The sequence below is a fragment of the Barbus barbus genome (genome assembly GCF_936440315.1).
Source record: "Barbus barbus genome assembly, chromosome: 5".
In the NCBI taxonomy this organism is placed as follows: domain Eukaryota; kingdom Metazoa; phylum Chordata; class Actinopteri; order Cypriniformes; family Cyprinidae; genus Barbus; species Barbus barbus.
The window spans coordinates 9,146,254-9,290,432 of record NC_136733.1 but is presented as its reverse complement, the minus strand read 5'-3'; the positions used below and the strand labels follow the sequence as shown (position 1 = coordinate 9,290,432).

Here is a 144,179-nt window from a genome sequence, read left to right as displayed (position 1 = left end):
GAATCCTTGTAAACATAAACAATTCCAAGTAAAATATACTTATAAATTCAAACTTTAATTTCTACAAGCTTAAATTGAGTTCTAATATAGAATTTACTTTATTTTTTTAATTCTTGCCTGAACTAAATTATTTAATGTAGATATTCCATTTGTTTTTATGTAGTATTTACTTCACCAAAAAAAAAAAAAATCATTTTTATAAAACATTTTCTGGTGTCTCAATAGAAGATTCTGCTTTTAATTGCTGATTAATTGTAAATTTATGCTGAACCAGCATTTTGGAGCATTTCAGAACCTTGGACAGTTCCTAAAAGAGGCTTCTTGACTGGTTCATTTGCTTTGTCAGAAAGCAAATTAATTGAGTGACACGCAGCTACGCCCCCATCTCTCTCTCTCTCAGGCAGATTGCATGCAGATGTTCTCTGATGAGAGCAGATTTGTTCTATTCCTCGCATGTTCACTACACAGCATAGCTACGCTGTTACTGGCTGCCTCCTCTGCACTGCCTCGCTCTGATTGGTTGGCAGCAGTCTCTGTGCGCCCTGATGCACTGAGCACAGCTTTGAAAAACATGCTATAGCTGCATTACAGTGTACAAATGTTGGTCCATGAGAACAGTCAGTTGAACAACACAAGAACTTCCATGATTCAAAATGTAGGAATGCCTACATATCTCCTTAAACAACTGAAGTTTCATATTGATTCAGCATTATTCGGGATGCTTTGGTGTGAATCATTTTGAGGTTTTGTCTCCTGTACCTGTGGTCAGAGAGTTGGTTCAGTGCAGATGTTACAACAGCAGCATCCATCAGCAACAGAAGCACAACCATCTGGCTCTAAAAATTCCCCTTAGTCTTCTTAAGCAGTTTGTGAGGAGAGCCAAGAGCATGTATTGTTATTCATATTTGTGTCATCAGGGTTACAGTTCACTCATTGTACTGGTTTAGCTGAGAGACTTGGCAAATAATGTACTTGCAGTTTGGTTCAAAGTGTGTGTGAGTTAGATTTTGTGTTTAAGTATTTTGATTGTTTGCATGTTAATGTTTTTAATGGCATCTTAAAGTAGGTATGAAATGGAAATTCTCTAAAAATCTATATTCGGTGCATATTATAGATGTTAATGTGAACAATTCATCCATGCATATGCATCATTTATTTATTTTTTGTCCTTGTAATGGTTAATCAAAATGTCATTACTGGGCCTTCTTGTGAAATTTGAAACATCAGACTTCTCTCATGCAGGACATCTCCAGTAATTTTCCACTTAAACAACATCCCTGCAAGCTCATCTGTCTGAGTACAACACCCACGTTGCAACATCCAGTCAACAACCAATGCACAGAACCAAGTCCCCATCCTACTTTTTTATCTTTTTCGATATTCTGTTAAACTTGTATGTGTGATATGGAATAAAAGATCTGTCACTACATTCATTTGACGTGTTTTAAATATTTCCCTTGCCCTCTCATTCTCATGTTTTGTGTTTGAAGATTGATTGTGTCCAGAGATTGTAATACATTTCCCAGTGTATATTAAATGTTTTATGGAAAAAAAAATAAAAAAATCACCTAGTTAATGGAACTGTTTTGTGTGTGTGTTTTTAAGTCAATTTTAAGATAGATAATATTCTACTTTCAGAGTTGTATATGTACTGCAGAAGGTCTGTTGGCTGATATGTAAAAATATACAAAATTAAAAAAACTAACAAAAAAACATTTGATATATTGTTGGCTATATAGGCTACATATTTCGGTTTTATTTGATCAAATTTGGTCTGTTATTGGTTGGAAAATAAAGTGATACATTTGCTAAAATCTAATATAGGCCTACAGAGTTATCAGTCAAATTTAGCGCTATATTAGAAGAATTTTGACTGACAGTTTGAATGGCAGATTCCTGGTTTGGAAACCCCTGTTTTGGTCTAGTTGTACAGGGAAATGCACAATAAATATTTTTATTTTTATTTCTTTCTCAACCTTTGGAACCTTTTTGCTTTGCTGCCTATGCATAAGAGGAATGTAAAAAATTGTGTGTGTGTGTGTGTAGCCCTAACCCAAACAATAACGTGATTATTCCGCAGTGGTCCTGCTCAATTCACACATTAATCACAATGGAAATCCTAGAGGGAGAGAGAGAGAGAGAGAGAGAGAGAGAGTTTCATTGGGTTCTGAGTTGGCAGTCTTGCGTTTGATGGCTCTGTAGCTCTGAACTGATGCTCAGTTCCCTTCACATCTCAATCGACAGCCTTTCGTTGCTAGACCGTCTTCACGATGCGACATATCAGCTACTACAGTGAGATCTGACGATGGAATATGGACACTACGGAGCTGTCAAACTCTCTTTTGATCGCGTGCGATGATCACCATGGCAATAATTACGCACCAGAAAAACAGCACGACATTTGCTGCCGTGTGTCGAGCGCGTAAGGGTGCGCTGTGTGTCAGATAGTGACCACCACCAGCTAGCGCGTGAAAGAGTGATTGTGTGCGTGAATTTGTGTTCATACGACTGTAGACGAGGAGATGGCCAGGCACGCGTGAACACAAGCGTTCGACCGCCGCGTAGCTGGGCTTCAGTGCCATTAGGTGAAGCGGCACCGGCTGTTGCGCATACCGTCAGTAGAAACCGGCGTGGATGGGTGGTTCCGCATTTTGAGGAGGTCCCCAGCCTCGCACAGAGAGACCACCTGGCACTACCATAAACATCTTTGCTGTTACCACACCAAAAGTGATTCAGTCTAATAAACTCAAACACACAAGTGTGTGAGAGCCGGTCAGGATGCAGGTCTCATTCGCTTGTACCGAGCACAATATGAAGAGCCGCAGCGAGGACCGGCTGTGCGGCCTGCGAACTGCCCCTCCACCAGGGGGCAGCAGCAGCGGAGGAGGAGGTGGAGGTGGCGGAGAAAGAGGGAGCGGACAGGGCGGAAATGGCAACTACGCCTCTCAGAGCACGGTCAAAACACGGGACATGGCAGGGTCCCGACCCCTGCCTCAAGGCCACGCCCACATGAAGGAGGCTATTGGAAGACACAGTAGCATGAAATACAGGTGAGAGAGGTGTGGAAGTGGCGTGTATGTGTGTAGCACCACCTGTTGGGTGGCAGCTTAGGCCAGGACTGGGTTATTCTGTGCTGTCTGATGTTTTATGGCTTCTTTAAAGATTGACAGCCGCTTTAATACTGAGTGCGTGTTCAGTTCAGTTCTTATGTTATGGCTGAATTGAATGAATGGCAAACTGGATGTCAAAGGGGCAGGCATGGAATCGCCTCCTTTGCTTGCATTATTGACTAGGTCATCTAATGCCTTTAGTGTTTAGTACATAACAGTATATTATATAGTATGATAAGATCTCATACCATGACACAGAATTAGTTGTTGCATAAAACACAGAACTTGACAGAAGTTGCCAAAATAATTAATTACTTCTTCATTATTAATAGTATTTTTTTTAAGCAATCTGACTTGTGATTTGCGTTTGGCAGATGATAAAAAAGTGTGTGGTTTCAAGCTGTATCTACACTGTTAAAAATATCCTGTCAAATTTACCGTAAAAAAATTGCAGCCTAAAATTCTCTATCAAAACTGACAATTGTTTATAAAGGATGGAATATTGGTGCCTGTATATATTTTTTAAAACTCTTAAGTGTATTTCAAGAATTAAATAATGTTAAATATCAGTCTATATCAAAATCTGATTTTTACCTTAAAATGTACTGATAACAGCTATAATAATATAGGTGGTAAAACATTAAGCCATATGATGAATCAGAGATCATCATAAGTGGCCTGCCTATAAAACATGGCCAATTTTTGTATATAGACATGGTCAAACACACAAATACAAAACACCATTAGGGTAACACACATCACTAAAGTAATGCATAAACATGAACTAAATAACAGATAATGTAACAAAAAGCACCTAATGTACATTATTGCTAACAAAAATAAAAATCAAAACTATGTAAAGAAAATATATTAACATGTCATCACACATGGACTTCTGAAAATGTCCTTTTATAATTTTCACTGTAAATGATATTATTTTATTGGTAGTTCATAATTTTTATTGGCAAAACCCATGTATTTGATGGTATTTACAGCAAAATGACTTCAAATGTAATATTAAATCATTATTTTTTTCACCACATGTGGCAATTAAAAGTTACAAACATTTTTTTTACAGTGTAAGCACCGAAATATTAGAAATATTGCAAGTGCAGTCATCCAACAGCCACCTACCAATGTTTTAACAACCTCCCAGAAAACCCTTAACTACCACGCACACAGCAGCAATGTGCTACTCCAGACACCTTAGCAACAGCGTAGCAACACTCTGGCAGTCACAACAGTCTACAATTGTGGCATATTCTTCAGGAAATGTAAACATTTAGTTGTATGATGAGTTGTCTACAGCAGCTTAACTGTGTGTGTGTTTGTGCCTGATTCATCACTGCATGTTATCCTAAAGGAAAAATTGCTCTGTAACTGTTCGTGATTAAAATGTACGTGCTCAGCTACTGAAATGAGTCCTTGTTTCAAAGGGCTAGTAGTTCTTCCACTGCAAACTTGCATTCTGATCAGTTTCATTATTGTATAAATGCTCACTTTTCATGATCTAATCAATTCTGGGTGGATAGAATCCAGTACAACATCACATTTCTTCTCGTTGAATATGTTGCTTCACTGTGAAATATGTTTGTGTGAGCGTGTGTTGTGCTAATCTCAGCCTCAGACTCACACCCACAGATCGTTCACAGCCCTTTCTCAGAGATTGCTGAGCAATTATTTAAATGAGTTTCCACTTTGCTGCGCATCACTATTGGATTTACCTGGACCTAAAGCAAACTCTGCTTGGCCATTTTCCATGTTGGACAAACGCTCACTTCCTGTGTGGTTCTTCTTGTGGTCATGTGGACTTGACATTTTGGACAGACTGTGGAGAGACTCCTCCTAGGCATCTCTCTCTCTCTCTCTCTCTCTCTCTCACACACACACACACACACACACACACTCACACACACACACACACACACACACACACACACACTCACACACACACACACACACACACACACACACACACACAGTACAGGTTTAGTGGAGAGTGTGGAAAGTGTGATGGATTGTTTTATGCCAGTATGAGAAACACTCAATAGACATTTGATATGCTTTTAAATTCCCATCTACGTATCTTTCTACGTATCCACCCTTAGTAACATAGTAACACCCCTATCTATCTATCTATCTATCTATCTATCTATCTATCTATCTATCTATCTATCTATCTATCTATCTATCTATCTATCTATCTATCTATCTATCTATCTATCTATCTATCTATCTATCTATCTATCCGTCCGTGTGATTGACTGACTGACCATCCATCTATCTATCTATCTATCTATCTATCTATCTATCTATCTATCTATCTATCTATCTATCTATCTATCTATCTATCTATCTATCTATCTATCTATCTATCTATCTATCTATCTATCTATCTATCTATCTATCTATCTATCTATCCGTCCATGTGATTGACTGACTATCTATCTATCTATCTATCTATCTATCTATCTATCTATCTATCTATCTATCTATCTATCTATCTATCTATCTATCTATCTATCTATCTATCTATCTATCTATCTATCTATCTATCTATCTATCTATCTATCCGTCCGTGTGATTGACTGACTGACCATCTATCTATCTATCTATCTATCTATCTATCTATCTATCTATCTATCTATCTATCTATCTATCTATCTATCTATCTATCTATCTATCTATCTATCTATCTATCTATCTATCTATCTATCTATCTATCTATCTATCTATCCGTCCGTGTGATTGACTGACTGACCATCTATCTATCTATCTATCTATCTATCTATCTATCTATCTATCTATCTATCTATCTATCTATCTATCTATCTATCTATCTATCTATCTATCTATCTATCTATCTATCTATCTATCTATCTATCTATCTATCCGTCCATGTGATTGACTGACTATCTATCTATCTATCTATCTATCTATCTATCTATCTATCTATCTATCTATCTATCTATCTATCTATCTATCTATCTATCTATCTATCTATCTATCTACTGTTTCATCTTTCGGTCTGTCTATCACTCTATCATTCTATCTATCGTTCTATCATTTCTGTCTGTCTGATATACTGTGTGGCCTTAAAACCTTCAGAATTCAAACTTTTTAAACTACTTCAACTTTTGGCCACGCTTACTCAAGCCAACATCAAAGTTTGCTTTAGTGGACTTTTTTTAATCTAGTTTACATTGTGTTATTACTGGAGTCCTCTCTATTGAGCAGCTGTGCCAATGGTGTATAAAAGACAGGAGATTGTTAGCCAGAGGGTGGAAGTTGGCAGGTGAAAAGAAAAAGATTGTTTTTGTGGAGGTTTCTTAATAAACTGTAGTCTCACTTTTTAATTAATATAGACAGAAAAGCACTGTAACGTAAGTTAATAGTGGTCAAGGTAAAGATAGAAAATAAATTCTAATTTCTTTCCTGACCAAATCTCTCTCTTTCTCACTGCTCAAATGCATGTTCAGAATGAAGTACTAGCATACTGCTTACTGCATGTTGTGCAGTGTACACTGCATACTGATATTATTTTTTAAACAGCATGCACTGTGTGCAACAATAATGGTTTTCTTTCCTGGTGAAGTTGATAATTAGTATATAGTATGTTATTTAGAATATCCCCTCATAAATATAACCACATGCAATTTTTTTTTTTTTCAAATGTAAGGCATGTGTACCAACACATTAGAATATACTTGCTGTGTAATGCTATTAATGACATTCAAAATAACAACAGCTATAATTATGCTAATGACCCCTAATTGTTGTGATTGAAAAGATACCATTTCATTTTCATGCACTGGGAGATGGAGGCCATTAAGAAACATATGCGTCTGATAACACATCATCTGTGAATATCGCAGTTGTGCTTGTCATAGCGAGAGGTTATACAGCAATGTCCTCAGCCAGCGCTCTGGATTAGCCAGAAAATTAGTCACAAACCATATGTTAGATTTTTATATCAGTTCCTACAGAGTTGAAGTGGCTTGCAGAGATTCACATGTTTAACGTGCATTTGTCATTGTGCAAATATAATGGAGGTTTGTTGGTGCTGTGCATGCTGTCAAGTAACACTAGAAGACACGTGTTAACATTAGAAAGTTCGGATCTCCCTTTGTGAAAAAGAAGTGTACTTAATTGTTTTGAATGTGCACTTGTAGTGAGCAGCATAAATGGCTGCCTACTGCTCTGTGTGTGTGTTCACGGTGTGTGTGTGTTCACTGCTGTGTGTGTGCACTTTGGATGGGATAAATGCAGAGCACGAATTCCGAGTATGGGTCACCATACTTGGCCGTATGTCACGTCACTTTCACTTTTTCACTTTCAAAAAAACAAACAAATAAATAAATAAAGGTTTGGGTTAATAGACTTTCAAGGGAGGGACAGAAATCTATTTAATTAAAAATACCTTTATTAATAATTTGAAAATGAACAAAAGTCTTATAGGTTTTGGAAAAACATGAGGGTGAGTCAATGATGAAAGAATTTTCATTTGTGGGTGAAATATTTCATTAATGCTGTGTATTATGTACTACAGTTTTTCTAGATTGCTTAAACACATTTCTTGAAATTATGCCTCTTTTTTGCGAAACTCTAAATATGAATTAGTGATGTTACGTTCGTGAACGAATCGTTCTTTTTGAACGAATCTTTTAGGTGAACGAATCATTCTCGTTCACGTAATCCATTGACGCATATTTCTCGTTCACTGAAATTCCTCCCTCCACCGCAGCGCGCCGCTATTGCGCGCATGCGTAGCTCTGGACCGTTTCATCTGTCAAAGAATGACTAAACCTCGAGCCAATAGCCTTCGAGTATGATACGAGGACGGAGCATGTGATTTGTTGAATCTAGTGAACGAATACGCCCTTCATTGAGTTGCTTTGAGTTTGAAAGAGTCAAATGAACTGTTACATACATACATCTCGTCTCATTATTACGTTCGTCGTTCGAACAACTGGTTCTTTGTTTTATTTTTTTATATTATTGTTTTATTTATTTTATTTTTTTTTAATTTATCATTTTGTTTTATTTATATTATTGTTGTTTTATGTTTGAACAGTTACATACTTTTAAATAAAAAAATATTTCATTATGTTAGTCATGTCATGCACTTTTGTTTGTTTAAAAACTGTGAAACATAAAAAAATATGGCAGTATTGATTATTTGTGTCACGTCATCCCATCTCATTTGCGTCACGTGACTCACGTCAGCAAATAGCATTTCAGCTCGGGTTTAGAAGGGGCATGTAATTGGTTGGATCGAACGAACGAATATAATAGCATCATTGACCGAGATGGCTCTGTTTTGAGTCTGAACGAGAGAGAGATCTCCCGTTCGTGAACGAATTGAACGAACTGGTAGCTATACCCAGTTCGTTGACCGGGTAGGTCGGCCATTCTGTCAATCTAGTTCATCAATCAGCAGAAAGCGGATGCAAAGCACAGGTATCCGTACTGTGCACGCTTGTTTATATTCATATTTTACATACAGAATAACTCCTCGTTTAACATAATCTCAGATTTGAACGTGTAAATCTCTGCCTAAACAATTAAATGTTAACTAGCCTAGTATGCAAACAAATAAAAAAACACTTGTGCTTTGGTCATCCGAAAAGAGTGTAATTTAAAAGATAAAAAGAGTAATGACTTTGATCACTTATTTAGACTTATTTTATTCATTTAATGAGAAGGGCACACTTTTTAATGAAGCCAAATCGGTTTTTATTTTGTAACAAGTAAATACGTTAGTTGAACAACACATTTTTCCGCACATGCTGACGTATTTGTGTAATATGGAAAAATGGTCACTGAACGAATTAGTGAACGAATCTGAACGAATCATTTTGGTGAACGAACGAAAAATGAACGAGTCTCTGGAAAGAATCAAAATTTCCACCACTAATATGAATCCATAACTTCTAACTCAATTCCCCAAACTTCCTATATTCAGGTCAAAATGAACCTCTCCATTCAAAACAACTCAATCTTGCTGAAAAACCAAACTTTGCTCTCAGACATGACACACAAACACTCAAAAACACACACACTACAACACAGTTTTACACACTGGTGAGATCAATTCAAAACAATGCTACAAAAACCTGTAATTCAGTTTTTCTCAGTCGCTTTGGTGCATTTCTCAGATCATCCTTAATCTTTGCAAAGACGTATGTGCATTTCTCAAAACAATTCGTACAAACAGCTCAGGGCCGGCGCTCCGCACACGCACATCACGCACTGCGCGTAGGGCACCAAGTGCTTGGGGGGGGCACCAAAAAATCTGGGTCGTGAAAATATCATCACAATATAGGCTACTAGTATAAATAACAAATAAAATATTTCTAGCATGTTAATATACAAAAGCAATACAAAAGTAATATAGGCCTAGACCAAATTAGTCGAGAAAAAGGTGAATCTCTGTGCCAGTCTCCCTCTGGTGCCCCCCCTTCCCCACCTCCCAGTGGTCTGTTCAATTATGCTTCAATCAATTTCAAATTTGGCCGACACCGACCTCAGACATGGCCTCGAAAAGGCACCAAGAGTCGGGGGCGGAAAAAAGAAGAGACAGCGGGATGATGCTCGCGCGTCGCTTGCAGGTAAGACAATGTTTTAAATAAAAATGTTAGTTTTGTGCGTGTAGTATGCATGTCCAGGGGCGTCGGCGCGTCCGCGTCGCTAGTAGTGCAAAAGATCCGGGGCTTTAGCCCTGCATGTTGAGTCTTTTATTTTAACGGGGTCCGGGGGTTTCTCCCCCGGGAAATTTTGAAACTTGGGCTGTTAAAGATGCAGTTTGTTTGAGAAGGAAAGGAAGGCCAATCGTTGGGGTCCTCATCGTCATATTTGAATGACAAATAAAGCTAATTTTCCCCCTAGGTAGGCTATACGTTACAGATGTGTGTGCATATAGCTATTAGTGCAGAACGTTCCCTATTGTAATTTCTTCGCATCAATATAATGCCTATCTGCCTCTTGGTAAGGTGAACTTTAGAAAAACCCTGCAACTGAACGTGATGTGATTTTGCCAAATTAGACCGCTTGGATAAAGTTTTTTCGTTGTTGTTCTATGCGGTCATTTTCAAGAGGTTCGGCCAAGGGCGACATCTGTTGGTGAAACTGAAATTAGAAAAAAACCCCCCACAATCTCAGTGTTTGTATATTTTCATATTCACAGAGTTGTCAAATTATTAGGGCTGGGAAAAGATTAATCTCGATTAATCGCATCCAAAATAAAAGTTTGTGTCTACATGATATATGTGCGTGTACTGTGTATAATTATTTTGTATATAGAAATTATATATACAAAATAATTATACAAAATTATATATACAAAATAATTATACAATTTTTTTTTTCAAAGCTCAAACTCATCAAAACGTACCTGCGTTCATCAATGGGGCAGGAACGTTTAAGTGGTCTGGCTGTCATCAGCATCAATGGGGACGTGGCTCAGAAACTGTCAAATGATGACCTGATAGCTGATTTTGCAGCTAGGAAATGTAGGCGTGTGCCTCTGTAGGGCCTCTGACAACTGATGGTAGTGAAAATGTTTAATATAGTTCTATAGAATAGCAGAATGGTCTCTTTATAGAGATGTAGTCCCTCTGTTGAGTAAATTCTACTGTGCAGTTATGTATGGTTATTTGCAGTTTAAAATGTGCACTTTAAAATTCATACTTCATAAAATTCATACACTTATACTGTTATTTGCACTTTAAACTTTTTTTGCACTTTTAACTTTCTGTGTTTACATTGTTCTGTTCCAATTATTTATTTGCAGCAGTTATTTTGGAAGTAAAGAGAACCTAACTAAGAAATTCTGAATGGTAGTTATTTCTTTGGTGGTGGTGGGGGGGGGCACCGCCAAGCGTTTGTGCTTAGGGCACCCAAATGGCTAGCGCCGGCCCTGAAACAGCTCCACACAATAGATTACCTGCAAAAGCCTGTAACTTACTCAAAATCTTTAGTTCATCTCTCAAAAGTAAATATTTATGTCAGTGAACATATCAGTGCCATTAGAATGAAAAGTCCTTGTGTCATTGTTCACAAACAAGATGCTTAGTCATGTTGTCAGTATAACAATGCACTCTGTTAGTATTACCTGATGTAAACTATGGCAACAGTTTTACTGTACTGAAATACAAAAGGCAGTGCTTATTATGTATGCCCAGGGCCTGAAGTTAACTTTTTTGACCACCAGCCACTGTGGCAGGTGGATTTAAAAATCCACCTGCCACAGTAACTTTTTACCAGCCGGTTTTTTTTGTTTGTTTTTTTTTGCCTCATAAAGGTGAAAAATAGAAATCACACAAACATTATTCTTTAACTTGTAAGAATACACATTTAAGTGCTGTCAAGTTATTAACGAAATCATTATAAGTAATAATAACTCTTAGACTATGTATTTTTTAATCTTTTTATTCATTGATTTGCTGTGTCACAGACATAATCATATGTCATAGTCACACCGGGATAGAAAAACAGGTATACACACACACACACACACACACACCGTGCTAACTCAACAGATATAAGTTAGACCTAAGTTACCGCAGCTCGTATGTAAACACATCACACACGGACACGGCTGTGTTGATGGCTGATTTAGTCTAGACAGTTCCTGGCAACTGTTAATTACAGCCTTCAGGAACCGTTAAGCAGAACTAAATGAATATTACTGGTAAAGTTACTGGGTACCGGACATTTTCTCACTGGTTCCCAACTCCCAACATACACACGCACACACATCTGTGACACACAAACGTAGTCAGAGAAGGGCATCATGTTCTTGAATCTTGCCGATCGCGTGATCGTTCCGAAACAGAAGTCGCATCTTCTCAAACTGCGCTACTTTCATGGACGTCAGTGCCTTGACCGCAGCGGTCTCCTCCGGAAGCGCAGTCTTTGATATTTTGCAACTTATTGTGTGTAGGTGGCTTTTTGATGACTCGTGGTCCTTAATTGCTTCTAATTTTAAGTTTTTAGTCCCGATTACAAAAGGATTTGACTTCGCTTTCTCTGAGCCATACATACGGCAGTCACTGCAGTACATTTAATCTGTACTGCGGTCATAAATCAGCCACTCACGAACCTTGCCGTTGTCGCCACTTTGTATTAAAACGTCGTCTTTTACTTTTCTTTGACTCATCCTCATCTTTTTGTTGGTTGTTCGTTTCAGCCGTTCGTTTGTACCTTGAGCTAAAATCCAACGAAAAGGCAGACTTAAAAAAAAACAGACGCAAAAAAACAACAACTCAATTCTCATTGGCTACCCGCCAATGTGGCAGGTAGATTGACGGTTTTACCCGCCAATTGCAAAATTCACCCGCATTTGGCGCGTGGTCAGGTGTTAATTTCAGGCCCTGTGTATGCCATATATCCTTTCAAAAGTACAAATTTACACATTACTGTATGTGAGATATTGATTGAAAGAGACTGTTTCGAAATTTGAATTATTGAGGATATGGTTGATCTCCAAACATTTAGCTGCACCCTTCAGCCATTGTAAGGCCATGATTGACAACATGGTCCACAATAGTGGCCCTTATTTCATCTGATATGCACCTTTGTTTCTTGGCCTCTTCTGCTTCTTCCTCTGTTTTGCCTCTGTACCCTTCCACCATGCATCCATACTCCTCTTCTTCCTCCCGGCTGTTGACCCTGTTGGTTTTCTGGTTGTTCATCCATTGTCAGAATTTTTAACTCTTGTGTTGTCCTCTGTCTATATGCTTTCCAACTGAAGGTTCATGAGATACTTTGAGCTGTTTCAGAGAACTGGTTTGTCATTGATTGATCCATATTCTCTTCATTAGTGAAAGTCAAGATTCACTTGCACAATTCATGGCAAATTTACAAAAAGTCTAATAGAAATGTGCTTGACAGTTTATGACAACTAGATCAACCATTTTGTATTTAATGACTTACATGATGAACTAATGACTTGAGGTTTTGCAGGGTAAGACAATTGCACAGAGAACTATATAATAAATTTTGAGCAACATGATATTCGCAACTGAAAATGTAGAAACCGCAGACAAATGTACATAATCAGTTGCATGAATGTACCAAAGCAATCGAAACTGCTTTTATGATGTGCACAAATTACTAGATGATGTGGAGGTTGAACAAATAGTTTAGAAAATTTAATTTCTGATATGAGAAATACACCAAAGCGACTGAGCAAAACTTTAAGTGTGGTACTCCCCAAATGTTTATAATTTTCAGTTTTTCTCGATTGCTAACACACAATTCATGAAACAATTCACCATTTTCTCGCAACTATAAACACAATCTCAAAATTACTCACCAACTTGTGCAAACTTCAAACTTCCAGGTCAAAATCAAATAGTTTAGTCAAAAACATGTTCTCTTTTGTCAGGCTCAAGCTTTGGCCTCAGATGACACACAGACCTGTCAAATACTCAGACTACTTTCCTGCCTAGAGAACACTAGTGAGATCAATTCAAAACACTGTTACAAAAACCTCCTTTTGGGAAACAGGAATCCTTTTGCTAGTCAATGACTGTTACAGTATACAACATAAATAAAGGGTTACAGATACAGTAAAATTCAGCAATAAACTTTCAGAAAAGTTTACTTTCATTACACGACTGTAAAGAGATCTTACAGTAGATGAAAAGCACCAGAAGAGAAAAGTTCAAACACCAAACAACTGACTATACAGTAAACACACATTGGAATATACTGTCAGTTACTGTAAATAAATAAATAAATTCATTCATTCAGCATCTTCAGCCAAATTGCATTACAGTATTGGTAGTATCCTTATTTGTTATAGCAGTTTCTTAGACTTCTGAAAAAAGACCTCATCTGCCTCCCCTAGATAGTTGTCTCTCGGTTCTGCAAAAATAGAGTACATGTAAGGACTACTTGGCTACAAATCAATTTTGTTGTACAACATGTGCTACAGTATTTACTGTACATAGAATAATGAAAGTTGTCTCATCTGAATTACTGCTGCTGTGTACTGTAATTATGTTGCATGTGTAAGTAGAATTGAAACCTTGTAGATGAGCCTGTAGGCCAGCTTCCCTCGTGGTCAGTCCATGCAGATGAACATGGTCAACCATAGTGCTTTGTATTTCATCAGGAAAAAAATGACCTTTGACCTCATCCCCTTCATTTTTCTTTTCTCCTCCTATTCCTCTTTGTCTTCCACTACCAGGATTAATTTTCCAAAAAACATAATCAGCTGTGCTCTTGTTCATATTATCCTGAGATTCTGAAATGTGTGTCATCAGTCTTGCTACTGAATGTTCACACATGGATAAATGTGTGCTATTTGTGTTCATTTTGTGATTCTTGAGGTAGTTATATTGTGTGTTTGTGTTTTCTAAATGAGAACATGGTTAAACCTGTGCAAAATGATGCCGTTCTTGTGTAGAGTTTTGCAGAAAACACTGAGCAAATTGGAACGTGTGTGAAAGCAGGTGAAATGTGTTAAAGGTTTTGAGAAATGTGTCTTTGTTTTGAGAACTGTATGAATGGTTTGGAAAATTGAGCCAAATTAATCAGTTATAGTGTGTTAGCAATCGAGAAAAACTGTAATGTATTGTAGAGTACAGTGCAATACAGCAAACAACAACAAAATAATCTTTCTGCCCCAGTATCCCGTCTTTGGTCTGGGACAGGCCAAAAAACCTCTTCACTATCACAGGCTATATTGGCCCTGGCCAGGCAGCGGGGGTAAAATCCTCTTGCGTGTCTGATGTCCTTGTGTCATTGTTCACAAACAAGATAGGCAAAATGCTTAGTCATGTTGTCAATATAACACTGTACTCTGTTAGTATTACCTGCTGTAAACTATGACAACACTTTGAATGACAGTTACTGTACTGAAATGCAGAAGGCTGCACTTCTTATGTATGCCATATATCCATTTCAAAAGTACAAATGCACACATTACTGTATGTGGGATATTGATTGAAAAAGACTAGATATGATTCACAGTTTTACTAGGCAAGGCAAGGCAATTTATCTCTAAAGCACGATTAAAAACAACAATAAGTTGACCAATGTGCTGTACAGATTGTAAAAACATAAATAAGCAAACAATATATACACAACACTTACACAACACAGAGCATCAGACCATTCAACATTTAAAAAAAAAAAAACTGTTAGTTTTCAACAACATGCCAGAGAAAAAATTAGTCTTTAAAAGGGACTTAAATGACACCAAGGTGGAGGGCCGGTACTGCAAAAGCACGGTCCCCCCAAAGTTTGCGTCTCGACCTAGGAAAATCAAGAGTTTCTGGTCAGAGGACCTAAGAGATCTTGATGGAGAGTATTTTTTTATTAATGTAAAAACTAAAACGAATTGTAAAACTGAAAGTTATTTTTTAATTGTGTTCAGCACATAGACTGTAACATTCAGCTTGGTGGGCCGCATCTGGATTCGTGACGGGCCGCAGGTTGAGAACCACTGGCCTATGGTGTCAAAAGCTGCACTGAGGTCAATTAACACCAAAATTGCAGTATCACCAGAGTCTACTGCTAGCAGAATATCATTGAGAACTTTCAAAAGTGCAGACTCTGTACTATGATGCTCCCTAAACCCTGACTGGAAAACTTCAAATAAAGAATTCTTATTAAAAAAAGACTGCAATTTAATAAGGACAGCTTTCTCCAACACCTTTGATAAAAAAGGCAGTTTTGAAATAGGCCTGTAATTTGCGTAATCCGTTGGATTCAATTTAGTATTTTTAATTAAAGGTTGTACTAAAGCATGCTTGAAAGATGCAGGAACAATCCCTGATGCAAGACAGCTATTTATTATTGATAAAATGCTAGGCCCAGCTACATCAAAAGTTTGTTTGATCAGTCTTGATGGAACAACATCAAGAGGGGAATCCGATGGCTTCAGTTGATCAACCAGTTTAGCCAAGGTAGAAAGTTGAAGAAGTTCAAACCGATGAAACAGCAGGGCAACAAGAAAGAGCAGAGGGATCACCAGCTACAGGAGGTATTTGAGATCTAATATTTTCGATCTTTGACACAAAAAAACTCATAATATTCTCACAAGCCTCCATTGAAATCTCAGGTCCAATGCTATTTGATGGATTAATAACAGAATTTATAGTATTAAACAATACTCTGGGTCTATGACAGTTATTTTCAATAATAGCAGAGAAGTACTTTGCCTTCGCTGCCTTAACTGCCTTTTGGTAGGAATGCAAAGAGTCCCTCAAAATTTCAAAAGACACCTGGAGCCTGTCCTTCTGCCATTTACGCTCTGCTCTTCTGCAAGTTTGTCTAAGAGCTTGTGTAGTATCATTAAATCAGGGCTCTACCTTAGCTTTTACATGTTTCACCTTCAAAGGTGCAATAGAGTCTAAAATAGTTGAACAACCAGAGTTAAAAGAACTCAGTACAGGCTCAGGATCTAGATATAATGGAGGATTTTCGGTGGTAGAAATATTATAATTTTTCAAAAATGCCCTTGAAAACTCACTAATAACACAGTTCAACATACGACAAAAAACGTGACAGTGGGCAAGATCTAACAGACTGACATGGGAGAGAAACCCCCAAAATAACTGGATTGTAATCAGAAAAAGTTGCATCACAAACATTCACATAGCCCAAAGAAATACCTTAAGATAAAACTAAATCCAATGTATGTCCATATTCATGTGTAGGAACCTTTACAGACTGTTCAAGATTAAAAGAGTCAATAAGATTCAAAAAGTCTTTCACCAGGGGATCAGCTGGACAGCACACATGAATATTAAAATCCCCCACAATTAAAAACTTGTCAAATTTCAATAAAATGTCCCCTAACAGTTCAGAAAAGTCATGGATGAAGTCTTCATTGAATTTGGGTGGCCGATAAACCAGTACACACAACACTGGTTCCACCAAATCCAATTTAAAGGCTTGCAATTCAAAACTAGAGAAGTGTTCAAACTCTACAGGTCGACAGAGCAAGCTGTTTTTAAAAACTGAGGCTAGACCTCCACCCCTGCCCAAAACTCGTGGAGAGTTAATGAATTTACAGTCCAAGGGAGCCAGGTCAGCAAAAGGACTTAGATTGCCAGAGGATAGCAACGTCTCAGTCACAAATAGAACATCCAACGATTTTGAAGTAAAAAAATCCCTCAAAATAAACGTCTTATTGCAAAGCAATCTCGCATTAACCAGTGCCATTTTGATTAATAAAGAGTCACCTACCAACTCTGATGAGTGACACAGTGGTCGAAAATTTTGGAGACACACACCCCCACCTTTATGGAGATACCGCATCCGATGTATAGGATGTTCTGTGGATAGGATGTTCAGCGGAGGGTGTATAGGATGTTCTGCGGAGATTTCCAATGCAATCGGACGAATCCAAGCATATGCCGGCTCCAGAGAACACTGATAAACTAATCGATGATAGGCCCACTCGCCTTTGGAACCATGGTGATTCAAGTCGGTCGACGCCAACAGCAGTTTAGCCTTAAGTTTGACAGAAAGGCCGCCTCTTTTCCCACGTCTTCTTCGACGCTTTTTCGGCAAAAGAGGCTAGGGAAGCCGACACAGGGCCGGCGGCACCTCAGACAGGACTGGAGGAAGGGGTGAGCATGGTCTTCCACGTTCTTGCTCAAACTGTATATCCACGGTATTTTTTATGTTAATCAGCGTGAGACGATCATAAACCAAAACGGCAGTTGCGTCCTTTACCAGAAGTGAGACAAACAAAATAAAAACAAATAAACCAGGTACCAGATGGCCAGCCATGCACACCGGCGCCATCATGAGTCGTGTACTAGTGGTCTGACCAAAATAAAAATAAAAAACACACATTACTGTTACGGGAACTTGTGGTTGTAGAGAAAACAAACGACCAGGACAACAAAGTAGCATCAACACACTATATCCATTTAATGAACATTAAACTCAGGCAAAGACAAAGGGAATACTGAGGACTTATAAAGGAACAAGAGCAAAAGAGCAAACAAGATGATTAATACAAAACAGGTGAATGGAATAAATGATGATTAACTAAACTAGGACAGGAAAAACCAAATAAGGGCAAACAGAAACTAAACGGAAACCGACACGTGACAGATATCGCCCCCCCTCCCGGAAGGTGCGTCCCGCACTGTAACCTCGGGAGGCCATGGCAGGACAGGAGACTAAAGATATGGTGCCGCAGCCATATCACCCTGTAAGCCGAGACTGGTTGCCCACTGAAGCTAAGCAGGGTTGAGCCTGGTCAGTACCTGGATGCTGGAAAACTAGGTTGCTGTTGGAAGAGGTGTTTGGGAGAGCCCCGGGCAGTGGCGTAAACCTTGCCGCGGGTGGCGGCACACTCTTCACCGCGGACGGCGGAACCATCATAGCCGCGGAGTGGAATCATCATCGTCGCAGACGGCGGAACCATCTTCGCCGCGGGCGGAATCATCATCGTTGCGGGCGGCGGAACCATCTTTGCCGCGGGCGGAATCATCATCGTCGCAGGCGGCGGAAGCAGACTGATGATCCCCGGACTTCCCTTGCAGGGAACCAAAATCAGCCGCTTACTCATTTTCTGTATTGGCCTGAGTTTCTGTTACAGGATCTTGTGGTTGTAGAGAAAACAAACGACCAGGAGAACAAAGTAGCATCACCACACTATATCCATTTAATGAACATTAAACTCAGGAAGCAAAGACAAATGGAGAACTGAGGACAAGTACGAACAAGTAGTGTTGCTTTCGTCAACGAAAATTGTGACTAAATATCGTCGTCAACGAACCTTTATCACGTGACGAAAACGAGACGAGACGCAATGTAAATGCTGGTCATGTGACGATGACGATAATTAAATATATAATGCAATATTGTTGACGAATAAAAATGAGACTAAATGTGTTTTTCAAAATAAAAACTATGCTAAAATGTCTCTTAATTTTCGCTGACTAAAACGAGACGAAACGAAATGTTATAACGTTATTTTGTCTCGTTTAGTCGCGTTATTATTATTATTTTGCAGTATTTCTGTTTCCTGTGTCACTTCTAGAGCTGCATCAGGTTGCACTGCGCAGACGCAGGCAACGTCACTTCCTCAAACCCCACTCGAGGCATTATTTAGAAGACGACAACAAATATGTTAACATGTTTGGTTGGTAAAGTAAATGTTGTAAATTCAAATCAGAGCATCTTCCTTGTCTGGCATATTCTTAAGTCTATAAGGTAACAATAATATAATAAGTTAACCTTGTTTGAAATGGGTTTGGCTAAAATAAAATTTTGGTTTCATCTGTACTACTAGCGCAGTGGTGGGCCGTCAGGGGAAGGCCCCTCTGCTGGCCCTATAAAAAACAAAATTGTGTGAAAAATGTTTTTATTGATTATTTAGGTATCATTTTCATTTGTGTAATGTCCACTAAATTGCCTATGATTAGTTTAGTTGAGGTTGAACTTGAATATCCTACATAAAAAAAGTCAGAGGCCAGCACTACAGATAGTGCTACCCTTTTGTTGAAAAACGTCACATCTGATTTGTTACGAGCATTAGTGACAGAATCATCAGCCAATCAAATTTTGACTTTCAATGACAATGAAACACGAAAGTAAACAAAAAGAAAATGACAGCTGCAGTCATCGACGCCTACACCAGATCTTGTTGCCGATCTACTAAAATCGTATTTTTCAAGGCACTCTTTTGCAGACAAAAGAGAATAACTGAGAAAGGAAGACCTACACCCAAAGTGAATTCGCTAACAAAGGCCAGCATAGATTTTATGCGCCATTTCAACGATTGCGACTATGAGTGCTATCAGTGGCTAACAGCTAAGTTAGCACCGAGCACAAGTTATTTTGTTGGCTGTGTTTACTTTTAAATCCGAGTAAAGTGGCATGGAATGACAGACCCATGGACTTTATTTACAAGTGACAGGTGAGTGCTTTATTATTTGATGAGTATTGTATCATGCACATTGTTATGGAAGTGTAGGTGGTGTGTTGATAATACTGTGGTGTGGTGTGTGGATGTCCAGCATTTGCACAGTTTTGCTGCTTTTGGCGCGTCGTCATTTTAGAGTGACATGAATGTGCATAGTGACCCGTGTATTGGCGGATTACTTTTACTGACCATGTAGGGAAATTTACTCTGCATTTAACCCACCCCAATCTAGCCTACTATTAAAATAGTTGATCAGCAGTCATTGTTTGTTGAGAGCCTGTGTGCAGCATAATATGTGCATTATATGCATATAGCTGCGTTAGCTGTAACAGAGATGTGTAAGATGTTTACAGTTGAAGTTGAAGTTGAGCTTTATTGTCATTCCGTGGAACGAAATGTCGTGCCTCGCAGGACCACGGTGCTACATAAATACAGACATACAACAATGAAGTAAAAAAACACTATAAACCTATACACAACTAAGCTTGCTTACTGAAGGCCCTGACTAAAACCCCACGTTATGCCACTGCTACTAGGTACTTATACTATATTGACTGGGTTAAACAGAATTACTAAAAAGAGACTAAAATGCAATTTTTATTGACTAAAACTAGACTAAATGTCATCAGTTTTCGTCGACTAAAACTAGACAAATATAGTCATGGATAATTCTGAATAAAATGCTCAGACTTTTAGTTGACTGAAACTTGACTAGACTAAAAAGAGTATGAACGTGACTAAAACTAATAAAAACTAAAATGACAGCTTCACACAAAGACTAGACTAAAACTAAAATTAAAGCAGGCCGCCAAAAACAACACTAGGAACAAGAACAAAAGGGCAAACAAGATGATTAATACAAAACAGGTGAATGGAATAAAGGACGATTAACTAAACTAGGACAGGAAAAACCAAATAAGGGCAAACAGGAACTAAACGGAAATCGACACATAACAATTACAACATCATTGTGAAATAGAAAAGAAAAAGAAATATGTGTCCACTGTCAGAATTTGTAACTCTTGTGTCGTCCTCTGTCTATATATGTTTTCCAGTTGAAGGTTGATGAGATGTACCTTTGAGCTATTACAGAGAACGTCTTGGTTACGTATGTAACCCTCGTTCCCTGAAGAAGGGAACGGAGACGTCACGTCGGTGACCGACGAATTGGGATCTCGCTTAGAGAGACCAATCCCCTACGAGAGTATCTAAACGAGCCAATGCACATTGGCATGCGATTATTGCATCCAGCTGCCGCTAATCACAGCGTGAGTATAATTAGGCAGCGGGTGCAGCGCATATTCAGGTTTTCGCTGAGGAGCCGAGCCGGTGACCCGGCCGCTCAGCGGTGGTACAGCAGCCGTGGCGACGGGACGTGACGTCTCCGTTCCCTTCTTCAGGGAACGAGGGTTACATACGTAACCGAGACGTTCCCTATCAGTCGGTCACTCCGAGTCACGTCGGTGACCGACGAATTGGGATCCCTACCAAAAGGCCACGGGTACTGCCCCTTCCAGTGTCCTGTGGAAGCCTCCTGAGCCCCTATTTTTTGGCGCAGGTCAGGGCTACTGCAGAAGACCAGCTACTGCTGCCATGGCACTACCCACTCAGTAAGACTGGATAACACTGGGAAAACGTACCCATTCCAGTTGGAACCGGACGCTACGGAAGCTCGCCCTTCCCGTAGGAGGTTCGGAGCAATTACGCATATGATCAACCTTAGGCGCATATGGAGGATTAGAGGAATTTGTACCTCATGGAGATTGGCAGAAGACCTGCCGGGGAAACACGGGCTCTCAGGCTATACCGTGGACTATACACATATGGGGTCCAAAAAAGGCCTTTCATATGGAACCCAGCCCTCTACCGGTTCTCATGGATTCAGCGAGTGAGGGCCTGGCGTCAGATGCTCCGCCACATCTGACTGCCGAGGGGACGGAGGAACTCGACAGGGTCTACAGTACGGACTCTCTGGAGCAGTTTTAGCAAGCCGACCCGAAAACGGGACCTCTCAGTGCTTCTACCCGTTTGAGGTGAGAACACAGGAGGAAACCGGTTCCACACGAAGGCTATAGAACCTAGCGAACGTGTTAGGGGTCGCCCAGCCCGCAGCTCTACAAATATCTGCCAGCGAGGCGCCACGAGCCAACGCCCAGGAGGATGCAACAGCTCTAGTAGAGTGAGCTCTCAACCTGAACGGGCAGGGCACACCCTGTACCTGATAAGCCAGGGTGATGGCGTCCACTATTCAGTGGGCCATCCTCTGCTTGGAGACGGCCTTCCCCTTCTGCCGGCCTCCGTGACAGACAAAGAGCTGGTCTGAGGTCCTGAAGCTTTGTGTCCTGTCAACGTAGCATCTCCGCGCTTGGACGGGACAAAGCAAGCAAGGGCTGGGTCTGCCTCCTCCGAGGGCAGCGCTTGCAGGCTCACCACCTGGTCCCTGAAGGGAGTAGTGGGAACCTTGGGCACGTAGCCAGGCCGGGGCCTCAGGATTACCTGGGAGTCAGCCGGCCCAAACTCTAGGCACGAATCGTCGACCGAAAATGCGTGCAGGTCCCCTACCCTCTTGATGGAGGCCAATGCAAGCAGGAGCAGAGTCTTCATTGAAATAAACTGCAGCTCAACCGACTGCAAAGGCTCAAATGGGGCCTGCTGTAGTGCTTTCAGCACTAGAGACAGGTCCCAAGAGGGTATAGAGGGGGGCCGTGGAGGATTTAACCTTCTTGCCCCCCTAAGGAACCTGATGACCAAGTCATGCTTACCCACCGACTTCCCTTCCACGGGGTCATGGTTGGCAGCAATCGCAGCCACATAGACTTTAAGGGTGGAGGGAGACAGCCTTAGCTCCAACCCCTGCTGCAAAAAGGAAAGCACGACTCTGATCGGGCACTTTCGGGGGTCTTCTCGGTGAGAAGAACACCACTCGACGAACAGGTTCCATTTCAAGACGTAGGCCTGTCTCGTGGACGGCGCTCTAGCCGAAGTGATGGTGTCAACTACCCCTTGGGGTAGGTCACCTAGAACCTCCGCGTCCCGTCCAGGGACCAGACATGAAGTTTCCAGCTTCTTAGGTCTGGACGCGGGTGCAAAAAGGTGCCCCGTCTCTGAGTCAGTAGATCCTTCCTCAGAGGAATCTGTCAGGGAGGGGCTGTCACGAGGAGCATCAGTTCTGAGAACCAAGTCCGAGTGGGCCAGTACGGCGCCACGAGCAGGACCTGCTGCTCGTCCCCCCTGATCTTGCATAGTATCTGTTTTTGCGAGAAGGCTCACTGGGGGAGACGCACACTTGCGAAGGCCCCGCGGCCAGCTGAGCTGGACCGTCTGGGGATGGAGTCTCCATTCTCCGGGGAGCGCAGCTCGTGACAGCTCGTCGGCTGCCCGGTTGAGCAAGCCCGGAATATGAATGGCACGAAGCGACCTCAGATGCTTCTGACTCCAGAGGAGGAGGTGGCGGGCGAGTTGCGACATGCGACGGGAGCGCAGACCACCTTGTCGGTTGATGTACGCAACGGTCGCAGTGTTGTCCGTGCGGACCAGTACGTGTTTGCCTCGTAAACGCCTTCTGAGACGGACCAAGGCCAGACGTACCGCTAGCAACTCTAGGCAATTGATGTGCCAGTGCAGTTGGGGGCCCGTCCAAACCCCCGACACCGCAAGCCCGTCGAACGTGGCACCTCAGCCGGTGGTGGAGGCATCCGTGAAAATCACAGCATGCCTGGAGACCTGTTCCAGGGGCACTCCTGCCCGCAGAAACGAAAGGTCTGACCACGGGGTGAGGGTTCGGCGGCAGGCCGGTGTGACTTGGACCCGGTGAGTGCCGCGCTGCCACGCCCACCTCGGGACTCGGCCATGGAGCCAGTGTTGAAGCGGCCTCATATGAAGCAGCCCCAGCGGCGTGACTGCCGCTGCAGCTGTCATATGCCCCAGGAGCCTCTGAAATTGTTTCAGTGGGGCCGCTGTCCTGCTCTTGAACGCATTCAAGCAGTTCAACACCGACTGAGCACGTTCCTACGTGAGGCGTGCTGTCTGACTGACCGAATCCAACTCCATACCGAGAAAAGAGATCCTCTGCGTCGGGGAGAGTTTGCTCTTTTCCCAGTTGACCTGAAGGCCCAACTGGCTGAGGTGTGACACCAAATCCCTGTGTTCGCACAACTGGTCCTGAGACTGAGCCAGTATAGGCCAGTCGTTGAGGTAGTTGAAAATGCGAACGCCCTGTTCTCTCATGGGAACAAGGGCTGCCTCCGCAACTTTCGTGAAGACACGGGGTAACAGGGACAGCCCGAAGGGCAGGACCTTGTACTGATATGCCCGTCCTTCAACGCAAACTGCAGGAATGGCCTGTGGCGCGGAAGGAATCGACACATGGACGTACACGTCCTTCAGGTCGACCGCTGCAAACCAATCTCGGGGACGGATGCACCCAAAGATGCGTTTCTGCGTGAGCGTCTTGAACGAAAGCCTGTGAAGGGCCCAGTTCCAGACACGCAGATCCAAGATTGGTCGTAACCCACCGCTTTCTTGGGCACAATGAAGTAAGGGTTGCAAGCCCTGTCTTCATATCGGCTGGAGGGACCGGCTCCATCGCGTCCTCCGCCAGTAGGACAGCGATCTCTCCACACAAAACATGAGCATCCGCTGCCTTCACTGCTGTGAGGTGGATGCCCCTGAACTTGGGAGGAAACTGAACCGCATAGCCGAGTCAGATGGTCCACTGGAGCCAGCAAGACGGGCTGGGTAGACAGGCACCCAGACACCGTACAAGCGGAGCAGCGGGACCACCGACGTACCCGCGGTGGGGCAGCGAGGTGGAACACAGGAACACGGCCCGTGGCGGACCAAGGGGTCTGAGTGTGCGGTGCGTGCTTACCTGGTTCCGAGGTTTGGCAGAGGGTGCGTGAGTAGGGCCTTTGATGACGCTCTCGAACCGCCCACTGCTGCCAGCTGGCGAAGAGGAGGATGAGCGCGGTCCGGAGTTGGTCCGTCCGCGACTCTCCATGCCCTCTTGGGACCCAGGGCAGAGACAACCGCTTCTTGTCGAGATTTTTGAAATAGGAGAATCTCCACCCGGCCCTCCACCGGGGGAGGGGGAGGCGCATCCGGCACCTCCCAAAGCAGTCCTCTCTCTCTCTCTCTGGGTCGCCCGTCCTGTGCCTCTTGCTCTTCCGCTCACCGCCAGGTTTGACGGGGGCCAGGACGGGCGGGGCGGCCTGCCTACGCCCAGCTCAACGGCACCGCTTCTGGAAGCTGCTGCGGATGCGGTGCGGGAGCAGGGACGGACGCAGGGGCCGCCCTCGGCGACAAGCAGGCTGGGGTGCTGCAGCCGGCGGACGGGTGGAGGCAGCAGCTGCCCGCCGGGGCAGGAGGTGTTGGATCGCCTCAACCTGCTCGTGAGCAGCCGAGAACTGCTGGGCCATGTTCTCGACTGCGTCGCCGCAGAGGCCAGTCTGGGACACAGGGCCCTTGAGGAACCGATACTTTGTCGGTGTCCCCATGTCGACCAGACACAGCCAGGGGTGAACGTCCTGGACCACAAGTGTGGACATCGCACGACCCAGAGACCGCGTCACCTTCGTCGCTCGTAGCGCGAGGCCCGAGGTACAAGCTCTCAGAGCTTCCGGATCGTAACCACCCCCGTGCATGTCCTCAGTGCCTTTAGCCTGAGGACCCTGCAGTAACGCCGTAGCGAAAGGTGGAGGCAGCTTCCCCACAGGCCATATAAGCCCCGCCGGACAGACCAGACGAGTACCTACAGGCCCGGAAGGGGAGGCACGGTTCGCCCCGCCGAGTGGAGACGGTATTAGGACACAACTGCATCGCAACCGACCGCTCCACCGGGGGGACCCCCGTATACCCCCTAGCTGCGCCACCGAGGGTGGTGAGGGGGAGGAGCTAGCAGGGCGGTTTCTGGCAGTAAAAGGTGCCGTCCACGACCTGGTAAGCTCCCCATGCACCTCCGGGAGAGAGGCACTAGGGCAGGGCGCTGAGAACCAGCGCAAACTACCCCGAGAAACCAGTCGTCCAACCTCGAGGGCTCGGGACACGGTGGGATCTCCACTTGAGCCCTACCCTCTCAGTGGCCCGGGAAAGCATAGCCGCGATTTCTAGATCCGACTCAGGCACTGCTACTGCCGGAGCAGCAGCAGCCGAATCTTCTTGCCCAGAAATCTCCAGCTCACCCTCCGATGCAGCAGTCGACGTCTGGTGACCGGGAGGAGCGCCAGGGTAACTGCTGGTGCTCCCCTTGTAGAGGGCCCAGCACGCTCCACTGACAGCTCAACTGGTTTTGGAGCGCAAGAGGGGCGATGGTCCCTCAAGGGTTGGTTCCCTGGAGGGTTTGCCACCATGCCACCGCCTGAAATGGTCCCCGTCTGTCTGCAGCCAGAACGAGGGCCAAATCAAGGCAGGGGCAACAGAGCTCCGTCCCTTTGTCGAGGTATCGGAGCCTGGCCCGCAACTCCAAGATGATCACCTTCCCATGAGAAGATGCCTCATCCACGAACGCCACCTCAGCATGCTTACTGCCCAGGCATGTGAGGCAGTGATCATGACCATCACCCGGCCCCAGGTAACGACCGCATCCAGAAACGCACGGGTGACACGTTGTCTGAAGCAAGACCCAACTCGTCTTTACAAAGACGCAACGTCAAGTTTGCCAGATGCAACGTCGTCTTTAAAAAGACGCACCCGTGAATGCTCTTTTAGAGAAATCACTCTTTCAGTGTGCTGAAGCGCACAGGGGAGATGGCCACTTGCAACACAATCAGGGGGTAGTGCAGCCTGATGTGTGCAACCCACTCGACACAGGAAGAACCACCGCCGCTGAAGCGCCGTACCGCCAGCACGAGAGTCTCCCAAAGAGCGTGCTTAACTCGTTGAATTCACTCGTCAGCAGAGATCAGGAGCAGAACAATGTAACCGCTCGGCTCCGAAGCGAAAAGCTGAATATGCGCTGCACCCGCTGCCTAATTATACTCACGCTGTGATTAGCGGCAGCTGGATGCAATAATCGCATGCCAATGTGCATTGGCTCGTTTAGATACTCTCGTAGGGGATTGGTCTCTCTAAGCGAGATCCCAATTCGTCGGTCACCGACGTGACTCGGAGTGACCGACTGATAGGGAACTATATAATACATTTTGAGCAACATGACAATAGTAACTGATACTGTAATATAGGAAACCGCAGACCAATGTACATAATCAGTTGCATGAATGTACCAAAGCAATCGCAAGTTGTTCATGTGCACAAGTGACTAGATGTGCACAAGTGACTAGATGATGTGGAGGTTAAACAAGCAGTTTTGAGAATTTCATTTCTGATCTGAGAAATGCACCAAAGCCATTGAGAAAACTGTAAGCTGACTTTGGCCCTTTTATCTCCATCGAAGGTTCTGGTTGGTGTGTGATAAATTTTGACGTCTAGTGTTTCCACTTGGGTAATTGTGTGCTAATTGAGCTCAAACTTTGCAGACTTGAGTGAACAATATTGAATGCTAGTGCTTTCTAAATGACCACATGGTGTAAGCATAGTGCTCAGAAATGTAGGGATTTGTGTGTAGAGTTTTGCAGTAACAGTTCACCAAATCTGACCCATGTGTCAAAGCAGTGTTTAGGGAAATGGGTGTGCTGTTTTAAAAATGGCATTATGGTTTTGAAATTTTAGTTCAAAAGCCTGGTTGTAGTGTTTTAGCAATCGAGAAAAACTGTAATATGTAAAACTAATCTAATTCAGATCTCAAGTATCTGGTTGTAACCAGTGAAAAAAAACAAATATAGACTTGTGCAATTAAACAGTTCTTCACAGGCATTAGCTCTCTGATTTTCAGCGTTGACTTGGAAATACATGTCTGGAATTTTAATGTAAAAACAAAGAATGATTAACTGCAGTTTTGGTCAGTGAGAAGTAGGATACAAAATATGGGCAAATTAAATTAATGTGTACTGGATCCTTCTGATCAGGTGGCTTTGGGTAGATGTTGGCCAGCATCTTCTAATATGTAATTCTCTCAGTTACCCAAGATCATAATCAACAGTGAGCGATCCAGTGCTGGTCTTATTGCTAGTCGATAAGAAATCAATCAGGTCAGAGACAGTGATCTCTGATTCCAACACAAAATCCATAACTAAGATTAACATTAAATCTCTAACACTTATCCAACACAACATATGAACAAAAATGTTTTGCCAACATGTCTAAAGCCATCAGCTAAACTTTAGAGTGCTTATTTTTACCTTGGCCTATTTAAGTAGGACTTAAGTACATTTTTTATACGTATTTTCAAAATAATTAAATTTAATTAAACTTTTGAAATATTGTGAAAGTGTATACTGCTGAATGTACTGACACACATTTATGATAAACTAAATATACTTTAATGTAATTTCAATGTCATATTGAAACTTGTGTGTCATACATTTAAATATTTATAATTATACATTTGTGATAAAGTTGCAATTTAGTACACCAAGTACACCAATTTAGTACAACCATATTATAAGATCATTTAGTACACCAATTTAGTACAACCATATAAGATAATTATTTCAAATTTACTTTAAAGTACATTCTTTTAATTTGACATTATAACAATGTGCTCTTTTTAGAAGTGTACTTAATTGTGTTAAGCTCACTTAAGTGGCCTTTTATTTAATTAATATTATATTATCTGCATATACAGTAAATACACGTTTAAGTTTTGAAATGCACTACAAGTGAACAGTCAATTGGGTGAGGGATTAGAGAACAACTCCAGTTCCTCTATGTGTGTATCTATACAGGGATGGAGTCAAAACCAGACCCCCAAGACCCAGACCAATTGCAGATCCCCTGAGACTCTGACCAAGACTAGAACACTTGAGGCCCAAAACTAGACCATGGCTTAACCCAAGTCCCAAACCTCTAGAGTACTCCACAAGACCAGTATTCCAACTCTTTGCACATTTATATTTAGGTTTTAGAGTCTTGTGTTTTGTGGTTCTAGCTCATAGGCACTAGCAGTCATGTTAATGAACACAGATCTGCTTATTACATTAAGCAAATTCATTTGATCTCACAGGCATGGTGACTCATATTTAACTGCATTCAATTTGTTTTGCTAGTATAATGTCATGAAACATTTCATTCCTGTCCCAGACACTGTAGAATCACAGAAAATGAGACTCACCATCATGGTTAGTTTTCCATTACCAATGTAACATTGTAGCACTGCAAGCATTTACTAGGTTAGCCAAGTGAATAGCTGCATTATGAACTGTGGAGAAGATTATGTTTCAATACGATGCCTAGATTACACTGATAAAGAGTGAGGGTTTCCAGAGAATGGACCTTTTTTAAATGCATTTTGGGACATATTGATCATCAGCCTATGCCTATGTAACACTTTTTTTCAATGCTGATTTGTTTTATGCTGTTTAATGCTGATTCAATAGCATAAACAATGCTATTAAAGGGATGGTATACACATTTCTTTTTATGAAATTATTTCTTTATGCTAAACAAAAAAGAAGACTGTGTCAGAACTAAGTACTAACCCTGAACCTACCCCTGAAACTGAACTTAACCTATGTCAAGTCCATATAGACACAGTACCCTTATATTAGTATTTTCTTGGGTCTGTACACTGTAACTGCACATACCCTCAAATAAAGTGCAACCAGATATTCTACATTTACATTTAGTCATTTGGCAGACGCTTTTATCCAAAGCGACTTACAATTGGGGAATACAAAAAGCGATTAATCTTGAAGAGGCAATCAGACAGAGGAAGTGCTCGTAACACCAAGTCTCAGTCATTGTTCAAATAAGTACAAGCTAGTAGGTATATTCTGAATGATGTTTCTACTCTTTTGCTCATAAAATTCAAGTTGGTGGGGGTTCAAAACACTGAGACAGTTTTAAAATCTCTTTTTTATATTAATAGGGGAAATAAATGTATATACTGTAGGTTTGGAATGACGTGAGGGTGAAAAAAATCATGATTAAGTGAGTTAATTTTCATTGCTTGGAAGTTAGGACGATTCGAAGGGCCCAATGCCAAATGCGATTTGTACCGAGGGGGATATAGTTAAAGGGGATATACCTAAATTAAATAATAAATGAATATTAATATAGGAAAAACTTAACAACCTCTTCAGACTTTTCAGGATATTTAAAAAAAATTTATGAATAAACATAAAAAAGTCATTGATTTCAATATGACTATTTCTAGTAAAATAATAGTGAAAATAAATTCAGCCAGAGCTACTGCACAGTACATACTTCCACATCAGCATGAAATGTACAGTTATTCCACTTTTGTTGGATTATCTGTTCAGTATAACTTTAGGATATGATCAAACTTATGCTTGGTATTCCTCTCGGTTCATTCGTCACATAAGAAATGGAAGATGAAGCTGAGCACATTACATTATGCAATATTCTCTGGTGCACAGTATATATACACTTCTTCTATATATACATACATACATATATATATCTATATATATATATATATATATATATACACACACACACACACTGAATACTAGGAGTTGCATGATAGAAAGCCATTCTACACATAACTCTCTCTCTCTCGCGTTTGCTCACTCACTTTTTTCCCCACTTCTCAGCATGTGCAGTAATTGCCTATGCTAACTCATTATAAAGTACATTAATCAGAATGGGCCTTTTACGGCTTGCAGACAGACACACTGTGGAGAAATGTGTGCTGCTCTCTCCCACCACTGCTGTTCATTTTCTTTTCTCTCTCTCTCTCAATATTCACCACTCTCCCTTAATATTGTTCCCTCTGTCTTTCTGTCGCATTGCTTTTCACTCTTTGTCCTCTGCCTATTTCTGTTTTCTCAATTTTGCCTCATCTCGTCATTATTTCATTTCCACTTTATCTGCCTTCACTCACATTTGTTGCTCTCTCTCCATCTCTCTCTCTCTGTCTCTCTCTCCACCCTGTTGTGGTGCACTGCAGTATTCTGAGAGGAGTGTGTCTGGATGGTGTTGTGTGCTCTGCATTTCTGATTTTTATGAATCTGCCTGATGTCTGTGTTGATGTATGATGTGACCTTTGCAGTACAGTGGGGTCCAACAGTCTGAGACCACAAGTGAAAATATATGTCACGTCATTGCAAATTATATTATCAGCATAACAATTAGAGTTAAACGTTTCATTAAAAAAAGAAAAAACAAATAAATACATTTGAGAATGAATTAGAGTTTGGTATTTTATTTTTGCTTTAATGACAGCAGCACTCAAGCTGACATAAACTCTACAGTTTATCTTAAAAAAAAGGTCTTCAAAGTTTTTGTCTTTGCTCCATGAATACGAGCTGTAGATAGTTCCATATACAATGTCAAGCAAAGATAAGCCCCATACACGTCTGATCATCAAATGGGGAGGAACCCAGCGACTGACTGACATTTTCTTTGCAGCAGTGAGAGCAGCTAAAAGTAAGTTTCTCTGTTGCGGAGATAGACAATTCTGAAAAGTTATTCAAGAAGAAAAGATCAGGGCCCGTATTCATGAAGAATTTTAGTGCTAAGAGTTGCTCCTAGTAACAAAATTCTAAGAAAATTCTTAGAAATGTGGGTGTTTCCTCTTAAAATTAAAGAAAAGATCCTAGTAAAGTAATTCAGAAAGCATCTTAACCCTTAAAAGAGGTCTTAAGGTCCAAAATTGTTAGGAGTACGGACGAGGACTTTTAAGGGGTTTAAGAGTGTCTTTAGCAGTGGAGAAAATGGACGAAACATGAAGAGGGAGAAGAAATTGCGTTGCACACAATGCATGACAGTGAGTTAATAAGACACTACACATTAGATCGTGCAGGGATCATGTTTGTGACCGATCTTATTAGAGACACGCTAACATCTCAGACACCGCACTGAAATGCCATAGCGCCATAAATGGATGTAATCACTACATTAACATATTTGGCAACTGGAAAAATGCAACTATGCAGCAGTGATGATTTGGGTCTGTTACAGTACTTATTAGGCTTATATGTCTCTGTTCATTTCCTATAAAACACGTTAAGTATGACAGCATGGTAAATAAAAAATAAAGAATATATATACATATATAATGTGTGTGTGTGTGCATGTTTATGTGGTTTATGAGGACACAAATTTGTATAATGACATGGGTATGACAGAGGTATTACAATATGAAGGTAGTTTATGAGGACACTGCCTATGTCCACGTAATTGAAAAGGCTTAAAAAACATACTAAATGGTGTTTTTTTGAAAATCTAAAAATGCACAAAGTCTCCTGTGAGGGCTAAGTTTAGGTGTAGGGCAATAGCACACAGTTTGTTCAGTATAAAAACCATTACGCCTATGGAGAGTCCCCATAAACCACAAAAACCAACGTGTGTGTGTGTGTGTGTGTGAGAGAGAGAGAAAGAGCGAGAGGAAAAATTACGCCTGTAATTTCAAAGTGAAGACTTATAATATACCCTACTCTTAAAAGTGCTCTTTTATTTCCTTCTTGACAACCAACCAATCACAGTCTTCAAAAGACTGTGTCATTCCTAGCAACGGGGTCGGCCCCGCCTCCTCACTAAGATAAAAAGGTTTTGTCTTTTCCTTGCTCAGAGTTGCTCTCAGATTGGTCCTGAGACTCCTAGTTAGACATTTTTAAGCTAAAATAGGAGCTCTCTGAGAGGATTCTTAGAATCTTTATGAATATGGGCCCTGGTCTTCTTTGCATGTAATTCTTTGCATATGTGAAAGTATAAATTTTATTTAAAAATAGGATAAAAGTTGAAAGTGTATAAATATTCATACTTTCTAGGTATCAGACCACCTAACCCCACTCCTACCTACTTCTAAATAACACAAAATACTTTATGGTATGTATTGTATAAATATTTATTTACAGATATTTATACTCCAATTTGTAATTTCATCATGGCGATATTCCCAGATATTAATTTGTGATTGTTCGTCTTTTACAGTTGTAGACGCACAGCCATTTGCACTAAAAATAGGGAATAATAGATTATTATTAAATATAGCATCACAATAGTGATAGTGATGCTGCCTTAGCAACCTAGCAATTGTATGGGTAGACTCTAGTACTCCAGCATTTTACAAAAGCACTTAACGTGGATTTCTATGCAAACTGCAATTTTGTGTCTATCTGTACATACCCTATATAAACATATAAGTAAATAGAATTCAGTGGTTGTTGCAGTGGCCGGCGTTATACAGCATGTGTTTGTGTGTCAGCAGGATGATTTATAGTGAGACTTATGGTAGGAAAAAGAGAATCTGCCGAGATCTCGGCATTATTAAACCTCTCCGTTTCACAGAAAAAAGCCTGTGTGCATAACAGAGACAAAATAGATAGATGTAGAGAGTTTGTGGTTTTTAAAAGCACTTTTCTATCTTTTGCAACAAATTTCTTTGACAAATAAAGCCTTTACTTATTATAAACTCAGTAAAAAAAACTCTCAAACTGAAATGTTGCGGCACATAACCCAGTCACAACCAGACAATATATGTTTGTATAGTATTTTCCACAATGGCTAACTGAATGATTAAAAAATTTACTAGTGCTCATTGTTTGTCGCAACTGCTGTTTGGAAAATCAACTCATGGTAGAGATATCACTTGTCTTGGACATAATGCAAGAGTCAGCATCTAGGAATATATGCATTTGTGTTTTGCAAAAATGTGAAAATTGTGTGTGGGGGGTTACAGGTTTTGGAAATATTGTTAGTAAACACCTCATGTTGGCTGGTCCATAGATTAGTTTACCCATAAATTAAAATGTTGTCATTACATACTGTTGTTTGGTGTTGCTAAGATTTCTTAATGTTTTTGAAAGAAATCTCTTCTACTCACCAAGGCTGCATTGAGTTGATCAAAAAAATACAGTAAAAACAACAATACTGTAAAATATTATTAGTTTTAATTTTTCTATTGAAATTTATTTTAAAATGTAATTTATTCCTGTAATCAAAGCTGAATTGTCAGCATAATTACTCCAGTCTTCAGGGTCACTTTAATATGCTGACTTTTCAAAAATAATGCATGGTTACTTTTTCCATGCCATTAATAGGGCTTGACTTTTCAATACATTGTGTGAGGGACAAGTCGGTAATCACTAAAAATCTTGATGCCCGTCCTATTTGTTTTTGGCACACTTATGAGAGATAAATATGTCAGATTCGTGAGCTCTTTTCAATCAGTCAGCTGATCTGGTTCAGCAGATTTGGTTTTCTGACTCTGTGACTCAGTCGTAGCATTTAACAGCCCACTGGAAGTTGAATTTCAGTCTGTTTTTCACACATGGTATTCAGCTAAATAAAATGTTGAACACAGAGCATGAGTTTGATAGATTATTTGCATGATTTACAAGATGGTGCTTTTGTATCTGTTTATAGCTTTAACCCTTAATAATAATAACGCATTCATGTCTGTTTTGACTTAGAAGAGTTACATAAAAATTTCTAAAAATAGATTAAACAATTAGTTTTTAAGAGATGTAACCACTTAAAACAAATGGTGAGACTTTCCTCCCTCTGTAATGACACGTGAGTCATGGGGATCCATTTGTAAGGCTTTATTAAAAGGAGTGGTCGGAAACAAGCATGGGTCAAACATTGGCAAACAGGAATATATATGGCAAGACAAAGAGTAGTCCTAGGGCAAGCGTGGGTCTTAGATCGGCGAACAATATCCAACAGGGGCAAGGCAAAGAGAGATAATGCAGGTACACAGCAATAATCCAAACAAGGTGCAAACAAAGTCCGAACGGCAAGGCAAAGGGTTAATCCAGGAAACAACGGGCAGGTATCAAACACGAGAAAACTAGCAAGGAAAGACTAACAACTGAGACCGCTCTGTAGAGTAGCTATTGCTAGGATATACGCTAAACAATACTCGGCCGAGAGGAAGAGGAAGTCCATGGTTTATGTAGGGTGTGTGATCAGTGCAATCAGCTGTGTGTGTCGTCAGTGCAATGGATGATGGGAATTGTAGTCTGAGGTGGCGTACAACAGTTAGTGTAGTGCAAGAGTCCCTGTGGTGAGTGAGTGACCTCTGGTGGTGAGCTAACGGAAGTTCGTAGGCCAGATTCATGACACCCAATAGGTCGTTTGTGCAAGCAGCTTGTTTTGACCTATAGTTACGTTAAGCGCCCTCTAGCTGGTGTAAAAATAATGGCCATCATTACCAATCAAAATGTGGCTTCATTTAAACGCAATGTATGAACTTTTATTACAGCATCTCTTACCCACCTTTTTCCTTTTCAGACACTTTGGAAAGTGTTTTATGGTGCATTCAATGTCTGAAACATTTTGTGAATATAATGGGACTGAGCTCATGATTTTTGTGTTGCTTTAATGCACTGTTCTACAAATAACGCTACATGAATCCCAAATTATAATTTGGATAAAAGGGCACTTTAGATTAATACAAAGGTTTCTGTGGCATGTTATGTTGTTGGGGCTCTAATTTAGTAAACACTTCTGGGTCATATTTCAGGGAAGTCACAAACAATTTATATGGTTGTATGCGTTGAAGGACTGTAAAAATGTTACATGTTTTGTGTTTGGGTCGTTTGTCAGAAATGAATTTGGACTGTTCTTGAACAATCATGGGTTGCGTATAAAGTTAAATTAATGTAATTACATTTCTTCATTCCAGTGGGGTAGTAGGCTACTGGCAATTCTCAGATTATTTGTTCTTCTTCTAATTTTATAGAATGATATATTTAAATTTAATTTCTCATCAATATGGAAATATATATTTTCATTTTTAATCAATAAAAAAGGCGTAAATGCAGTAATAACATGTTAATAATATAGTAACAAAAAATGTTTTCACATTCACTCCTTAATGAGTTGCTGATCAGATAAAGTATGGTTTTACTTAAAAACTATTTTTCTAAACAGTCCTGGAATGTGAACATTGTATGCAGATTTTGAATGCATTATGCCGGTTAAAAGCCTTAATTACAGGGACCAGTTGCATGGAAAAGAGCGATACTCTTTTTGTGTTCCACACAGTATTAAAACAACAGGAGGTGAGGATGAGTAAATAATAGCATTCTAAATTCTACATACTACTATATATATATAGCAAAACTAATATTGCAGGTTTCTGTGAGAGTTAGGTTTAGAGGATGGAAAATATCACGGAAAGTCCCCACCATGATAGAAAAATGTGTGTGTGTGTGTGTGTGTGTGTGTGTATGGGTGCATGTAAACATGCAGCATCCACTGTGAATATTCAGCACCATCATCTTCATGTATTCCTCCCCGAGGCTTCTCATCATATACATGCATATAGATGTGTGCGTGCGTGTGTGATTCAGTTCTAATGCAGCGCTATGGAAAAGAGCGAAGGATGGAGAAAGATAAAAATGAAAGGTGACAGAGAAAGTGAAAATATTTGTTTCCGCGAGAAAGAGCTTTGCAGCTTTCTCTACCTCTCTCACCCATTCCTCTCATGTAATGAATAGATGTGCCTTTTTCTCTGCTTTTTTAGATAAAATTAATGATTCATGCTACTAATTTAGCAATTCCTCACGGTCTTGGCTGGTAATACGTCTATATCAATATAATGAATAGTCCATTCCATACACTTTCTCACACACACACACACACACACTGGATGCAAACAAATGCACAGTTGCAACATTTCTATAAATAGACTTGCCGGGAAAACAAAAATAGATGCAGAGAAGAGAAAGCGTGGTTCAGCCGCCTCGATCTAAACACGCTGACAATCTGTCTCTTTCTATCTCTCTGTTTCTATCGGACACATAAGCGAGCAGAGGCTGAAATGAAAAGCAGGCATAGCTGATCTTCAACTGGTGTTCTCGCGAACAGAATGCATCTGTAATTAAAACACCAAGGGTGCTACTACAGCATTCAACACTTTTTTTATTGGCTATTTTACAATGGTTTTGAATACGGCTCCATATCCATTAGTCAATATATGCTAGCTGATGTTAAGATGAGGAGTTGACATCCATAAATGTATGGTGTAGGGTAATTAATCTGGAATTATTCTGATAATCGATTAATCAGTCAGCTATGCCTTTAAGTAATTGATTAATTATATTATAAAAAAATTTATTTTTGGTATTTTGTTTAAAAAAAATTCCTTTATCCTGTGCATTGTTGTTTGTGAACACTTTGTGAATTGAAGGCTATGAAAATGAATGTAATAGATGTGTTATACATGCATCTTTAAGACCTGATATTAACTGAATATTGACAGTGTAGCACAACTTTGAGTAAATGTTAATTTCATAAAACTACAGAATATCGTAGTTACAGAATATTATGGTTCAAATGACTAAATTCTCTCTCTTTCTCTTACTTTTTCTCTCAGAAACCTTGGAAAGTCGGGTCTACGTGTGTCTTGCTTGGGTCTTGGTGAGTAACTAAGCTTTGGTTATCTCTGTTTAAGACTGAAATTGTTCAAAGATTAAACTGGAGAGTCAGTTATTTGTTTAAAGCTGAAGTGTCGATTTTTTCCATGTTTAAATGCTTTCATTTATCCAAGCTTATGCACTGACAACTATAAATAAGCCACAACATCCATCTGAGCATCTAAACCAGCCTTACACAGCAGCATTAGCTCAATCATCGGGCTGAGGTTTTTGGCAGGGATACCTGTATTGTAACCAATGACAGACAGCGGGAATGTTGGGAAATCTGTTGAAATCAATCATTATTTTACCAATTCTTATAACACTGTCTCACACATTGTCTTTCTGTCCACAGGTACCTGGGTGACATTTGGATCTCAGATCTCCGATGAGGTGAAAAAAAAGTTTTTCTTAATTTCACATTATCTTGGTACATTATTATTTATATATATTTACACACTCGTGCCATTCCATACTGTAACTTAAACTCCAACTTAAAAGAAGATATTCTGAGAAATGTCAGAGTGTTTTATATATTTTTTATATATTTATATGCAGTAATAACAAACATAAACATATCTAATGCATGATAGTCTACACAAGTTTCAATACTTTTTTGGTGGTAACTGAAATGTTTTGCACCAAGATGATTTCTTTAAGGGGTCAGATCTCTGTCATCTTCTGCATGAGTTTGTGTGTGGATGCTTTTCTGTAGATGGCGGAGAGTTTGATGACGATAGCCTATGAGAATGGAGTAAATCTGTTCGACACGGCAGAAGTGTATGCTTCAGGCAGGTACGATTCCCACCAGTGCATGGGATGAGAGATTCTGTGTACTGCATTCTGCTGTTACTCCGCTGTCCTGTCAAGTACTGGACCAGAAACATAGATTTGGGGCTGAATATGTGTTTGTCCCTGCCAATAAACATGTTTTTCTGAGTGTATTTTGTGAAAAAGAAGTGTGCTTAATAGTATTGAATGTGGACTTGTAGTGCAAAAGTAGTATATTTTTTCATAAAAATTCTCATTTTAGATAATATAATATAACTTAAAGTAAATGTATTTACAGAGTATGCTAATATGTTTCTTAAAAATTTGCGTTTGATTTAAAGGAACAGATCACCCAAAAATAAAATGTTGCTGACTAACATACTAAAGCACGTTATACTTATTAAAATTTTAACTGTAGTACCATATGTTATTCAATATAACATTTAAAGTTAATATATTTTAAATGCACTAAACTGCAACATCATCATTACAAATGTGCTACTACAAATATGTTTTGAAATACAAGTTTCAATGAAAATTAAATGACATTGAAGTATATTTTAGTTTACCATGAATGCTGTAAAAAATCAAGCGCTGGGAAAACGTTAAAGTTTAAGGCAACTAGCTTCAGGAGATTTTTGAGTTTTCTCAATTTGTTGTATTCAGTTTATACAACAAAAAGATGAAGAAAAAAAAAAATCACCTACAAAAACAAGTTGAGAAAACTCAAAAATCTCCTGAAGCTGGTTGTCTTAAACGTTTACGTTTTCTCAACTTTTGATTTTTTACAGTGTATTATAAAAATGTACGCAAGTAGGTCAAAATACTCTAGCTCAGCAAATTGCATTTAAAATAAATTTTATTGCAATCAACATGCAATTGTCATTGAGTTCACACTCAAGCATATTGTTTTAAAGTGTAATATTTCCTTAATAAGCATTCTTATAAGCACTTTTCTTCTTAATAAGCTCTCTCCTTTTTAAGTACTCTTCTTTTTAACAAGGCTCTGGTTGTTTTCTTTTTACATCTCTCTTTCTGACTACACAGAATTGAGATCTTCATTTGTAGGCAGTGGTGTAGTCGAGTCCAGTCCTGCTCCTGGAGGGCCTTCCTGCAAAGTTCCACTCCAGTCCTAATTAAACAGATGTGTTGGAGCAGACTGGAGCTAAACTCTGCTGGATGGAGGCCCACCAGGAGCAGGATTGCACAGTCCTGATGTAGTGTGATATAACCTAGCTACTTAAAAAAAAAAAAAAGGTGGAGTGAACTGAAGAGCTGTTTGGAGATCTTTGTGATTGGAGGGATTATCTAACGACATGCTGATCGTCATTTGGAGCTGTGTAGATTACGTGAATGACCCCTGAAAAGTCAACATGTCCTGTGGTGTGACATGCTATACTCCATCTAAAACCATTTTCAAATAACTAATTCTTTTATAATTATTATGCATGTGTAATGGAGGCCTGCTATAGGAGTGGTTACACATGCATCTTTTATGACCTGATATTAAATTAATATTTAAAAATCCATACACTGTAAACTGACCGTTGTCAAACATACACTTTCCTTAAGGTTATAAAGCCTACTGGATCATATTTGATACACAAATTGAGATCTTGAAATGATCAACATGATGAAAACATTGCTGAAAAAAAAAACAAAAAAACCTGTTGTACACAATCTACTACATGCTGTTGTCTGACTGATATGTCTGTTTTTTAGCATGTAAAGATTGTTTAGTATAATTATGAAAATATGCACCTTCAGCTTGTGGTTTTTACTGATGTTTATAAATTAAATGTAATAACAATTTTTTTTTTGAATAATTTAAGATGAATATTTACTGGACTAAAGCAATTTTATTTGATTATAATTATAATAATATTCTTATATAATATAATATGATATAATAATCTTTTTTTATTTAATTTTTTTATATATGTTAAAATATGTGAATCAAATATGATCATCAGGCTTTTGAGGAATGGTTATTTGTCTGTCTCAGTCATCACTTCCATAGCATTATATTTTTTATTCCTCGAATATAAGCTCCATATTCTTCTGTATTATATGAGCCATAAACTCCCGATGAAGCAAATATAATAAATAAAAAATGAAACAACAAAACAACAAAATGCACAACTTTTTATATATCTTGTTTAAAGTTTCAATAAATTGTTCCATTTTGAAAAATCTGATTTTATATGTCAGGCAGTAAAGGGCCTGTCGAAATTGCTGTTGACATGATGACTGATGTTAACAAACATCCATACACATGCTTCCCAACTACACTCATTAGGTACACCTGTTAAATTACTTGGTAACATAAGTTGCTAATCAGCCAATCACATGGCAGCAACTCAATGCATTTAGGCATCTAGATGTGGTGAAGACGACTTGTTCAAACCGAGCATCAGAATGGGGAAGAAAGGGGATTTAAGTGACTTTGAACGTGGAATGGTTGTTGGTGTTGATCTACTGGGATTTTCATGCACAACCATCTCTAGGGTTTACAGAGAATTGTCCGAAAAAGAGAAAATATCCAGTGAGCGGCAGTTGTGTGGACGAAAATGCCTTGTTGATATCAGAGGTCTGAGGAGAATGTGCAGACTGGTTAGAGATGATAGAAAGGCAACAGTAACTCAAATAACCACTCATTACAACCAAGGTATGCAGAATACCATCTCTGAACGCACAACACGTCGAATCCTGAAGCAGATGGGCTACAGCAGCAGAAGACCACACCGGTTGCCGCTCCTGTCTAAGAACAGGAAACGGAGGCTACAATTTGCAGAGGCTCACCAAAATTGGACAATAGAAGATTGGAAAAACATCGCCTGGTCTGATGAGTCTCGATTTCTGCTGCGACATTCAGATGGTAGGGTCAGAACTGGGCGTAAAGAACATGAAAGCATGGATCATTCATGCCTTGTCTCAACGGTTCAGGCTGGTGGTGGTGGTGTAATGGTGTGGGGGATATTTTCTCGGTACACTTTGGGCCCCTTAGTACCGACTGAGCATCGTTTAAACGCCACAGCCTACCTGAGTATTGTTGCTGACCATGTCCATCCCTTTATGACTACAGTGTACCCATCTTCTGATGGCTACTTCCAGCAGGATAATGCACCATGTCACAAAGCTCAAATCATCTCAGACTGGTTTCTTGAACATGACAATGAGTTCACTTTACTCAAAGGACCTCCACAGTCACCAGATCTCAATCCAATAGAGCACCTTTGGGATGTGGTGGAACAGGAGATTCGCATCATGGATGTGCAGCCGACAAATTTGCAGCAACTGCGTGACTCTATCATGTCAATATGGACCAAAATCTCGGAGGAATGTTTCCAACACCTTGTTGAATCTATGCCACGAAGAATTAAGGCAGTTCTGAAGGCAAAAGTCTGTCCAACCCGGTACTAGCAAGGTGTACCTAATAAATTGATCAGTGAGTGTATATTGTGTATTTTGAAACTTATTTTATAGTTGATCAGTGTTTATTTTTATTTTGTTGTTTTTTTCAAATCTATTTAGGAAATAATTTGGAAAGATTCAATGCTAGTAGCCAGGTCACTCTTAAATGCACAGGTCACTACAGTTGAAGAAGCATGTCTTTCCATTTCACGCTTCCAAAGTCCTGCATACAGCGGGCATCTGGCTGGCAGACGCCTCTGGTGACCTGCATTAGGGCTTACATGGTCACACATAGTCAGTTCTGCTTTCACATCAGCAGAATTCCTGAATGTGCTGACATTACATGGGTTTTATTAAATTTGCCTCACAGATTGAACTGTAATGGAATCGACCTCACTTCTCTAAGGCACCATTTAATTTCAGACATTAGTACTGCAAATAAATGCAAGAAACCTGAATGTACCTCATCACCAATCACAAGGTCATTAGTTTGCCTGTTCCTTTACTTTTTATTTCATGTTAGAAGATTTTATTTTTTGTTCATTTTAAGTTTTATTGGAATAAAACTATAGTTTTTATTTCTGTCTTTATAGTAAGCTGTCAATCATATCCCCTAACCAAACAATGTGAGTCAGTTAAATGCTGTAATACTTATTTAGACAGGGTGGATTACATCGTGACCAAAGCATAAGAAATAGTAATAGTGATTATTTTATATGCTAAATTATTGGATATCATTGCTTTATTCAATGGTGTCTTCAGGTAAACAGCACTTGTTTTAATGTGTGCAGATAGTGGAGGCTCCTGTAAAAGTGTGATTGTGGATTTTTTTTATATTTCGCTCTCAGTCTCCATTCCTCTCTATTTCCCTTCAGCCTCCTCTTGTTCTTTATGTCATGTTGTTGCCCCTCTCGCATTTGTTTCTATCTTAGTCTTTCCCACATTCTTCACATAAACACTGTAAATGTAAATTTACTACACTGAAAATCACTGTGTAGGGATAAGCAAAAAAAATTAAGTGGCATTTATGTTTCATAAGTCGTCAAACATGGAAAAATGCATGTATACAATTTTTGAATAAAATATAATATAATATAATGTTTAAACATGTTTTTGTAATAATATGACCACTGTAATATATTTTGGCATTTTTGGTTCTCAGGTAAAATCTGCTTTAAGAATGCTGAAGGTGTTTTCTAGAAAATCAGACTGAGATTGAGACTGAAACTTATTTTCTTCTTTTTTTATTTGTAGTGTAATAGTAATAATAATAAAAAAAAATATTTTCTGATTTTATGTATTTTTATTTTTCTGCAGGGCTGAAATCACTCTAGGGAATATCATCAAGAAGAAAGGCTGGAGGTGACCTGCTTTTGTTCTCATGTCTGTCATTTTTGATTAATTTGGTGGCATAACAGTTTGAGTACATGAACAACGCAGCCTACTATACATATTCCTCTGTCTCAATTTATGGAAAATGTTTTTATGTTTATCTTGAATTTCTGTATTTCTGTGCTCTGGGAGTGTAGGACAGTATTAGGTTGGTCCTCACTATAATAAGCACCATTTTCTCCCCAAAAATCTGTTTCAGACGGTCCAGTTATGTTGTAACGACTAAGATCTACTGGGGAGGACAGTGAGTATCTGTTCAGTTCTATCTTGTAGTATATTCAGACCAACACAAAAATAATTCAGAATAGTATTAAAATGAATAACAGTTCTTCAACCATTTGTTTGTCAACTATAAATCTTAGGTGATCAGAAAATGTAGTATGTGACAATTTGTAAATCTGCAGTCAACAATCAATAAATGCAAAAGAAAAAAATGTGAACACACTTGATTTTGTGAAGATAAACAATTTTACCGACTTTTATCCAAAAGTTAGTTGCGATCCGTTTTCCGCCACTTTAATTGTTACTTTTTTATCTCACAATTCTGACTTTTTATTCTCAAAACTGCGAATTTACATTTCACAATTCTGATTTTTTTTTGTGTAAAGTCAGAATTGCTATCAACTCAGATATCAACTCACAATTCTGAGAAGAAAAGTCATAATTGTGGGAAATAAACTCGTAAAGGCAAGAAAAAATTCTGAATTGTGAGATAAAACATTGCAATTTTTTTTTTAATTCAGTGGCGGAAACAAGCTTACATAATATACAAATAAAATGAAAATATTGTGTTTAAAATATAGGTTATTCAGTATCAGCTGCTTGTTAACCATGTTGCAGCATGCTGATACTCAGTACAAGTAAAATTGATTGCATTTTGTGTGTATTCATCTTGAGAGGTTTTCTGACTCCATATCCTCTCTGACATTTGCATTCATAATCCTCAGGGCAGAGACAGAGAGAGGCCTGTCCAGAAAACACATCATAGAAGGTAAAGTGCTGTTTATGACTAATAAGACGATCACAATAAAGCAGACAGACAGTGATGGCGATGTGTCTACAGGTCTCAGAGGTTCCTTGTCTAGACTCCAGCTGGATTACGTGGACATTGTCTTTGCCAACCGAAACGATGTGAACAGCCCTATGGAAGGTCTGTCATTTCTTTTACATCTTTCATGGCATGTCTTACGGATGCATAATTTATGGCATATAGCTTATCAGAAGTGCTGTTGTGTGTTTGTTTTTACAGAGGTAGTACGTGCGATGACATTTGTTATAAACCAGGGTATGGCCATGTACTGGGGCACGTCACGCTGGAGTGCCATGGAGATCATGGTACGGTCTGTCTTCTCTCAATCCACCAAAATTGGTCACACTTTATTCTGGGGACCAATTCTCACTATATTCGACTCTTGCCTCAATAAACTCTTAATTTGCTGTTAAGATAAATTAGTTATAAGGATTAAGGGATCTAAAATACGGTCATGAAGAATAAGGCTTTATAAGTACTAATAAACAGCCAATATAATAGTAATATGCATTCTAACAAACAACTAGTTAATGGTGAGAATTGGTCTCTAAACAAAAAGTGTTACAACAGAATTCATACCATGAGCATTCCTGTGTCTTATCTGTTTCTCATGTAAGTGAAGCCAAAAGGTACTCGCAGATTAAAGTAGTTAAAATTACCAAGACAAGCAACTCCTTTAAGAAAATATCTTAAAGTCCTCAAGACATAAGGGGATAATGCCTTTTAAAATTTACTGTCCAGCAATATCATTTTTATTTTTATTTCATTTTTTCTATCTAACTTGAACAAACATATTTATATGTAAACATACTTTAGTGATGAAACTACATTTGACCATACATTTTGACCACAAATACCACACAATTTAAAGGAGTCATCGGATGTGACATGCACTTTTACAAGTTGTTTGAACAGAAATGTGTGTTGGCAGTGTGCCACCCTATAATGATAAAGTTTATTTTTTTTTAAATCTTGTTAAGTCATTTCCTCTTTCTCATATCAAGCCATTCTCAGATGCCTGTCTGTGTGACATCACACAGACCCAGGCCCCTCCCACGATAGTTGATTGACACTGGTGTTTTACCTCAGACCCTGCCATTGTTTCGATGCCAGAGCAGGGACGTAGACAAGAATGGCCCCTAAGCCATTGAGGTGTTTTGTTGTTGGATGTAATAATGAACATAGCAGTCGACATTTACTCCTGGCATCTGAGCTGCTGAAGATGCAGAGGATTACGTTCGTTTTTGAAGGGAATGCATCCTCTGATCTGCCTAAATGCATTTATGTTTGCGCAAATCATTCGTGATCCAGCTTCATCTACAGAAGAAGTGAGTACAAGGTTCTTGCATGAATCTTTGCAAATCGCTTTTCCTAATAACGTGCTAGTTAGCAAGTTCCACGGCTAAAGTAAACAGTATCATGAGAACGGCTCATCACCCCACAGAAGAGAGGGGCGGGGTGAGCAGGGATCATTAGCTTTTAAAGAAACATGCACTAAAATGGCTTGCTGAAAACAGCTGATTTTGACAGGGTAAAAAGGGTGTTTTTTACACTACCATTGAGAAATTTTAACCAAAGTATGTTATAGACTTTTCATGAAGACCCTAAAGAATCATGTCATCTTGTGGAATATGGGCATGTGATGACCCCTTTAAGGATTCAATTAATTTTTCCAGCAGTTTCCAATGCTGCATATGAAACAAAATGGGAAGTGTATTTTGTGAATATATTATGGAAGCCGTTTCTGCCATGAAATAAAAAAGAAAAAGTAATTGTGATTTTTTTAAACATGGAATTGTGAGAAATTCTGAGCATTCTGAATATCTCGCAATTCAGTTTTTTCACTGCCACAGAATTAAAAACTAGTAATTGCAACTCAAAATTCAGAATTTTTCTCAGTTTATTTTTCACATTTCTGACATTTGTTTTCAGAGTTTACATTTCGAAATTGCGAGTTATAAATTTGCAATTGCAAGGTAATATCTCACAATTCTGATTATATCTTTCAATTATGAGAAAGCAAAGTCTGAATTGTGATATATAAACTTAAGTTGCCTTTTTATATTTTATTTTTTATTCTGTGGCAGAAACAGGCAACCATAGATTATTACATACAAAATTTCAATGTAACATTTGGTCGTGCTACACTTCTACTACTACTGGCAAAAAATGTATTAAATCAATGTCTGTACTGTTAGTTACTCCACAACACTGCTGTTTAGATTGATTGTCAAGATCTGGGCCACTGAAAGGACAGTTTAACCCCTTCTTTTCTGTGTGTTTGTGTGTTTAGGAGGCGTACTCTGTAGCAAGGCAGTTTAATTTAATCCCACCGGTATGTGATCAGGCCGAGTATCACTATTTCCAGAGGGATAAAGTGGAGGTGCAGCTGCCAGAGCTCTACCACAAGATCGGTCAGTCAACAAGAGTTTCCTTAGAATGAAATTTAAAATATCATTTAACATACATTTAACCTTTCATTTATTTATTTATATTTTTCTATTTAAATTTTAATTATTACAAAGTGTGCTTTGTAAAATGACTTAAGGGTGTTAAGAAAGTCATGATAAAAATAGTCACTGGTGAAACATATAGTTAAAACAAAATAATTAACTATTTCTGATGTTTTTGATGTTTCATACTACAAAACTACATTTCGCCAATGCAGAATAAAACGGCAGGATGTATTTACCTCCTGCTCCGGCGAGAAAAGATTTGAACTGAAAGAAAAAATTGACTGAAGTATTATTCTACAGTGCAAATGCAACTTTTTTTAATGTGCAACATCTTAGTTCATTTAAAGTTGAAGTTCGTGGATTAATTAGGACAGATGTCAACTCATGTCTTGTGACTGTCACATGCTGCGTCAGGTGTTGGAGCAATGACCTGGTCTCCTCTCGCATGCGGGCTCATCACTGGAAAATACAGTGATGGTGTTCCAGACTGTTCAAGAGCCGCGATGAAAGTGAGTCCTAAAGAGTTTGTCAACAGCAGTGGATTTTCTCTCACTTCTCCTGAATGTCTTTTCAATTTCCAAGTGCTATTTGGTTTGAAATTGTATCATCTAAATCATATTCTAAAAAAGAATAAATCCATGTGAGCAATGATAAATGTTCAGTTGTGTGACTGTGTGTATTAGGGCTATCAGTGGCTAAAAGAGCGAATGTACAGTGAAGAAGGGCGCAGACAGCTGGCAAAAATCAAAGAACTCCACTTGGTGGCTGACAGGCTGGGCTGCACAGCTGCTCAGCTCGCCATTGGTGAGTCTGTCTCTATACGAGCTGCCCACTTATATGAGCTGCCCAACTCCCGGAAGTTGTATAAAGTCAGCCAGGCAAATTAGAGCATGCCAGACTGAGAAAGTGCTTGTCATAATTGTGCGATATGCATCATATGGTTATTGAATGGTCTATGCTTTCAAATCTCTTGATGTTTATTGGAAAACCCAGTGCTTGTGTACAATAATGTTTTGTGAAATCTCTTACTCAGCATGGTGTTTGCGTAGCGAAGGGGTCAGTTCTGTACTTCTTGGTGTCTCCAATACAGACCAGCTTCTTGAGAACCTTGGAGCCATGCGGGTAACACACACACACACACACACACACACACACACACACACGTGTTTCTGTGAATTGTGGGGTCTTTCCATAGACTTCTATTTCTTTTATACTAACCAAATGATATTTTCTATCCCCATAACCCTAAACCTACCCCTTACAGAAAACCTGTTTGCATTGTTTCACTTTCAGATAAACATCATTTACTATTTTCAATATTTTTTTTCCGTTGTCCCCACAATGTAGCATAAACAAGTCTGAATATATTCAAAAATGCAATTTATTCCTGTGACTCCAGTCTTCAGTGTCACATGATCCTTCAGAAATCATTCCTTTGTGAAAAAGACATGCTTAATTGTACTTGCAGATAATATAATATTAATGAAATAATAGAACACTTAAGTGACCTTAAAGAGAATAAACGTTTAATAATGTTTTTACACACTTTAAAAAAGTAATAATAATCAAATTAAAAGTCTTTAATGTGTTTTGTCAGACTTTTAAAAAAAGTACACTTATTTTGACGTGTTGATTAGCATACTAAAGCACATTTTAAGTACTTGATTATAATTTTCACTATAGAGTGATTTTATATTATTTTATATATTGTTGATATATTTTCTTTGTACTAAATTTCAATTCATTGTTTGTGCAAAATGTTTAATTACAAATATATTTAAATACAAGTTTCAATAGAAATTACATTAAAATATGTTTTTTTTTTATCTTAAATGCTTGTCAGTAAATTCAGAAGTACACTTTAACCTTTTATTTACTTACTTTTTATTTACCTAATGAACAGGAATTAAGTGTCTGAAAACATTACATTCAGTTTGCACTTAAGTATGTTCTTTACTGTTTTGGTAAAAAGTACTCATTTTAAAAGTTTGCTTAAGTGTACTTTTTCCACAAGGGTTGTAATATTCTGGTTTGATGCTCATTATTATCAATGTTTATTTTGTTTATCGCAATGTTATTTTTGTGAAAACCGTGATGCTTTTTTCACGATTCTTTGATGAATCGAAAGTTTAGAAGAACAGAATTGATCAGAAACAGAAATCTTTTGTAACATTATAAAAGTATTTCTTGCCTTTTTACCAATGTAATGCATCTCTGCTGAATAAGTATTCACTTCTTTCAAAAAAAGGCATTTTACAATCAGACAGACTCCCTAATAGCATGATTTTCATATTCTCACTAGGTGCTGTCTCAGATGACGCCTCAGACTGTGAGCGAGATAGATGCTCTTCTGGGCAACAAGCCTCACTCCAAGAAAGAGTCACGTGCGTGAGGGAACCAGAGAGATGACATGAACATGTGCAGCCAGAAAAGACAAAGAAAGCAAGGGGGAAAAGATGGAAATCGGCGTACCATCGCTTTTCTGCTCTCCCGTATATTACAACACCTGCATGCCTTCTGCAACATGCTTCCAGCCCATACCGCACTGCTCTCTGTAACCCTACTCACGTATCCGAACATAACCTATGAATTAAACAAGGAAACAGCTGTCTGCAACATCACAGAAATGCGACGAACAACAGCTGTTATCATTTCTTTACTCTGAGAGACTGAAGTCTCAGTCTTCCATGAGGAAGTACTGTCGATTATAGGAGGAGAATGGAATGAAAGTGGCAAAAAGCTTGTTTATTAGCAAGCGGAATCTGCAGACTTTCTTGCAGTTTCCGCTGCAGACTTCCACTGTTTCCACTGCCGAATTTCCATTGCCAAGTTCTGTGAAATGGATCAAATGTGATAAAAGTGAAGCTAAGGGTGGTATATTCTTATTGGCAGCTGAAAGCATTGTCAAATTTGCCAAAATATTTATTAAACCAAGATGCACGGGGCAAACGATGTGTAGGACTTTGTAAATCATGGGCGTTCTGCGGAAATCTGTGCAGATTCCGCATGGGCCTGGTTATGCGGGTGTGTTCAAGAAAGTACGAATACGTGTGCATGTAGTGACACTTTGAATCAAACTCTCCGTTGCTGGTGCTGCACCTGAGTGACTCTGAAAATGGACGCTGTGTGACGCCAAGTGAAGATGTTTCTGAGAGCTGCCCGTCCTGTTTGTTGGGGTGTTCACTGCCTGTCACATTTCATTCTCACTGTATAGGAGAACGTGGCAAACACTCCAGCGTGTGACAGGAACCACATGCAGCAACTGCAAACAGCTGTTTGGACACATCACAAGTCTTCCTCCATTTCCCTCCTTTCCATCTCTCCTTGTGTTTACAATGGTGCACCTGTCCCTTTAAGAGAATTTGTGCAGTTAGGGGAGTGGCGTGTGAGTGTGTATACGGCACCTTGCAAATATATTCAGACCCTCACCAATTAACTTTTTTGAAAACAGCTGTTTTAGTCATTATTACTATTCCTAACAAACACCTAACTCTCAGTAAACTTAAAGGGATAGTTCAGCCAAAAATGAAAATTCTGTCATTAATTACTCGCCGTCATGTCGTTCCAAACCCGTTCCAATTTTTTTTTGATAAAATCTGAGCTCTCTGACCCTGCGTAAACAGCAATGCAACTGCAATGTTCCCAGGTCCAGAAACGTGGCAAGGACATCGGTAAAATAGTCCATGTGACATCAGTGCTACGAGAATACTTTATGTCCTCAAAGAAAACAATAATAACAATTTATTCAACAATTCTTCTCCCCGAGTTACCATCTTCCGCCATTTTGGAGAGTACAGAGAACTCTCAGATTTTATAAAAAATATCATAAATTGTGTTTCGAAGATGAACGAAGGTCTAACGGGTTTGGAACGACATGAGGGTGAGTAATTAATGACAGAATTTTCATTTTTGGGTGAACTAACCCTTTAAACTGATGCATAACTCATCCCACACTGTCAAAAAGAAAAAGAAAATTGCAAAAATGTTAACTTTAGCGGAGCACCAGCTTGCCACTGGGGCAGAACCCTCAAAGGGACACATTTGTACCTTCTTTACCCCTAAAAGATTCATATGAACTTTAGAGTACATATTACTATCTTAAGGTTATATTTTTTAACTCCAAGGTACTGATATGCACCCTTTAGAGGTAAAGAGGGTACAAATGTGACCCTTTCAGGGTTCTGCCCCAGTGACAAGCTGTTGCTCCGCTAAAGGTACACATTTTGCAGTTATTTATTTATTTAGAACGCTCACTGTTTGTGCTACAAGCAGGATAAATACCTCAAATATTGTTTCAAAGGGATTTTAATTACAAAAAGAGGCAAGAAAATTTCATAGACTTACATTGAAGGAGGGACTTGAGCCACATTTAAGCACCAGAATTTCATTGACAAAGTCTATAACCATGTCTTGAACCTAATGTTAATAGCTTTGAAAGACCTGAATGGTAATAGTCTTTTTTTTTATAAAATAATTTAAATGAATGGGGGATGTAGAAGAAAAAAGAACAGTAAAAGAACAAGAATATTTTTGAACATTTAATATTCTTCACATGCCAAAATTTCTCATCTCATCATATTTGATTATGAATTACATGAATCACAAAGATTTTCGAATCAGAACGGCAAAATTTGTAAATAGTAGTTTGTATCACTGGATATTACTGTTGATTTCTATCATAAAATGGTTGTCAAATATGAAATGCTTAGTTACCTGGTCAAAATAAGTAAATAAAAAATGGATAAAAAAGAAACATGCACGTATGAATTGTAACAATAATATCTATAATATGCATTTAGAAAGAAAAAAAAAGATCAAGAAAAAATTATAAATTAAATTTTGTAGATCCATCCTTTGCAGCAATGATAACTTTCGGGGGTATTAATGCATGAAGGCACTGTCCAGATGTCATTGTGGCCTTTTTTGTTTTACCATGCAGATTTGCTCCAGGTTGTATGAGATTAGTCAGATGTTCCTTCTGAATTACAATGTTCCAATAGTGCCACAGATTGTGACGTCAGTGCTATAACTGTGCCATTCCAGGACATTCAGTTCTCTGTTCTCAAGATAATGCTGAATGTCCTGCTGAATGAGCTTTCTCTCAAGCTTCAGCAGTTTTTATTAAAAAAGAATATCAGTTGGTGGGCTCTTTTGACTTGGAGCAGTATGCAACCACACAGAACCTTGCAACACCCTACAGCGGGGTTCCTCGAATCTTGCCCTGGAGGGCCAATGCGCTGCAGAGTTTAGCTCCAACCCTGATCAAACTCACCTATCTGTGATTTTCTAATGATTCTGAAGACACTGATTAGCAGCTCAGGTGTGTTTGATTAGGGTTAGAGCTAAACTCTTCCGGAAAGTGGATCTTGTGGGCCAGATTTAAGGATCCCTGCCCTAAAGCAACCAGAAAATTTTATTCTCACAATTCTGACTTCTTGCAATTCTGAGTTTATATCTCACAGTTCTCACTTTTTTTTCTCAGAATTTCATTGTGAAATAAAAAGTCGCAATTAGCATTTTTAATTTCTTTCTTTTTTTGAATTACATGGCAGAAATCCTCTTCCTTTCTTTTTTTAATTACATGGCAGAAATCATCTTCCATGGACAGTTGCATTTTAAGTGGCTTAAATATTTAGTGAACAATTAATTTTAATAATATTATCTTAATATAATATAATATAATTTCTAAGAATATTTTCTTATTAAGTTTTATATCCTGTATTGAATTAGAGTATTTAGGAGATATTAAAGAAATTCTGCACTAGAATCAGCACCAAATGGAAGTGCAATCTGTTTGAGAAGTCTGTCTGGGCCAGATATAGCAGGGACTGTTTGCTTGAATAATGGCAGGCAAAAAGGATGTTCGAAAATTCATTATTTTTTTCAAAATCTGTTTTGTGCAAGATACACACTTCACCTTCATATGTAGGATTTGTAGTTCATTATAAATAGTGAATTGGGTCGTGGTCTGAATAATTTTGCAAGGCATCATATGTGTGGGGCTTGGCTTCAGCGGTCAGCATCCTTTGCATTAAGTGGACAGAGTCATAATTTAAAGATCATAGTTCACAAATAGTCATGAAGGTCATAGGTTAACATGACCAGAGAACTGTGCAAGTATTGCTTTGTGTGTTTGACAAATACAAGCTGCGTCAGTGACAATGAAAAGCGAAGCGCTTCACTTTTAAAAATGTGTTTGTGTCATTCCATGATTTCAGATCCAAAGACACAGATTGGCTAGATTAAGTAACTATTGTCAATTTCCCATCAGCCATTGTTGAATATTACAGTGTGCAGTGCCTCAGAACGAGGTTCATGACTCCAGCTGTTCCATAACCCAGTGACCACAGAAAATGATTTGGACTTAAGAATACAAATTTTGTTGACAGTAATGTATTTACAATGAACATCTAAGGGGCAAGTGCACCACATGGGTTAAAGCTGAAATGTGAAGCTATATACTTTACACAGAAAATTAGTAAATGATATTCTCACATTAGCTTTGTGTCTAATCTTGTGGTTACACTTTCAAAATTATATTTTAGCATTTACAACAGTACAGTGCCTTGCCCCATAGACTTCCATTAATGCAAGTGAGTTACTGTAAATAGTTTTAGTTCATACAAAATATTATTTTCTGCAGTAACTGACATGGTGAAGTACTCTTTTGACTCTACTGAACCCAGGTAAAAACAAAAAGACAAAAAGATTCAGCTCAATAAACAGGCATAGACAGGATTAAACCCTTTATTTTATACTAAGATCGGTTTGCAATATGAGTTGCATTGGAGAAACCCTGACCAAGGTCAGCAAAGCTAGCAAGATTCACTGTTTTTATTACAATTAGAATCTCATTCTTTATTTTCATGTTTTTTGAAATTTTTATTGGAATGCTTTTGCCTTCTCAAAAATCCAAGACTGCTACTTATTCAGCTAAGCTTTACTCTATTAAACAGAGCTGGGATTGGAGAGAATGATGAGCACTGACAGATCTGAGATCAGTTATGCTGCTTTTCTTAGCATATTTAAAAGTCAAGATTGAATGGTCAAGCTGGTCCTGGGTCACTTCTTAACACAAACACAAGTCCCTTTAGTGGTAATTCTAGTTCACTTCTGTATTCTCTCTACAGCACTGGTTGGTTCTAATGGCTCTTTGTATTTATAATGATCAATGATTTATGTAAGTATTGTACCGGAGTTGGCAAGTTGGAAAGGCATCGAAATGACTGAACTTTTTTTATCCACATAATTATTAGCAAGATTGAACTATCAGTTAACCTGAACTAATGTATATATATACATACATATATATATATATATATATATATATATATATATATATATATATATATAGTGCACTCCCTCATATGGTAATTTTGCCTGAATATGTTAAATTTACTGTCATGCAACAAGAAAAAATTAAAAAAGGAAAAAAACAACAACAACAAGAAACAAACAAACAAGAAACAAGCCCTGTACTGAATGTATCTTGCTTGCCTTTAAAATGTGTGGAGAAAACTATTGTCACAGGTGTCATTTATGTCAACTACAGGAGAGCATGACAATCACAACAACACTTGCATGTTACACGCACAAATTCATGCGCACATACACACTTGTCTTTTGTGAATGTCATCCAAAAAACAAATTCACAACTTCCATAATAAAAGCACATTGTCATTATAAATTCACATGTAAAAGGTCATTTAAACGAATTCAACATTTTAAAAGTGATTTGACATTCAGGATATTCTCTAAGTGAATCTTACAAAAAAACATACTACATATCATCCCATAATCAAAGGAAAAAAATTGCATTAAAAAAATTAGGAACTGGAAAAAAAGGAAGAAGAAAAAAAATCACATTTGACCAATTTGTCAAGATATATCAACTTTTTTGTTTTTGTTTTTGGGAGATTCACATAAAAGAGAATCAAAAGTATGTGTAACACTGTATAAATAAGCACATGCTGTATGCAGTGTCCATCACACTCTGTGTTTGTGCTGGTTGTGTAGTCAGACTGTATGAAGCAGCTGTGAGTTTAACACACCAATGATTTTATCTGATGAAACAAATGTTACACAACTGCATACTTCAATTTCTTGCATATTAGACAGTAGTGTTGAGTTGAACAGTATTCAGATACTTTATTGCTCATAAGTGTACAAAGCCCATGCAGAAACTTCATGATGTTTATTATTGTTTTATGATTGACTAAAAACCCTGCATTTTTTTATTCAGTACCAATTCAGTTAATCAGTATTCTTATTAAGCTATTTGACAAATACTTTAAAGGTTTAGTTCACTCAAAAATGAAAATTAGTCCATGTTTTACTCAAACAAATGACAATTTACTAAAACTTGTCCTGGCTCTTTCAAGCTTTATAATGACACGGGTGGGTGTTTCAGTTAAAATGCAACTGTCCACGGGTGGGTGTGTTTGCGCATTTTAATATGGATGATGTGCTTTATTTCACCTCTTTTGGACTGTTGAACAAAAACACCCGCTCATGCCATTATAAAGCATTGAAGAACCAGGACAATTTTTAATATAACTCTGATTGAATTTGTCTGAAAGACGAAAGTCATATACACCTAGGATGCCTTGAGGGTGAGTAAAACATGGACTAATTTTCATTTTTGGGTGAACTAACCCTTTAATATATTCATCTATTTATAAAATACATATATGCTCAACTCATGCACGGCAGGACAACATGAGGCAACACATATTAAAGGAACAGTTAACCTAAAAATGAAAATTATGTCATCATTTACCTACTCTCATGTCGTTCCAAACCTGTATACTTTTATTTCTTAAGTGGAGTGCAAAATAAATTTAGAAGAACACTGGGGTCAGCTTTTACCAGTCCCAGTAACCCTTCCATGACTACAGAAAAATCCAGGAAGGAACTCGTGGCCTGCAGATATGCCTTAGCCCTCTGGCACTGTGGAGTGCTCCTGTAGAAATTGCAGCACTGAACCAACTGAGCAGTGGACTGGGTCAGCTTGGTGTTGTGCACACCATGATTCAAAGAAACACCACTTCATGGCATAAAGCTTGATTCCACAGGGTCCAGACCCATAGCTTCCATATCTGAAGCTGGGAGTGAAAGAGTGTGCCCCATGCCTGGAAGAGAAGGTCCCACCTGATCAGAATCAACCAAGGAGAGCCTTCCAGGAGAGATATTAGGTCCAAGAACCACACTCGGGCCACCCAGAATGGACCCCCTAGCAATAAACTCCATCCTGGTGAACTCTGACTAGAAGTGCAGAGCGATCGGGGAAATGCATACAGACCTAGCCTCAGCCACACCTGTTCCATGGCATCCAACCCGAGCAGAGCTGCAGGTGCGAGGAAAAACTAGAGGAGACAGCGGGTCATCTCTACAGAGGCCAACATGTACACTTCCGCTCTGCCAAATTAACCTCGGGGTGGAGTCTCCATTCCACAGGCTTCAGCCCCTGTCTTGACAGGATGTCTGCTCCCATATTTGAATGCCCTGGAATACAAACTGTTTGACTCAGTTTGACTTAAGCCCAGAGCAGTATGTGCTGCACCAACTTGAACAGGGGGCACAAAAGCAGACCTCCCTGCAGATTTATACATCAGACTACTGTTGTGTTGTCCATCCACATCAACATGTGGTAGCCTCTTAGGTCCAGGAGAAGTAGCCCAAAACAGAGCCTTCATCTCAAGCCAAGTTATGTGCCAAATGAGATGGCTTATGTGCACCCAGTGTGGGACTCAGGGTGAGAAACCAGGGTTCCTTCCACATAGAAGGGGAACGAAGGCTTCTGCATGTAACACTTATCCTTAAAAGCCACAACTGAAATGGTAGCTGAATCCCCAAAGGTGTCATGTTGGTGACTGCTGCCAAAAGACCAAATAACCTCTGGTATTGGCGGACAGGAATTCTCAACCCAGCCTGAAGTCTTTCAAGGTGACAAATATGGACTTGACTCGAGCAGAGGACAACTGTACCTGCATAGAAGTTGAGTTCCACACTACCCCTAGAAAAATTTTCCTCTGACTCAGTGAGAGGACGCTCTTCTTGATATTCAGTCTCAAACTCAAATGTCTCAAGTGAACAAGAATAACATATCGATGTCAAACCACTAACTCCCTTGAGTTAGACTGTGTCCTTTAAGTCTATCTTCACAAGCCAATCCTTGACTGAATATGAGCCATGATCATTTTGAGACATGTAAGTCTGCAGAGAATAGTTCAAAATTGGATGCAAACCCCTATCCCTTTTGCAGACTAGACAGTAACGGCCGTAAAAACCAGAATTGACTTGTGACGGGGGTTGTTTTTTCAGGACCATGAAACAGCATACTGGGAGGGAACCCCCAAACCTTGTTTTCTAAGATTCAATGAGAAAAGAGTGCCTTACCTCTTCAAGAGGTGCTAACTCCTTTATATGAATCAATATTTTTTGAATAGCAGGCAGATGCTACTCTCCATGAACTGCTGAATGGAGATTGAGGGAAAACCCCATTAGGGATTGAGCCTCCCGAAACACCAGAGGTTGCAGGGTTATTGGAAGTGTCCCCATAGGGCTCAGAGGAGGAGACAAGATTCATTGTAATAGAGCCTCAATTCATTGCTTCTTTGTAAAGAGGAGCTAGGGCCTGGCCTGGGCCGGCTTGTGGAAGCCTATGGCTCCTGGCTCCAGTGAAATGGTCTAAACACCACTGATTGCTTCGTGGCCACCTAAAGCACGTTGATAAAAGTATTAACTGTGTTGATGCACAGTCCAGGTGGTAAAAGCGGGGTGTCCAGAAGTGAGATTTTCTCTTTCTCCCTGATACCAGACAATCTGATCCACAGATGCCTCTTCATGGCAACCAACACAGCTATCGAACTGGAATGGGCCATCTGAGGGCTAATTCTGTGGCCCAGTGGAGTTCCCTGACTGACTCAGAATAAAGACCCTTACCAGAGTCCAGTTCTTTAACAGCCTTGTACACCTTTTTAATTGATGATGCCAAAGCGGGGGAGAGATACACGTGGGACAAATACGTATTTGATACACTGCCGATTTTTCAAGTTTTCCCACTTACAAAGAATGGAGAGATCTGTAATTTTCATTGTAGGTACACCTCCACTGTGAGAGACAGAATATAAATATAAAAAATCCAGAACATCACATTGTATGATTTTTTAATAATTAATTTCCATTTTATTGCATAAAATAAGCAAAAATTCTGGCTCTCACAGACCTGTTAGTTTGTCTTTAAGAAGCCCTCCTATCCTCCACTCATTACCTGTATTAATTGCACCTTTTTGAACTCGTTACCTGTATAAAAGACACCTGTTCACACACTCAATCAATCAGACTCCAACCTCTCCACTATGGGCAAGACCAAAGAGCTGTCTATGGACACTAGGGACAAAATTGTAGACCTGCACAAGGCTGGGAAGGGCTACAGGACAATAGGCAAACAGCATGGTGAGAAGGCAACAACTGTTGGTGCAATTATTTGAAAATGGAAGAAATTCAAGATGACTGTCAATCTCCCTCGGACTGGGGCTCCATGCAAAATCTCGCCTCGTGGAGTATCAATGATCCTGAGAAAGGTGAGGGATCAGAACTACACGGGAGGACCTGGTCAATGACTTGAAGAGAGCTGGGACCACAGTCAACGGTTACCATTAGTAACACACTACACCGTCATGGATTAAAATCCTGCAGCGTGTGTAAGGTCCCCCTGCTCAAGCCAGCATATGTCCAGGCCCATCTGAAGTTTGCCAAAGACCATCTGGATGATCCAGAGGAGGCATGGGAGAAGGTCATGTGGTCAGATGAGACCAAAATAGAACTTTTTGGTATAAACTCCACTCGCCATGTTTGGAGGAAGAAGGATGAGTACAATCCCAAGAACACTAGGTTCTCAGAGTCTGGCACAGAGCAAGAGAAAGGGCAGAGCCCACCTCATCAGCCAATTCCATCTCGGACCCCTATGTGGCAGACTTCGGACCTGAACCACAGTTTGCAGATGGCTGACTCTCATTACTCTTGAAAAGAGCCAGGCATGAGCTGAGCTTCTTCAAAGTGGCTAAAAGAAATGGCTTCCTGAAGACAAAGAAGCTAGTGACATGCATTTCAGTGTCTGTTTATGGTCTTGGTCATGCAGTTACATCACCATTGTTTGGCGGCCAATAAAAGTGCCATATTTTCCACACACCGGCTCACGTAGGAGCATTCCCATTGCATCAATGTCACGACGCAACACATGAAACAGAACCACAGAAGCAATTTTCAAAAGTTAAATCATCTTTATTTCTATAGCGCTTTATACAATACTATAGATTGTCAAAGCAACTTGTGGTAAACTAAAATATACTTTAATGTCATTTCTATAGAAACTTGTATGTCATGAATTTGAATGTATTTGTAATTGCACATTTGTAATGATGATGTTGCAATTCAGTATATTTAAAATATATGAACTTTAAATGAATGTAATTATCGAACAGTTATTTTGTCTTGTTTGATATATGTAAATATGCCTTACATCGAAGAGATTCCTCACGATCTAAATAAAAAAAAAGAATAATTTAAATCCCTCATAAAACAATGATAAATATCTTGTTGTGCAATGTGAATATAAAATTCTGAGCTGAAATGTATCTGTGTTTTTTGCTTGTATGTGAGTGTGTAACATCAGCCCTGGATGACACAGCTGACCCAGTTCTTTCGCAAAGGGTTGAAAATAGCCATGCGGCAGAAAGTGGGCAGATAAATGTGTGCTCTGTCTTGTGTTATGTATGTGCCTCATATCCCACTGAGAGTCTGTTATGATCACCTGCACCAGTGACATAACGTGCTGAATGTTCATGATACAGTACACACACAAAAATACCCCAATATATCAACTGCAATTATTGTGCTGGATTTTGTGCCTTTTATAGTACAGAAATCCAGTCAGCAGAATGCTTCCGTGTGAGCACGCTAGCCTTCATGCATGCACGCTTGTGTATGTCTAGCTTGTCAAGCTGCAAGCTATTTTAAAATAGTTTAACTACAAGGTAAAAATAGCATGCCAAGCTACAAGCTACAACCAAAAGCAGCAAACTGCATTAAAACAAAGATTATTAGATTAATATGGAAGCTTGTTTATGCACGGGACTAAAATAAATATTTTTCTCTCACAAATCTGACTTTTTTCTCGCAATTCTGAGTTTATATTCCACATTTCTGACTTTATATAAACTTTTAATGAAAAGTAAAGTCTGAATTGTGAGATACGAAGTTCCAATTACCTTTTTTTATTCTCTGACAGAATAAAATAAATCTGAATTTTAAGACGTAAAATGAAAATTCAGAGAAAAAGAATCAAGTTCAAAAGTAGTGCAGTTCTTCACATTGAAATGTATTTATTTTTCAATTGTTGAAATTACGCTGACTGACAGCAAAGATACCACTGAATAACCTCAGAAAATAACTTTCACCTCCCTTCTGATGCGCATATATGAATGGTAATATATTAATAAAAAATAAAAAAAATAAAAATAAAAAGCACATCATAGAATTACTAAAAGCTTCTAATATATATGTATATATATATATATATATATATATACAGTGCCCTCCAAAAGTATTGGAACAGTAAAGACAAAATTGCTCTGTTGGTTGTGGAGTCAAGACATTTACAAATATGATTAAAAGATAAATATGAGACAAAACTACAGAATGTCACATTTTATTATTGAGTGATTCAACACACAGATGTTTTACCAGCTAAGAAGTTCAGCACTTTTAGAGTTTCATCCCTCTATCTGATGTGAGCATAAACATTGGAACAGTTGCCACACAGGTCTCTCTAAGTGATCATCTGTGTCCTGTTGCATTAATTCTTCAGATATTAAAAGCAGGAAATGTTTACGCTCACATCAATGAGTGGGATGAAGTCTAAAAGTGCTGTTCCTTTTTATTTGGTAAAACATGTATGTGTTGAAATGGCTAAACAAATTATTTTAAAATATGAATAAAAACTAAACTGCAAGAAGACGGAGAATTTAACTTTTATTTCACTATATTTGGTTGGGTCAAATACAAACCTAGAGACTTTTTTTCCCGCATTTTGTATTTTTGGAAATTATACACAATCCATAAATGACTAAAAACAACTGGGGCAGTTAAGGTAAAATGATTTATTTTTCCAATTATAGATCAGCTGAGAATTTACAAGTGGTCAAAATGGGAATAACAGCACATCCTAACCATGTGCAACACAACAAGAATCCAGCAAGACGTCATAATTGTCTAGAATTAATCGAAATGTGGCACAACAATTCAACAGCTGTCAACCATGATTTATTATGCAAACAAAAACTGTCTAATAATAGACCTTAGTCAGGGCAGACAACAACATAAATGTAACATGGATTACAAAAAAGCTGTGAGGGACAGTCTTCACATGCATTGTGTAAAAAAGTCCTAGAACAGGTCATTTTGTCACAGCTGAACTAATGGAATGCTGTTAAACAGTACAATCCTGTACTTCCCTCACAGCCTCATTTTCATTCCTGCAAAACATTAAACATGGCCGTGACTAGGGTCTATAGCGGAGCAGGATTGGGTAATGTCACAGATCCAGACTTTTGCCGTTTGCCATAAATTCTGCTCCACTTTGCAGTTTATTCTGGCCAAAATTAATCTAACAAATGAATTGAAATGACGAAGCAATAGCAAATAAGTTGATTCAGTTTTTAGTATACAGCTATACGGAGTGGAATTTGAACCTCACTTATGTTGTTTGCATTGCCAACAGCCTCTTTCATTTATGTCGCTTTGCTATTGCAAAACATTGCCAGTGTGACAGCACCTTGACATAGAAGAGACAGAATCATTTTCTCTTTATTGTGTTGTGGCCAAGCACAAGGTAACACAAAAAAGTCAAAGATTGATTGTAGATTGACACCCAGATTGTTTGCACTTAAAGGGATAGTTCACCCCAAAATGAAAATTACCCATGATTTACTCATCCTCAAGCCATCCTAGGTGTATATAACTTCCTTCGAATATTCAAAAATGTCCTGGCTCTTCCAAGCTTTATAATGAAAGTGAATGAGGTTTAAGATTTTGAAGCCCAAAACTACATCTTTTCGTCATAAAAAGTACTCCAAAATAAAGGCCTCCTGACGCAAATATCCATATTTAAAACTTTATAAACCGTAATCTCTAGTTTCTGCTAACTGTCGTACGTGCAGATGATGGATGTAATGAAAATGGAGGATTTCGATATAAGCCAAGAAGAGACTGGTTTCCTTTGCTATAAACAAAACATGGTTCTCACAAGACTAGCATATTCTCACTGGAGCTTAAACGTGCATATGACAGTTAGCAGAATTAGCTAGAGATTACAGTTCATACAGTTTTAAATAAGGACATTTTTCTTACACAAATGCATCGATTCACTTTAGAAGGCCTTTATTAACCCCCCAGAGCCGTCTGGAGCAACTTTCCGATGGATTTCTGCACTTTAATTTGCTTCAAAAACTTGACCACTACTCACTGCCATTATAAAGCTTGGAATAGATGTCTGTGCGGGAGTTTCTTTTTAGCCCCGCTCTTGCCCGCTCCCGCAAGGTTATGTTCCACACCCTCCCGCTCCCGCTATATAGTCACTCTTTGTTCACCCGCTGTCCACTTAGAATAATTTTTTCCCCAACCTGACCATTCCCGCTGTTAAGATCTCGTTACCAGAATCTCACATTTAAATTTCCGTTACTTAAAGAGAGAGATAGGCTCACAAATAAAAGTGTAGTCTGCACAAAGTTGTATTTGTTATTTATTTCAACTTGTCAAGACAAAATTCGTTTAACATTTTGCGGTCAACACAGTAGGAAAAAGTGTTGGACAAAATGTAGGTTGTACAAAAATTGTATTTCTTATTTTTATTCGTCTTGTCAAGATACAATTGGTTTAACATTTTGCTGTCAACACAGTAGGAAAAAGTGTCGCAGAGAAAAAATAAATTTAGGTTGTACAAAAATTGTAGCCAAGCATACTTTTTTTTATTTGTCTTGTCAAAATACAAAATTCGTTTAATGTTTTGCTGTTAACAGTACAATATTGTTAGACTGCCTGCTCCCGTTAAAATGACACCAGAGTTACCGACCACTACCAAGTTTTATTCGGAAATTTAATCCTGCGTTGGAAGAAACCTGGTCAGTTCCTGCAGAGAGCCGTGGGAATTCAGACCTCTAGCTTGGAAGAGCCAGGATGATTTTTTATATAACTCAATGTATTTGTCTGAAAGAAGAAAGTCATATACACCAAGTCATATACACCTAGGATGGCTTGAGTAAATCGTGGGGTCTTTTTAATTTTTGTGTGAACTATCCCTTTAAATGTTTTTAGTATTATGTATCCCATTTCATTTTTTTAAGCCTAAACAACACAATTTATGAAACGCACGCCCCTCAGGATGCAGGAATAAAAGAACATGAGTGTATAGATAAAAAAAGGAGAAAAATGTCATCTATAAAAATTGCATCCAGAGCAGTTATAAGTCTGAGGGCTACTAAATCAAAATTCTTTGGCTTTTCAGCAGGCACAATGCAAAATCATCAGAAATCCAACAACAAAGAAAAAAAAAAAAAAAAAAAAAAATTCGCTAAATAGTTTCATAGGCCATACACTTCTCAGGCCATAATATCAACGTTGCAGTGCACTGTGCGTTAAAAGGAGCTCAATTCTCTTGCAAATACAGACCCTTTCAATTTATAACCTACTTATAGATACATATAAATCTGAATAACACAGAGATGTGTGAGCACATAAAAACATCACCCATAAAGCACTGTAGGTGCAGGTATGAAACTGCAATATGTACATAAAAATTCAGGTGCATAAAATGTTCTGTCTTATTTCGAACAGAATGGTGTTATTGCACTTACAAGGAGTTTCTCTTAAAAACCGTTCTCAGTTGCTGGACGCTCCCAGCACTCAAAACCCTTCCACAACAAACCAAAACATTGTATATATCTGAGGGTCCAAGGTTTCTAGGAGTCCCATCCAAGAACTGCAAACAAGAAAATCAAAGCGTTATTGCTCCCATATACATGACCATGCTCTCCACAGAAGAAATCAGGTCTCCATGGGGGTGCTATTGCAATCTGTGATGGATGGTGGATTGGGATTGCCTTCAGACCCATGTTGGATCATATCTGGAGGGTTGTCCTGTTTTTGAGGGTGATGGTAGTGAAAGTTGGGGTGTTTGTAGACACCTTGTCTGCTTTGGTTGTAATTGTGTTGGAATCCATCTCCAACAGACTGGTCTGAAGTAAAATTGGGATTGTACCAGGTGTAACGCGCTCTACCCTGCTTGTGCTGCCCTTGGATCGATCCACCGTCTTTACGCTCAAAATTTCCGGCCTGTTCGTTAGTTAAATATTCATCGAATGGATTCCGTCCCCTGTTTCTGGATCGTTGCCTGTTTCCCCAGTTGCCGTAGCCTCTGTTACCGTCATTGCGCCGCTGTTGGTGATGATTGTTTGGCCACTGGTCCTTGTTTGGTGAGGGAGATGTTTGGAAAGTATGAACCATATCAGTATTAAACTGAGCGGATGTGTCCTTTCCACCTTCACCCCCTGATGACGGGCCCCAGATGAAGCCACGGTGTTGGGAATTATTCTTAAAGGGGAACTGTAGCTTCCTCTCTTGAGGTGGTAAGAAGCGCCCAGTGCCTGGCAAGAAAAGACCATTGGGGTTGCGAGGGGTTTGAGAATTGAAAGATGGATTTGAGAATCGAGGCGATGCAGTACTGAATGGGTTGTTCTGAGAGTGTCCTGAGGGAGCCACCGGGTAGAGGTCATTGCTTGGCTGATTGCTGGGTCCTTTGCGACGTTTAGGGTCGTGGTATTTGTCCGGGTACTGCCAGCGATGGCGTCCTCGCCGGTACCCAGAATCCTCATCATGTCTGTTTACTTGTGCTGGTGGGTCGTCGCCTCTGGCCCCATCCAACCCAACGTTATCACTGTCTCCCTGAAATAAAACACCATGAAAATCTTTACAATAGCTTAAAAGGTGCACACAGTATAGTATGGTTACACTTTATTTTAAGGTGATGTTGTTACAATATAATTACACAAATAAGTACTGAGTAATATTAAGTAACCAAACATACTTACCAAGGTTATTATAATTTAGAATTTTTAAATTTGTTTTTATTTTAATATCGTTTTCAAATTTGCTATAAAATTCAGTTTAGTTTTTATAAGTTTCATTAATATTTTGTTATAGTTTTTATTTTGTGAACACATTTTTTAGTTTTTATATAGTTTAGTTTCAGTTTTGGTGTTAGTTTTAATTAAAGTTTAGCAGAATCAACAGATCACTTCCAGAGCGAAGGCCAAAGAAAGACGTAGGCATAATTTAACCTTAGTGAGGCAAACGTTTAGCGACACAAAATTAACGCATGCTGAGATTTATTAGATGGTAAAAGTATACAAATATACACCAAAAGGAAGCAGTCAAGCCTTTTTACTAAATAAACAAGTTGCGTTTATCTAATATGTCATATCTAATGGCGTGTTGAGATATTTAATATGAAAATAAATGTAGTCTAATTTGGTTATATGTCTTTTTTCTTATTTAACTATAATCATGATATTGTAGCTGTTGTGTCTTGCTCACTTTTCCATGAACAGCCACGCATAAATCACAAATGGAACCAATGAAATTCAATAATAATGGCGATCGTATTTAACAATAAAGGCTCATTTTTGAATATGTTCTCATGTATAAATATGTCTTTATGAGGAATTATAAGCGTGTATGAGATGTGATTTAACCTATGCATATTTGTTCGAGCCTATTTGTTCGAGCCTAGCAGAGTGATCACAAGATCAAGTTTTGTATTGTTTACAGAAAGGCGCGTTCTCATCTTTTTTTCTGTTAATTATGTTGTGTGCCTGCTTTTTTTCAAAGCACCAACATCTTTGTTTTCTTTTACAAAGGCTTGATTTTGTTTTGGGTGTGTACTAGAACATGCTCTCATGCTTGGTGGTTCGAAAATCGCATTATTTTTCACATACAGTAATTTACATTATTACAATACCCTTCTCCCCAGCCTGGAACAAACGGCTCAATTAGTTCCGGGTTTGATGAAGGCCCGCGTTCCAAAAAACTAAATGTGTTTTGATTGGTTAGCTGTCCCAGTGCGTTGTGATTGGTGAACAGCTTAGACGGTGTTTCAGTACTGCCCCGCCCCTTGCCAAAGCAGCCAAAGTTCATCAATATTGCTATCTCAATTCGGACCCCGAGAATATTGAACAAGAGGTTTGCGCAGAACATTTGCACGCACTGATATTGCAAGACATATTAAAGTGGTAATGTTATTGTTGTTTTTTGGGCTAAATCATGTTTTAGATAGGATGTCAACAACAGCTCAGCTTAAAAATAACTGCCTTTACTATGCACAGATAAGTAATATGTATTATGTTCATTGTTCTTTAATTCTAACATTATAACATAAATGGTTACAAATTCTGCTTTATCAGACATTACATGCAGCATGAAATGAAAATGACATCCAAAATTTTCTGGAGACAGTCGGTTTCCTTCAGAAATACAGTGATATAAAAACACCCGCATCGGGCTTTGATTTTGAAACGTGCAGTGCTCAACCAAGCGTTCTCCCCACCTGCCAACCATTCGAATTTCTGTAGGCGGGATTTATTTTAATGATATTCTAATGGGCCGTTCGTAGTAGTTCTTGAAAAGGGATTTTTAAAAAACAAAATATCTCCCTTTGGAGTGGAATTTGATATTTGTAACTTTGTAGATCTTTTTATGCCAAAACATACACACTACACACTGACTAAAAGTGAAAAAGTGAAAAAGCGTAATAGGTACCCTTTAAAATGGAGTTTTAATCAGAAGGTGGAAAACGATCATGTTTTATTAAATTTATACGGTTTCTTAAACCAAAAAAACTTTACAGTTGTATCTTAAATGAACCTCAATTAACTGAATAATTAAAATAAAAAAAAGTATTAATAAAATACATGCTTGGAATATTACATTTGAAAAAATAAACTCGCAAAATAAACATTTATATTTTAGAAACCTGCAACATGGATCATACTGCTAGTAAATGGACTGGGGAGAAGTGTGTTTATTTGTGGTGATTTCTAGATATACAAGCGTTACCTGAACTTCGACTGGGAATATCTTCTCCATCTTCACCATGCGATCCCTTAGTGATCGGATCTCCTCATCCTTCATATTATTCTGCAACTTGACTTCCTGCAGTATATCAGTCAGCTTGTCAATATGAGCTTTGATCTCTCCCATATCTGTCTTTCCTCCCTCACTCCCTCCTCCTCCAGCTGCTGTTGTTCTTTCCTCCCTGTCTCCCTCCTCTTCTCCGATGCCCACAGTCTCACATACGTCCTTCGCCACACTTTTCCAGCTTTCTTTCTCCTGAGGGTCTTTTTGGCCATATGTGCGACAAAGCTCCTTCATCCTGACAATAGCCAAGGCTTCAATCTCTTGCCGAGTGTGTCTAAAGTCTCCAAGCGCCACCTTAAGAGGAGAAATGTAAAGATATACTCCTGTTAATGTAAAATACTGGTCATACAAGCCAGACATTAATATATTGAATGATCGTTGACTAGCCAATCAAATTGGTGTTTGCCATTTTTAGAAATCTTCTGCCGTTTTTGTGTATAAAATGCATTTGCCAGTCAGTGGGCGGCCCTTCTCAGGCTAAATCTACTCTGACATGAATTAAATCAGTGCCTTTATTTCCCATTTTTGCTTTAAAGTTACTCTTGAACACAATCAGGCACCTCATAGCAGATCTCTTTAACAGCCTGTGTTCGAAGCTCTTCCAAGCTGAGTCTGTGTTTGGACTCCTGGGTGCCAGGTATGCGGCGGCGCTGAGGGATCTGATACACACGCAGTGGCTCCCTCCTCTTCCCACTGCTGGGCAAACCACACTTTTTCACGATAGACTGCATCTGCAAACAATCAGCATGAACAGAAGACGTACTTCCTGTCAGAAATTAACAGCTCAGAAAGTAGCTACATGAAGTGAAACAGAATGGAACAGAATGCAGTCGTCTCAAGATGACTCTTTAAAATCAATTTTAAGACCGCATCTAAAAAAAACCCTGCAATACTCAAGGAGTAAGATTATTTTATAATTTTTTTAAATTACAGCGCAATGCAATGAAACCAGCAAAGACATCAATCTAGAGTGCATGTCTACTAGTGGTCGACCGGTATGTTGCCAAGGCTGATATACTGGCATTCTGTATTTATCGCCATTGGCCAGCAATTTTCTCTGTGTGGCCAATTTGTTGGAAGCTGGACTTTTATTTTGACAGCGTTGAAAAAGTCAGTGCCTGACTACACAGAGCTCCTGTTCTCAGTCTTCATTACATTCCTGTCTTTGTTTAATAGTTCTGACTAATAAATTATTACACAAAACTTGTAAACAAAGTTATTAAAGGGTACAAAAAAAAAGTATGACATTTTCTTTTCAGTTGTTAGTAACAAAGGGAAACACGAGAATACTTTCTCATCTACTGGTAGCATTCAGTAAATATGCGTTCCATTTAAACAAGTCTTTGTATATCTAATAAAAAGTTTAATTTCAGTAAGCTTGCAAATATTGTTGAATTAAGCGCCAATATCTTCTGAAGTGTGCATTTGTAGACTGCATAAAAACAAATGAACTCAGTCTGGGTAAAATGAATGCGTCTAGAGTCGCAAGACAAGCACAAACAACAAACTTAAAATTCTTGATTTCAAACTGGGCTGCTATGTCGTATTAATGACATTAATTTCATATTCCTTGTGTGCTGTATGTAAAATTAGAGCTACCTTTTCTTTATTTTTTAAAAGTTTTTTTTGTGTGTGTGTGAAAAATACTATAATGGAATTAAAGAATCAATAAGTTGCCATCTAAATCACTATTTTACAGATTTATTTTATCATCAAGTTCAAATTATTTTTTTCATATTTACATATTTTAAAATTATTTAATTTACTAAATATTATGTAAAATAAATTCAATTTCAGCGTCTATTAAAAGCGTTTTTACTATCTTTAAATTAAACAGTGTGATATCTATATATTGCCTTTATGTCGAGCACAATGCTCTTAAGAGACTGGCATTAGCAATCAAAAAATAAATAAACCATTGGTTGACCACACATATCTAATCTTGGGCTAAAAGTGCAGACACATTAGCAAAACTTTAGAACCCCCCCCCCCCCCAAAAAAAACATGTAAATAATAGGGGTGGGACAATAAATTGTTGCGCTGATTTATCACGATATTTCTGGCTGTGAGACGTTATCGATACTCTGGCACCAAGCTGTTTACCACTTTGGCTTACCGGAGAAGCAGTAACGTTACCTCCAGACTTCTTGTGGTGGCGCTTCCCAGATTGCCAACAACAAATCAGAGATGCACCAGCATCTTATGTTTATGGAGATGAGAACTAAAAACCCCAGAACAGCTGTCAGTGTGGACTATAGACACAGATCACGTTATTATTGCAGAGCGCATATTTTAGTCCGTGAGTAGCCTAACCTATCAGCTCGGATTGCAGGTGGATTTCCCTCATTTATGAGTGAGAGAGAGCGCTCTCTCTTTAGATATTACAAGTGTGCGTTATGCAGTGTGAACACTGGGCACTGACCGGCAGAAACATAAATCTGCACCTATGGCATGGATGGCGAAACAAATCCTTGTCAGAGCCGTAATGCGTCGCAGAAGTGTGCAGTGTTTGTGCTTGCTGCACGTCTACATTTGAAATAACGAACTTGAGCGCGCAAAAGACGCGATTTTTTTATGATGAGAGGAGAGGAAAGGTCGAGAAAGCGCTCCAGGTAAATTTTGAAATGTATCAGGTTTATCTATATCTATATCTATATATCTATATCTATATCTATATATATATCTATATATATCTATATCTATATATATATCTATATATATATATATATATATACACATATCTATAGCCTATATAAAGTTGATAAGCAATTAAATGTGTTGGTTTACACAAAATAATGTGTAAGCTATTAATAAGTCCAAGAATAAATTTACTTATGTTAAATTTGATTTACTGAACGTTTTGTGCCGTTTTCTATCAGTTTGGACTGAAAAAGAAAACTTGCACTTAGCCTTTTCACAGGCATTTTCATAGACAGATATCGTGATGTATCGTTATAGGATTGTCTAGCAATATATCGATTATCACAAAATCTCTGTATTCGTGATATTATCGTATCGTGAGCCGAGTATCGGGATTCGTATCGTGAGGTACCCTGCGATTCCCACCCCTAGTAAATAAGTGTGAGTCAAAGGAGTTCAGTATCAATCTATTGGTGTTGCAGTGATGTATGTGTGTGTGACTGACCTTGTTGGCTGGCAATTTCTCTCTGAGAGAAGAGATGAGTCTCCAGCTCTCCTCACAGGACCGCTTATCTGAGTCATCACCGCTGTCTGAGTCTGCATACTACACATAGAGAGACAGAAAGACACATTAGCTTGGTTCTAAAGCCTAGTGAGCTGCCTTTGCTGTAGCTTCTATGGCAACAGTGTCCTAACTATCATGGGAGCTCTTAACGGACTGATTTGGAGCCCTCGACTGTACATAAGCAGCAATCTGCAAACCACATAACAAATACTCCTAACACAAAGCACACAGGAGACTCAACTCACAATAGAGTTTAATGTTAGCATGATGCCAAGCTGCATCCTGGAATTGAAGTATTTTGCAGTATTACGAAACATTATACTTATTCTTTGTTTTAAATGTAAATGTATTATGTTGTAGAAACAATTCTATCTAGGAAACTAATTAAACAAGCAAGTTTTTGATACCAAGAATGTGAACTACTTTTCACAAACTATCAAATTTCCTTGCCTCAGGGATTCCATCCTTTCTGACTAATTAATTTTCATGACTTTTCCAGTCATTAATGGTTTCTGCAGGAGAATTTGCACATCAGGCACAAAACAAACCTAAAAAATATTTGCCTTTTGTAATGCCAAATTTGTAATGACAAATTACATTTTTACATTTTGTAATTTGATTACTTGTTTTATAAAATATTTGAGTTATGGTTTATCACTTTAATGTTGGTTAATTTTCTACATTTTCTAAAATCTGCATCACAAACCGAGCACAGTTTAGGAAACCGGGCTTCAGGTGTAACTCAGTTACGACAAAATGTGCAGCAACAAGCGTTTTGCATTTGTATTTGTAATCAGTTTAATTAAAAATGAGACGGAATTGTTTTGGAATCAAATTGTGACTTGCTGAACTGGACCAAAGTGTGAGGAGTCCTAGTGTTTATTAAACAGTGTCTTTTCTTACCAGTCTGTGCTGTTCCAGTATCTGGTCGGCCTCCTCCTTCTCTTTGCGGTACTGATTCTCCAGATCCTGCAGTCTAAGAGAGAAGGTTTAAAGAGAAGGAAAACATTAGCAAGGCAAAGCCTGCTGGAGGAAAAATGGTTTCTTGCTGGTCCAAGCAGATCTGGAAGGTTGATCAGAAGGACTACCAGCTGGTTTTGCTGAGGCTGACCTGTAGACCATAATGGGCAATTTGGTCATGGCTGGTAGATCACCTTGGTCCAGCAACAAACAAGAAACCTCATTCCAAAAACCAGCATTTCAATATTAATTTCAGATACATTTTTATATTTTTCAAGATTCCGATCTGAACACAGACCCATACACAGAAAGATTCATTTAAAATTGGGTTTCACCTCTTCTCCATCTCCTGCTTTATGTCAATGCCTTGGTTCTCCAGCAGTTCTTCCTGTGCGTAGCTCCAGTCCACCGGCTCCCCCTGCAGCTCCTGTGTGGCATTGCGCTCTCTCTCTAAGCGGGCCTGCTCAGGGTGGTTAAACCTGAACACATGGTTCTTCCCCATCACTATACGATTACCTACACAATCACAGGACAAAGGAGAATCAAAGTGTTTACAGGCACTAGTATGTTGGAAGATAAGATAATAAGGATATGTTCAGAATGGCGTGCTGCCAAGGCAGCACACAGAAATGTGAGTAAACATTTTCTGTGTAGAATGCAAAGAAATAGAATATCCAGATGACTTTCAAATAAATACATTTGAAATGTTAACTTTTGCATTTTAAGTCTTGTACAACAGTATTGATTTAAAATAAGACTAGGCAGTGTGTATTGCAAAGTCTGTACTGCAGTACACCATACGCTAGTTTATCATTTTGAACCACGGATATAAAAACAATTAAAACTGAAATGTAAATAAAGTCACCTTGTTTGAGCACAACACCATCAGTGATTCGTTTTCCATTGACGTACGTTTCTGCTCCAACTAATGGCTCCAAAGTCACCACCACTGCAGAGAGACACACACACACACAGATATTTGGTTCTGAGAAATGATTATATGCATTGAAAACATAATTTGTTGATGAAGTCTTTTAAACTTCAACTTTTATAACTACTGGTCTCTCTCTCTCTCTCTCTATATATATATATATATATATATATATCTGACATAGAAAATGTATGCAATATTTTATATACACGTAGCCCTACACTAACATTCAAATGTTTGTGGCTGGTAAGATTTTTTTTATGTTTTTGAAAGAAGTCTCTTATGCTGACCAAAGCTGCATTTATTTGATCAAAAATGCAGTAAAAACACAAATATTGGGAAATATTATTGCAGTTTAAAATAACTGTTTTATATTTGAATATATTAAAATGCAATTCCTGTGATGTAAAGCTGAATTTTCAGCATCATTATTACAGTCTTCAGTGTTACATTCAGCATAAGAAACATCATCAATGCTGAAAACAGTTGTGTTGCTTAATATTTTTTAGGAAACCTTGATAAATAGTTTTTGGGATTCTTTGATGTTTTTCAAAAGAACAGCATTTATGTGAAAATGAAACCTTTTGTAGGGATGCACGATATTTATCGTACCGATAAATTATTGACCGATATGAGAGAAAATGACGTCATTTTTATTGCTCTGATAAATAAATTAAATCCGATAACTAGATCCGATAAAGTATGCTTGCTGGTAAATCAATCAATCAGTCTGATTTATCTGAGATTCATCTTCTTTCCAAGTGCAAGTGATTGCAGCTTTAAACTGCAGTGACTCTCAGCATGTGTTGTGCTCATTACGTCATCATTTGAGAACATGTCTTCGCCGGTCTGGAAGTTTTTCTCGGTGGCAGAGGAGGACAATGCCATTGCTATTTCCAACGCATGTTCAGCAAGGATTCCGAAAGGAGGAAAAAAGGCATCCAGTAGGGTTGTGACAGTGAGGAAATTTTCCCACTGGTTAATCGACGCGTGTCAACACCTTACCGGTATCACCTCGGTGGATGGGGGGTGGACGTCGTTTGAGTCTTCTCTCTTTTCCTCGCTTTCCTTCGGTTTTAAATAGCTTGTAAGCGCTGTGCGCGTTTTATTTTCACTTTTAAATTAGTGGCAATTCAGCGTCAAGCAGTTGTTTGTTTTTAGTTCGCTTGAGTTCTCTCACTGTCCTTTGCTTAAATAGCTCGTAAAAGCACCGTGCGTATTTTATTTTCACTTTTAAATTAACGGCAATTCGGCATCAATTACAACATACAACATAGAACATATAGCTAACTTTTATTAACAAAACGAATAAAAATGCACCATGCTATATGCCTAATATAAAATAACAGATAACTTACAAATTTTAAATATGCATGGCAGGCCTATACAAAACTGAAAATCAGTAAAGACTGAGGAACAAATAATTATAAAACGTAGAACGTTTATTAGTGAGATGGAAAGTATTGAGGCAAGGACTGCATACACCTTGATGTAAAATAATGGGAAAAATATCACAGTTTAAATATATCGTTATCCGTGAAGATTCACTTCTCTCTAAAGGCGCGTCTAACGAGGAGATGGCAAATCCTTACTATTTCCCCCGGACACATTCATGGTAATTACTTTTGCTGGTTTGTTTTTTTGCTGGCTTTATTGCGTGTATTTGAAGTCCGAACTCTTCAGCTGTGCTGATGGCTCGCTGCTGCTGGACACTAAACACCGTCGAGCCGCTCTTGACAGTCGCGGCAGCACATACTCATGTTGTTTCCACCAGCCGGCAATTTTTTTCATCAATAATTGATGGATGTCTAAAATATAAAGATAAGGAGAAGCCTAAAACAGGCCCGAGGAATGGCCCGCGTTTGGACTATGACGTGAATATTGGCCCGAAGCCCGGCTCTAGGGACATAAAAAAGTAGGAGCCCGACTTTAAATTAAATTTAAAATAATAATAATAATAATAATTGGGGGCTAAAAGTGTGTTGTAATGCAAGCGTTACTGAACATGTACCGAGTAAAATATTAGTGAAAATTGATTAGTAATGCCTTACACTACTGCGTTACAGCAAAAAGTAATCCGTTACTGTAATACATTACTTTTGTAACGCCTTACTCCCAACACTGCTTAAAGACTATATAACTTTCTCATCCTCGTGTACTAAAAACGTTGAATAGATGCATTTCTTTATGCATGTTTGAATATAAATTTGTTGTTAATGAGTTGTTAATTGCAGATGAACCATAGTTCTGTCATAATTCTGTTAAACCATTTCTGTTACAAAGTATTGTGGTGCCTTACACAAAAAATAAAAAACATTTGAAGAGTCAGGACTGATGTTTGCTATAGTTAGGCCAGAGCTACTAAAATATCAGTTTAATCAGTGAATGTTAGATTTTGTATTCTCCTGAGTGCACAAACTACAGATTATATGAAAATTATAATATAAAAATATGAACATATCTGTATCGGCCATGAGAAGGACTTAATTATCGGTATCGGTTAAAATTTTTCATATCGTGCATCCCTACTTTTGTAACATTGCCTTTACTGTCACTTTTGTGTGAATCAGTGAATGTAACGAATGTCATGTGATCGCTCTCACCTTCATTATTCTCATTGACTTCACTGCAAAAGACGCAATGCAGCTCCTTTATAAACTGACCGCTAAGACGAATATCCACATCTTCCTGACCAACCCTGCGACACACACACAGCCATGAGACACAGTGCAGTATGTACACAGAAACTGACCACTCCTTTAGCAACTCACAGCTCACCTGGTGACTCCATCTTTAATATAATATATCAGACACTCTGACATCAGAGGATCCTCGTTCAGATTCACCAGGTGGGGCGTCTGAGAAAAAAAACACATGCGGCTTAAACACGTGGTTTTGGTGCATTTTGGACTTAATGCTCAAAGTGCTAGGATAGTGAGTATGAACTCACTATCCTATGGGAACTTTAACTTAAGCAATGTGCCTTGTGCAAGACTCTGCAAAAGACACGAAAGCAATGGTCAAACGCATCTGTCTAGCATGTTTACATAGAAAAACAATGGAAAAGTGGTGCAGTGGAATGGAAAAACGCATTCTGCATGAAATATCCTTATGTGTAGAAATCATAAGGTGTGGTCACTAACAAAATTTAAGCAAAACATTTTCATGGGTAAAAAATGTCTTAACTATTGTAAACAGTGCAACAATATGAAGCACAGCTGACGTAGAAGACACTTTCAAACTAAGCAGCTTCCTGTTGGTCATGTCTAACTTAAATCTGATGCAAAATCTCCCTATGGAAAACTTTCATCCTCACACAAAATTCCTGATTGCGTGAATTCCTATTGAAATGACTGGATTTCGCTAGGTAAAATATGGTGAACACCAGTAAATGTGACTGCACCTTCACTTCCTGCAAAGTTGCTTTGACAACATGATTTGTGAACAGCACTATACAAATAAATATGACTTGACTCACTCCTTTGGGAGAGAAGACACCCACTGTTCCTCCATCTTCTTTTACAGACACACCCATCTCAGCTAGCAGTGCCTCCCTAATGTGTCACACACAGAGAGAGACAGTGTGGGTGTGGGTTTCACACCGGTATTACTCTCACAAAGCCAGACATTTGACTATCAGCATAAAGTCTGGCCCATATTGCAGATCATTCTAGACAAGGACCAGCTGACTGACATGTAACGCACATGGGTCAGGATATGTTGATTAGTCATCCAACAAGAGATTAGTTGGTTAACTATACATTATACACAAGTTTGCATTTGTGTCTGTGTTGATATATTTAAAACAGGCTTTTATGGCCCATATGTAGGACAATAATACAATGCAATTCAATGATGACAGAGGTAATGTAAATAAATTTTCCTCAAAAGCATGACCTAAAACTCACATTTGAAAATAATTGTTTAATTGAAGATCAAGTCAAGTAAGCATTCATAATTGAAAACTATTAACTTGTACTCAAGTCTGGTAACAATATAAAAGCTATTTTTACATTTACTTAAGAACCAATAACAATCAGTAATGCTAAAAATCAGTAAAGATTTCACATGAGTGTCACATGATTCCATCTGTTTGTTGAACATAATGAAGCACTTGTCCGGCCTTTACTTAAACTTACTAAATTACTAAAACAAGAAAGCAGACTTCCATTCAAATTGTCAATGGTTTGTTTTACTAATGTTTAAGGCACCTTTTAGGGAAAGGCTCTGATAGCAATGCCATGCAAAGTGACAGAACATCATCTATCTAATCATAACCCACCTAAATTGGCTAGTATGTTAAGTCGATTTTCACCTGCATTTGGCGAGTCAGTGTGTTAATTTCAAACCCTGTATTTCCCATTGGCTGCCCTGCTCTCTGGCAAGATACTGGCATCGGGAATTAAAAAATCCATATTGGTCCACACACAACCATAACACACCATGCAGATAGCTGGCTGTCAACCCATGTTGACCTGTCGTTAGCATCTGTCGGCAGATTTTGCAGTTTATTCCACACCATTGCCACTAGTCAGACCCCTATCGGCAGCTTCTCAGCCAATTTAACATGTTAATTTGGTGGCAGAGCCCATGAATTAGAGAGATCACACTGACTGGCTGTTCAGTTTAGCGAAACCAGTGCATGAGAAGAATGGAAGTGAAGTGACAAAAGTGAATAAAAAATTAAATCAAAGCAAGATTGGTGTGAAAATGGTAAGCAAGCAATGCTTTGTTTACAGTTTTTATATCAGCAGTCTAGCTTTTCTCTTTGAAAGACCAATACAGACTGCTGGTATGGAGAGTCATTTTCTCACACAGGTGCAAAACATTAATAGCTGGCTGTAGTCTTTGAATGTGATGTTACAGTCGGTTTTCATCAAAGCTTGCTCTTTGATGTTGGATTGGTGTGTCTAACATTCACAGGGTAAGGTTATTCAATAAATGACTTCCAAATTCAGTCTATTACAAAAGTTTATGTTACAATTGTGTGAACATTTTGAACACTGGGAGCAACTGGGTTGTGCCCGTTCTCACCTCTCTTGTCGTATTGACTCAGTTTTCCTGAGCTTCTCCTCCCATGTTTCATTCATCTCTGCAATTATCTTCTCCGTTTCCTGTTGGAAACACAGAAAGACAATGCTAGACAAAAAGATTTTCTCTATTTTACATACCAAACATACAAAAGAACTCCTGATTAGTCAGAAGCACTCTCTGCATTTGGATACATTGGGTTAGTTGACATGCCTCTGAAAGGTATCATTTAGAGAGTAGTAGTAGCTGAAGTTAGCAAAACTTCTAAAAGTATAACACCTTTACCTACTTTAATACTAAGAAACTCTATCATGAAAGTAGCTTCTCCAACATTGCTGTACTGACATTTGGCTGTTGTTGAGAAGAGAGTGTCTGAGAGAATGTGAAATCGTGTACCTTGAGTCTCTCCGTGGCCTCCTCTTTGCTGATGTGTGCAGTGGGACTACTGGGCGTCACACCCTCCATTGGTGCATCAGAGGTAGACTGTTCATATGAGAGAGAGGGCTGCTGGAGCTCACCTGATGCTCCTCCCAATGTCGGGCGTCCTGTTTCAGACCCTGAGAGAAAATGAGTTTGCCAGTTATCTTTTAAGTGACTGTTATTGTAATGGTGTGCCTTCAGTTCAAATTCAAAATCAGAGTTTGTGGCTTTTAGTCCACATCTGTTAACTTCTGTGCATCCTGTGACCATGTGATCAGATTTCCCTCCCTTGTACTCATTACTGTATGAAAAAAATACCTAATATACTACCGTTCATAAGTTTTGGGTCAGTAAGATTTTTGTTTTTACTTAACCCAGCAAGAAAGCATTAAAAGTGACAGTAAAACATTAATAATTTTCCAAAAGGTTTCTATTTTGAACAGTGCTGTCAAACGATTAATCGGGATTAATCGCATCCAAAATAAAAGTTTTTATTTACATAATATGTGTGTGTGCACAGTGTTTTTTTTATATACCTATAAATACACACATATGAAAATATTTGCATGTATATTAGGGGTGTAACGGAACGCGTACCGAACCGAAACGGTTCACATGGCAAATTCCACACGGAAGTTTAAAAGGTTTTTTCTTGCTATATAATATGTAAAAAATAATATGTCTAAAACTTTTTATAATATAAAATGTATATTTTTTTTACGCCGGTGTCCGTCAGCAAATCTGTTGACACAAACCGTGCTGCGTTGTCATGGGAACATCCCAGCTGAAGATAATGAGGAAAATACGTCTCTCCAATTCAAGTGCAAACGACTACATAAATGGCACGCACCCCTTACTCCAAGGGGATAGGGATGATCACTTCCATTTGGAATTTGCCCCGTGAACCGTTTCTGTTTGGTATGCGTAGCGTTACACCCCTAATGTATATATATATATATATATATATATATATATATATATATATATATATATATATATATATATATATATATATATATACACATACATACACATACATACATACACACACACACAGTCCATAAATATTGGGACATCGACACAATTCTAACATTTTTGGCTCTATACACCACCACAATGGATTTCAAATAAAACGAACAAGATGTGCTTTAGCTGCAGACTGTCAGCTTTAATTTGAGGGTATTTACATCCAAATCAGGTGAACGGTGTAGGAATTACAACAGTTTGCATATGTGCCTCCCACTTGTTAAGGGACCAAAAGTAATGGGACAATTGGCTTCTCAGCTGTTCCATGGCCAGGTGTGTGTCATTCCCTCATTATCCCAATTACAATGAGCAGATAAAAGGTCCAGAGATCATTTCAAGTGTGCTATTTGCATTTGGAATCTGTTGCTGTCAACTGTCAAGATGAGATCCAAAGAGCTGTCACTATCAGTGAAGCAAGCCATCATTAGGCTGAAAAAACAAAACAAACCCATCAGAGAGATAGCAAAAACATTAGGCGTGGCCAAAACAACTGTTTGGAACATTCTTAAAAAGAAGGACCGGTGAGCTCAGCAACACCAAAAGACCCGGAAGACCACGGAAAACAACTGTGGTGGATGACCGAAGAGTTCTTTCCCTGGTGAAGAAAACACCCTTCACAACAGTTGGCCAGATCAAGAACACTCTCCAGGAGGTAGGTGTATGTGTGTCAAAGTCAACAATCAAGAGAAGACTTCACCAGAGTGAATACAGAGGGTTCACCACAAGATGTAAACCATTGGTGAGCCTCAAAAACAGGAAGGCCAGAATAGAGTTTGCCAAAGGACATCTAAAAAAGCCTTCACAGTTCTGGAACAACATCCTATGGACAGATGAGACCAAGATCAACTTGTACCAGAGTGATGGGAAGAGAAGAGTATGGAGAAGGAAAGGAACTGCTCATGATCCTAAGCATACCACCTCATCAGTGAAGCATGGTGGTGGTAGTGTCATGGAGTGGGCATGTATGGCTGCCAGTGGAACTGGTTCTCTTGTATTCATTGATGATGTGACTGCTGACAAAAGCAGCAGGATGAATTCTGAAGTGTTTCGGGCAATATTATCTCCTCATATTCAGCCAAATGCTTCAGAACTCACTGGACGGCGCTTCACAGTGCAGATGGACAATGACCCAAAGCATACTGCAAAAGCAACCAAAGAGTTTTTGAAGGGAAAGAAGTGGACTGTTATGCAATGGCCAAGTCAATCACCTGACCTGAATCCGATTGAGCATGCATTTCACTTGCTGAAGACAAAACTGAAGGGAAAATGCCCCAAGAACAAGCAGGAACTGAAGACGGTTGCAGTAGAGGCCTGGCAGAGCATCACCAGGGATGAAACCCAGTGTCTGGTGATGTCTATGCGTTCCAGACTTCAGGCTGTAATTGACTGCAAAGGATTTGCAACCAAGCATTAAAAAGTGAAAGTTTGATTTATGATTATTATTCTGTCCCATTACTTTTGGTCCCTTAACAAGTGGGAGAACATATGCAAACTGTTGTAATTCCTACACCGTTCACCAGATTTGGATGTAAATACCCTCAAATTAAAGCTGACAGTCTGCAGTTAAAGCACATCTTGTTCGTTTCATTTGAAATCCATTGTGGTGGTGTATAGAGCCAAAAATGTTTGAATTGTGTCGATGTCCCAATATTTATGGACCTGTCTGTCTGTCTGTCTGTCTGTCTGTCTGTCTGTCTGTCTGTATGTATGTATGTATGTATGTATATATATACACACATTTAATATGTAAACAACATATTTTTCTTAAATATATACACATGCATGGGTTTGTATTTATATATACACATGATAAATATACACAGTACACACTTATTTTGGATGCGATTAATCATGATTAATCGCTTGACAGCACTAATTTTGAATAAATGCTGTTCTTTTGAAAATTATTTTCAAGGAATTCTGAAAAAAAAAAAAGTGTATCATGGTTTATACAAAAATATGAAGCAGCACAACGGTTTTCAACAATGATAATAATAAAGGTTTCTTGAGCAGCAAATCAACATATCAGAATGATTTCTGAAGCATCATGTGACACTGAAGACTGGAGTAATGATAACTGAAAATTCAGCTTTCATCACAGGAATAAATTACATTATATTAAATAGATTCAAGTAGGAAACAGTTATTTTTAAATTGCAATACTATTTCACAATTTTACTTTTTTAACAAATAAATGTAGCCTTGGAGAGCATAAGATACTTCTATAAAAAACACATTTTACAGTGTGGTATATTATTACATTTGTAAAGCTTATTATTTTTTACACATAATATTACACATCTATTACATATCCCGATTTTAATGAGAATCCCACCGAATATGTATTTATGCAAAGTCTATGTGAAAATCTCAAAGGCTCTAAAAATGGGTTTAAGGCCCTTTTTCGTTTTGGTTTTGTGGTGAAATGCGACCTGGCTGTTGCTGTTATGAAGGTTTGTGTGTGTATGTGTATATTTACCTGAGGCAGTGATGAGGTTGCTGAGTCCCTGAGACAGGAGGAGCTCTTTGAGTCTGTTGACCTCTTCTTTCAGCTCCCTGACAAGACGTGCGTTTGGATCCTCATTAATGACAGCATTACACTTTATCTGCTTAGCTCGGTCTGCATACCTACAGCGAGACACATGCTGGTTATATAGTGCATTCAGGACAAAGTACTGTAGAAAAGAACTATGGTTCTCTCGTGTGTGTTTTTACCTGAGAGTACTGAGTGTTTCTTCATAATTAATATCTGCTGGGCTCAGAGCAGCAATCATGGCCGTGCGAGAGTTTCCACCTTCAAACACAAACACTCAATTAAACTCTGTGTGGAGCAGTAACAACAGTTGGTTAGAGACCAACCAAAAGTTAAATGAATCACTGACAACATGTCTATTCACAAAAATTTAAATAACAAAAGTTAAAATAAGCTTAAGTAATAATAGCAACTACACTATGCAACATATTCCTTTATGTAATTATTAAAGTTAAATATCAACACATTGACTAATTAAAGCTTTGTGGTATTTCTCAATTAAGAGAAAATTTTTGTTTTCAAGCAATTATTCAAGGAAAGTCAGTCAGCCTGAAATAAATGAAGAGCAGTAAGTGATCCTCTTTTTTTCTTGATATTGCTATTTGATTGTTATTAATAGCATAATAGAGAGCAACAAGACTATTAGACCTCATGTTTGGCCACCTGCTTATACACTACAGTTTAAAAGTTTGCTAGTAAGATTTTTTAAAGTTTTTATTTTTTAATAAGTCTCTTATGCTCACAAAGACTGCATTTCTTACAATTTATTATTATTTATGATAACTTAAAACAACTGTTTTTTTTTAATTAAAATGAATTTATTCCTGTGATCAAGGCTGGATTTTCAGCATCGTTACACAGGGTCACATGACCCTTTGGTTGCTAGGACTTTCAATGGAGGGACAAACATCTTTCAGGTTCCACTGAATTTATCTTTCAAAGATGAAAAAGTCTTATGGGTTTAGGATGACATGAGGGTGAGTAAATGAAGATATTCATTTTAGATGAACTATCCCTTTAAATGTGTGAATTTCCTTAGCACTGATTTTTTTTCTTGTATTTAAAACTTTCAGAATACACACAGCTGGGATTTGCATCTTTGTATGTTATAGGAACCCCACATGAAAAATATGCTACAAAAAATTTACTCATTTAATTTTAGATTATTTTTCTGTTACAATTTCATTTTATGTTGTTTAGCCGTGTTTGTCTTTACAGGTAACTTAGAGAGCAAGTGTGTTTCCTCTTGGGCTGATAGAAGAGTAACTTAAATGACTAGTTGCGTATCAGATAAACTTCTTGTTGACTGGTTTGGGCATCAGACCTAACTGGTTTTAGATACCAGATAAAAGGGATCCTCTGATGGGACATTCCTGATGCATTGACATCTCTGAACAAAAATACTCTCGTCAGACTAATTTTCCTCCCTGATGTGAGCAGATGTGTTGGAATGTATGGTTTCAACTCTCAGTCTGTGAATAGGCCTTTAGACAGCAAGACATACCTAGATTTTCTCTCAATAGCCACGTGAGCACAGAATCCCTGTAGGGAATGAAATCAGAGCGTCTCTTCTTTGAGCCGTGCTGTGGAGGGGAAACATATAGTTACTCTTCACGAAGAACTCTACATTTGAGACAAAACACTAAAGGACAATGAAGAGACGAAGACACAGTTGAGAAATGAGGTAAAGAACTGAACCGAAGCAGCACTAAGAAACAAAGAAGACTCAGAAAAACTCAAGAGAACAAAAATAAAAGGTTCTTACCATGTCTGCCAGTGCCGAGATGACTTTACCCAGTGTTGTCAGAGACTTGTTAATATTGGCTCCCTCCTAAAAAACACAATGCTTTTAAACTTTGTTAATACTCAATAGGTTTATTACAACCAAAAGTAGTATAAAAAGTAAAGTAAAGTAAAGTCGTGACGTATTGTCAAGTATGGTGACCCATACTCGAAATTGGTGCTCTGCGTTTAACCCATCCAAGTGCACACACACAGCAGTGAGTAGTGAACAAATGCGCACACACACACACACACACACACACACACACCGTGAACACACACCCGGAGCAGTGGGCAGCCATGCTGCAGCGCCCGGGGAGCAATTGGGGGTTCGGTGCCTTGCTCAAGGGCACTTCAGTCGTGGTATTGAGGGTGGAGAGAGCGCTGTACATTCACTCCCCCCAACTCCCCCCACCTACAATCCCTGCCGGCCGGGGACTCGAACCCGCAACCTTTCGATTACGAGTCCGACTCTCTAACCATTAGGCCACGACTTCCCCAAGTATAATTATAATTATAATTTACTCAACAGAATGTCCATAGCTTTTCAATGTAATTACTTACTTTACTTACTTTTGTCATTTAGCAGACGCTTTTGTCCAAAGCGACTTACAAATAAGAAAAAGTAACTAAAACTAAAAAGTTACAACTCTATAAGTACTATCTACCCACATATTTAAGAAAATAAAGAAATTAAATAAAATTAACACATGCATATAACAACATTTCAATAATAAACATATCAATGAAAAAATTAAATAAAAAGCGATACTACTATCCCTTAATTCAAGTAGCTTTATGTCAAGCTCCAAAAAACATGACATGACTCGTGTCCAAATTAAGCCAGAAAACGTCCCTTCCACTCATACATACACACTACTAGTTAAAATAAATGTTCATTGTTTTGAAAAAAAGTCTCTCAATAATTCTGCAGTTATTTGATAAAACATACAGTAAAAACAGTAATATTCTAAAGTTTTATTATAATTTAAATAAACTTTTTTTTTTTTTGAATATAGTGCAGTTTGTAATCCTACATAAATCTTTTTAATATGCTGATTTGCTGCTCAAGAAATGCATCATTATCAGTGTTGAATGATACACTACCATTCCAAAAGTTTGGAGCCAGTAAGATTTTTTATATATATATAAAAAATTTTTTTTTTTTGTTCTTTAACTTTTTATTAACCACAGTATCCTGAAAATGTTTCACAGTTGTTTTAGATTGTAATATTCACATATATATTATAATATTTCACTGTTTTTACTGCATTTTTGATGCATATAAACAGCAGCATGAACATCCTTCAGGAAAATCAGAAAAACCGTTTCACAACAATGATGTGGGTGTTTAAATGATGACAGCATTTTGTTTTTGTGTAAACTATTCCTTTAATTCAGAACTAATATGACATCTGACAGACCTTCAACCTCATGCCTTTGGCTCCAGATGAGTCTGCTCTCTCACTTCCTGCCAGATCAACCAGGCTGATCTTGCTCACCTGAACAGAACACAAGAAAGCAGGCTCAGTAAAGAACAGTAATAAAAAAATCAAATAAAAAAGCAAGTGTTTTCTAATATCCGATACACACCTTCTCAGTGTCCAGGCTGGTCATGTTATCATGTCGACGCTGTGTGAAGAGGATGGTGAAAACAGCATGTGAGCGACTGCTGGTCTCGTTCATATTAGTAGCAGCAACCGTCCTTAAAGTAATAGAGAACAGACAAAAAGCAAATAAATGTTGTTAAATACTTCATAAAGAATGCACATTACACACCTAAATACTGTCATACTTATTTTAACAACAACATAAGTACAATTTCACACATCAATGGATGCTAAAGTGCAATTAAAGTCAATTATTGTCTTATTGGAGAAAGTATTTAAAGAGAATCTCACTAAGCTAGTTAGTTAGTCAGTAACCTGTCAACATGTTTATAGCCTGAATAACACAGTTGGTTATTTGAAGGTAACTATCACCACTCAATTTTAAGTACTGAGGTTTGATACCACCACAGCAATGTAAGAAATCATGCATGAAATTCATCAGCACTCTTGCCTATATTTTCGTTTATGCAAAGGTCTTGCATTTCTGGCCTTAGCTAGTGATTATTATTTTTTTTCAATTATCTGTGCTGTGCTTTATATTCTTATCTGGATATTTAACAACATTGATATATTGAAACTGTTCTGCACACAATGAAAAACATATACTAACATTTTTGTTTCATATGTCTCTTCCACTGTTCAAAACATATATGCATGCATACAATCTGATTCTTTATTCGTTTAGCAGACAAACAGTATTTTAATCTGAATCACAGTCATGTTTGTGTGTATAATAATACCTGGCTTTGTTGCCAGTATCCATGAGATCTGCAATATCACTGTAGTTGGTCACTGCCATTTTAGAGAGGTCTTCTACATAAGGGCCCATTATAGGGTGCTCTCTGACCCTCAAGGCCCCTCTGCTTTTTGGGTTCAACAAGTCTCGAACTCGCTCACAGTAAATCTCCATATATGAAACCTAAAAAAAATCATACAGAAAATTATATCCAGAAATTGTTTGCAGTTTAATGTGAACTTACATGCTTTATGAGGCCATGCATCAATGAAATGTCCAAAACAATTCTCACAGTTCTCTTAACACTGTATGTAAATGGACACACACAAACATACCTCTACAGAGAAGGACAGGTCAGGGTCAGTGTTATCTGCAGTCTGTCTGAACAAATCCTCACACATCTACGGGGAAAAAAAGTTCAATGATGCACAATGAGAGAGATCACTAAGGGAGTTCAATTTAACACAAGTACAGAATAAACCATTAATTACTTCAAATATTTATAGTACCTCGATAAACAACCTTGTAGCTCACAACAGGTCTGTCTTTAAAAGTTTATAAGTTATTGTAATGTTTATAAGATTTTTAATCAACCACTGAACTTTATATGGACCATCGCTCATAGCAACTCTGTAAATCGGACTGCTCATCAGCATTAATCAACCTGATGCTACTATTACACCTCCCATGCTCTCAATAAATACAGACTTTAGTTGTGCGAACTTGTGTCTCAATTATCAACTGAATTTTGACTCCAATATTTCATTTGCAGTGTGGAAAAATTCCGGTGTCTGAAACCTACAGTATTTTAGCACAATGAATAGTACAATATGTCAAAAGATAAAAAATATATATATTTGATTCCTCATGCCAAGACATTTCTCAAATGCTGTTCATTCAATTATACACGAAACATTTTAAATTAGCAAAAACATTGCCGAGTGCATCTTTAATATAGACCTGTCATTCAGCCTATATCACCCAATGTAGCTTTGCACAGCAATCAACTAAAATGGTTTTCAGTCACTTGGTTACTGTGTTTTGTCATCCAGAGTTAAATCTTATGTAGCTAAACATTAAACATCAAATATATACTGACTCCATTGCCTTGTTAATTTCACTTGTTGACAGAATATATATATTTTTTTTTTATCTGCATAAACATACCTGTGGTATTATGCCTTGCTGCCCAGGATCCTGTTTTCCCATCATTGTGTATGACTTCCCCGCTCCAGTCTGCCCATAAGCAAAAATACACACATTATATCCCTCAAAAGCATGAAGCAGCATCTCCTCGCCAATGTCCTGATACACCTTCCTCTGAGATGCAAATGATGGGTCTTCTTCCTGCAAATACACAGTGAAAAAACGTCTGAGGGAGTTTTCTGTGTTCAGATGAATGTCTGAAGATGAGTGTTATTATTGGTAAATGCTAACACATTTACATCATGATTATATTGTGTTGCATATGGTTTGCATTTGCATGTAAGAATAAACATCTAAAGTTACATCTAAGTTTTCTGTCCCTTGCCAGAGTCGCCTTGGTCATACTCACTGGCAGCCCAAGACAAATGCATTGTGGCATTACTTTCAATCAAGTTTTTGATTAAATAAGGACTTTATAGACCTTATGTTGCATGAATTTCTGTTATAGTATACCTTTCTGTAAAGCCGATTTAAAAGTGGTATAAAAATATTCATTATTATTGACAGGTTCATACAGCTTCATCCTCTCAAATTCTCATCCCGCCTATTTATATTGGAAATTGATGTGATGTATTCAGTGACAGAAACTTACTGAGCTGTGTGACCAGTATGAATAGTCAAAAGTAAAGTTCTTAGGTGCTTCCTTGGGCTGTTTGGGATTAATAATACCTGTAAAACAGAGACAAAATTCAGCACACTAATTTCACACACAGTACTGGTAACGGTCATTTAATTAAACTGTATTTATGTAAAAACAAGTAAATAGATGAAATGTATGTCTTATAATAACATCACAATAATTTTAATGAGAAAATTAGTGAAACAAAAATTTACTATACTAAAATATACTTCACTATGAAATATTATGTACATGTAAAATAAAGAGACAAATGAGAGCAGGAAACAGGACAACAGTAAAGTTCCTGAACCCCCAATAGCCGTGACTACAGCACATTCACAATAAAGCACAGTCTTGAGTGCCTTATCTAAATCCTATAATCACTTTGGATTCTTAAGCATATATACGCTAGACAGCACTATAAATACAACATAGCTAGATCTAAATCCAAAGGATCAAAAGTGCCAAACAAAATAAATGTACAGGCTGTGTATAGCATCCATACATTCAAAAGAAATGTGCGTCTAATTATACAGCCTAAATATACTGGTCTTTCTGAACTAGTTAACTAATCAACTAATGGATCGACCCACAGACAGTCCATTGATTTTTTTTTTTTTTGCACATCCTCCTAACTATGCATGCTGCACAGGGATGCAGGTGTCTCATATTGCAATTTAGTGCAGTCATGTACTGAATCTTCGGAAACAAAACCAAAAAGGTTCAAATACATAAATATAAAAGTGAAGAGAGCGATGTTATACAACTTGCCGGGCTAAACAGCTGCTGGCTTGATGACACAAACGAACCGTGGTCCGGACCCAAATAAAATAATATGAACGCAGTGCAGTGGGGGCAGAGGAGGGGGGAGCAATTGAACTCTGGTTCGGACAAGGCAATCGAACCAAATGTGAAAGCACCCTAAGACTTTCGATTCCATTTTAAGACCTTTTGAAGGCCTTAATTTGTGGAAGGGCAAATTAAGACTTTATAAGACCCGCAGGAACCCCAAAAGTATGCTTTTGCATTCCCATTTGGTCAAAAAAAAAAAAAAATTATATTTATATATTGTTTGCAAAATTGAGCAAAAACAGATAATACTGATATTGTTTCTACAATGTATTATTGTACAATGTTAATAGCGCTTTAACGCAAAATCAGTAAACACTGACTTTTGATGCACTCCCACCACCATGCTTGACTGTAGGCAAGGCACACTTGTCTTTGTACTCCTCACCTGGTTGCCGCCACACACGCTTGACAGCATCTGAACCAAATAAGTTTATCTTGGTCTCATTAGACCACAGGATATGGTTCCAGTAATCCATGTCATTAGTCTGCTTGTCTTCAGCAAACTGTTTGCGGGCTTTCTTGTGCATCATCTTTAGAAGAGGCTTCCTTCTGGGACGACAGCCATGCAGACCAACTTGATGCAGTATTTGGCATATGGTCTGAGCACTGACAGGCTGACCACCCACCCCTTCAACCTCTGCAGCAATGCTGGCAGCACTCATACGTCTATTTCCCAAACACAACCTCTGGATATGACGCTGAGCACGTGCACTCAACTTCTTTGGTCGACCATGGCGAGGCCTGTTCTGAGTGGAACCTGTCCTGTTAAACCGCTGTATGGTCTTGGCCACCGTGCTGCAGCTCAGTTTCAGGGTCTTGGCAATCTTGTTATAGCATACGCCGTCTTTATGTAGAGAAACAATTCTTTTTTTCAGATCCTCAGAGTTCTTTGCCATGAGGTGCCATGTTGAACTTCCAGTGACCGGTATGAGAGAGTGAGAGCGATAACACCAAATTTAACACACCTGCTCCCCATTCACACCTGAGACCTTGCAACACTAACGAGTCACATGACACCGGGGAGAGAAAATGGCTAACAGGGCCCAATTTGGACATTTTCAGTTAGGGGTGTACTCACTTTTGTGGCCAGCGGTTTAGACATTAATGGCTGTGTGTTGAGTTATTTTGAGGGGACAGCAAATTTACACTGTTATACAAGCTTTACACTCACTAATTTACATTGTAACAAAGTGTTATTTCTTCAGTGTTGTCACATGAAAAGATATAATAAAATATTTACAAAAATGTGAGGGGTGTACTCCCTTCTGTGAGATACTGTACACAATTGTCTATATTATATAATTGTGTTTTTGCTGTTTTTATACATTGCCTTTTTGTATATTATTTTTTTATTATCTGTGACCTGTTGATGTCATTCTGTTGCACTGTGGAGCTTGTCACTATAAATTCCTTGTATGTGTAAACATACCTGGCCAATAAAGCTCATTCTCATTTGCTCTCATATATATTAAGGGTGGCACAGTACACGTATTCGTACCGAACAGTCACGGTACGGGCATCTCAGTTCGGTGCATGAGGCCTTACCACAAATACAGGCAATTCACCCTCAATCCAGAAGGGGGCGCCCGCAGCAATGCAACACTGTTTGATAGCTGCCAGCAGAAGAACAGCGAATGCCGTGAGAAAACAAAGCCCACTAAACAGTGACCATGTGCTGATTCTGAACGTGTCTCTCACATAGACTAACAAAGGAGTATACTTTAAAGGCTTGTGCACTCAACTATTTGCGAAATGGAGCTTTGTGCTCGTGTATCCTACCTCTCTCATTCGGCACAAATCCAAATATTCCATAATATTTCCATATTTGCAATGTAACGTATCTGAATGCTAAACTATTATTTATGTCAATTATAGGCTTTGTACTTCAGTTGCGTTCCAACGGTGACACAGAGGCAGGAGCGATGACGTTTGCATTTTATTTTGATAAAGTACCAACTTTATCAATGCTGGAACTGATGTGTTTTGTGTGTGTGTATGTGTGTGTGTGTGTGTGTGAGAGACGATCACTTCAACTGTTTCCTTATACCAGCAGAATCAACTTTAAACACTTATCTTAATAATGCATCACTGTATAAAGGTCTGCTATTATTTGTGTACACTCACAATGAAAACAAAACCATTTGAGTTTCCTTTCTGTGAACAAATTAAGCCTGTCACAAAAATGAACTGAAACTCAGCATATATAGGCTGTTACGTGTCACACTGTTTTTTCCCCTTGTTTCTCTGTTAACTAAATCAAATATATTTCAAGAATTTATTCCTTGTATGTATAGATGTACAGCAGATTATATATTTATATTTATACTATTTATAATGATAATAACTGTGAAAATTATTCACAGACTGGAAAAAGGGTCAACCACAAAAGTAATTTGCTTCAACCTTTCCTTTCCAGCCTGTCTCTATCACACATATACATGCCATAGCGTCACACGCAGCTGTGGTTCAAAACACCACTGAAATTCTTGAGAACCAAAATCACGATATTTTGAAAGCACTGCATGTTCTGATTAGCTGTGATTTTGCTTTAGTTTTAGTAAGAACGGATATATAACTTAATGTTAAAAAATTCAACCATTTTTAAACCGTTTTGCTCTCTTTAAAATTCACTTTGGTGTAATTAATTTTAGATGGGTATAAAAGTGAAACTCCAGTGAGTAGGGTCATTAAAAGGAAGCAAAAGAGTGGAGAAGACCCCAGCAGAATAAAGCACTTCTGGGTAACAATGAGCACTGCTACCTTGAGCTCAAACAGCTCAGTGTGTGTGTTGGAAGGGGGTCAAAGCAAACAGACTGCCAGCCCGGCAGATTCTTTAGATGTAGAGTGCGAGAAAGAAAGAAAGAAAGAGAGAGAGAGAGAGAGAGAGGGGTGAGGCAAACAGTGGCGGCGCTGCAGTTTGCAGTTGAAGAGAGTGGGGTGGAAACACTTCGTAGAGGAAGATGGGAATGTGAAATCTGGCAGCCAGTACTGCAAACAACAGGATTTTACAGTGGTTTAGGACTGTGGTTCCAAACTCTCAGAAATTCCCCCTGTTTTAACGTGTGGGTGGAGACAAGTATTTTTGTAAACTACTATGGAAAAGTTCATGAGGAGTAACTACTAAAAGTGTGGAAAGAGTTTTAACAGGGTCATATCATGAGAACTTGATTTCTCCAGGATCTTTAGATATTTGTAGTTGATTGTACTAATTAAATCAAGCTCGACTGGCATGCAATAGACAGTGAAATAGATTTAAATATTGTAAAAGGTGTTAAAAAGTGCTAAAAATACTACTTTTTGTCCTGCACAATGAGTTTGTCTTATTACCGTCAAATCGAAGGTACAGGGTCCCAAGTTTCAACAGTGAGGCTGAAGCATTAGGCTATCCTTGAGTTGAATAAGACACTCAATCAAAAATCATGAGTATAAGAGGTGAATGTGCTGTAAAGTGTAGGGTGTAGTATATGTAATGAAGGATGTCTTAGCTTCAAACGTATAGTATATGTAATGTAGGATGTAATGTCATACTTATGTAAGTGTAATGTGTAATGTCTTTGTACTGTGTAGATTAAATGTATTTGTTGGTGTTGAATGTTGTAAATTTCAGACTTGTCTGACAAGTATCATCATCATCATCTTTTTTTAAGAGATGAAAAAATTATCAAATTAATATTTCATCATGTAATATGTAATAACATTTGGCTGCAAAATCATTTATAAAATACTTAGTTATCAACAAGTAGCTTTTGGTTAAGTACAGGATTTGACAGTATGAGCTTTTCACTTGCATTTGCAATTTATTTATAATATGTATTTAATGTATATAGAATTATTGTAATTGTACTTAGAAGCACAACTGTGAAATTCAAGGTAATTAATAATATTAAATATCTTTCTTAAATGGAAAAGAAGCATCTTGATAATTTTAAAAGGTCTTAAATTTGGGGATGAAAAAACAGGAATCACGATATGGTCTGATGTGATTATTATTATTAACTTCAAAAGTAGAAACAGCACTTTTACAGGCTTGTGCTTTCAGAGCAGACTGCAATCAATAATATCATGCATTTATGCTAATAAACTGCTTTTAATTTACTTATGACAATATTTACTTTATGATGTTTGCATTGTAATGTTGTAAATGGTTGTCAGAGTCCATAATTTATCTCCCTCACCTTTTTGAATGAGGAGCCTGCAACAGTAAAGCATAGATATTTCAAAATTAGAGTCCCAGTGTATTTCAGGTTGGTTTATTAATAAATGCATACAAAATTAACTGTCTCTGGTATTTTAATTTACCATAAACCTTGGTAGCATCTGTCTGGGCTGTCCTGTCACAGGAAGGAAAGACTAGGAAATCATTATTGAATGTGTATTATTTGGTCTAGAGATTTTACTATATTTATACTATATTTAAAACGCATAGGCCTACTTTAAACTCTCTGTGTGTGTGTTTGTGTACATACACAATTTAAAATAGGCCTATAAATATTTACATAATTATTATATACAGTTTGAAACTTAAATTTACATATCATCAAACATGCAAATCATATTGCTTGTAAATGTCTCCTGGTATCCCTTTACTAAAATACATTATTTGATACATTTCCACCCCACCCCTATTTTTTTCTTAATCTGCTCCTAAATTTTTTAACGTAGGGACACATGTGCCAAGCTCTGTGGAAAGGGTAGGTAATAGGAATTCTGTGAATAATGACTGTACAAATCATGTGGAAGTATGCTGATCATTTGGCAGATTTGTGGCAACAAATTGTGTGCAGGTCTACTTATGGAGCAAAATGTTCATTTCAAAACAGGCTGATGCATGTTTACTTTAGAGTTACAAAACTCTGTATAACTGACTCCAAAATGCAACCACCTCCATAGACTACAGAGAAATGTCTGGAATTCATGTGTTCACATAAAAAGGAATGTTCTTTCTGAAAACAAAGATAAGGCAGTGTATCTACGCACAGCACAGACAGAAAAATTAAGATATAAATGAAAACAAGATAAAACAAAACTGTGTGCGTGTTTGTTTGTTTGTATTCCACTCACATGTGCTCTTGTCCTGCATCTGGATCACACACTTGGCTCCTCGGTTTAGCTCTCGGCTGTTGAAAGGCCGCACACGCACCGCCACCTTCACAGAGGAAGACGACATGATGACTACCGGTCAACCTACTCAGCACCTGAAAGACAAGTGAAACAATGTCCAAAATTCACAAAATTGGTATTTCAACATTATTCATGAACCACTCATTTCATGCTGAAAAATAGCACTCTCTATTCATCAACACTTTAATCCATTTCTCAAAATGAAAAATGAAAAAATATACCAGGTATGAAAACAGAAATGATGGTTTACACAAACATTTCTGCATTATGACCAAAGGGTTAAAGCTTTGCTGGTTGGCATGATCAGCTCATGCTGTTAGATGCTGTAACTATCTGGCATTTATTTCCACCAAAGGCCATTCAAATGTAGCCAAGTATTCAGACTAAATACATAAGTCAATCTAAAAGTTTGAAATGTTTTTGTTTTGGAAAAAAAGGATAGTCACTACCAGTGAAAGCTTGGCAGTGTATGAACTCTTCTCAAGTCTTTTTCATTGACTGCTGAATAGTCACACAAAGGCGTAACAAATTTATACAGCTTTACTTTTATACAGTATAAAATGTTGCTCACTATAAGAGTTTTGTTACCGTTAACTAACACTAAAACTATTAAAAGCCATTTTAGTTACTGAAATAAAGATGGAACAGTTACAACTAACTCAAATAAAATGTTTGTTAAAGGGTTAGTTCACCCAAAAATGAAAATTCTGTCATTAATTACTCACCCTCATGTCGTTCCAAACACCTAAGGACCTTCGTTCATCTTTGGTACACAAATTTAGATATTTTGATCAAATCTTAGAGCGTAATTAGCGTCGTTTACGTTCAGTAGACACCGTGCCCATGCTGAACGTAAACGACGCTGATTACGTTCTGGGGTACTCTCCAAAATGGCAGAAGACGGTAACTTGGGGAGAAGAATTGTTGAATAAATTATGTTATTATTGTTTTCTTTGCACACAAAAAAGTATTCTCGTAGCTTAATAAAATTACGGTTGAACCCTTGATTTCACATGGACTATTTTACCGATGTCCTTGTCACGTTTCTGGACCGGAGAACATTGCAGGTGTATTGCTGTCTATGGAGGGTCAGAGTCAGAGAGCTCTCAGATTTTATCAAAAATATCTTAATTTGGCTTCTGAAGATGAACAACGGTCCTATGGGTTTGGGACGACATGAGGGTGAGTAATTAATGACAGAATTTAATTTTTTTCACTAAAACTGGAAAAAAGCATTTACTAATGATAATGATTAAAAATAAAAAATAAAATGAGAACTGAATATTTTAAAATACAGCTAATTTACAATATTAACAAATACTATAATAGCATATAATAATTGAAAAATAAATAAATAAATAAGTTGTTCAGTTTATTACATAGTCACCTGATCATGATTTTTTGATCTGATATGCCAATATGTGAGTGGAATTAAAAGAGCATACTTATTGCGATTATTGCAAATATTAAAGTATAAGAAAGGTCTATTTTGATCATCATCACAGAATGCAAACCCTCTGCATTCTCACATTATTTCCCTATTCCCCTGCACTACATGCGTCATCAGTGGTTCCCGACCAGTTGACACCAAGGTGTCTTGTGCGTGCAGATGAGAGTCTGGCCAGCAGCCAATGAGCCGTGTAAACTTGTCAGCTCAAGAGAAATCTCAAAGACGCACACGATGGGAACTACCTCAGGACATTATTACCCCTGTAACTACAACAAAAACATGGAACACCCACTGTTAAAAGGATGATAATTACTGCTGTGTGGCATTACAACAGCTACAACAAAACGCATGAAACAAGCAAACAACTGATGAAAACAATGCTTATTCTGGCAATTCCACCACATAAAGAGAATTCACACATGCTACTGATATTGTACCAATACATCAGACTAGTCAATATACTAGGGGTCGACCGATATGCGTTTTTCAGGGCCGATGCCGATTATTACAGACCAAGTAGACCGATAACCGATATATTGAACCGATATGTCTGGTGTAAAAATGAATGTCAAAATTAAGAATAACAAGGGCTCTGACAAAAATGGCCTTCCCTAGTGTTGGTTGCACTTCTTACTCTTGTCTTCCCCATGCATCCATCTACAATAAGGGTAATATATAAAGAGAGAGTTAAAAGTGGGGCCACTGTATGCTTCATGATTAAGCCTATGAATACTAAATACTAAAGCTAAACAGCTTGGGGAAATGTAAGTATTTGGCTTCAATAATTTACATGTTAGAAATGTATGTGTAATAGCATAACCTCTCATAATTCTTCATTAATTATTTTCGGTTGACTAAATCATAACCTACAAGAGGGGACTATTCAATTCATCATCTAATGCACATCAATTGATTAATTTAAAAAGCGCAATGTATATAATAAGTGTAAATAATTTAATTGTCTTCATAGCTCCATTGTAGAAGTTGCGAAGAAGACCGCAACTATTTTAATGAAACTATAACACTAATAGCCTGTTATAGGCTCACTTGGTTCAATAGCCTATTGAAATGTCCCAATTTCCGTCATCATAATCTTGGCCTATGTGACAGTATCTTAATCTTGGCCTATGTGACAGTAATTTCCATTAGTTTTAATTTACAGTGCAGTGCAAATGAAGGCATAAAACATTAATTTCATTTATCTTTTAATCAAATGAGAGTTAAACTCAAATTTAGCAAACAAATGGGTTTACTATTAAAATTAAAACATGGAAGAAATAGTGTATTGTGTGATTGTTCTTTTAAACAAAAGTTGTAATAATTGTAGTAGTATTAGTAAATAAACCTAACTTTTATTTTGACGGGTTGCCATGAGGACCTCTTAAGTTTCTGTAGCCTATTTATGATATGACGATCGTTTTACTCAAACGAAACAGTCAAATGCTCATGAAGTAACTCTCAGAGCAGTTCTGGGGATGATGTTCATATATTTATGTCCTCATTTAGTGACATGGCAGATGCGGAAAACACCGTGTGTGTGTGTGCGTGTCAAAACCTGTGCCATTCACATATACAGAGACACGCCGAACATGCAGAATTCATATTTAAATAGTCTTTTTGCAGCTTAATGTTTACAGATAGTCCATACTGTGAGTCGATTTAAGTGTATTGACCTACTTTTGATTAATTCATCCAAACTTTGACTAATTCCGTGACGCCACGTTATACAGTAAATGCTATTTATATGACTGGATTCCACGATTCCCCCTGCGTTTCCCCCATCTCGGAAACCATAAATAGATAATATTGAGGTTTTTACAACTTCAGTGTAGTGGATTGTAATTTATTGCAACTTGAGCAACATCTGCTGCTGCCTTTGAGAGATAACTGATGCGTTATGAAGCAGCACCAGTTAGCAAGCGCTTTTGGTGTGAGAGTGCCTTTAGTCTTCCACGTTGATTGGTCGGACTCCTGACTCTCAACAAATCAGATGCGCGGTGGGAGGAGACTGCTCTAGGCCACAGAGTGGTGAGTTCCGACAGGCTGCATCAGAGCCAAATAGCGCGTTTCAAAATTAAATAATTTTATCGACACCTCGGTTTTGAAAATGATCGATACCGATTATCATAAAAAATGCTTAATATCGGTGCCAATAATCGGCCAGGCTGATAATCGGTCGACCCCTACAACATACTGCCAACCAGTGAAAATTAGGAATTACCAGAGACCTGCCTCTTTTATACCACCTACAGACAGACTAATTAATACAGCTGAACTCACTGTATAAAAAAACAAAACACAAAAAACTCATTTATACAGCACTTTATATAATAATACCAATTATTCCAAAGCAGCTTCACATTAATAAACAGGAAAATAGCAGATGTTGCAAAGTCCATCAATTATGAAACGACTTTATAAACAGCTCTACAGAGGACAGTAGTGTCACTATTCACATGTCTAGTTGAGTCTCCCTTATTGATTCTGCTATTTTTCTATTTATCTCTGTGAACACAATCGGTGTTATATAAAGCGCTATGGAAAGGTGACTTCACTTTCCAAAACCTTTATCCTCTCTGGTAGAATAAGCTGCCAACCTCCACCCGAACTGCAGAGAATTTCAAATCTTCCAAGAAGCAGCTAAAGACACACCTCCTCCACAAGCACTTAACCACCCCACACCCTTAAACCAATGTACTTCTTATAAAAAAGAACAATTTTACTCTCCGTATTGCTCTTCTTCTCACTTCCTAATTTAGTTGTCCAATAAAAATAAACCTGCCATTGTGTATTACAAATTTTGTTGTCTCTTTGCCAAATTGGTTTTACTCCTCATTTGTAAGTCGCTTTGGATAAAAGTGTCTGCTGCTTTATGGACAAAACAAAAGTATTGGGATATTACACCAACAGTTTAATGACATTGCGAAATACATAGATATTAATATGGAGTTGGTCCCCCATTTGCAAATAATAGCAGAAACAGAGTGTTTCTGTGGGAATTTTTGCTTACTTATCCTCTAGAGTATTTGTGAGGTCAGGCACTGATGTTGGATGAGAAGGCCTGGCTCGCAATCTCCGCTCCAGTTCATCCCAAAGGTGTTCAATGGTGTTGGGGGTCAACCGATAGGGTTAAGTCATTATGTACATTATATTTGTCCCAAATCATGGTTAATGTAATTTAATGGAAAATTATGTGAACAGCGCTCTGTGACACGGCAGGATTTTCTGTCGGCTGTTTAATCCGCATCTGAATTCTGCCGCGCTGTGTAGCACACAGCCTCACGTGTCAAAGCAAACAACACAATATGTCAGTGATTTCCATCTCAGGCTGCTGTCGCACTGTTTAATGACAGCCGACCCTTCTCAGCTGCTCCAGCAACGATCGCAACCCAGAGAATTATCGGCATGGATTTTTGCTGATAGCTGATACATCAAAACGGATACATCGGTTGACCTCTTATGGACCTTGCTTTGTGCACTGGGGCATAGTCATGCTGGAACAGAACATGGCCTTCCCTACACTGTTCCCACAAAGTTGAAAGCATAGCATTGTCCAAAATGTCTTGCCTTGCTGAAGCAATATGATTTCTCTCCACTGGAAGTAAGAGGCCTAGACCGACCCGTGAAGAACATCTCATACCATTATCCCTCCTCAACCTGTCCCTCCACAAAACAGGGTTCCACTACTCCAGAGTCCAGTGCTTAGGGTGCTTTCCTCCACTCCATCCAATGCTTGGCATTGTACTAGCTGATGCCAGGCTTGCATGCAGCTGCTCGGCCATGGAAACCCATTCCATGGAGCTCCAGCCACGCAGAGAGCTGACGAATTTTACGCACCATAAGGATTTGAACTTGGTGCAAAATACAAAGTGAGTGTTTCATTTTATATACTGCTGGTAATGGATCTGAATGTCACACCTGAATTTAATTATTAAGAGGTGTGTCCCAATACTTTTGGTCATATAGTGCAGGTGTAAAAGCACTTCAGGTTTTGGAACAGAACAATTACAGGTACATCTCCAAAAAATAGAATATCGTGAAAAAGTTCATTTTTTTCTTTCAAGTTATTTCAAAAAGTGAAACTTTCATATATTTTAGATTCATTACATGTAAAGTAAAACATTTCAAAAGTTTTGTTTAAATTTGGATGATTAGAGCTTACAGCTCATGAAAGTCAAAAATCAGTATCTCAAAATATTTGAATATTTACATTTGAGTTTATTAATGACCATCCCTACAGTATAAATTCCGGGTATCTCTTGTTCTTTGAAACCACAATAATGGAGAAGACTGCTGACTTGGCAATGATCCAGAAGACGAACACTGATGCCTTCCACAAAGAGGGTAAATCACAGAGGGTCATTACTGAAAGGTGTGGCTGTTTACAGAGTGCTGTATCAAAGCATATTAAATGCTAAGTTGACTGGAAGGAAGAATTTGGGTAGGAAAAGGTGCACAAGCAACAGGGATGACTGCAAGCTTGAGAATACTGTCAAGCAAAGCAGATTCAAACACTTGGAAGAGCTTCACAAGGAGTGGACTGAAGCTGGAGTCAGTGCATCAAGAGTCAGACATCTTCAGGAAAAGGGCTACCAAGCCACTTCTGAACCAGAGACAATGTCAGAAGTGTCTTACCTGGGCTGTGGAGAAAAAAACTGGACTGTTGCTCAGTGGTCCAAAGTCCTCTTTTCAGATGAAATTAAATTTTGCATTTCATTTGGAAATCAAGGTCCCAGAGTCTGGCGGAAGAGTGGAGAGGCACAGAATCCATGTTGCTTGAAGTCCAGTGTGAAGTTTCTACAGTCTGAGATGATTTGGGCTGGCATGTCATCTGCTGGTGTTGGTCCACTGTGTTTTCTGAAGTCCACAGTCAATGCAGCCATCCACCAGGAAATTTTAGAGCACTTCATGCTTCCTTCTGCTGACAAGCTTTATGGAGATGCTGATTTCATTTTCCAGCAGGACTTGGCACCTGCCCACACTGCCAAAGGTACCAAAAGCTGGTTCAATGACCACGGTGTTACTGTGCTTGATTGGCCAGCAAACTCTCCTGACCTGAACCCCATAGAGAATCTATGGGGTATTGTCAAGAGGAAGAGGAGAGACACCAGACCCAACAATGCAGATGACCTGAAGGCCGCTATCAAAGCAGCCTGGGCTTCCATTACACCTGAGCAGTGCCACAGGCTGATTGCCTCCGTGCCACGCTGCATTGATGCAGTAATTCATGCAAAAGGAGGCCAAACCAAGTATTGAGTGCATAGAAAAAACATACTTTTCAGAAACCTGACATTTCTGCTTAAAATATAATTTTTTATTGATCTTATGTAATATTCAAATTTTCTGAGACACTGATTTTTGAGTTTTCATTATCTGTAAGCCATAATCATCAAAATTTCAAGAAATAAAGGCTTGAAATATTTCACTCTGTGTGTAATGAATCTATATAATATATGGGTTTCACTTTCTGAAATGAGTGACAAAAAATATTGACCTTTTTCACGATATTCTAATTTTTTGAGATGTACCTGTATATTAAAAATCAGACCGCATTACAATAATATACAAATGTTACTATTGTTAATATACTGTACTGTGCACCCCTCCAACACGACCCACAATTGTTCTCTGTTGGGTGTGTATAACGCCACATGCATGTTAGCCATTGTAAACACATTCCAGTGTATTTCAGGCATCAGCAGCTTGGTATGAAGGGACAGTATGGGCTAGTCAGCAATACACCCTGAGGGGTTTTGTGTGTGTGTGTATCTCCAGTTGTATGTACAAGTTTGAATACATATTTGTTGATACTGTACTCTAGGTGAAAAGACGTTTACACAAAACAAAAAGAACGGAGGAAAACAAGGAAAATTAGTATTTGAACCATGTAGAGACTGTGATTTCTGGATATCGTTCCGAACACATATCCAGCACTCAAAGATTTGCATTACAATCAGGTTACAGGAACAGAGCTACACCCTTTAGCTCAGACAACACAAACACACACACTGCCACTTTGACACAGCCCGCATTACACTCATAGTCTACATTACACACATATTACTGGCTTATGCAACCGCAGCAGGTGACTGGGCGTCTCTGTCAGCCAAGCAGTCCATCTAAAGTTTCACACCCCTGACTCATACGCTGAAATGAGATTACATACGGCAGATTGTGCCATACTTTTATTAGTCTGTTTACATGTGTGTATTAAGATATTAAGTATCCAGTGTTGAACCTAGTATTATCAATATTGGTATCCCTCTCTCTAAACAAATATGCATTTGGGCTAATGACATAAATTCTTCTATATATTAAAAAACAAACAAATGAAGTAATCTAGTTCAAAACAAAATGCCAAGTTTTAACTTAAACTAATTAATTCTAATTAGGTTCTAATAACCTAACTTAATTCATGTTAGTAATTCATGTTTTTGTAATTTTAATGAATGATGCCCATTGTTATTGCATCACATTATTTTAATGTTGGGGACCACTTTTTTTAAAATAAATATTACCAAGCAGTTTTGTTAAATTTAAGAAATAGCCTAACAGATTACGACAAACTACTTTAAACTTTAATTTCTTTAATGAGGATTTTTTTCCTAATTATGATATGAGGACAGTTGTATGAAATTTTAATAAAATTATTTACATACTGCAGACCTGCACCTGTTATTTGCATGATGAAATTTATTACATAAAGTTTCTAATAACATTAAGGGATTTTCATGAGACAAAGAAAGCCTTACTGTGCGTTCACACCGCCGGTGGCGAGAGCGTCAAAGCGGCCGGAAGTCATTCATTTTCAATGAGAGCCGGCGGCGAGCTCCGGCGAGAGCGGCGCGGCGAGTCTTGGGCGGTGAGAGCGTCGAGGAGAGTTGAAATCAGGTCAACTTTATGGTAATGAGCTATGACGCGGTTGGGCGGCAACCAATCGGAATGTAGAAGTCCTCCGCTTGAGAGGGTTCCAGAGAACGCAGTTCTGTAAACTTTGGTTCCGACCACATTAGTTCCCATGCAAAATGGAAGAGAGATTAGTTATTGCTGTGGCGGGTTTCCCGATAATATTTGACGTGTCCCTGTTTGTGTACAGGGAGATAAATAAATAAAAATTATAGGGTACATTTTCCCGCTACAACGTTTGTTTTTCAGCGGGAATGCAATTTATTTGCTCAAAACGATTTGACCAATTACATTAAGGCTACACTTCAATCTGGACAGTTTGTAATGTAGGCTGCACACAAATTAATGTTAATTAAAGACCAAGGCTAGTAAATGTCTCCTATAATGTTGAAATTAGACTAGCACTTAACCATGAACACAAATCCACACCACACAAATGGCTTTTCATTGGCTCAACCTGCTTGTTTCTTTTGCGGCTCCTTTAAATACAAGACGAGCATACGATCTACGTCAGAGCGTCAGCGCGTCCACGAATCTTTTCTACAGCGTCTCAGTCAGGGCGGCCAGGGCGAATTTTGACGCTCTCGCCGCCGGCGGTGTGAACGCACAGTTATTGGTTTGGTCATCTGAAGTGAAGTGACCTGCTTTAATATTGTCAGTAAAGTATTTTGTAATGAAAGCAGCAAAAATTAGACCCAGGACCACAAAACCAGTCATAAGTAGCATGGGTATATTTGTAGCAATAGCTAGCAATACATTGTATGGGTCAAAATTAGCGATTTTTATTTTTTGCCAAAAATCATTAGGATATTATAAGATCATTGGAAATATGTTCCATGAAAATATTTTGTAAATATCCTACCGTAATATATAAAACTTAATTTGACTAGTAAAATGTATTGCTAAGGACATAATTTGGATAAGTTTAAAAGGCGATTTCTCAATATTTAGATTTTTTTGCACCCTCAGACTCCAGATTTTCCAATAGTTGTATCTCAGCCAAATATTGTCCTATCCTAACAAACCACACATCAATGGTGAGCTTATTTAGCGGGGGGGGGGGGGGTTGGTGCAGTGGATAAGACACATGCCTTTGGTGTGAGAGACCCGGGTTCGAATCCACTGTGAGACACCAATGTGTCCCTGAGCAAGACACTTAACCCCTAGTTGCTCCAGAGGCGTGCGACCTCTGACATGTATAGCAATTGTAAGTCGCTTTGGATAAAAGCGTCAGCTAAATTAATAAATGTAAATTTAAGTGTAGCTTGATAACTTTCAGATGATGTATAAATCGCAATTTCACAAAATTTACCCTAATGACTAGTTTTGTGGTCCAGGGTCACAAATGGCCCTGACTGGTGAATGAAGATTGTTGCTTTCAAAAACTCAAATGATTGTTTTGTTTTAAAATCAATAAAATAAAATAAAAAAAACATATATAAAAAACACTCCTGTCAAAATAAAGGGCCTCCTTGCTGCCAGGCCTCTACACACTCTTTTATGCCCTTTTACTCACTTTCTCTTTCCCCTCTAACACAGTGCTTCTGTAACATTTGGAACTTTAATGTTGGTCACATTTTAGTAATAAGGAGTGGAATCTGGAGCACAGCACAATGCACAGCTGCTCACACAAACAGCCGCTCAGAGCTCGATACTGATAAAACAGAAATGCTGATCTAAGACCAAATCTTCCTCAGTCAATTCTGAACTTTGTTTTTATCCATTTAAAGGGGTCCAATCATGAAACTTCTGTCATCTACTTACCCTTTTCTCACTTAAAACACATGCTGCACAGAAAGTGAATGGAGACTAGAAAATGTCATGCTCTAAAAAGTCTATTTGATGTTCAAGCTACAATACACAAAGACTTCAGGAACAGCTGTAAGAAACAGAATTTGCTTAAAAGTCTTTTGCCTCTGTTGCAGATCTCAAAGTTATGCACTTCATAAAAGACACACTGCACCATGTGTTCCCTCAATTATTCTGAGCAGCTCTTGTTTTCATGTCACTCAATCTTTTGTGACACAGCTAATTTGAATATGGAAGTTTGAATGAGGTTTAACAGATACAGCAGAGAGAAAGATTTTCAGAGAATAATGATTTTGTCTGCCCTTCACACTTCAGGTATTTAGCATTAAAGTCATATCTCCCTTTATCAAATTGACAATGATATGAGAGCGAGTAAATTGTGTATTTATTAGGGTGAACTATTACTCTAAGTAGGGCTGCACAATTAAAGCTGCAGTCCATACGTTTTGCCTCTGTCACCATCTCTGTATGAAACCTGCAATTGCAGCTATTTGTGGAATTATCTTCTTTGTGTGGGTTGTGCACTGGCACAGCTCCAGCACAGATGAATCTAATGTTTTGAAGAGTATGTGTGGGTGTCAAGTCACTGCACTGGTGTGGATACTGTACTCACAGATTCTAGCCTACGTCTTGGAATTTATGACCCAAATAAGAATTTTCATGGATATTGTCATCTGAACAATAAGTAACAAGTCTGCCACTTTTGTTCTGACAAACTGAGGCAAAAAAGCATTAGGCCTACAATAAATCATGCTACCAATGGTTATTAAATCTAACGATCGGTTAGCTCATATCACATCAAACTAGGGCTGAATGATTTTGGAAAATAATCTAATGGCGATTTATTTTTCCAATATTGTGATTGCGATTTAATATGCAATTATTTTTTAAAGCTCTTTATGTTCTGTATTATTCAACAAAGACACGCAATAAATCACTGTATAGTATGACCAACACAATATTAGATAGATTAAACAAATGTTCTTTTCTGTAGGCCAGGCCTATATGTTATGATGAAATTAGGTGATGCATAAATTGATATGAATGACATTTTTATTTAACAACTACAATCACAGTAGTATATTGCCTGATTTGTTGAACTTCCAGCCTTGTAAGCATGTAATACTTATGACAACATAAAGCACTGACAAATAAGCCTGGTGTAAACATTATGATGAAAGTCAGTAAGAAATTACACAAACTAAAGTAGATTGCAGAAATATAAAAACATCTCTTGCTTTACCACACTCAGTATTTAGGTAATTAATTCAAAGTCACTGTAAAAAACATAGGAAAAAATGTGGGGGTTGAACTTTTTTTCTAGGGCCCTATGAAATCAGTTTTATTTTTTTCCAAATTCAGTTTTATTTTTTTCTAAATTCTGTTTTATTTTTTTTACATTTTAATTTTTCCGGCCTCCTTTTTAATGGTCAAATTACATGTTATTAATCAAAAACCATGTCTAATTAATTAAAATCATAAAACTTATACAATTTAACATTAATTTATTAAAAGTGTAACAAAAATGACATGTTTAGGGCCATATGTAATGTTTTCTTTTTTTCTTACCTTATGTTTTATTGTTACCAAATTCTGTGTTTTAGCATGTCTAATTATTTGAATGCATAAAAACTATTTTTATTTATTCTTACAGTAACCTTATGAAATGTTTCCCCCCCCTGAGAAATTCTGTGTTGTGTATTTAAATTTTACTGGTTATCAGATAAAGGCATAAACATTGATTTAATTTATATTTTAATTAATGAAAATTAAACATTTGCCATTTTTTGGCAAATAAAAGGATTTACTATTAAAATTAAAGTATTTAGTGATTTTTTTTTTTTTTTAAATAAAGTTTAATTAGTAGTAAGTAGTAGTAGTATTACATCCATTCTACTAAATAATAGTAATATAGCCTATTTCTGGCACAATGTCTTTAATAAGTTAAAGTTAAACCGAACTTTTATTTTGACAGGTTGCCATGAATACCTTTAAAGTTCTGTGTGTATATGATACGACACTAGTTTTACTTAAATAAAAAGATAAAATGCTCGTGAAGTGACTCTCAGATCAGTTTTGGAGATATTGTTCATGTATTTATGTCCTCATTGAGATGGCAGACGCTGAAATCACTGAGCGCCACGCGCACTGTGTGTAGTAAACAAAACCAAAGTCTCTTTAAGACAAGTCATGTCACTCAGCGGCCATCTTTGAAATGCCTCTCAGGCATCCAAGTGCAGCTCCATCTCTTTCAATGGGGAAACATCAAATTCCCCAAAACTGTTCACTAAGCTCACGATTACATTTCATATTTGAAATCACCAAAGAAATTTGATACCAACTGTACCATCAATGTTGTTTCATTTGCTCAAATAGCGTTATAAAAAGCTTATTTTTCAGGCTAGATCAACAAGTGCACATGCGCACTCCTAAACGCTCGTCTCAGAGAGCTGACAGTTTCTATAGCAACTTCTAACTTCTATAGGACTTCTAACTGCAGCTGCAGTGACGAGCTGACTTTACCGATTGGTTCTTTCATTCAGAAGGCGGGGCTTCCTGTGATTGAGCAGCCATATTGAGCGTTGCATTTTTCCCCATTCAAAACTATACTAGTGACATGTCTTGGGTATTCTATAGTCTTTGACAAAACCACGCGTCTGCTTCATTCACACAGAGACGCACAGAACATGCAGGATTCATATTTAAATCAACTTTTGCTGCTTAATATTTACAGACACTAGTCAATATCGCGATTTAAGTGTAATGACCTACTTTTGATTCATACATCCAAACTTTGACAAATTCTGTGACATTCTGTGTTAAACTGTAAATTCCGTTTTTAGAATCAGAATCAGAATGAGCTTTATTGGCCAAGTATGTTTACACATACGAATAATTAGTTTGAGTGACAGAAGCTCCACAGTGCAACAGAGAGACAGCAACAGAACAGGACACAAATAACAAAGAATAATACAAATATCCAAATAGGCGATGTACAAAACAGCAAAAACACAATATATAATATACACAATTGTGTGTGTACAGGTCTGATATGTGCAAATTTGAAATGAAAAAACGAGATAAATAAAAAAGCATGTGAAAAAAGCAAGGTGAATAAATAACAGTTGTATGTTCCGCGTTTTATTGTCAAGTGTTCATGAGATGGATTGCCTCAGGGAAGAAACTGTTCCTGTGTCTGGTCGTTCTGGTGCTCAGAGCTCTGTAGCGTCGACCAGACGGTAACAGTTCAAAGAGGGAGTGTGCTGGATGTGAGGGGTCCAGAGTGATTTTCCCAGCCCTTTTGCTCACTCTGGATAAGTACAGTTCACTGGAGCTGTGGGGAGGGTTGTACCAATGATTCGCTCAGCAGTCCAGTCTACTCTCCGTAGTCTTCTGAGGTCAGATTTGGTAGCTGAGCTGAACCAGACAGTTATTGAAGTGCAGAGGATGGATTCAGTGATGGCAGAGTAGAACTGTTTCAGTAAGTCCTGTGGCAGGTTGAACTTCCTCAGCTGGTGAAGGAAGTACAAGCTCTGCAGGGCCTTTTTAACAATAGAGTCAATGTGAATGTCCCACTTCAAGTCCTGAGAGATGGTGGTGCCCAGGAATCTGAATGACTCCACTGCAGTCACAGTGCTGTTCATGATGGTGAGTGGAGGGAGTGCAGGGGGGCTTCTCCTGAAGTCCACAATCATCTCCACAGTTTTGAGCGTGTTCAGCTCCAGGTTGTTAAGACTGCACCATACAGCCAGCTCCTTAACCTCCTGTCTGTAAGCAGACTCGTCACCATCCTAAATGAGGCCGATCAGTGTGGTGTCACCTGCAAACTTCAGGAGCTTGACAGAGGGGTCTTTAGATGTGCAGTCGTTGGTGTAGATAGAGAAGAGCAGTGGGGAGAGAACGCAGCCCTGAGGAGCTCCAGTGCTGATGGTGCGGGTTAGGGCTGCAACAACTAATCGATAAAATCGATTATTATCGATTATGAAAATCATCGACAACGATTCTCATTATCGATTAATCGGGTCTGCCCACAGTGCACGTCCAACTTCAGCTGGTTAGTCAAATTACGGCACTGAATAATGCATTTCTATGGACAAAATGCATCTAAAAATAGTGGAGGGAACAGAATGAGATTCTGCCGGAGAAGCACGTGATCCAAGCTGCCCAAAACATGATAATTATTTATTTTAAGCTTTAAGTTAATGCATAAGAGTAATGGCTTGCCCTGTCAGGCGCTTTGACAGATGCGTGTGCGTCCTCAGCGCAAAAACGTTCAGTTTACGGTCATATCCTTATCTATAAATGCCACAAATTCACGCGAGCATTTCCATTTTTGCATAAAGGTCCGTCCTGACAGTCTGTTAAGTTTAAAATACCGAATGAGCGCCGGCGCGGCGGGCGCGCGCACGCGCGTCAGACGGACAGAACACAGTAGAGAGGGAGACAATTAATAGGCTTTTCAGCGCAAACATATCCACTGTGCTGAATTATCTGTTGTTGAAAGTTAATTTAAGGTTTAAATGTCAACATGCAGTGCGAATATTTTATGAGAGTAGGAACTTTAAAGGGATAACAGCGTGTAATTGTCTGTCTGAATATAAACATGAGACGCTCCATAACGGCCTTTTACAGGATAAAGAAATGACGAGGTGACTGTGATCAAAGTAGTTCCTGCAGAACATTACTCTTACCTGTTGGTTAACACTGAGTTTGTGTTTTTATTCGTCTTTATTATTATCTTTATTATTTTAATTTTTAATAGAGGTTTAAACTATATTCAATTTTTACAATGCTTAACAAATTTATGTAAGTTTTTTAACAATGTGTTTATGTAAGGTTTGTGCCACTGCTGCTCTAAAGTAACAGTATTGGTGATAACCAAAATAATTTTTCGGCTTTCTGTACTGGTTAGTACTCCAATATGTGTAAGCTCTTTAGTAACAGTAGTAGGCTATTTTTAATGCTATAATATCATTATTGCTGTTATCTATGAAAGAGAACCAGAGCACTTATTTTTTCTTGTATTTTTTGAGTATTTTTTTTTCGCGATACCCAATTGCAGTCAAAAAGTACATAAACAATACCAGCAAGAATGCAAGCTGTTATGAGGCCATTTTTTATTATTATGTCTAATAAATGACAATAACATTTTTAAATTTAAACAAATTTTTGACAAATTTCTAAAATATGTTTTCTCTTTATTATGATAAGTGGTCTAATAAATTAAGCACTGTATGTTTTCATAGCATTCAGTTGTCACGTTTGTTTGAAGGACATTGGGCAGAATGTGGAATAGTGTTTTTTTTGGTCAATATTTTTTTAATCCGATTAATCGATTAATCGAAAGAATAATCGGCCAACTAATCGATTATCAAAATAATCGTTAGTTGCAGCCCTAGTGCGGGTGTTGGATGTGAATTTACCAAGCTTTACTAACTGCTGTCTGTCTGTCAGGAAGCTGTTGATCCACTGACAGACGGAGGTGGGGACAGAGAGCTGAGACAGTTTATTCTGAAGGGAGTCCGTGATGATGGTGTTAAAAGCGGAGCTGAAGTCCACAAAAAGGATCCTCACATAAGTCCCTGGTCTGTCCAGATGCTGCAGGATGAAGTGCAGTCCCATATTGACAGCATCATCCACAGACCTGTTTGCTCTGTAGGCAAACTGCAGGGGGTCCAGTAAGGGTCCAGTGATGTCCTTCAGATAAACCAAAACCAGTCTTTCAAATGATTTCATGGCCACAGACTTATGACTGGATTCCGTTCACGTTTTCTGCATCACGGAAATCATAGGGCCCTAATTTACCACACAGAGCCATTGTTCACTGACAAGCTGCGCAAAACCACGTTGATAATGAACGTGGATTTGCACAGCTTGTCAGTGAACAACGGCTCTGTGTGGTAAAAGCAGATGTGAAATCACGCACGTTATGGAAATTATCGCTGATTACAGGACCGGCTTTACTGACAAGATGCACATTAAATATCACATTTACGGTGGCTACTGCAGTTGAATTTTCCTATTGGACGTTGCATACCCCTGTGACGTATGATGGCACTTGCCCCTGCATGAGCTCAATCAATCCGTCACTGCGGGTCTCAGGTGCATGTCCCCCGCTCAGCCCCGCCCTCAGTTCGTCCCCTCTGTCTCCGCTGGGCTCTGCCCATTTTTCCAGCATTTTTCAAAATATTGCCAGTGGGTGGAGTACTGTTCTCTTTGTTTATTAACTTCGGGTGCGCTGATAGTTTCATCTGTTTGATCCATCGCGTTGTTTTGTGGTCACATTTACTGGTTGCGCAGCAATTTGGGAAGCAAACCTACAGGTGCATTTTGCAACTGCAGCGCATGAAATACCGAATTGAGCAAAATTATGATATCGTACCGTTTGAAATATAATATTTCTCTACTCTCGCGTGTCACGTGACAATGTAATCGCAACCTCTGCGGTTGAAAAATCAATTAATCGTACAGCCCTACATCAAACCCTGCTAATTTTTATTACTGTTATATTTTGTTCACAAATTGTTAATGGTAACAACATCAGCATTGCGTGACTACGTGTATGTAGTGTGAATTAGCGTGTAGATTTCAACTTCTGTAATCAAATGCACATTTAAAACTGGAATATAATCTAATGTCAGTAATTTCATAAACACAATCCTTTCTGGATTAGAATCCGCCAACAAAATGATAACTTTAATTATTCCAGCACCTGCAGAATCCTTGCAAACAATATAGCCTACTAGCCAGGACGACTTCTTTGTTTAGACACGTGACGTAATGACCCAGCAGCATGCTCCAATTTCCCGCGAATTCCTACCTGTGCCACTCAAATTACAAAACATTCTTATAAATTTACCGTGAATCAGGCCAAGGTAAGGAGATCGTTTTGAACACTGGCTGGTTATGCACTTGCTCAAACATTGATATTGGATCATTTTTAATAAAAAAGAAGTGATGGACTGCAGCTTTAACCGAAATAAAAGCAAAATCACAAAACAGCTTAATGTGATTATTACATCGCAAAAGCTATTATTTAATTAAACAAACACTGCTTGTTTATTAGGGGTGTAACGGTTCACAAAATTTACGGTTCGGTTCGACACAACACAGTGGTGTCACGGTTCGGTACATATTCGATATGCAGTGCGGGGTAATTGGTTACGTCGCAATGATGGAAATATTTCTGTTTTAAACCATGAAGGTGAGCCAATATTTATCACAAGCACGCGTTTGCCCAAGTAGGGCTGGGTATCGTTCAAAAATGTTCGATATCGATACTGATACCTTGAGTTCGATACAGGTTCCTGAACGATTCTTTTTTCAATACCAATTTTATGAAAACAGTTTTAACAAGATTACATTATCTCAAAAAACTTTGGTTTTATTTTTTTCAGCTTGTTGACATGTATACAGACTCAAAGACTCATCTCCTGAGCCACTGCACAAAGGAACAAAATATAGCCAACACAATAAATCAGTACAAATAATTTTAATAAAGCTCAAATAGTTTTCAGTTTACACTAGTGCGTGTTCGTTTTAAAACGCATAGCTCAGACAGAATCATCATTTCTATTCATTTATTCTAGGTTGTTAAAGACTTCAAGAAATTTAAAATCTTGATCCACTTTCATAAGTGGATGCTTTATTTTCTTTCACAATATGTTTTATTGTTATTAAATTCTATGTTGTAGTATGTCTAATTATTTGAATGCATAAAAACTACTTAGTTTATTCAAATTTATTCTTAAAACAGCCTTATGAAATGTGTTCCTTTTCCTCAGAAATTCTGTGTTCTGTATCTGGTTTTCAAATGAAGGCATAAAACATTAATTTCATTTTTCTTTTAAATTATTGAAAATAAAACTATTTATTTTGGCAAACAAAATTTTACTATTAAAATTAAAACATGGAAGAAATGTTGTGTGATCATTAATTAAAAAATAAGAGTTTTAATCATTTTAATAGTAGCCTAGTAGTAGCAGTATGTACACTCTGCTGAACAATATTAATTTATTTCTGCCGCAGTGTCTTTCCAAGTTAATCCGAACTTTTATTTTGACGGGTTTCCGGGAATACCTTTACAGTTCTGTGTGTATATGATATGACGCAAGTTTTACTCAAATCAAATGGTAAAATGCTCATGAAGTGACTCTCAGAGCAGTTCTAGAGCTGTTGTTTATGTGTTTATGTCCTCATTTAGTGAGACGGCAGACGCTGAAATGTCACGCGAGCTTCAGTCTGTGTGTAGTAAACAAACCGCGCGATATAGAGCAGACTGCTCCGTACGCTTTCGAATTGCTCTCGCGGATGTCAAACACTGATCAATCAGCACCGCGTCACTTCTGGTCAAACACACCTAGTGCTGCAGGCTTATTGGCTCACTGACGTTAATGAGATTACCCCCTTAGGTATCGAAATTTGGTACCGAACGACAAGACGTTTTTCGATACTCGGTGGTATCGAGGCAATTCGGTCGGTGCCTAAAAAGTATCGAACTCGATACCCAGCCCTATGCCCAAGTGCAAACTTTGCGCAATATTAATGCCGGTGAACAGATTAATCTCAGTCAATTCACTATGTAGAAAGTGAAAGTAAAAACGGAATGACGGAGTTATGACGCTTATTCTCTCAGAGGCGAATCTACTTCAACATATGCTGATAACGATATAGGCTATAGCTGTTTTCATTTATTCCCTTAATATTTCTCTTGTGGCCCATACATAGTGAAAAAAAAAAGAAGAAACGTATTTCGGGTTAAAAAGGTTGTTTTTGAAAGTCGGTGCTTGAAATAAAGTCGGTGCTTTTTATTTCATTGAGTTTTACTGATGACTGCAGTGTTAATATTTTAATTATAGGACTATAATTCATTTTATAGCCTAATAGACCCGTTTTAAAATACCATTTTTAAAAACATTTTAATTGAGGAGTAAATAGCCTAATCTTATCTTCGCAGCGTGTCAGTTATGTGCCAATTATTGCAGGGCAAATTAATTGTAATTTTAATTTAATAATAAAAGTAACTTCATAATAATAATAATAATAATAATAATAATAATAATGGGCCTAATAAAAATAAGAATATAACAACAGGCCTACATTAATTGTAAATCCCAAATACTCTAATATAGCCAATAATTGATGTTTTTGACAATATCTCTGGCTATCGTCGATACAAGATCATCGTCTTTTGACGCACCCCAGCAGGGGAGGTTAATGCGGGGCAGACAGCACATTGCCTGTTACATCGTTTGGGCTTCCTTGTTGAGTACAGTGGCACTGAGAACATTATATTTCACACACTTTAAGCTCTTTTATTCTCCAAACGTAATAGGTCCAACGAATCATTCGGTTTGTAAAGCGTACCGAACCGAAAGCCTCGTACCGAACGGCTCAATACGAATACGCGTATCGTTACACCCCTAGTGTTTATATTCATTTATATTGTGTTCCAGTGTCTTGAAGCAACTCGATTTGCAGTAAATGCTGGTTTTGCACCAAAATTAAAGCTTGATGTTTTAACATTTGAAAATGAAGAAATTAAAGTTATAAGTGTCACAATTGTGAGTTGTATTGTAAAATAAAATAAATCTTTTTTTCTTAAATGCTCAATTTTTTATTTCACAGTGGAATATTACAATCATAATATTTCTTATCTTGCTTAGTTGTGGCCTAATGGATAGAGACTTGTAACCCGAAGGTCGTAGGTTTGAGTTTCAGTCCGGCAGGGATTGTAGGTGGGGGAGTGAATAACCAACACTCTCTCCACCCTCAATACCACGACTGAGGTGAGACCCTTGAGCAAGGCACCGAACCACCAAATGCTCCCCGGGAGCCAAAGCATTGGCTGCCCACTGCTCCGGGTGTATGTTCACTACTGTGTGTACACTTGGATGGGTTAAATGCGGAGCACAAATTCCAAGTATGGGTCACCATACTTGGCCACACACCACTTCCCCACTTCTGCCAAACTGTGCAGACTACAAGCAAGCACAGCAAACCAAAATAATAATAATTATCTGAAAGAAAAAAAAAATTCTTTAGATTCCCCCCCCCAAAATCATGCACCTCTAAGTTTGTTCCTAAACATTTCCTCTAAACCATGTACGTAAGGACTAAACTATGCCATGTTACAGACTGAACAACTCATATAATTAACTTTCGGTCAGATTCTGTTTGAACATGAGCCTTGTGAGACAAAGAATAAAACAGAGAGAGATGGACAGCTAAAATGAGAAAGACAGAGACAGCATACCTTTCGGAGCCTGAGGAATGTTGGTGTGTCATTAAGTGCGTGTATGTGTGTGTGTCCTGTAATAAAGTTCCTAAAGACAAGCAGCTGCAGTGCAGAATACAGGCATGCAAACGCAGTTTTCAATTAAAGTGCCAGAGACAAGGCTGACGGTTCAAATAGATCATCTAGTAAGCCAGACATAACACAGATAATATAAAAGAGAGAGAAATACACAAGGTTAAATAAAGTGTATCAATACACCTGAACCGGAACTGAGATAAATTTATTTAGGGAATCATTTATTTCCCTAAACTCAGTGATGTCATGGTCACAGTCATGAAAACAATCCTTCCATACAGAAAGTACTGTGGTGGTAAGTAACATACAGAGATATTGTGGTATACCAGGTTTCTGAATATTACAACTCTATTTATATGGCACTTCAAGGAATAGCATGTACCAAAAAGCATAGCATAACTATAGTGGAGGTCCAAAAACAATGGCATTACTATGATATCATGTCCAAAACACAAAAGTAATACCATTTTATGTATCCTGTCAAATCAATCAAGCAGTGCTGGGAGGCAACAGCATGAATCAAACTAACTCATGTTCTCCAGACACCTGAAGCAGGTTTATTTCTGAATTCAGGAAGCCACATATCATCTGACTTAATAATTCAGAGACAATTCGCTTATATGGCTCCAATATAATGTCAAACACAAACTAGATATTTTATAAAATAGCACACAATTCAACTAGTATGACCCCTAAAATGATATTAAAATGAATCAAAAGCTCGAGTAAGAAGGAAAATCTTGTAGGAATTTCATATTATCCAGAAAGATAATTTTCTAAAATAAGTCATGTACACATTCCTTTACACATTTTTGACAAAGTGAAACTGGCTTAAAACTGAGCTGCATTCCCAACTAGTTAAAATGGCCATGAACAGTCTAAACTATTTTCTTTAGGTTTCTAAACTATTAGAAACTAAAGTATTAGAATACTTCTCAAGATGGCGCCACACATGGCAGCCATTGTGCTTAGCGCTCCAGTTGTTTTAGTGTTTTTGTTAGTTTTTCCAGTTTTTTGTTTGTCCAACATGATCAGTTTCACCAGGGAAGAACTGCTGAACATTCGGCAGAACACTCCACAAAATCTCCAACTGGTTTTCGATTATTCGGATGTTTTGCTGAACATAGTAGTCGGCGGATCTGCACCGCTCTTTAGACGCTTCAGGACACGCAGACGGGGGAAGAGAGCCGGCGCGCTCGTGAAGCTCAGACAGCGGGGATTTTGAATGCTGTTGCCTAGCATCCATCTGGCAAATCTCTGCTCTCTACCCAACAAAACGGACAAACTCCTGCTTTCCCGGTTAAACAAGGACTTTTCAAACTCTGCTGCTCTGTATTTCACAGAAACCTGGCTGAATGACGCCATCCCAGACAGCGCGATTCATCTTCCTAACTTCACTCTGATCAGAGCAGATCGCGATGCGGAATCAACAGGGAAATCGCACGGCGGTTGGACATGCTTCTACATCAATGAAAGGAGGTGTACAGAATCAGATGTAACAGTGTTAAAAAAAGATGTGCTTTTCAGATCTAGAAACGCTTTTCATCAACTGTAAACCTTTCTACTCGCCGCGGGAGTTCTGCTCGTTCATTCTCGTGAGTGTCTACATTCCACCGCAAGCGCACGTGAGCTCAGCTTTATAGAAACTCACTGATCTGATCACAGACACAGAACAACACCACCCAGACTCCGTTTTAATCATTCTAGGGGACTTTAATAAAAGCAAATCTCTCCCGTGAACTGCCAAAATACAGACAGCATGTTACATGTCCCACCAGAGACAGTAATATACTGGATCACTATTACACAAGATGTGATCCAAGATGGCGGCACGATCAGATGCAGCAGCTGCTCCAGGTCCCAAAGACGGTGCTTTTATGTCTTTTAATGTCATCTGTTTGTCTCCAAATAGTGTCAGTTTACCGCTAACTCATAAGGAAATCACCCCAAAACTCATCTATGATCGCCAAAGTCTTTTGGATATCGGCAACGCGTACAAACAACAACTCTCGCCGGCGGCTACTGATGGACTCTGGAAACAACTCTCGCCTTTGTTTACTGCTGGAGCCAGACCTCGAGACCACGGCCTCGCCTACTGACGCTACCCGCACAAGGCAGCGTCTCAAGCGGTGTGAGAGAGGACGGAAGCACGGTAAGCGCGGAGGTATACGAGCTAGGCTAAGAGCTAACCCCACAAGACCGGCTCTTCCAACACTCATGCTCTCAAACGTTCGCTTTCTGGAAAACAAACTTAATTCAACTCAGTCGGTCTACACAGCATGAGGCAATGGATTGTCGCGTGTTTGTTTTCACCGAAACATGGCTAAACGACAACATCCCGGACTCCGCCATTCAGCAGCACGGGCTAACCAGCTTCCGAGCGGATAGAGATTAATCACTGTCTGGTAAGACCCGCGGAGGTGGTTTGTGTGTGTATATCAACAAAGACTGGTGTAACAATGCTGCAGTATTATCAAAACACTGTTCATCGCTGGTGGAGTTTATGTTTGTGAAGTGTCAACCGTTCTATCTGCCGCGGGAGTTCACGGTCATCGCTATCGTCGCGGTTTACATTCCCCCGTAAGCAAACACTAAGGACGCGCTTCGTGAACTGTAGAGCGCCATCAGTGAACAACAAACAAATAACCCTGAAGGCTTTTTCATCATAGCCGGTGACTTCAACCACTCAAACTTAAAGACAGTTTTGCCAAAGTTCTACCAACATGTGAACTTTGCAACTAGGGGAAACAACACACTGGACTTTGTTTACACAACAGTAAAGAACGCTTACAAGGCTGTACCCCGCCCCCACCTCGGGTACTCAGACCACATCACTGTTATGCTAATCCCAGCATATAGACCACTTCTCAAACTCGCCAAACCTGTTCAAAAGCAGATCACCATATGGCCAGACAATGCCACCTCAGCACTACAGGACTGCTTTCAGTCCACAGTCTGGAACATGTTTAAAGAGGCAGCCACCTACAACAACAACCACACAGACCTGTATGAGTACACTGAAACTGTGACTGCTTACATCAAAAAGGCAAGGCAAGGCAAGGCAAGTTTATTTATATAGCACATTTCATACACAGTGGTAATTCAAAGTGCTTTACATAAAAGAAAGTGAAATAGACATTAAAATCAATAAAAACATGGAAATAAAAATAATAAAAACAAAGAATTTTAAAATGATATAGAAAATGATTTAAAATAAATTTAAAGAAAATGATTATACATAAAATGTATTGCAGTCAGTTCGGACATATAGCACAGTGCTCATTCAACAAATGCACAGTTAAACAGATGAGTTTTGAGTCTTGATTTAAATGTGGCTAATGTTTTAGCACATCTGATCTCTTCTGGAAGCTGGTTCCAACTGCGGGCCGCATAATAGCTAAAAGCAGACTCCCCTTGTTTTGTGTGAACCCTTGGTATTTCTAACTGACTCGATCCTAATGATCTGAGTGGTCTGTTCGGTTTATATTCAGTGAGCATATCAGCAATGTATTTAGGTCCTAGGCCATTGAGTGACTTATAAACGAGTAAAAGTACTTTAACATCAATCCTAAATGTAACTGGAAGCCAGTGTAAGGACTTGAGGACTGGTGTGATATGCTCAGATTTTCTGGTTCTAGTCAGAATCCTGGCAGCAGCGTTCTGGATGAGCTGCAGTTGTCTAATGGTCTTCTTGGGAAGGCCGGTGAGGAGACCATTACAGTAATCCACCCTGCTGGTGATAAAGGCATGAACAAGTTTCTCCAAGTCTTGATTGGAAACAAAACATCTAATTCGTGCAATATTTTTGAGATGATAGTATGCTGATTTAGTTATTGCTTTGACATGACTACTGAAACTAAGGTCTGTCTCCAGAATCACCCCAAGATTTCTGACTTGATTTTTAGTTGTTTGACCCCTAGAGTCAAGGTATGCATTCACCTTGAGAACTTCATCTTTGTTTCCAAATGCAATGATTTCAGTTTTCTCCTTGTTTAACTGAAGAAAGTTCTGGCACATCCAACTGTTAATTTCATCAATGCATTGGCAGAGGGAGTCAATGGGGCTGTAGTCATTTGGAGATAAGGCTAGGTAAATCTGGGTATCATCAGCATAGCTGTGATAGGCAATTTGGTTCTTCCTCATTATCTGACTTAGTGGGAGCATATACAGGTTAAACAAGAGCGGTGCAAGAATTGAGCCTTGTGGGACTCCACATGTCATGGCCGTCCACTTAGACTTATGCTCTCCTATACTCACATAATAACCTCTCCCTTCTAAGTATGATCTGAACCATTTGAGTGCCATCCCAGAAAGCCCGACCCAGTTTTCCAGTCTCTCTAAAAGTATGTTATGATCGACAGTGTCAAACGCAGCACTAAGATCTAGTAGTACCAGCACTGATATTTTGCCAGAATCAGAATTGACGCGAATATCATTTATTATCTTAACGAGTGCTGTCTCTGTGCTGTGATGTGCTCGGAAACCAGATTGAAAATTGTCCAGGTATCCATTTGACTTTAAGTAGTTGTTCAGCTGATTAGAAATTACCTTTTCAATTATCTTACCTATGAAAGGAAGATTTGATATGGGTCTATAGTTGCTCAACATGGTGTTATCAAGATTGCGCTTTTTCAGAAGGGGCTTAACAACTGCAGTTTTAAGGGAGTTTGGAAAAGTCCCAGAAAGAAGTGAGGCGTTCACCACTTCTAAGAGATCAGCTTCTAAACAGTTAAGCACATTTTTGAAAAAGGATGTGGGAAGTGTGTCAAGATAGCAGGTTGAAGATTTAAGGTGCTGTACTATTTCTTCCAAAATTTTGTTATCAATTTCTTTAAAAACACACACAGTCACTTCTTTTTGAAATTGCGGTCGAATCTGTGTGACCTCTGCATAACTTGAGGATGTGCCAATCTCCTTTCTGATATTATTGATCTTCTCAGAAAAGAAGGAAGCAAACTCATTGCATTTGCTGTCGGAGAGCATTTCACTGGGAATCTGACTTGGGGGGTTTGTCAGTCTCTCAACAGTCGCAAAAAGAGTGCGGGTGTTGTTTAAGTTACTGTTTATAAGGTTTGAAAAGAAAGTCTGTCTAGCTGTGGCTAGTTCCACATTGAAAGCATGAAGGCTGTCTTTATAGATGCTATAGTGAATTTCGAGTTTCGTCTTCCGCCACATCCGCTCAGCTTTTCTGCATTGTCTTTTCATGCTCTGAACTGCTGTTGATTTTCTCCAAATTGATTTCTGTTTCCCCGTCTTCTTGCTGACCTTTATCGGGGCAATATCATCAATAACATTCTTAATTTTTGAGTTAAAAGACTCCAGGAGAAGATCAACAGAGTCTGCAGAAATGCTTGGTGTTAATGATATTGCCTCCATAAATAGCGCACTAGTGTTGTCGTTAATGCATCTCTTTCTGATAGAGACAGATCTAGATTCAGTGGTGACCGAGATCGATATATCAAAGAAAATACAGAAGTGATCAGATAGTGCTACATCCTTAATTACAATGGATGAGATGTTTAGACCTCTACTGATGAGTAAATCTAGAGTGTGTCCACGATTGTGTGTTGGTCCGTGCACATGCTGACTCAGGTCAAAAGTGTTTAAAACAGTTATAATTTCTTTTGTAGTTTTGATTCCTGCATTATCTATGTGAATATTAAAATCCCCTGCAATAGCAAAACAGTCAAACTCTGAGGAAATCATTGATAACAGTTCAGTGAAATCATCAACAAAGGCTGGAGAATATTTTGGAGGCCTGTAAATAATGATAAACAGGGTGTGTGGAGCACCTTTCAGCACAATACCTAGGTATTCAAAAGATGAATATTGACCAAATGACATTTGCTTGCACTGATAAACATCTTTAAACAGAGCAGCTACACCTCCACCTCTCCTAACAGTCCTGCAGACACTTATAAAATTAAAGTTAGGAGGGGCTGTTTCAGTGAGGACTGTTGAACTGCAGCTGTCTTCTAACCATGTTTCATTTAAAAACATAAAATCCAGGTTGTTTGTGGTTATTAAATCGTTGATCAGAAATGATTTATTTTTAAGTGAGCGAATGTTTAAAAATGCTAACTTGATGGAATTACATTTTGTCTCTACAGCAATCTTAGATTGATGCATTATAGGCCGCAGGTTAGATGGGTCAGCCGTACGGCTTGAGAAGGCCTTAGACTTTCTATTGCTTAATAAAACAGAAATAGAGGAGGCTACAGGCACACTGGGTTCCCGCTTGTTCTGTAAACATTTGTGAATGTTGCTGCTAATATAGCGGGGACCCGACACACATCACTGAGAGCTGTTATCAGTTGTTTTTGGTTCACCTACACCAGATGGAGAGGGGTTTGGGCCCTGACGTTGTGGCAGCGGCCCGAGAGCTCTCGCAGGAGGAGGAGGGTGAGCTGGGCCTGCAGTCTTTGGTGGTTGTGGGGCCCGCCGTTTTTTAGTTGATATCTGGGGACTTGAAGCGAAAGAGTGGGAGAGTTTGGTCCCAGCATACACCAGTTCCTCCATTTTCTGTGAGAAGCTTAGAAGTGGAGATTCTGGGGAGAGTGATAGTGTATCTGGTGAGCAGGGCTCTGGCTCTGGTGTTTCCGCTGGCTGTGAGATGTCGTTCTGGCTTCCCTGGCTGTTTTCCAGAAAGTCGTCCTTGGGTGCTGAGTCTTGGAGCTGTTGTAGTACGTCACAGTCTGCATGTGATGAGCTCTGTGGGCAGGGCTCAGCTGGGATGTCCATGAGCAGTGCTTGTTGTGGCTGCGTGGTGTTATCAGTGTCCTTGCGGGATGTGTCAACCACATGTTGACTCAGAAGCTGACATGAAGTCCTGTGGTCACTCATATACTGTCCAGGTGTGTGTGTGCCATTCAGGCCGAGTAGATTGGCACACACCGCTGAAGGATGACGGAGGGAGAAATAGATATTGTCCACTGTCCACTTGTCCACAAAAAGTGCACTGATGATGTGACAGTCACCAAGACCATCACCACACGTGCAAACCAGAAGCCATGGATGACAGCAGAGGTTCGTGGGCTGCTAAAGACCAGAGATGAAGCATTCAGATCAGGAGATAAAGCAGCCCTCAAAACAGCAAGAGCCAATCTGTCCTGTGGCATCAAAAATGCAAAACGGTCATATGCTCAAAAAATCAACAATCACTTCACAGACAGCAGAGACACACGGAGCCTGTGGCAAGCCATTCAGACCATCACTGACTACAAGCCCCCGCCACAGGCCTGTGATGAGGACACATCCCTCCCCGATGCACTCAACCACTTTTATTCACGGTTTGAAATGCAGAATGACACCTGCACAAAAACTGCCCACACCTCCCAACGACGGGGCACTCTGTCTGTCTGTCGTAAGGAAGACCCTATCTAGGATTAACCCACGCAAGGCTGCGGGTCCTGACAACATACCTGGCCGTGTTCTGAGAGACTGTGCTGCACAGCTGACAGATGTGCTTATAGATATCTTCAACACCTCGTTGAGCCAGGCAGTCGTCCCCACATGTCTCAAATCCACAACAATCATACCAAAGAAATCACCTGTGTCCTGTCTAAATGACTACCGTTCCATAGCACTGACTCCAATCATGATGAAGTGCTTTGAGAGGCTAGCCCTCTGGGGTCTGAGGTCATTTTGGGGCCCTTGAGATGTGTTGACATGCCCTGATATTTGTGCTTATTTCAGCTTCTTAAATCATACTATTGACCAACATGTAATTTTTTTTGTATTCAGCACAAACTGTGCTACAATAATATGTGACCAAGATGGATGTACATGTCTGCATTTCTTAGAAAAAAAACATTATGCGTGGTTAGTAAGTTTTAGGGAAAATAATGTAGCTGAAATAAGGCCATAAAAGCCACACTAAATCGTCCTGAATAAGACTTTTGAGTAATCAGTCTTGTAAGCTAGAATATTTACTTCACAATTATGTGAAAATCATTCAGCTTACTCATTCACAGAAAACAATATATTGATTTAAATTTTTAAAGACATGTTTTGTGATCGAGAGCCAATATGCGAGGGAGTGGAAATGGGCTTGAATATTAAGTGGTTCTCACCTGAGAGACAAAGGGCCCTCCCCTAAAGCTGCTAATGGGCCATCAGTGTGACTGTGACTGAGGCAGGTAAGAAAGTGTGAGGAGACTGAAAAAATGGGGTTTTTAAATGATTTGTATTTTATTTACAACACAGTATAATCAAAACATACATAATGAAGGTCAAAGACACATTATTGTGCACACTGATCTAACCACAGAGATGTGAACAGACTTTGAGTTATTCCTGCAACAGATTCTGTTCAACAAGTGAAACAAATACCTGATATTTACTTATTTCCATGGATTCAAGAAGAAAAAAACACAATCAGTAGCCAAGGATCTTGTTTTACCATAGAATATCAGTGTAGTTGACCATCTGATGTTGGTACAGCGCTCTCAGAGGAAAACATCTTGAAGAAAGTCATCAGGATTCATCTGTGGTTCAGGTACCTGGTCCAAAAAAATACAAACAACAAAAAAAAAAACATTTGTGAGCATAGACTCATGCATGCTTTGTACTATCATACACAAAAAAAGACATTTACTATCTGAGAAACTAATTATTATTGTTTAGTATGTTATTAAAATCTATTTTTGAACAGAGTAGGCTATTAATAATAAACATGTTCTAAACAGACTCGTAGTATTCATCATTTTACAATGTACTCTCATATTACTTTTATTGTTTTATATAGAGCATGAAAACAACAGTTTGGGGAAAAAACTACTATGATTGTGTAGTCATATAGCCTAGTATGCCTGATTTTATAGCAGCTGTTATGATTCTGCAGCACTAGACTCAAGTATGCTGTGATGTGAACCACAAAAGGATGCACTTTGTACTATAAAAAATGATATTTTATATCGGAGAAACTATTATTGTTTAGCATGCTATTATAATCTATTTTTGAACAGAGTAGGCTATTAATAATAAACATGTTGTAAACATACTTAGACTCATAGCATTCATCATGTTACAATGTACTCTCATATTACTTTTATTGTTTTATTTAGAGCATTAAAACATCATCCTGCCATAAGAAATTGAAATACAATGAATTGTCCATCATATTCAAACACTGTAGTCTGGAATTACAGTTTGGGAAAAAACAACTATGATTTTGTAGTCATACAGTCTAGTATGTATGATTTTATAGTAACGTTAGCTGTTATGATTCTGCAGCCATAGACTCACGTATGCTGTGAACCACAAAAGGATGTACTTTGTACCATTAAAAAAGGATATTTTATATCTGAGAAACTAATTGTTATTGTTTAGCACGCTATTAAATCTATTTGTGAACATTAAATATTCTCCTAAACATTCTTAGATGCGTAGCATTCATCATGTTGTCGGTTGGGAAAAACCCAACTAAACGCGTTCAAGTTTGTCACAATAACACGCTAACTAATGCAAAAAAGAAGCATTTACTTACTCAGATCGATCTTCTGTATGAAGTCTGGCACTTATTCTGAGGTAAATACAGCCTTTACTCAGCGCGTCTCCTTCCAGAAACGAGCAGCAACAGAGTCTCGTGACTGTTTGTTGTTGGGCGTCTCCAAGCGCGCGCGCGTCACGTGGTTATTTACATGTGAACACGAGGGGGCGGGATCTCATTAGAAATAATGAGTTAGACTGGACAGACTGAACATGGTGTCGGTTTCATACTGATTACTTTATCACAGAACATTTGTTTTCGATAACACTTACTTCATTTGAAAGCAGACACTTTAGGCTTTCTATAGAGATAACTCTCATGTTTCTGTGTTGAGTATTCGCTGAGTTACACTTCATTTTAGTGACCCGTTACTATAAACATATCGCGGAGACGGAGAAGACAGAGAGCGCATCCTGTTGGTTTTCTTTTTTTTTCCAAAACCACAAAGTTTTGTTGTAATCGTGAGTGTACTCAAAAAAAAGTAGACACTTAACAGTTTCGATTGATGTATAACACTTATTTGTGTGACCAAAATCAACAGAGTACTTTTAGTGTCTTTTGCACTTATCGTAAAAAAACCGAGTTCGTATCGCCGGCGATACGGCGGGCCCCAGAGGGCTAGTCATGCACAACATCAAAACCAACCTCCCCAACACACTCGACCCGCTCCAGTTTGCATACCGTCCAAACCACTCTACGGAGGATGCAATTTCCTCCACCCTCCACCTGGCTCTTACCCACCTAGAAAATAAAGACTCCTATGTTAGAATGCTGTTCATTGACTTCAGCTCGGCATTCAACACAATAATCCCACAACATCTCATAAATAAACTAAACCTGCTGGGCCTTAACAATTCCCTGTGTAATTGGATCATGGACTTTCTAACCGGAAGACCTCAGTCAGTCTGTGTCGGCCACAACACCTTGAGCACTACCACACTGAGCACAGGTGCCCCACAAGGCTGTGTGCTCAGCCCGCTGCTCTTCACACTGCTGACCCACGACTGCACTGCCAAATTCAGCTCCAACCACATCATCAAGTTTGCTGATGACACAACAGTGGTAGGTCTCATCAGCAACAACGATGAAACGCACTACAGAGAGAAAGTGGCACAGCTGGCTGAATGGTATGGCACTATCAATCTGTCCCTCAATGTGGAGAAGACAAAGGAGGTTGTGATGGACTTCAGAAGAAACTCCGTTGACCACCCCCCACTGACCATCGACAGCTCGACTGTGGAGAGAGTCAGCAGCACTAAATTCCTGGGGATGCACATCACAGAGGATCTCACCTGGACCACCAACACCATGTCACTCTACATATGTATACATATATATGTATACATATATACATACATATATATATATATATATATACACTGCATGTTCGCTAATTCAGAAGACCGCACACACAGCCCGTGTCTCTGAATGCTTCTCATACTCGCTCCGCTCTGCCCCACGTTGCGCGTCTCCCGCGTCTCAGGGACGAGCCGCACACACTCGCGGTCTCGCGTTCGGTTCTGCTCCGCAAGTCTCTCACGAGCGCATCTGGCAATATGGGCGAGGCCTGACGCACGCGCACAACCTGTGTCCACTCGCGGCTGGCTCCGCGTTTAAAACGAATGTAAATTAAGTCTAACTGCTTGTTAATTTCACTTGGATGAAATGAAACATTCAGCACATTTTCCACTTGTTCTTAAAATCCCAAAAATACTTAAATTAATAAACCAGCCCGTGTAACATGTAATACTTTAATAATTGACTAAAGAAATACAGTTCTTTATTTCTAAAAAATAAACAAATCTTTCCTGTGAAATTCAGTAATTCTGTGAAGTACAGGTGTATCTCAATTAGGGCTGCAGCTATCGATTCTTTTTGTAATCGATTAATCCAGCACTTAATCGATCGATTAATCGAGTAATCGGATAAAAACTTTTTTTGTGTTTTTAAACAACCAAAACAAATAATGCATAACGAAAATGATGTGGCTGTAAAATGATCAAGCATTTGGCTTTTATTTCTCAAAAAAAAAATGTATTTATTCAAACTTCAACATTTGAACAGTGCATGACTGAGCTGGGCGAACAAAGCTGTCCATACTCCGTTGTGAAGTGCTGAGAGGGAGAAAAAGAGGAAAAGCAATTTAGCTTATTAAAATGCACAACAGGTTTCCCCATACACAAAAGAAATATGTTTTCACAATATATCTGAAATATATTTGCATTGTTGTTCACTTATATTTATCATTTTGAAATATATTCTGAAATATAACTAAAATATATTTATTGGGCCAATTTCGAATATTTGCATATATTCCAAAAAATATATTTCAGATATATTGTGAAAACATATTTCAAATATATTTATTTTGTGTATGGGTCATGCTGTAATCGAGCCCTGAAAGTATATAGTATGTTTCATCGTAAAAGCCATTCACAACTTTTTTGACAGTAAATTATTTCCATTGGTTAGTTACCCCACAGCTGTTAAATAATGTACGTTTATCATGTAAGGGATAAACCATGACGGCCAGTGCAATTCTATGAAAATATACCACACCTCCACGGCACGTCGTGACCGCATCACACATCACAACGTCGTGCGGTATATTTTCATTAAATTGCACTGGCCGTTGTGGTTTATCCCTTACATAATTAACGTACATTATTTAACAGCCTTCCTCTCGACTAGCAATCACATTGATTTAACGCTACATTGAATTTATTACCTTGTCTCGGGTGACGGTCCTCTGGTCTTTGAGTAGAGTGGATGCTTTCTGTTTAGATGCTGTAGCATGGACGACGTGCTGTTGTGGTATGCTAGCTCGATCTTGCAATATACACACACCACGGCGTTCTCTTTACTTTTCAATTTGAAATGATCCCAAACCTTGGACATTTTCTGTCGTTTTCTCTTGTTTGAGTCTTCTCTTTGCTCATTGTTACCGCTCCCATCTTCCATTTTGCTGCCCGCGCTCTCAAATCAAAACACCGCTAACGACTTGCGTCTCCTTCCGCTTTTTGGGTGACGTAAGCGCGTTGTGTCATACAAAAAATAATAATTGCGAAAGAACGTGATGTGAGCTTTAAAATTATTTAAAAGAGGCTTCGAGGCAGAGGAATTTGCCTCGATAATTTTTTGTAATCGAGTTACTCGAGTTACTCGAGGAATCGTTGCAGCCCTAATCTCAATAAATTAGAATGTCGTGGAAAAGTTCATTTCAGTAATTCAACTCAAATTGTGAAACTCGTGTATTAAATAAATTCAATGCATACAGACTGAAGTAGTTTAAGTCTTTGGTTCTTTTAATTGTGATGATTTAGGCTCACATTTAACAAAAACCCACCAATTCACTATCTCAACAAATTAGTATACTTCATAAGACCAATAAAAAAAAAAACATTTTTAGTGAATTGTTGGCCTTCTGGTATGTTCATTTACTGTATATGTGCTCAATACTTGGTAGGGGCTCCTTTTGCTTTAATTACTGCCTCAATTCGGCGTGGCATGGAGGTGATCAGTTTGTGGCACTGCTGAGGTGGTATGGAAGCCCAGGTTGCTTTGATAGCGGCCTTCAGGTCATCTGCATTGTTGGGTCTGGTGTCTCTCATATTACTCTTGGCAATAACCCATAGATTCTCTATGGGGTTCAGGTCAGGCAATGAATCTAAAATATATGACTTACAAGAAAAGAATGAACTTTTTCACCACTTTCTAATTTATTGAAATGCACCTGTACATAATAAATAATATTTTGGCATTCAAATACATCGCGAATACAGAAACATTTGAGAGACCCAATGTTGGTTTCAGTTTCGTTTTAGCCTAAATGAATTCATTTTGGCTTGTCGTTTATAGCTAGCTTCTTATATTTTTAATTCTTGTTCTTTTCTAAATACTGTTAATTGAAAGCATTTGTTGTGGAGTGAGGGGAACTAAAATAGCCTAGCTATGTTTACAGTGTTTATTATAATGTTTGTAAACATTTCATGTCGGCATTAGGCCTATTTCTGAATGAAATAATAAAATGCGACTTATACGTGACTTTTCTCTCTCTCTCTCTCTCTCTCTCTCTAAAAAACGCAATTTTTTATACGCACAGCATATTTTAACCATGCAGCAAACCTTTTTAAATATTTTGATAAATTACTGAAAAACAAATGAACATCCCCGAGATGAAGGGGGAAAAAAAAGAAAGAAAGAAAATCGGCCAAACATATCGGCCAAAAAAAAAATAGGCTGCCCTGATTTCTAAATATCGGCACCGGCCAGAGAAAAACCCATATTGGTCACCTCTAATATAGTATACTTATAGTTAAAATCTGTCAGTAGGTTAGTTGTGGATAGGTTTATAGTGTTTTTTACTTCATTGTTGTATGTCTGTATTTATGTAGCATCGTGGTCCTGCGAGGCACGACATTTCGTTCCACTGTATGTCCCCACATGTAGCGGAATGACAATAATGCTCAACTTGACTTGACTACAATAAAGGACGCATATCACTCTGTCCCACGGGCAGCTTTTGGACTCTCTGATCACTGCCTGGTTCATCTTATTCCGACCTACAGGCAGAAACTGAAGTCAGCTAAACCTGTATTAAGGACTGTAAAGAGATGGACTAATGAGACAGAGCGGGTTTTACAAGCCTGTCTCGACCTTACTTATTGGAGTGTTTTTGAAGCTGCTGCAAACGATCTGGACGAGCTCACAGAGACTGTAACATCTTATATCAGTTTCTGTGAGGATATGTGCATTCCTACCAAGACTCATCTAACTTACAACAATGACAAACCATGGTTCACTGCAAAACTCAGACAGCTCCGTCAGGGCAAAAATGATGCTTACAGGAATGGGGACAGAGTCTTGTATAAACAGGCCAAATACACACTGGAAAAGGAGATCAGAGTGGCAAAGAGGAATTATTCTGATAAGCTAAGGATCCAATTCTCTTCAGTGTGGAAAGGTCTGAAAGACATCACCAATTACAAGACACCATCCCCCAGCACTGTGGAGAATCAACAACTGGCTATTTTGTATATTGTGTTTGTGCTATTTTGCATATTGTCCATTTTGTATATTTGTACATTATTATTATTATTATTATTATTATTATTATTATCTGTGTCCTGTCCTGTCATTCTGTAGCACTGTGAAGCTACTGTCACTAAAACAAATTCCTCGTATGTGCAAACATACCTGGCAATAAAGCTAATAAAATATACAGGTTTCTGTATATATTAGGTAACAACAGAAGTCGAATCAACTGTCAAAATATCTTGAAGGGATGCTGATTGTCTGACATAAGCTACTTTTGAACTAATTTATATGGAATCTTACTGTATAATCTTACTGGTTACACTTCAATTTTGAACAACAAATAAAAAAAAAAAAATAGGATTAGCAGTGTTCTATTGGGATCTTATTTGATTCTTAGAAGTGACCCCATTAAGATTTGTTCTATATTAGGATAATAATTTAATTGTCATTCCTTTAAGATGTTTTGATAACTAACGTGATGTTCTTATACACAGTGACTGAATGTGTAAGTTACATGGGGTTGAAGTAGAGGAATTTGTTCCACTTACTAGTTCTGGATAGTTGGTTATTCCAGCCACCAAGTCGTAAAATTAAATCCAGTTGGAGTTTCAGAAGAAAACTTGTTTATTTTAAATCCGGTTCCTGTGTTCTTTTCCCTGATGAAACAGCGGCTCGTGTTTCCCCACCTGCTGGATCACACGACGATCAACAGCAGGAAAAGTTGGGTGGAAGTTTTTCCGTTCACTGGAATTCGCACGCACAAAACCCAAACACAACAAAGGCGTCAAAAACGAGCATAAAGTTAATTCTTGGTTTTTCTTCCCTGCGCTGAAAGGTTGTTTGTCACACACTCACATAACGTACATAAACGTGATCCGCATGCGTCCATTTAACTTGTGGCTATCCCAAATCTCCGCACTTCAAACAGAAAAAGCTTTAGAATCAGGAGAGGCGTTCTCTTCAAACAAAACTAACACTATTGTAAATGATAACAAAGATATTTTACACTGACAGATCTTACTGAATGAAGACGGAAGAATTAAATAGTTGCCGGTGTGTGAAAGTTTTGAGCTCTCCCGTCACTCTTCCCAAAGACCAGAGCATGACGTGAGCAGACTCACAGAGCAGTTAAAAGTCCTGTTCGTCCGCTTCAGCTTTCTAAATAAATAAATACGCAAAATTAATAAATACATAAATATTTTGCTCTTGCTAGTTTTATTAATTATCAAGAACAACATATTACTGTAAAATAGTTAGAAATATAATTTAATCTATTTCGTAATTTGGATGAAAAGGCCCCACTGAAATGTATTTGAATTGAGTTTATACTGAATTTCAGTATATTTAATAATAATAATAATAATAATAATTTATCAACATGTATTTATTGGCCAAGTATGCACAAGGGATTTTCTGCCGGTATCCCAGGATGTGGCCACACATATAAAAAATAATAATAAATAATAATAAAAAAATAACACTTACAATGTTACAATATTACACAAGAGGCAACCCACACATGTATAAAAAGAAGAAAGAAGAAAAAACAAAAAACACTTACAATATTACAACAGAGAACAAAAAAAAATTATATATATATATAGGCTATATATATATATATATATATATATATATATATATATATATATATATATATATAATAAAGTAAATATTCAGATTCAGATTAAAGTATAAAGTAAATATAAGTTGGACTAACTGCTTAGCTATATGGCTAAAAGAAATGTGGACTACGAACTATCTGTCATCACAAACTGAAACAGATAATGTTGACCTGTTTCCACCTTTCGCGAAGTAAGAGTTTCTGTCAGTATGCTCAAAATTAAAGCATGTTTTCTATATTCATATGTTTCTATAGTTTACTGTCATTTATGGGTATAGTAATGTTTTCGTGCCATCTACAGGCGATCAAAGGAAGTGACTCGTTCCCGTGAGGAGACTGTGTTTCTGGAAGACAGCTGTGCAAATATCATGGTCAAATTATTAATTTAATAACCATGTCCCTATGCAAATGGTTTTGAAAGTACTTCAGGACACTCTGAAGCTGACTGTGTTTGTATGCTTGTTGGCAGCGAGGACTTGTTCACATATGAACCCTTTCTTGCTTCAGCCCTGTACTCCGGTTCACCTGTTGGGATGGTGAGTAACTAAACGTTTACTTCTTTATTTTTAAATTTGTGATTAATTACTTAATTGCATGTGATTATACATTCAGAAGTCTAGATTTGTGGAATTGCACACACAGGCCTGCCATTAGTCAGGTGGCCACACCCAATGTGACCACTGGATTTACAGAAATAATTTCACTTTTAAAGAGGGTTTTCTCAACATTGCTCTAATTAACCCATTGCTCAAACACATTCATTAATTATTATTTGAATTATCTCTCAGTCATTTAACCATGTACGTATTACTGTGTCTTTGAAATACTTTTGTCTATTGAACATGTTAAAATATACACATTGACACCATTTCATATTAATATGAAATGTGAGGATTCCCAAACATTTTTGTCAGCCGAAACAATAAAATAAAGTTGAGTTTTTATAGCAATATAAAAAGTAAGCAATTTAACAGCATATTTGCATATGTTATTGTTTTATTTTCATTGATTATATTTATGGTTTAATTATCTTTTCATAAACTCACATACCCCTTCAGTTCCTTCATGAACCCTGGTTTGGGAAACTCTGACGTAATTTACAGAAATGTTTAATGCACTTCATACTGTTGATAACAATGAATGGAATTTGTTTTTTCTTTCTCTTTGTATTTTTATATCAGCATTATCCTCTTCAAATGATAAACATAAAAAGTAATCTAAAAACAATTATGACTGAAAGCTATTTAAGTGATCAAGAAGGAGTCAGAATGTGTCACATAATAGATTATGCTACTAACTATTAACTAGTATCTTGGAGTACTTGGAGAATTGTATTTCCAACACTTTGTTATGGTACCATCACATCAGCTGCTGTCAACTCATTCTTTCAGGTGAGCAGATATAAAAGAGTGAGCACAAGCCTGACTCATGAGAAGCAGCCACATCCTTCACAGCTGATGTGTAGAATGAGAAGATATCACAGACTACAGAAACACACTCCAACCGTTCTGCAACATATAGGAGACCTCAGGATGAAACAGCGCCATATAAATGAGTGAGAGAGAGAAGGATTGTGGGAGGAAAGGCATGTTACGAATAACAAAAACCAAAAATTAAATGAGTCTATTTTGTAATATTGCAGGTTGAAGGGGGGCAAATGGTGGGGTGCCACAGCTGTGCCCAGGCCAGAGGACAGCAGTGGCTCACAGAAACTACCTGAGGGTGGAGATGAGCAGCTTCTCGGTCCTGCATCTGGTGTTAGCATCAGTGCTATGCTAATGGACAATCCTGATGTGACCATGACAATGCCTTATGAAGCTGCCCCCTCATCGACTCTTCTGGTAGCATTTAATTGATGAAAGGAAGAAGTCTTTTGGTTTAATCTGAAATTTATTTTGTGATTTTTTTTTTTCTTTTCATCTACATTTCTCATTTACAGAATATGAGCAGTTTCATGACCTTGCTCCAGGAGGGAACCCCATGATGGTGTTTGTTTCGGGAACAGCCCATAGATCACTCTTGATGGCTGATGATGCTTGTGCCGCAGTGAATTCTGGGACATCTGATGGGATCCTCGGGAGCAATGATGAAATGTCACTTTTTTACTAGTTTCCTCTGTTTGAGCCATGTTGGCCTATGATTCTATGATTTTTTCTCTTAATATCTACTGCTGTTAAGTCTTAATGTTATTTATTTATATAATTATAATTTCTTTTCATGGTAGCAAATGTTTTAGTGCAGTGTTTAGCGTTTATGAAGAGTTCATAATTGTCAGACAATTGGTATAACATTTCAAGTGTGTGATGCGTGGCTTATCAATCTGAAAAAATCTGAGGTAATGTGCACTTATTCACTTATTTCAGTGCACTTATGAAGTAAAGAAAAAAGAATGAAAGAAAAGACTCTCAGGACCAGACCAAAGTTCAGTTCTGCTTAGTTATTTGCAAATGAAATGTATATGGAAATACATGTTTACTGAATTGGCATTCATGATTGTCTGTATGAATTTGAATCTGCTTGATCAAACAGGTAAAAAGAAACAGTAAATAATAAATTAAAAACTGGACCTATTTCCTTTTCTTTTTCTTTCTTTTTTCTAGGCTATCTTTTTTACAATTTTGTTTGTACTTATAGCATTACTAATCCTTACCATGGTAATACTACGGTGCATGAATCATGCAGTACTATTGTGTTTACCTGTTTTAAAGTACTGTATATATTTCATGAATAGAAACATTTGGTTTCCCTTTATTTTACAGTAAGTGCACTTATGTGTATTTACAGTATTCTTACCTAAAAAAGTAGGCTACTTGGTAATAACTACATGGGTTAGGTTAGGTTTAGGGGTACGTAAGGTTATTTATTGTAATTATTATAATAAGTACGAACAAGCGGAAGAGGACTGTAAAATAAATAAAAACAAATTCAACGTGGATTCATTAAGGACTTACAAAATCCCTATAGTAAAGCTATTTGAATTTCATTATTTCTTCAGAAATGAAAGAATAATGAAAGAATTCTTCCTGAATAATACATAAGTAATTGCCGCTTTTATATATTGAAAAATATGTGACAATATATTTACTTATATATCACAATATATGTAATTTTATATTCAGTAATACACTTTATAATATATAGATAAAGATATGGTACTGCATGTGTAAAATATATTGAATATATATTTAGTCATGCAGTATATACACACATAATTGGAAATGTATGTTTCTTATTTTAAACAATCATTTGATATAGGGCAAACGTACACTCAAAAAAATAAATCATGCCATAGTTTATTATTAAGTATTTGCATCCTTTTGATTTTATTTAAATAATCGTTTTTTCAAAAATTATGTAATCAGATTACTTACAATTAATCTAAACCTGCAAATTGTTTAAACTATTAGATTTAATCAGTTAAAAAGTATGAATGTAGTTTACATATAGCTAGATGTGGAACAAGCCAAATCCAAATATTTAAATTTTATGAGACTGATTTACATACAAATTTCGGGAAATAGAATTCTTTAGAAGCGGAAATGACGTTATTCCATACTCCACTCGGTAGAGGGCGGCAACAGCAGAAGGAGAAGCAAAGTTCCTATTAACATTTTACACTAGAACAACGTGGATCGTGGCCTGATTATAAGGTAAGTTACATCTACAGTCATCCTTTATAATCTGTTGGTTTCTGCGTATATAAATGTATTATTAGCGTTGAGAATATCATATTACACTAATATTAATGCACTGATTATCACATTTTTCGTTAAGTCCATTAGCTAGCTAACTTGCACATGCAGCTAACACATGAGCCAACTTTAGCTACTCATTATCGGCCAGTATTAAGACATATTAGTAATTAGAATATATAGAGATGTTTTTTTCTGTATGTCCGCATTTTCTGACTTAAAAAAGGATGGTGACACGTGCATTCGTAAATTCAGATTTAAAGTGGTGGGTAACTTTGTAAAGATTCAAATCACAAAATTGCGTTAAATTGTTTATGTTTCTTGTATGTATGCTACAAATAATTGTTTTTTTTTGTTTTAGAAAAATGAATATATCAGATTACAAACAGTGGAAACCATTTTGAATTTTAGGTGATTCAACATAAAAAACATATTTTAATATATAGTTGAAAACATATTTGCTGTGTTTGATCTATAGGCTTTAGTGGGTCCTTTAGTTGGTAAAGAAATGGCACTACAATTCTGTGCAGTGTCCCAGGCACTTACCTTAACACCATAACAACCTTAAATAACCAAAAATGAGCAGTTAGACAGTTAGACATTTTTTACTTTCATATGAGTTAAATACATTTTTCCACAAAAACATGATCAAAAAAATAAGTAAATAACTGAGTCACGTGACCCTTTGTATAATTTATATTATAATATTATTATTATTTTGCAGGTAATGTGCTGTAAACTATCCACCTGAAAGCCAGAACTTGTTGCACACAACTGATCATTTTTCTTTTCTCTTTGTTCATAGATATGTGAATGTGGCCATGTAAAGTGTGTGACATTACACTATCTACGAGGTATGAGTTGCATAAACATTTTTAAGCGTGTTTTAACAGAAAATCTTAACCATTTTCATGTTATCACAGGCTATCCCCCCGATTTAGTGCACGATTTATTAGAGGGTGTTGTCCCTTTTGAACTGGCACATTGTTTCAGTGTGCTCATCTCTAAGAATTATTTCAATCTTGAATGCCTTAACACGCGCATCCTCAAATTTCCTTACAAGTGGAGTGACAAAAAAAATAAATCTCACATCATACCATGCAACTACTCATCCAGGAAGACAATTGGTGGTAACGCCCATGAGAATTGGAACTTAATACGATTGCTTCCATTTCTTGGAGAAGTGTAGTAACCCATATGTTTAAAATAGAAATGCATATTCATATTGTTACGTCTCGTTTCAAGTGAAGAACATCCTGTTCTTTTTATCTTTTTCAGATCAACTTGGAGTTCATGTGTATAACAGCTGTTCCTCTGACATCCAAATTCATTGGTCAACTGGACAAATACACTGATGACCTGCTGAAGGTTTTCCATCACAAAGGAGGAACTGCAGGACAGAAATTCCGCAGGATAATGGCACTGACAGCTGAAGTAAGTGCGTTTTTTGGTTGTTTTTAATGTATTGCATCATGTATTCCAGTAGTTATTCATCATGACGGGGTTTTAGAAACCTTTCCCTGACATACACATGTAGAGACAAACATTTTTACACACATTTATTTGATTAGTGGGGACATCCTAATCTTACTATCACACATATTCAAAAGAATTTATTGGCCTAATTGTTTAAATATACTATTGTTAGATCATTATACATAGCATTGTCAAGAAAAAATAGTATACAATATAAGAAAAACAACCACAAATTCCTATTGAAAATAAGGTACTTGATTAAGATAATTGTCTTTATACTTGAAATTCAGCCTCATTTAAATTGTAAATCAGTTACTAATGTTATGTTTTTTTGGGATCTTTTTACACTTTGAGAATGAAGACATAAACATCAAGCGTGATTGCATCCTAAGGAGCCTGAGTGTCTACCTTAATGAGGATCTTGAGACACTTGTCAAAGAATTTGTGGTAAGTATATGTTAAAATACTCTTTATGCTAGAATTGTTAGAATTTTTTTGATAGATATGTTAAATTCATTTCTCAGGAGTTTTTAAAATTAAAACTCTTGTATATTTATCATTACTGCATTTTATTTGTAAAGTACTGGTGTTCAATAAAAATACAGTATACAAGCCAATAACGGCTAACATTTTACATAATTTTATTCAGTGTCTGAATTGTAATTCATTTACAGCTCACTGAACGTTCATTAACAGCTAAAACTAAATAAAAAAATAGATAAACTTAAAATAAATTACACTCCTCTTCCAATCAGCTGTTTCCATTGCTCTTTTTACTCTACAAAAGCAAAATCACAGTGTTGGATATTGTAATGTAAACACTGCCATAACACATTCAGTACTGAAATTTGTTTTGTACAGGACATCGTATTGTGCATGTTGCATAGTGAGTTTAAAATGATAACCTGAATTGTTTTTTTTGTTTTTTTTTTTCAAGTCTTAGGCCAGTAGTAGTTTCACCAACAAAAAAGTCGGTTTAATTCAGTTATTACTATCTCCACACAGAGATCTGATCTCATCATCATCAGTTCGTCTGGAATGACATGAAGAAACAGAACAAACTGAGACAGACTAAATCCAGAAGAACTGTGTCAACATCTCTCAGACACTTGAAGAAAAAAATCTTCCCTCAAAGCTACCTGAAAAACTATGGGCAAGTGTACCTTAGAACAGAAGCTGTGTTACCAAAAGCTGTAATACCAAATATTTATTTGATTTAGTTAATAGAAGTTAATTAATAAATTAAATCTATTTATGGCATTATTTTTAACGCATCCTCATTTTACAGCATTTTTACACGAGTGTCTAAAACTTTGAACCGTACTGTAGCTTTGCAGGTAGGTTTTTTGAAGCGTCTGAGAGATGTTGCCACAGTTCTTCTAGATTGAGTCTGTCTCAGTTTGTTCTGTTTCTTCATGTCATTCCAGACAGACTGGATGATGATCAGATCAGATCTCTGTGTGGAGCACTGGCTGTTGTCAGACTCCTTGTGCAGACAATAATGTCAATGCATTATTACAATTAATGACAAAAATAATGTTTGGAAATATAAACTGATATTTCCAACTGACACGCTACCGCAAAAGATGGAAATAACCGACTTAAAACCATTTTTTGTTGAAAATACTAGTGGCCTAAGACTTTTGCACAGTACTGTGTGTGTATATATATATATATATATATATATATATATATATATTAAATGTGTGTGTGTGTGTGTGTGTGTGTGTGTGTGTATATATTATTAAATGTGTGTGTGTGTGTGTATATATATATATATATTATTAAATGTGTGTGTGTGTGTGTATATATGTATGTGTGTATATATGTGTGTGTGTGTGTATATATATATATATATATATATATATATATAATAAAAAAAATTATATGATCTGCTTTTAAATGTATATAAAATATATATATATTCACAACTCATTCTCTTCGTTTCTCCTCCAGGACTGTGAAAGTCCAGAGGCTGAGTCGGGGATTGCACAGACAACCATGGGCATCTATGTCATTCGGACAGAGGGTGCTGGTCCTGGAGATGGAGATGAGCCAACAGATGTTGGTAAGGTGTGGACGTTCTGTCACCCTTGGATGTGTGATGCTTTTTGGACTCATATATGCACTTAACCTGAATTACCCAAAGGACCTTAAATGCACATTCAAAGTGTTTCAGAAAATCTTGATGGAACTGGATCCTACCAAACTGTCTCCAAAAGTCCAAGAATTGAAAATTAAGATGCTTCAGTGATTTGTTAACAGATATTTCCTCCTTAAAAGCAAGTGGGTTGACTTTTTCTAAATGTTTGTAAACTTTTAAACAACAGTATTTAAAAAGTTTAACGTAGTTATTGTAACTAGTTATTTTATTGTAGAATGTTTGTCCTATACAGCTGTTACTAAAATAAAACACACAAAGTGTGGTGCGAAGACACTCAATTTTATTTTGTTGATTTTCAATTGATTTTTTTGTTATTTGTTTTTATTATTTCCTGGCAACCAACCATTCTAAATTTAAACTAATTATTGCATGTCACTCTGTATGTTAGTGTAATATAAGCAGTGCTGTTAACAGGTTATCTGTCTACCTTGAATCTTCTCTTGAGGAAACATATCTGTAGCACTGGCTAATGTTTAGCACATTTTTTTGTAGGTTTTGTTATTCTCAAAATATGTTTTGAAGCATTAAAACAATTGTAAAACAAGGTGGTCTGACTGTTGTTGTTTGTGTGTGTGGTTAGATTTTGTTGTAGCATATTGTGATTTAGGCAGGGGATTTAGGGAAGAAAAATAAATATGTATTAAAATGCATTGGGTTTATTAATAAATATATCTAAATATGATGCAGTTAAAATAAATTGGGTTAATTATGTAATGATAAATAATGTTCTTTCTTATGAATTTAAAACAAATAGAATTTATTGGTACTATTACTTAAATCTTAGTCTTGCACATTTAATTTACATATGACTTGTAAATAGAAATCAAATAAAGTTTATTCGTTTGCTTAAGTTAAAAAATATGTAATCCAAATGGATGGAAATTTTACATGTAATCAAAATACATAAATCTTACTTGTTAGGCCTAAATATTTTTTTGAGTGTACCCAGTAAGCACACTTATATTTTTGAGATCAGATTATAAAAACAAAAAATAATTTATTATCCTACTTGATGTCTTAACCAATTGATGTTTTTGTTACTATATACCTCAATAGTTTCAAATCAATCAGATCATTGCACGCTGAGATATGGGTCTCCATGTGTTGACACTGTTTGGTGGCCATTTTGAAAGCCGTCTAAAAACTTTCACCAAAAGTGTAGCCCCTTAAATATGTGTTTTTTTAGCTGTTTAAGCCTTTAATTTGGGTAAATTTCACTACTTATTGTAAAATTAAGAGATTAATGTTCTGACTTTTGCATATTATAACCTGGAACTTGGATGTGAGAAATAATTAAATTAGATCCAAATGATAGTTTTAGCAACATATCGCAGATGCTACAGAACACAGTTAGCTGACTAGCTGTATAAGATTGTTTGCTACGCTAACATATTACTTCACAGGCATTACTGGCTTGTACTTTTACATCCATAATATTATAAATTGACAGTTTATTGCTGGTCTGTCATTTTGCACTGCTGTAATTTTTAAAGATATCATTTTATTTTAAGGTGAACTTAAAGGGTAAACGACTATGAAAATCATACAGCTTCAGTGTGACATCAATAAGAAAAAGTATAATTTCATAGATATTGTTAATAATAGTTGTTCATATTAAAATGCCGAGGAATTTGAATGTCTGAACCCTCTCTGCACAGTCTCCATTGATGTAGAGGGGAGCGGAGTCTGCCCTGTGCCTTCTAAAGTCAGGGATGATTTCCTTTGTTTTGGTGGTGGTAAGTGTCAGGTTGTTGGCTGAACACCACTCTGACAATCTCAGGATCTCATTTCTATAGGCAGCCTGATCCCCCTTTGAGATTAGACCCACCACTGTAGTATCATCGGCAAATTTGATGATGTTGTTCTGGTGATGGACTGGTGCGGCAATCATGCGTATAGAGAGAGAGTACAGAATTGGGCTCAGCACTCACCCCTGAGGGGAGCCAGTGCTGAGTGTGTGGGTGGAGGAGAGATGGGGACCGAATTTAACAGTCTGGGGGCGGTCAGTCAGGAAGTTCCTGATCCAAGTGCAGGTGAGTGAGGGGAAGCCCAGATCTGTGAGATTGCTGAAGAGGATGTCCGGTATGGTGGTATTGAAGGCTGAGCTATAATCAATAAAAAGCATCTTCACATAGCTCTCCTGATGTTCCAGATGGCTCTGCGCATTATGGAGTGCTATGGCTATTGCATCCTCAGTCGATCTGTTAGCTCTGTAGGCAAATTGATGTTCGTCGAAGGTGGAAGGGAGGCAGGTCTTCAGGTGGTGTAGCACCAGCCTCTCGAAGCACTTCATGATGATCGGCGTGAGGGTGATGGGGCAATAGTCATTGAGGCTATCCGTGGCTGATTTCTTTGGTATGGGGATAATTGTGGAAGATTTCAGGCAGGATGGAATTGAGGCTTGTGTCAGGGAGAGGTTGAAGAGGTTGGCGAGGACTCCTGAGAGCTGGTCAGGACATCCCTTGAGCACCTTCCCTGTGATGCCGTCAGGGCCAGCAGCTTTCCGTGAAAACAGCTTTTCACTGTTCTGAGCACCCGCCTTACTTCATGCTCCTGGACAGTGAGTAGGGGGGTACCAGGGTCTGGTGCAGGCTGAGGTGGTGTGGTTTTTTGCTGCTGTGGTGTGTCAAAACGACCAAAAAAGCAGTTCAGTTCCTCTGCCAGTAAAGCCGAGCTGTTCCCAGCTGCACAGCTGCTGCCTCTGAAGTCTGTTAGGTGCTGGAATCCCTGCCATACCTCTCATGATTTGCCGTCTGTGAAGTGATCTTCTACCTTCTTTTTGTAGTCCCTCTTTGCGTCCTTAATTCCTCTCTTCAGGTTGGCTCTGGCAGCACTGTAAAGAGCTCTATCACCTGACCTAAAGGCAGCTTTCCGGTCTTTAAGGAGCTTGTGGACTTGGCTGGTCATCCAAGGCTTCTGGTTGGTAAAAACCTGGATGATTTTATTCACTGTGATTGTTGTCCATGGAGTACTTGATGTAGGCCAATACTGCCTCAGTGTGAACAGCCAGGTCATGATGTTTAAAGACTTCCCAGTCAGTATCTGTAAAACAGTCCTGGAGCTGAGAATATAGAAACAGTCTTTGTGAGTGGTGTTGTTCTTCTTCAGAGGGAAATATATGCTCGAGTAAGAAGCAAAGAGAGATGGTCTGACTGGCCTAGGTGAGGGAGAGGAATGGCTCTATATGCATGTTTAATGTTGGTGTACACCCCTCTGGTCGGGCAGTTTACATGCTGGAAGAAGAGTGTAAGTGCTGTTTTCAGGTCTGCCTGGTTAAAATCTCCACCTATAGTGTGTACTCCGTTGGGGTGAGCATGCTCCTGTTTATTTATGGCATCTAGTAAGAGCGAGAGCTGTGCTAACATTAGCGTCAGGTGATATGTAAACAGCGGTGACAATCACTACTGTTAGCTCTCTCGGTAAAAAGAACGGGCGGCATTTAACAGACATGAGTTCCAGGTCCGGTGAGCAGTGGCTATCTATGACTATACTGTTTTTTGACCAGTCTTTGTGCACATATATGCACACACCACCCCCTCTGCTCTTACCAGAGTCGTTGTTTCTGTCCCAGCGGTGTAGAGTGCGACCCGCCAGCTGCACTGCTGCATCGGGGATCCTTGGGTGAATCCAGGTCTCAGATACTATCATAATGCAGCAGTCGTGGATGTAGTGGTTCCCGGCGATGTAAAGCTCCAGTTCGTCCATTTTGTGAGCCATGGATCTTGCATTGGTAAGAAAAATACTTGGTAGAGGAGGCTTATGTGGTTGTTTTCTGAGTCTCGCCAGAAGGCCGGGCCGGTAGCCCCGCTTTTGTTTCCTTTCCCGACGCCGTCTGCGTTGTCTGCCAGGGCCGACAACAATCCACAGAGATCCCGGTGGTCTGGCGATGTCCTTCAGAATATTGTTTGTGCGATAAAAGTCATGTGTGACTGTCCTGGGATCATCAGGATGGAATGAGAGGTAGAGTTGAGTGTCATCAGCATAGCAGTGATATGAAAAGGCATGTTTCTGAATAACAGAACCCAGTGATGCCATGTAGACAGAGAAGAGAAGTGGTCCAAGAACTGAGCCCTGAGGCACCCCAGTAGCTAGATGTTGTGACTTGGATACCTCACCTCTCCAAGATACTTTGAAGGACCTATCTGAGATGTAAGACTCAAACCACTGGAGTGAGGTTCCTGAGATGCCCTTTCTCAATAAGGTTGACAAGAGGATCTGGTGGTTGACCGTATCAAAAGCAGCGGACAGATCCAGCAAGATAAGTAATGAAGACTTGGAATCTGCTCTTGGAAGTCTTAGGGCTTCAACAACTGAGAGCAAGGCAGTTTCGTTCGAATGTCCACTTCTGAAGCCAGACTGGTTGCTGTCCAGGAGGTTGTAATGTGTGAGAAAGGCAGAGACTTGGTGGAACACAACTCGTTCAAGTGTTTTTGCAATGAAAGGTTAGAAGGGAAACCGGTCTATATTTCCCTAAATGAGTTGGGTTAAGAGTGGGTTTCTTAAGAAGTGGGGTTATATGAGCCTGTTTAAATGATGAGGGGAAAACTCCTGTGTGAAGGGATATGTTAACGATGTGAGTGAGTGCAGGTACAACTGCAGGAGAAATGGCTTGAAGGAGATGAGATGGCATTGGATCAAGCGGACAAGTAGTAGGATGACTGGAAAAGATGAGTTTAGAGACTTAGTCCTGATTCAGAATCTGAAATATTTTATGCTGATGACCTGACTATGTGTCACAGGCTCAATCTGGAGATGTGGGTGTAAATCCAGCTCTCCTAGATGAAGAAGACTCTATGATGACATTGAAGACTTGTCTGATGAGTCCTCTGAAGAGGAAACTCAGACCCAGTCCAATAGATTGAGTAAGAATTGTTTGCATCTACTCATGTAAAGTGGCCCATGGTGCTGTGGTGCAATATGCTGGATGTTACCACCCTCAATGCCTACACCAGGGGTGGCCAATGTTGGTATTGGAGATTGCAGATTTCAGCTCCAACCCTAATCACATTCACTACAATTCAATACAGTTGCACTACAGACAGTTCAATTTCAGTGTTATTGGTTATCAGTGATATGCATAAGTTATGTGTGACAAAATTGCAAATAAACATATTTAAAATGTTACATGTGTTGGTCTAAATAACCATGGTATCCATAAGTCTTTATTCTTTAGTTTTTTTCATGCTTGCTTAGATGGGTCATTTTTGACCCATGTGTGTAAACTTGATGTAGTAACAAATTTCAATTTCAATTTCAAACGTAAAAAATAAATAATTTTTTTTGGTCATTGTAAAAAAACTAAAAAACTAAAAAAATAATATTCATAGATCATGGAAGTTATAGGTCCGGGAATATTAAATGCTGAAATAAACTGATATCAAAAGATAGAGCAAAAAAAAAATTGGTTAAAGATAGAGCAAAAAAAAAGATTGGTTCCTCGGCCCTTGCCGAGGAACCAATCACCCGCCGCGAGGGCTCAGGACTGGGAGGTGTGCATGCCTCCAGCCCGATGCTCATTGCGGCCCGGGAAAGCATGGCTGTCAACTCTGGGTCCGATTCGGCAGTGGCGACAACACCCGAGGTGGGCCGTCCCGCCGAATCCTTCATCCTCAGAGGACGATTGCCCATCCCCCGATGCTGCTATCGAAAATCTGATCCTCTATCGGCGCGCCGAATGAAACGCTGGGCACGCCTTAAGATGGCACAGCAGAATCACCGGGGAGCCACACAAAACAGCTGCTGCGGGAGGAGTGAAAGGTCCATGGGGACTGGCCCAATGGAAAGGCTCTCACTGTAACCCTCAGATTGCCCAGAGCACTAGCCGATGGTTCTCTGCTCGTGGAAGAAAAGCCAGCGCGGGTAGTGACAGAGGGAGCCCCTCCCATCCCCGTGAGGAGAGATAGGCGCAATCGCAGCGCAGCCATGGTTATGTGCTCACAAATGCATAAACCATCCATGAATGCAGCTTCAGTGTGCTGGATGCCCAGACACTGGAGACAACAATCGTGGCTGTCGACGGAGGATAGGAAACGACTGCAATCAAGAGGACACGGCCGAAACGGCGTCTTTAAAAAGACACGAATCGACCGTGATTTGCTCCTTTTTTTTGACGCCAACCAGAACAGCTTCCAGACAGATTGATTAATGGCTTTGTGGAGATCACCACGTTTATCCACTCGGCTCCAAAGCAAAAATGTGAAGAGTGGATGCACCTGTCGCCTATTTATACCCGTATGCACAGGGAGTGGCTCAGGTATGCAAAATCCACTAGCAAATATTAATTTGTGTTTTCTCTTAAAGTCAGAGATGATTTGGGCTCCCAAGTGAATCCCCATAATGTCATCACTCGACATTATGTCTCCGTTCCCTCCATCAGGGAACGAGGGTTACATAGGTAACCGACACCTTCTTATGAAATGGAACAATCAGGGTTTGTTCTGTTACTCGCCACAGGTGCTGTATAAAGACACCACCTGGGTAATGGGTCACGTGATCACAAAGAGGCAGAAGGGGGCGGAGACTGAGCTGATGAAGTGTTTAAAAAGCATGCCCAATAACGTCAGCCAGACACTCAACACTTGCTACACTGCTGGTGAGTTATCAGGAGAATAATGTTAAAAAATGAAATAATACTTGCCATGTTTATACATCAGATAGTTTCACTCAGACTACGGTCCCCCTCAAGTATACAGTCAGAAAGATTAAGCCTTTATTTAAATAAGGAAAATTACTTTTTTAAACACTGCATAAGTGTTAAAAATTATGGAACTAATGAAAAAATACCAATTTAGAACACAGTGAGAGCATATTTCAGTCTTAATAAAAGCAGGTTAAAATGCTTGATTTTTTATATATTTAACCCAATAAAATTTAATGAGGATGAATCAGAGATAAAAAAAAAAATAATACCAATAGGGCTGTCATGATTCCTTGATTAAATTTGAGTTCTCAATTATAAAACAAATCCTCAACTACATTTTGTGACCAGCTAAACAATTGGTCAAAACCCCTCTAAAACCAGCCAGCTGACCAGGGTGGATGATTAGCAGTTTTTGCTCAGTTTTTTTCAGCAGGGTATCTTTCTAGATATGCTAACTGTTCATTACGACTTCAAAATAGAAGTTTAAAACCTCGCTCTGAGTTTGCATGTTTTGACTCTATAGGTCAAAAAAGAAGCCATATCTAAACATGATCCAGAAGCGCAGGCGTTTTCTCTGGGCCAAGGCTTATTTAAAATGGACTGTGGCAAAGTGGAAAACTGTTCTGTGGTCAGAAGAATCAAAATTTGAAGTTCTTTTTGGAAAATTGGGACGCCATGTCATCCGGACTAAAGAGGACAAGGACAACCCAAGTTGTTATCAGCGCTCAGTTCAGAAGCCTGCATCTCTGATGGTATGGGGTTGCATGAGTGCGTGTGGCATGGGCAGCTTACACATCTGGAAAGGCACCATCAATGCTGAAAGGTATATCCAAGTTCTAG

General features: G+C 38.4%; 3 protein-coding genes across 4 annotated transcripts; 2 read left to right on the top strand and 1 right to left on the bottom strand.

Moving 5' to 3' along the window:
• Window positions 1-2,778: 2,778 nt before the first annotated feature.
• LOC306870512 (voltage-gated potassium channel subunit beta-3-like) lies at window positions 2,779-48,852 on the top strand (the record flags this gene model as incomplete). The annotated part of the gene is made up of 13 exons (XM_079417819.1): window positions 2,779-3,050; window positions 37,358-37,401; window positions 37,753-37,790; window positions 38,113-38,192; window positions 42,900-42,944; window positions 43,174-43,218; window positions 43,922-44,124; window positions 44,224-44,309; window positions 46,298-46,418; window positions 46,875-46,969; window positions 47,144-47,264; window positions 47,494-47,582; window positions 48,763-48,852. The coding sequence occupies 13 exons, from the start codon at window positions 2,779-2,781 to the stop codon at window positions 48,850-48,852; spliced, it is 1,329 nt and encodes a 442-aa protein (XP_079273945.1).
• An 11,756-nt stretch (window positions 48,853-60,608) lies between these two features.
• LOC306869597 (kinesin-like protein KIF1C) lies at window positions 60,609-128,853 on the bottom strand. Its single transcript, XM_079416389.1, has 24 exons — window positions 128,295-128,853; window positions 92,683-92,816; window positions 86,743-86,819; window positions 86,112-86,291; window positions 85,280-85,345; window positions 84,949-85,127; window positions 84,192-84,303; window positions 84,023-84,100; window positions 82,582-82,647; window positions 82,321-82,399; window positions 80,999-81,077; window positions 80,763-80,911; window positions 77,234-77,394; window positions 76,841-76,920; window positions 75,285-75,360; window positions 74,585-74,664; window positions 74,410-74,504; window positions 71,741-71,824; window positions 71,211-71,391; window positions 70,819-70,891; window positions 69,856-69,954; window positions 67,271-67,441; window positions 66,630-67,004; window positions 60,609-64,460 (listed from the first exon to the last, which is right to left on the bottom strand). The coding sequence occupies exons 2-24, from the start codon at window positions 92,786-92,788 to the stop codon at window positions 63,564-63,566; spliced, it is 3,543 nt and encodes a 1,180-aa protein (XP_079272515.1). The 5' UTR covers window positions 92,789-92,816; window positions 128,295-128,853; the 3' UTR covers window positions 60,609-63,563.
• A 3,919-nt stretch (window positions 128,854-132,772) lies between these two features.
• LOC306869618 (uncharacterized protein) lies at window positions 132,773-137,236 on the top strand. 2 transcript variants are annotated; one of them, XM_079416424.1, is made up of 5 exons: window positions 132,773-133,017; window positions 133,865-133,913; window positions 134,338-134,493; window positions 134,890-134,982; window positions 136,492-137,236. In XM_079416424.1, the coding sequence occupies exons 3-5, from the start codon at window positions 134,353-134,355 to the stop codon at window positions 136,666-136,668; spliced, it is 411 nt and encodes a 136-aa protein (XP_079272550.1). In that variant the 5' UTR covers window positions 132,773-133,017; window positions 133,865-133,913; window positions 134,338-134,352; the 3' UTR covers window positions 136,669-137,236. The 2 variants fall into 2 exon arrangements, with proteins under 2 accessions (XP_079272550.1, XP_079272551.1); XM_079416425.1 differs by lacking the exon at window positions 133,865-133,913 and having other exon boundaries at window positions 132,934-133,017.
• The last annotated feature ends 6,943 nt before the right edge of the window (window positions 137,237-144,179 follow it).

What these genes read in the sequence shown, in the direction of transcription:
- LOC306869597 (XM_079416389.1), bottom strand. Translation starts at nt 92,788, where the DNA reads ATGTCGTCTTCCTCTGTGAAGGTGGCGGTGCGTGTGCGGCCTTTCAAC. An exon ending in CCAAAGGCATGAGGTTGAAG is followed by an intron (nt 82,648 to 84,022) that starts GTCTGTCAGATG and finishes TGTGTTTTTTAG; the next exon opens with GAGGGAGCCAATATTAACAA. An exon ending in AAGCAGGAGATGGAGAAGAG is followed by an intron (nt 70,892 to 71,210) that starts GTGAAACCCAAT and finishes CTTCTCTCTTAG; the next exon opens with ACTGCAGGATCTGGAGAATC.
- LOC306869618 (XM_079416424.1), top strand. Translation starts at nt 134,353, where the DNA reads ATGTGTATAACAGCTGTTCCTCTGACATCCAAATTCATTGGTCAACTG. An exon ending in TAATGGCACTGACAGCTGAA is followed by an intron (nt 134,494 to 134,889) that starts GTAAGTGCGTTT and finishes TTACACTTTGAG; the next exon opens with AATGAAGACATAAACATCAA. An exon ending in CACTTGTCAAAGAATTTGTG is followed by an intron (nt 134,983 to 136,491) that starts GTAAGTATATGT and finishes TTTCTCCTCCAG; the next exon opens with GACTGTGAAAGTCCAGAGGC.